The 122169-nt window shown below is 30.4% G+C and overlaps 10 protein-coding genes and 6 pseudogenes across 24 annotated transcripts; 6 read left to right on the forward strand and 10 right to left on the reverse strand.

Moving 5' to 3' along the window:
* Positions 1 to 668: 668 nt before the first annotated feature.
* LOC149514942 (uncharacterized) lies at positions 669 to 2050 on the reverse strand. The gene is made up of 2 exons (XM_089742940.1): positions 950 to 2050; positions 669 to 809 (listed from the first exon to the last, which is right to left on the reverse strand). Exons 1-2 carry the CDS (start codon positions 2048 to 2050, stop codon positions 669 to 671), a joined length of 1242 nt encoding a protein of 413 aa, XP_089599066.1.
* A 640-nt stretch (positions 2051 to 2690) lies between these two features.
* On the reverse strand, positions 2691 to 7011 carry LOC111294404 (histone-lysine N-methyltransferase SUVR4-like; annotated as a pseudogene).
* Positions 7012 to 9763: 2752 nt separating this feature from the next.
* On the reverse strand, positions 9764 to 13509 carry LOC111294631 (plasmodesmata-located protein 2-like). Of its 2 annotated transcripts, XM_089743118.1 has the most exons (4): positions 13293 to 13509; positions 10822 to 12512; positions 10358 to 10480; positions 9764 to 10239 (listed from the first exon to the last, which is right to left on the reverse strand). In XM_089743118.1, the coding sequence occupies exons 2-4, from the start codon at positions 11576 to 11578 to the stop codon at positions 10232 to 10234; spliced, it is 888 nt and encodes a 295-aa protein (XP_089599244.1). In that variant the 5' UTR covers positions 11579 to 12512; positions 13293 to 13509; the 3' UTR covers positions 9764 to 10231. The 2 variants fall into 2 exon arrangements, with proteins under 2 accessions (XP_089599244.1, XP_089599245.1); XM_089743119.1 differs by lacking the exon at positions 13293 to 13509 and having other exon boundaries at positions 10822 to 12703.
* Positions 13395 to 15244, forward strand: LOC111294632 (Calcium-dependent lipid-binding (CaLB domain) family protein). Its single transcript, XM_022888051.2, has one exon. The coding sequence runs from the start codon at positions 13505 to 13507 to the stop codon at positions 14594 to 14596; it is 1092 nt and encodes a 363-aa protein (XP_022743786.2). The 5' UTR covers positions 13395 to 13504; the 3' UTR covers positions 14597 to 15244.
* A 4138-nt stretch (positions 15245 to 19382) lies between these two features.
* Positions 19383 to 23359, forward strand: LOC111293987 (hypothetical protein At1g04090-like). Its single transcript, XM_022887085.2, has 2 exons — positions 19383 to 19746; positions 21165 to 23359. Exons 1-2 carry the CDS (start codon positions 19638 to 19640, stop codon positions 22754 to 22756), a joined length of 1701 nt encoding a protein of 566 aa, XP_022742820.2. The 5' UTR covers positions 19383 to 19637; the 3' UTR covers positions 22757 to 23359.
* A 202-nt stretch (positions 23360 to 23561) lies between these two features.
* ATRX (P-loop containing nucleoside triphosphate hydrolases superfamily protein) lies at positions 23562 to 41359 on the reverse strand. 7 transcript variants are annotated; one of them, XM_022887079.2, is made up of 27 exons: positions 41270 to 41359; positions 38906 to 39195; positions 37978 to 38146; positions 37754 to 37816; positions 37583 to 37678; positions 37410 to 37502; positions 36549 to 36739; positions 35779 to 36025; positions 35410 to 35523; positions 34787 to 34870; positions 32522 to 33088; positions 32087 to 32376; positions 31271 to 31361; positions 30981 to 31190; positions 30320 to 30439; positions 29938 to 30104; positions 29100 to 29241; positions 28472 to 28621; positions 28339 to 28394; positions 27952 to 28252; positions 26748 to 26883; positions 26002 to 26063; positions 25645 to 25871; positions 25089 to 25292; positions 24920 to 24998; positions 24585 to 24844; positions 23562 to 24320 (listed from the first exon to the last, which is right to left on the reverse strand). In XM_022887079.2, exons 3-27 carry the CDS (start codon positions 38095 to 38097, stop codon positions 23927 to 23929), a joined length of 4464 nt encoding a protein of 1487 aa, XP_022742814.2. In that variant the 5' UTR covers positions 38098 to 38146; positions 38906 to 39195; positions 41270 to 41359; the 3' UTR covers positions 23562 to 23926. The 7 variants fall into 7 exon arrangements, with proteins under 7 accessions (XP_022742814.2, XP_089599246.1, XP_022742816.2 ...); XM_089743120.1 differs by lacking the exon at positions 38906 to 39195 and having other exon boundaries at positions 37754 to 37813; positions 37978 to 38134; XM_022887081.2 differs by lacking the exon at positions 38906 to 39195 and having other exon boundaries at positions 37978 to 38134.
* A 1864-nt stretch (positions 41360 to 43223) lies between these two features.
* Positions 43224 to 46870, reverse strand: LOC111293784 (putative disease resistance protein RGA1). Of its 3 annotated transcripts, none has more exons than XM_089743123.1 (3): positions 43877 to 46870; positions 43563 to 43629; positions 43224 to 43471 (listed from the first exon to the last, which is right to left on the reverse strand). In XM_089743123.1, exons 1-2 carry the CDS (start codon positions 46425 to 46427, stop codon positions 43580 to 43582), a joined length of 2601 nt encoding a protein of 866 aa, XP_089599249.1. In that variant the 5' UTR covers positions 46428 to 46870; the 3' UTR covers positions 43224 to 43471; positions 43563 to 43579. The 3 variants fall into 3 exon arrangements, with proteins under 3 accessions (XP_089599249.1, XP_089599248.1, XP_089599247.1); XM_089743122.1 differs by having other exon boundaries at positions 43224 to 43451; positions 43562 to 43629; XM_089743121.1 differs by having other exon boundaries at positions 43224 to 43629.
* A 504-nt stretch (positions 46871 to 47374) lies between these two features.
* LOC111294634 (putative disease resistance protein RGA3) lies at positions 47375 to 50370 on the reverse strand (annotated as a pseudogene).
* Positions 50371 to 56427: 6057 nt separating this feature from the next.
* Positions 56428 to 59589, reverse strand: LOC111293785 (disease resistance protein RGA2-like). Of its 2 annotated transcripts, none has more exons than XM_089743124.1 (3): positions 57091 to 59589; positions 56759 to 56801; positions 56428 to 56648 (listed from the first exon to the last, which is right to left on the reverse strand). In XM_089743124.1, exons 1-2 carry the CDS (start codon positions 59519 to 59521, stop codon positions 56776 to 56778), a joined length of 2457 nt encoding a protein of 818 aa, XP_089599250.1. In that variant the 5' UTR covers positions 59522 to 59589; the 3' UTR covers positions 56428 to 56648; positions 56759 to 56775. The 2 variants fall into 2 exon arrangements, with proteins under 2 accessions (XP_089599250.1, XP_089599251.1); XM_089743125.1 differs by having other exon boundaries at positions 56748 to 56801.
* Positions 59590 to 69342: 9753 nt separating this feature from the next.
* Positions 69343 to 72479, forward strand: LOC111294638 (putative disease resistance protein RGA1; annotated as a pseudogene).
* Positions 72480 to 73252: 773 nt separating this feature from the next.
* On the forward strand, positions 73253 to 74312 carry LOC111294639 (protein RISC-INTERACTING CLEARING 3'-5' EXORIBONUCLEASE 2). The gene is made up of 3 exons (XM_089742941.1): positions 73253 to 73392; positions 73660 to 73915; positions 74004 to 74312. Exons 1-3 carry the CDS (start codon positions 73253 to 73255, stop codon positions 74310 to 74312), a joined length of 705 nt encoding a protein of 234 aa, XP_089599067.1.
* A 528-nt stretch (positions 74313 to 74840) lies between these two features.
* On the forward strand, positions 74841 to 78812 carry LOC111295289 (inositol phosphorylceramide glucuronosyltransferase 1-like; annotated as a pseudogene). Its single transcript, XR_016327341.1, has 8 exons — positions 74841 to 75192; positions 75472 to 75592; positions 76041 to 76390; positions 77047 to 77154; positions 77261 to 77613; positions 77746 to 78030; positions 78151 to 78274; positions 78527 to 78812. The product of XR_016327341.1 is annotated as an inositol phosphorylceramide glucuronosyltransferase 1-like (transcript).
* A 9182-nt stretch (positions 78813 to 87994) lies between these two features.
* On the reverse strand, positions 87995 to 92847 carry LOC111295105 (bifunctional TH2 protein, mitochondrial-like). Of its 3 annotated transcripts, XM_022888478.2 has the most exons (7): positions 92515 to 92847; positions 91077 to 91144; positions 90816 to 90924; positions 89805 to 90095; positions 89257 to 89671; positions 88864 to 89127; positions 87995 to 88630 (listed from the first exon to the last, which is right to left on the reverse strand). In XM_022888478.2, exons 3-7 carry the CDS (start codon positions 90834 to 90836, stop codon positions 88218 to 88220), a joined length of 1404 nt encoding a protein of 467 aa, XP_022744213.2. In that variant the 5' UTR covers positions 90837 to 90924; positions 91077 to 91144; positions 92515 to 92847; the 3' UTR covers positions 87995 to 88217. The 3 variants fall into 3 exon arrangements, with proteins under 3 accessions (XP_022744213.2, XP_022744210.2, XP_089599252.1); XM_022888475.2 differs by lacking the exon at positions 91077 to 91144; XM_089743126.1 differs by lacking the exons at positions 91077 to 91144; positions 92515 to 92847 and adding an exon at positions 91990 to 92484.
* A 1587-nt stretch (positions 92848 to 94434) lies between these two features.
* Positions 94435 to 96052, reverse strand: LOC111295501 (protein CANDIDATE G PROTEIN-COUPLED RECEPTOR 7 pseudogene; annotated as a pseudogene).
* Positions 96053 to 97603: 1551 nt separating this feature from the next.
* On the reverse strand, positions 97604 to 98247 carry LOC111295050 (RmlC-like cupins superfamily protein). The gene is made up of 2 exons (XM_022888401.2): positions 98049 to 98247; positions 97604 to 97945 (listed from the first exon to the last, which is right to left on the reverse strand). Exons 1-2 carry the CDS (start codon positions 98153 to 98155, stop codon positions 97720 to 97722), a joined length of 333 nt encoding a protein of 110 aa, XP_022744136.2. The 5' UTR covers positions 98156 to 98247; the 3' UTR covers positions 97604 to 97719.
* A 16379-nt stretch (positions 98248 to 114626) lies between these two features.
* On the forward strand, positions 114627 to 117570 carry LOC111294491 (GDSL esterase/lipase LTL1-like; annotated as a pseudogene). Its single transcript, XR_016327211.1, has 5 exons — positions 114627 to 114873; positions 114977 to 115104; positions 115192 to 115434; positions 115852 to 116104; positions 116717 to 117570. The product of XR_016327211.1 is annotated as a GDSL esterase/lipase LTL1-like (transcript).
* Positions 117571 to 122169: the final 4599 nt, after the last annotated feature.

The following is a 122169-nucleotide window of genomic DNA, read 5'->3' on the forward strand; positions in this document are numbered from 1 at the left end:
TATGACAATAATTGATATTTATTTTCAAGAAAAAAGAATAAATTTTGAAAATTAGAGAATTAAACCAACAAACCTTTCCATAAAACGTTAAAATAAATCTGATAATGGAACTTCTTAAAAAAAATGATTGGAATTCTTAAATACTTTTGAGATTAAGTAAAGTTTATTTTTAAGAATTCTACCTAATAGATGGAAAAAAAAACCTAAAAAATTCTATTTTATATTTCAATAATAAATTAAAAATAAAAAGATCATTTGTATCAAGATAATTTTTAGGATAATTTAAAATTAATTGGTATCATTTTATGATGGTTGTTGTAAGATGTTAAAATTTTCCTCACACATAATCAAACTTTCAAATTTAATTTTGATAAGTAAATTAGAATTTATTCGTTTTAAAAACTCTTAGTTAGCTTATGATATCTTTAAAAGAATGGAGTAGTTAGGTAATCAATTGCAATTAAATAAAAAAAAAATTAGTAACATCTTCTGGATCTGTATCTAGCAATTAAGTTTTTAGATTTTTACGTTATGACATATAATAATTTTTTTGAATTTATTGATTGATTAGTGTTTAATGTTTCTATTAGAAGATGCAATAATTTTTTTTTTTTGCAAACCCCTACATTTGATCTAAGTTAAATACTAGTGAAATTTAATTAAAGGAACTAACTATTATAGAGATTGAAACTAACCTTTCCATTGTGCACCAATATCTCTTCTAATTCCATCATTTTGTCAATAATCTCTGCTTTGTCAGAGTTCTTTTTTGTTCGTTGATCCAAAAACATTTCTTCTGTAGGTTTAACCTAATAATAGTGTATGCACAAAGTTTAATTTTCATGGTTTCATCCAAATTCAAATAGCAAAAAAAAAAAAGCTTTTATAATACACTCAACATGAATTTGCATACAATTAAAGGACTATTATTTATTTGTTCGTGTCTTACCTCGGGATGGACACAATCAATATGTGCAATATAAGCGCATTCTTCACAAAAATAAATATGATGTTCCGGATTCCTTTCTGTCTCGCACATATCACAATAATAATCTTCCGAATCATCTTCAACAAATGAATTTTTAAGCACAAGTGGATGCAAGTGACGACGGTGTTCAACACTAGGCGGTAGTGGAATGCACTCAACATGTATATAGAAATCACACTTTATGCAACCGAAAAAGGAATCATCGCAATCTTTATGACAAGCATTACAAGATATCTTACTGAGAATGTTCTTCCCCAAATGTAGAAGTTGGTGAGGATGGCAATCGTGCTTTATAGCCCGAGTTTGGTACTTAGCACATGAAACGTGCACGGTAACATCACATTGATTACAGTAGAAGCCGATACCTTTAACTTCCTCCTTACAAGCACTGCATGTATAAGAAGGAAAATTAGGGATCGGTCGAGGGAAAAGAATATGTTGTGGATGAAATGGACTTTGAAGTACTTGTCTCGGCATGTCATTTACACACGATTCATGAATGACAAATCGACAAGGAATGCAGGTATAGATTAGAGTATCATGGCGTTTTTGTTTGCATGCCGAGCACTTGAACATTTCTTTCCATAAACTCATAAAAATAATTTTTTCTTCCTTCGTCAAAAAAGAAAACTTGCTGCGAGTCAGTTGATGATTATGGCTGAAATGGTGAATTGTTGTTTTAATTTGCCTCCTTTCCTGCGGGGCCTTATGAGTAGGCAGCTTATAATCATTTGAAATAGCCATAGCGCATTTAACGTCAAGGTTGAACATACAGTACATACAGCTGTAACTGATTAAACATGCTTGCAGTATTGCACATTGGTCGCACACAATCAAGTTGAACACAGTGAATCTTAGAGGGTGGGGGTGAAAAGCATCTCTTCGTATTTCAGGGGGCAATTCAGCGCATGATTTGTGCAAAACAAAATCGGGACATGTTTCACAAATATATGCCGGACCAGAAATGATAACCAAGCACGCAAAGCAGATCACTGTATCATTCTCATTGCCCACCTCTCTAAAGGTCAAGTTGTGATTGTGAAGAAAATGTTTAAAGTCCATGTTATGTTTACAGGACAAAGAAAAAAAGGGTAGAACAATGAAAGAGTGAGGGGATTAATTGCAAGTTGAAGAGTTCTTGAACAAAGAAAATTTGTTGCTTTTAAACTCTTTTCCTTCAACGACGAATGCTTTTTATTTAATTTCCACACATGACTTTGCGTAAATCTTAGTTTAGGAATCAGTCTAAAATGCTTACGATTGGAACATAAATTTGTTAAAATTTTGCCTTTTCTATCTAATTTTGAGTGGTTGCTTAAGAAAAGTTGTATTTGATTGGGGTACATTTGACCTATAATTCTTTTATGATAATAAAGTACAATTAGCTAATTATTAAAAATAATTTTATAAGAGTTCATTATTTATAAGCATAGAATCTACATAATATTCTAATGAATTGTACACATTTTTGAATTACACTAAATTAATTATAGTACAATAATATTTAAATTCCTGCCTTAGGCTATTAGAGGTACTTTGCTTGACGGATACAACAACAATTTGCATAAAGATAATAGCTTCAATCAAGGGAAAGTAACATATTCTAAAGATCTAATTATTCTTTACTATTGCTTTACTTATAAAATATGTGATTCTTATTTCTATACAAAGTGCAGGAATCTTGTCCAACCAGGACCTTTGTTTAAGCGTACGGCTCAATAGCTAAACTTTTGGGAGTAACATATATTGGATAATTAGGATACCCTTCCTCCACCAATTTCTAAACAAACAGACTTACTCTTGGAATGTTAAGATATTAATTAACTTTTTAATTTCCTCCCACAAAGTAATAGTGCAATCCTATAATTTCATCATTTGTCATAATTGAAGGTAACCAATTTTGTATTATGGAATAAATCATTTTTTTTTTTACGATACAATGAAGTTTAATCTTTGAATTATTCTTCTTCTTCTTCATCTTCAAAAAAAAAAAAGCAAATTCCTGCCTTGACCTTTGAGCTAGCAGAGGTACTTTCCTTGACATATACAACAAAACAATTCCCATAATTAATATATCTAGATCCCTTGCTTTTGATTCCCTTTAACCTCTAGGTCTCTAGTCGATGTTAATCTATAAATTGCGCATAACTTCAACCAAAAGAAAATGTGTTATATATATATATATATACATATATATATATGTATGTATACATATTCTAAGGACCCAATCATTCTTTGATGCCTCACTCAAGCAAGATTCTTCTAAGCTCATTGGAGCTGTATTAATTACCAAGTACAAAATGTTGGTCTAAGAGATGGATCAAATGTCAAAAATTAGGAAGGACATCATGTGCAGGAATCCAACGATGCCTTCCATCTACCAATGCAAGCCCCCAAGCATTTTCTTGATCAATCCCTTATTATTATTTAACTAGGGGTGTGATTCAAGGATCTTATTGACAATTTGAGACCTAAAGCTTATATTTATAAATTTGAAGTTTAACTCAATAAATTTATAAAGTTCAAATTTTAATATTTACAATTCCTTTCTTTAAGTTGTAGTATCATTTGTAATAAAAAAATAAAAAAACCTTATATCTATAAACGTTTCACATATCTAATTTATATAAAAATATATTTTTTTTAGTTTCATCAACTCATAGTTCACATTAACTTGAAAATGTAAAATGTGCATTTAAAATTCTTAATATTACTAAATATTAATTTCATTTATTAATTTTGTTTAGTTTCCATTATAAATTCTTAATATTAAGATTAGGGAAGAAAAAATGTGCATTTAAAATTAATTTGTATTTAACAAATATTACTAAATATTAAAAAATGAAAAAAAAAAGTATATATATGTGGATTTTCAAAGTTAAAATCTACAAAAGTGTCTGGCATTAAAGATCATTAAAAAGATCCTAATAATTCAAAAACGAAAGCTGTTATTAATTAAAAAGTTGAAGGGAGCAAATCCATCAATCAATGATATTCTGTCTACTGTCTAGCCTTGGAATGAATTTCATATGCCTATAATCACTGAAAATCATGGAGGTTCCGATGATCAACAGTTCATCGATGCATCACCAATCTCTTTCGTGCACCAGAATAATGGTAGTTAGGCTTCAGAAGATGCATGATGAATTAAAACTGACCAATTTGAATGCAAAAGCAGGATGCAAATTGGAGATCATTTACACAATTCTTCTTGGCTATTACCATTGAAGCATTGGTAATTGACATGTACATGAACATGTTACAATATTGAAGGCCAGTAAGTGACCATAAAATTGTTTCATATTCCTCTCATTACTCGTAAAGTACTAAGCTAAAATATTAACTTACGGTTCACTGTCCGAGCTAACCGTGTAATCTTAACATAGTGGTATAACAAAAATAAAATATCCTGAGCTTTGTGCCTACATCTGATTATGAGATAATATGATGCCTTCTTTTAAATAAAATGTAGGACAGTCCACAAGTTTCATGGTAGGAGAATATACACTAACCTTTTCGTTTCACATCTCTGCAAAATTCACTTCCACAACAACACTGGAATGCCTCTATTGGGGGCTCATGATCATTAAAGTCAATCCCATAGTCCCGCAATAATGTACAGCATGGCTTAATGCTTAATAGTAAGGAAATAACATATCTTCGCCAAAGTTCTAAACTGTCAAGCAGGCATTTGTCTTATTTTCATATCACATATTTATGAGTACTTACAGTCTTAAAAGATGGACAACAACAGATGATAACTTTAAGTTTAGCAAATAGCAACATAATAAACATTTGTGAACCATACATTCCAAATAAGTAAATAAAATAAATGAAAATTTTGTTTGTAGGCTTATTTACCCATGTTTGCTCTTCTGAAGCTCTCACATCTCCAGTAGTAAAAAGGGCAAGCTGTTCATACAAACACAAAATAAATAAATATATTAACTCTTCAAATGCAGTTTAGTAATGAAGGTAAACACCAGCTTGCTTTGCTTCTACCCCCATCAATCGCAAAAGTTTGTTATCAGTCCGATTCATGCATGATAATAATGGCGATCAGGGGTCTCCACTTCAACTGGAATGTCAATCAAGTTTGCACCTTAAAAATAAAAAACATGTTGACCATCAACCAAGGTTAAAGAATTCAGTTCTCCAAGTCAATATCAATTTAAAATGTCCCAACCACTAATAAAGAAAACATATATAGAAGGTTCTTGGCAATATTTCTTACATAACAACTTGCAGGCTATTGCTACAAAATATAAATGTGAGCAACATTTAAATTCTTTGAAATGATTGCAACTTACGTAAAAATGTAAGCTATTCAAATGATGAATGCCACGATCATGCTTACACAATTTAATAGACATTTCCGTTTCATGACTTCAGCATTTAATACTTCTTCAAAGATCATGCTCCTTTACTTTCCATCTATTATTTATAATGAGAGGTATGAATATATTTAGGCGCTCTTACTATTCATGAACGTTTATGATATTACAAAATGTACTACCAGAGGATTTCCCCTGTTAAAAGGCATCTAACAGTACCGAAAGAAACAAAACCAGGCCAAGATTGCCATATAGTACTTGAGAACATATATTTATTTGGGCTCAAGAAAATTACCTATGATTAATAAACCTAGCAACATTTCCGTAGAAAGTTGCATCCAAACAAAGTGCCTCTTCATCCTTTAAACTTTCTGTGAGCCTCAGTCTGCATCCAGTGTAACTGGATATGTATGTCGCTCTTTGCCACTGCCTTTCATATTCCGCTCATATAAGTCAGTGTTGGTCAAGATCTCCCCAACATACTGACAAACAAAGGTTCTTCCGGTAAGTCCTGGAGTGTCTTAAGACCCCAACCTTTTCTTTCATGAGTCAAGAACACCTAAAGTCTAAAAGTATAGTCAATACCAATACAGAATCCTAACTTATCAACAAAAGTAGACCATGCATGTATTATGTAATAGATGAAGCAACTGTGGAGTGAATAATGGTACGATAAGTAGAATTAGCAGAAAACCTATAGTACCATATTTTTACAATCTCTTTTAAAATCTCATATAAATGTATTTTAGTAATAAAAAAGAAATCAAGTAATAGCTTTTCAGTAGCAATATTAATGCTCCATACCTTAAGGCGATGTAAGACATTAAGTTGTATATGAAAGGCAGCTTCTAAGAGCTAAATTGAAGCCATTTTGCAAAGTTGCATTTCTACAATAGAAATAGAAAGGACAATTGAATACAACAAAAACGTCTCCACTTAGTGGAGAAGCAAATTGCTGCTTAACAAACTGTAACAGCCTAACAAAACCCTAGAGAGCTTTACCTACAATTTGCATGCAATACCTCTCTGTACTACTCGATTTTCACATTTTCTCCAGCATTCTTTAATGAATTTCCTGACCAAATGGCCCTTGCATATTTTAGGTTTATACTCATTTTTAGACCTCTCAAATGGACAATCCTGACAATAAACAAAGTAATGCCCACGAGGCTCATGTTTCATAGACATACAGGCTCTTAGAAGAATTAGAAATTCTTCTCCTAGTTGACCTTCTGGTGTGTAAGCAAACTCTCCACCAGTTTCATGAGCACAAGCACATGGTATTAGCATTGAGAGACAGTCTCCCGAACAACCTGAACAGCGATGCTCATCTGCCACCGGAGCCAGTGAGATGTGCACATAAGCATCTTGAGATATTACATTGTCTCGCATGTAAGTAAACTTTGGCAGATCCTAGTTGCCAATTTCATTTACCAATGAAATTTGCACAATTTCTGTGCCTTTGGATATATCAGAAATGATATAAAAAGGCCTTTACTCGACACAAGTAGCAGGTTGCTGCTGAACTTTGTTATATGAATTTGAAAACCCAGAAGAACTGTAATGCTTCTTATTCAAAAACGTAATTCCCTGTTGAAGGTTTATCATAGGCTTTTCATTCTCTTCAGGGGATAAAATTTGGCTTGCGTTGCCCTTCGTAGATGAAGACTGATCTTCCAGGTCTTGCATGCACAATCGTTAAGACAATCTGCTAAATCCATCATGCTCCACAACAACATTTTCCTTATCCTCTACTCCCTGTAAAGGACAGATTGACTACCCATTAAGTGCAAAAGGAAAAAAAAGAGATTCTTAAAAATAATTTGGAAACAACTGCCACCATAATTAACGTATTAGTAAAAGCCACCATTGTTATCAATCATTTCATGCCGAACTGACAATAGGAAAAATAAAGATAGGTCCACAAAATAAATAAACAGCTAAGGAGTGAAATGGATCAGTGCATTAAAAATCGAATAACATAATAAAATACTTTATCTTCCTTGAGTTTAAAATATGCATCTATCAGTGCCTGGTAGTCTTCAGACTCTATTAGTTCCCAGTTATTATTAAACACTTAAAAGAGGTGCTTCAGCTCTGGTTTCACTTCTTGATCAGGAGTACCTAAAGCTCTTGTTGCATTAAAGGCCATGTGAACTCTTTCATTTGTAGCCATCAGCAAAATCTTTATTTTCTACTCGGCAACCACCCAATTCCTTCTCCTTCATATATACTCCTATAGTCTTAAATATTTGTAGTCTGCAGCAGTTGAGGTTGTCAGATTAACAAAGCAAAAACAAAGCTGCTTAATTTGACCCAAAATGATCTGAATCGGATGATCCGAACACGAATAATCCCAGTGTCAAACCAGAAATTACCCACATCCAAAATGAGACAAAATTTTCTTCAAACCCAAGGTGATTTAACCCAAACATAACTTAATCCGTCCAATTTCCACCTCTAATCTCAATCAAACAGTGAAATTTTAACAAACATTGAACAGATGGAGACCTCACCAGATTCTATAATATTTGAATAAGTTGAAAATATACACATAAAAGTATCGACTTTCATTTCAATTTCCTTATGAGCCAAAATAATTCTTTCCTTCAATTGTTCACTAGCTCTATTTGGTATATAGGGAAATTTTTAATCCAAAATGGTATTTTTATAAATAAGAATATTTAGGATGAAAATTTTTTTCTTTCCTACTTTCCATTCTTGCTACCAAGCAAACCCTAGGAAAGGAAAGATTTTTCTGACAGTTCATTACTTAGTACATAAGAAACCAAATCATCAAGTTCCAAAATACAACAAAATACTCCCAAAAAACCCTATGAAAAAGAAAAGAAAAGACAAATCTTTTAACTCTGTTTTTTTAAACAATCAAGTATTTCAAACCTGAATGAACATCAAAAAGATGGAAACAAACAATCTTTGATCACATTGCTAACGACATACACATAACATGTAAAAACCAAAATTACCAAAACGAACAGACTTTTCCTGCTTGGTTACCAGGAAAATGCAGGGAAAAAAAAAAAAAAAAAGATTGCAGCTTTAGACATTAGAGTACCCCCCGAGTCCACGTTTTTCATAGTCCCATTATGACAAAACAAATCCTTTAATAAAACTATCATAGTAATAACGATGACGAATAAGAGTAAAACTGAAAGAAGAAAAAAAGTCACACAAAGCAGAGAAACAACCTTCTTGAAAAATGGGTTTTTCTTTTTTTTTTTTTTTTTTAAGAGAATGCAAGAATACATAAATCATAAATGTTTGAGAGTATAAAACAGAATCACGTGAAAAGGATGTTTTGTTTTCTTCCTGAACATGAGTATTTGTTTTCTTTAGCAGGTCTTTTTGTCTTTTTCTTTTTTATTTGACTGAGTTTTATTATTAAATTTTAATTTTTAATTGAATATTATTATTAAACTTCGATTTTGGATATTTTAAGATAAAGTTTAACAACAAAATATATTCCTCCAAAATATTTTTTAATAATTAATAAATAAAAACTATAAAAATTAAAAAATATAACAATTTTTATTTTATAAAAAATTAAAGCTTAAATTTTGTAGTGTTTTAGATATTTTTCAAGCCATTAGTGATTAATAATGGCATCTGCAGTGATGCTTTAAGGTCAATTTTGACCATTAAGCATCAAATCTTACATATTGCTTCTACAATCTTATTTTTTTAAATGTGTTTTTAATGTCAATATTTTTTAAAAAAAGGTAACAAAAATAAAATATTCTATAGAATATTTTATTTTTATCTAGTACAAAATTTACAAAATAAAAATGATGTGACAAGAAAAAAATGCAAAATATTTCATAAAATATTTTGAATGTATCAAAATAAAAATTTTAAATACATAAAAAAATAATATGACAAAAAAGAAAAAAAATACCAAAAAAGGTTTTAAAAATGACATTGTGAAAAAAAAAATGTTAAATTTAACGAGCAACTATTAAATTTAACCTTAGAGCATCATTGTTTTTGGAGATCATGACTTGGTGGCTTGACTATAACTTGTATTCATCTTCTTCTTAATAAAATTCTGTTTTAATTAAAAAAAAAAAAAACATTGGAGCATCTTACTGTTTTATGGCATCATCAATCACCAGCTACTTGAATAATAAAAGAAAGACCAAAAAGATTTTTTTTTAAAAAAGGAAAATTTAAGCACTATTTTTTTGGAAAATAAAAATTCTATGTCAAAATTTTTATTTTTTAAATATTTCAATTGATTAATTATTTTTAATTATTAAAAAGATATTTTGAAGGAATTTTTTTGTTAATTTTTGTCATAAAATCATTCAAAATCAAAATTTATTGGTAAAATTCAATCAAATTGAAACAAAGGGGCAAAATTCAACATTGAGATTAGAATATAAGAACGAATTTGTCATTAATCCCTTACTTTTTTCTTTTTTTTTTTAATTTTTGGGTGAACAATTTCTTCTACTTGTATCAAAGGTGAAATCTTGTAGATACCATCCCCTTTTATGATGGGTCAATAGATTTTAAGTCAGTCCGAGTCATTTGATTCAATTTTTAAAGCTTTTTTTTTTTTTTTGGTATGGTTGGATTTTTTTGGTGGTGGGTGATTGATGAAGTATTCAATTGGTTGGATTCAATTTTATAATGGATTTTGGTAATGGACTGATCAAAGTGGATCAAGCCTTTCTATAATAAAAAATTCAAAACATACATTAAAATAATGAAATTCAGGTAGAATTTGTGTGGCATGGACATTAATAATACACAAATTTTCTTTTGCAACAATTCCTCTCTACCTTCACCAAATTTAACCACCATTCCCAAAATCTGATTTCTTTTCAAAAGAGAAAAAAAAATTTTAAGGCTTGGTTTCTTCTGATCTCTCTTCAACAATCTGCAACTAATTCACTGTATAATAAAACAATAAATATGTTGTAAGTGACAACTGAAAATCATATGGAAAATAACCTTCTCAATTAATAATTACAAATATGAAAAAGGTGAGTTTTTGAAGATTTATACATACCATCACCCTTCTTTCCTAATTTCTTGCAAGACATCAAGAATATGTAGCCAATCAACAAAGCTGCTGCTCCTCCCAACACAATTGCTGTCAATTTACCTGTATGGTTTTTGCCTTCTGATCTTCCTGTCAAAAGTGTCATCTTAAATAAAATGAAATTTAAATCCGAACTCTACTCGGTTTATACAATCATTTTTAAAATGTAATATCTAACATGTCTAAACTTCATATTTTAAAATCTATAATCTCTTCAACAATTCTCAAACTACGATTTCTTTTGTATAAAAAAAAAAAGTAAAACCTGATTTTAGTTATGTAATATAAGCACGCAATTAATGAGTTTCAGCGAACATGATTATAATAGCAAGGTCATGTTTTGCATGTCTCAATGGAAAGAAATAAAATCAAACAATTGAAAAAAAATTTCCCATTTCAATCTAATTTTCACTTCATCATATTGAGTTTACCTTGGTTTAAGTTATCTGGTATCCCATCTGGATAGTAACCATAGGTAATAAAACAGTTGTCCAAATAAATTTGGCCTGAAAGTGAGCTGCCACACTCTTCCTGAGCAATCTGAGCTGCAATATTCACACATTTACCACAATCACAAGGTCTCAAATCCCCTTCACACTGTGCAATGACCTGCATCAGTTCATAATTTTCTTTAAAATATCCATCCCCATCTGTCACACCACTTTCCACAGCTGCAAATGCTGCATCCCTCACCTCTTCAAAGCCAAGAGCCACAGCTTTTTTCTCATCACAAATCTTGTGAAGCAACTCATAATTAGAACTTTCCTCAATGAACTCATCAGCTTTATAGTGAACATAGCAGCCATGTAGCTGAATCCGGGCCGAAACAGCTTTATTACACAGAGTGTTTGACATTTCAGGAAGTAAGGCTATGCATTTGTTGCATTCGTTGTTGCTTAGATCACCTCGGCATTGAAAGAGGCCTGAAATGCCATTGTTATCATCACCTGTGGTAGTTTTGTAAAATTTTTCTCGAGTGGATTTCGTTATGAGTTCTTGGAAAAAGTAGGAAAGGGATTCAGAGTGATAATTGGTTGAATCTGAAAATGTTTGGCTTGTGCAGTTCTTGTACATGAAGGTACTGTAATCTGAACTGATTTCTGCATTTGGTAGGATTACAATCTGGGAAAAGGCTAAAAGGATTAGTGTTTGAGAAAGAAGAGACAATGGTTTCAAGGTTGAATCCATAATTGCATATGGAGAAATGTTTGTTCAAGCTGGTTTAATGCTTGTTTTTATTGGGTTTGAGACAACAGTAGTCTACTGTTTTAAGAAGAAAAGCGACAATGGAATGAATCAGCTGTTTGAATATCATCTGACTGGATAGTAGTTATTTGTTTGTTAAAATGATTTTGGAAAGTGACTTGGGAGTTGGGATTTTGGTTTCATTTTTCCTGCCTACCTTTATCTAACTGTGGGAAACTTGTTTGATTATATTAAGTTTCTCATTGTGCCTTTTCAGGTAGAATAGACAGAGACGTAAGAAAAAGGTACTTCCTATTACATAACCAACCCAATAAAAGAAAATCCCTTCCATTCTTCTACACATTTTCAACCAGGGAAAGTATGGTGAAAAGGAAATGTCTATCTAATTCGAACCTGAGGTTTAGCCCAAATGGTTCACTCAATTGGATTAATCCGTAGCACTTGCAGTTCCCCTATCCCAATTCGCCGAGGCTTGGAAAGTTGGAACTCACTTTGAACCAAAAAAAATCTATCCAATTTTAATATACAGCACTTCTAATCTGTCATCCCTGTCATTGAAGATGGACTCTGGCTCAAGCTTCATACTTTTCAACCATTCCCTCAGAAATTGGGCAAATTAATGGTAATTAAGAAAAAACTACTATTGCTATGAAGACAAATCAACAGATAAACTAGTATTGTGTTATATATTGTTTAGCCTTTTAATGTGCAATACAACAGTAAACTACAATACCTGTTTAATATTTGTACGTATCTCCCCCACCCCCCTTTAACTTGTCTGCCACTCTCCCTTTCTTATAAATCTCTCCCAAGTAACAACACTCAGTCACTCACAATCTAACCTCTTACCATATTCACTATCTGCAATCACACTATTATGCCAACATCTGGCTTGCTTGTGCACATAGAGGATGATCTGTACTACCAACACATACAAGAAAGAGTTAATGTCATGAATAAGCATTGTATCATGCATTTTTTTTTAATGCCACATATTTATTTTTAAAAAGTTAAATGTGATATTTATACCATCCAAATATGTGACAATATGATATTGGGTTAATATCATTTATTAAAGATAATTGCTCGTCTTTTAATTAATTAGATGTTAACACGTGACAATTTGTCATGTAATAGTAAATTATTGTACATGTGATTGTCACATATAATTTTTAATAAAAAATATAATTTTATTTTTTAAAAATAAAATAATAATATTTTTTTAAAATTTTTTTCTCTATGTCTTTCCTTTCTTTTTTTTATTTGTTTTCTATCTTTCCTTTTTTATTATTTAAAAAATATAATTTTTGTTTTGAAGAAATCTTTTTTTTCCTCTTTCCCTCCTGACTACGTGGACACCATGCACATGTACAAGTTAACAACTATTTTGTTGACATGGCATAATGATATGGCATCAAATTAATACTATACATGGTATCACCTAATTTGGTCAACTGCCATGTCATCGTCCCTTACACCTAATGATAATACAAGTAATACAATTGACCCTACTCAAAAACCCTCCTTAATCCTCATAAAAAATCGTTTTACTTAAATTTGCAGAATTCAAGAATCTGTTAATTGTTAAGTAATTACTCGAGCTTAACTAAACTGATAAAAATGGTGAGATTTATATAGAAATTTTAGAATCTAGAGAGTCATAGTAATATCTTCTACTTAGAACAAAATAACAAACCTGTTAAAAAAATCATGGTCTAAAAACCATGGCAATTGGCAACCAACAAACTTTCCTACCATTTCGCACCAAGACCTCCTCCACACATTTATTTCCCATCCCTTGATCAGTTCCTAACTTTGTACATGCATCTTCCGTAGATTGTCGTCGGTGACTCCCGCGGGTTAGAGGGGTCTCCGCCTCTAATCCTACTCCGATCTCAACCAACCACAATGGCTCCTCCTCCTACTCATTCCAGAATTCTAGAGATCAACCTCATTTCCGCTGAAGACCTAGCCCTGGTCTCCAAAAACATGAAGACCTACGCGGTTGCTTGGGTGCAACCGGACCGCAAGCTCGCCACAGGGGTAGACCAAACAGGCGGAACCGATCCATCTTGGAATGAGAGGTTCATGTTCCGAGTCGATGACAAGTTTCTTAACTCAGAGGATGCCACAATTGTTGTGGAGATTTATGCCGCTGCGTGGGTTAAAGATGCCCTGATTGGATATGTTAACGTCCTCATCAAGGATATTTTCCACTTGCGATCGGTAACCGACGCCAAGATCAACAACTCCACCACGAGAACTGTCACGCTTCAAATCCGTCGTCCCTCCGGCCGCCCCCAAGGGATTCTCAACATGGAGGTAGCCCTTGTTGATAGTACCATGCGTAGCATGCCTTTGCTAGAAGACCCTAAACCAATAACAAGCGGCCAAAACAAGGAGAATCACGAGAATAATGAGCCACAAAATTGCAAGTTAAATGCAAACGCTAAGATAAGCCGTTCACAAAGCGACCGAACCGATTTAACAATGGAAGATAACTGGGGGAAAAGGCCTGATAAGGGCTCGATTGTTAATGGTGGTTCAGGTTCCAACGGTTCCGCGGTTAAAGGCAATGGTAGCATGGTAAATGGTGACTCTCTTTGTAACTCGGACTTGGGGCCTTCAGCTTCGGTTGTAGCTGAAGCCATTGCAAAAGGGTTGTATAAGCCACCAATTAATCGTCAAGCTCAATCAAAAGAAACAAGTAAAAGTATAAGAGAATGGACCAAGAAAGAGAGGGAAGAAGACCTAGAGAGGAAGCTAGAGAGATGGCGATCGGATATTCCACCTTCGGCCCGGAAAGGGAAATCAAGCAAAGAGAGAAGATCAAGGGGGAAGAGGAGCGAAGGTGCGAAGTTGTTCTCATGTTTTGGTAATGCTTTTGGACTTGAAATTTCGATTACTTGTGGTGGAGGTAAGAAGAAACATGGAAAAGGCCGCAATAAAATTTGCCATTTAAGCTCAGTGGATGATAATTATAACCAATCTGTCGTTTGAATATTTTCCAAAGATTTAATTGAGGTATGGAAGAAGAGATCAAATCTCCTTTTTTTTTTTTTTTTGTTTCTTTTTTTCCTTGAAAACTACAAAGCATGTCATGATCAGCATGGGATAGTTGCAAGTAATATGTTATTTGTACTTGCATCTCTAGTTCTGCCGAAATTAAATCCTTCATTTTGATTTTGATTTTGAATTATATATATTTCGGCAAGAATGTCTATATGAACAAGTTATTCCTTCATATGTACTTTTTAGTCATGTATGGTTAATACTAATTGTATTTTTTATGAAATTAAGCTAGTGAATAGCATCCAAGAGTTTTAGTCAGAGTAGGTGCATATAACTTTTTCTTCAAAGAATAGTTCGAATCTTTTTTTTTTATAAATTGATCAAAAGTTTCGAGATACATATAATAGTAGTTTTTTTTTTTTTTAAGGATACTTATGAGAAAGTTTAAGAGAAAGAAAGAATTCAATTAAACATAATTCCTTTGTGCTTTTGAATAACCAGTCAGTGGGGGTTTAGGTTGATTCAGAAGGTTGGTTCATTATTTGTTCATCTGTCAAAGTATAATTCACATGGCTAATGATTGCCGTATAAAGAGGTAGAAAAGGGTGGAAAAAAGGTTGGGAGAGATTTGAGATGATGTTTAGTAGTAAAGGGGAAAAAAAAAAAGAGAAGACATTAGAAAATTTGTTTAAAAATATTATGCCACCTATAAAATCCTACATATGTGCATAACAATGGACATTGCACTCTTTTTTTTATGAAAATTTTCTCTTGGTGCTGATATATTAGCTTAATTAGTTGTTCAAGGTAAGGTTAATTAATTAGGTAAAAGATTAATTAGTTCAAACATATTTCGACATCTTTATATGAACTTCCTTTAACCAAAAAAATAGAGATTGATTTATTAATAAAATATTAAACTCTTAATTTTAATAAATAAAATTTAAATTATTACAGTTTCAATGAAAAAAATAAATATTGTGAAGAAATCTCGTTTATGTAGCAAAAATCTTAAAGAAGTAACATGGTGAATAAATCACTTTGAGTTTTAAAGAGATCATTCTATATCGATCTTTACCTTGATTAATTCATTTTAATATCTCATCTCATAATATCTAAGTGTTGAAACTTAAGAGAAGTTGAGTAATGAGAATCTTATAAGTTTTATAAATATATTTGATAGGTTCATCATCGATAAAGCACTAGTAACTAACAAGCTAAATTGCCTCTAACATAAAATTATATCATTTACCTCTTTGCTATTAATTCCTTTGTAATATGAAGTAGTAATTAGTAAACAATAAAAATTGTACTTCACATATCATCATTTCTTTTATTTTCCTCTCTTCTCTTAACATAAACACATTGTAAAAACATTGAATTATGCCTTCATTTTTTTTTTCAAAAAGATGTAAAAAGTAAATTCTGAAATTTTGAGGAAAAAAAACAATTTATGAAAGGTAAAAGAATCTTTAAGAGTTTGGGACACATGCATTTTCTAGCTCTCACCTTAACACTTAATCATCACATGCACTTGTCTTCTGTGTCAGCCATGCAACAAATAGAGACAATGAAGCAGGTAGAAGCTTACAACTATAAAGCAAAAACCTTGGCTAAACATTTAGACAAAGGCAACCCCCAAACCAGCCTAGCCGCCTTTGTTTTCTCTTTTCCCTTTACTCATGGCTAACCATTTCTTTGAACGAAAGCCCTTTAAGCCTCCCTTTGAGATCATAGAGAGGAAAACAACTGCAATCAACATTAAATACAAAGAGTGCAAGCGTAACCATGCACCCCAACTTGGTGTCAACGTTGTCGATGGTTGTGGTGAATTTACTCCTAAAGGAACGTCAGAAACGAGACATGTTGTTGATGATCTTGATTGTGAAGCTTGTGGTTGTCACAGGAATTTTCATCGCAAAGAGGTGACGAAAAAAATTACTCTAACGTTTATTGAAAACGAAGATGCTAATTTGTTTCATTTTCATCCGTGACGTTTCCAATTGAACAGTGAGCAAAAACCATTGGAAAACGAAGAGTTAAATGGGAGGATGAAGAAACCTAAGAGCGATGAATCAATGTAAAATGCAAATGGTAGTAAGAAATAAGGCCTTCATTTTGGCCATGGTTAATTTTGAAGTTGTTGGTTTTATTAGGTTTTAGTTAATAATAGTAATAACTAGGTGAGAAGAGTTATTGTCTTGTTGAGGACTTTTCTTGTTTTTCCAATGTTACCTTTTCTACTTTAATATAGTTTTTCTCATGGTTGTGTTAATAAATTTCTACTATGTTTGGTTATTTGTTTATTTTCTATTTGCAAGCATATATTAAATTTTGTTTGTAATGCTAATCTTAAGACAAATGACATCGAATATGTTTAAATTTTAAATTTTAATACTTACAACGATAATTATTTTTTGTAAAAGGTACATACTGCAATCATCTAAGATAAATATCAAGAAAGGGAGTCCATCAATTGACCTCTATACATATAATATGATGATGGGAATAAATTTTGAATCTTTAGAAAAAAAAATGAGTGTTTTCAGTAATTAATTCATTAATTTCAACTAAAAGATGTTTAAATTAGTTTTTTACTAAGATGTCCCTGTCAATTCAAGCTTATGACTCTAATTTCAAAGTTTTGAATTTAAATTTTTAAAAATTATAACACTATATCTCATATTTAATTTTAGTCTTATTTTATAAGTTTATTTCTCAAATGATTTTCTTTTGAGAAACAATATTTTATCCATACATAGAGGATTAGTGATGCATTTCTTTATTTTTTTTATTTTTTTGGTTGAACGATAGTTATTTTTTTCAGAGACAAAACATTCACCATTTTATTAAAATCATTATAATTTTAAATTGCAAACCTTAATTTAAACAAAAATGATTCAGTTGAAACTAACGTTCAGTTTAAATTAATTTAATCTAGCTTATGAAACTATAACTTACTGATAAGGAAAATGTTATAAAATCTTGAAGTTTTGAGTTCAAATCTTACTATACGGATTTAATTGTTTAATTATATTATAATTTATTAATTGATTATTGAATGAGTGTAACTTGATTATTATGATATAATAATTAATTATATAAATATAATACTTGATTATGAGTTTAATTTTAAAAAATAAATTAAATTAATCTGCATTTTGTACCATATTAGCAAAAGTTTTCAATATTGCTTTAGTTATGTTGTTTGTTGGGCTAGAAATAATGATCTGTTGACAGAAATTAAAGGCCTTCAAGAACTTATTAGGAGATCTGTTCAGGCCCATGCTTTGGGATAAGATGGTCCAAAAGACTTCTGGAAATAGAATCATAAATTCCCTCCCAAGGTTGCTCTTATGAAAAAAAAAAAAAAGTTAAATAGATGTTTAAAAATTTGTTATTATATTTTAAATATTAATATTAACAGTGAAGTTTAAAGACTTTCATTTTCAATGAAAAAAATTTTCTATATGCCCGAATTTTAAAAACTTTTAAATTACGTGAACAATCATACCTTACACATCAAACCAAAAAATATATATTTGGTTCTTGCTAAGACTTCTTTCCTTCATTTTTACTTTCAATTTCTTAACACTTAATTTCTTGATACCGACCCAAACATTCCATTTTGCCAAATTATATACTCCCAATCCTAGGCTGCTTGGATACGAATTTTCTATTCAGCTTGTGGAAGATATATATTGTCTTGACATGAATTTGTTTGAGAGAAATTCAACTCTGAATTCCAATAGGGCGGCTATGCAAGATTTTTTTTTTTTTTGTGTGAGAAAATTATTGGGGATTGGAATCCTATTTGATTGGAACATGACAAGGATACGAGCGTAAAAGAAAATATCCAAAGCATCTTATCCAATGAAAATATATCAGATCGTTCAATCAATTTCAAAATTTCACACGCTTCACATTTTTTTTTACTATGACATGTTATAATAAACAAAACCAAAAAAAAAAAAAAAAACGTTGAAGATGAAGAAAAAGTAGAAAAAGTAAATTTTTAAAGAACTTTAACTATTTAAATTAATGCATGCATTAGTAATTCAGCGAAGCTTTGAGTATCAAGGACAAAAACATAAAACAAAATACAATCATAGAAGATTTCAACTTGATTTATTTCCTATGCAACTAATTTTCAACTTTAATCATATTAATTTTCATAAGACATCCTAAAATATTCACCATGTAACTTATATTTTAAATCCATTAAGTTTTTAGATATAAATCTTTTATTTAAAAAATTTATAGACATGGGCTTTTTATAAACTCTCATTTGATTTACTCAATTAGGCAACACTTAAGCCATATGTTGAAACAAAGAATTAGATTCGGATAAATAGAGAATAATTATTAAAGTTTGAAATAAATATAAAAAAAAATTTTCATATTAAAAAATTCAATATCTTCAGTTTCTTGATGTAATAATTAAAAATAATTTCAAAAATAATTTCAATTAGTAGATAAAAAAATAAAATTGAAACTGAATTTGTTATTAATAATCCAAAATCCAAATAAAGTTGAAAGAGAGTGAGGAGAGCAATCGCTCTAAACTGAGAGTAGGAATTTTTTTTTTTATCTCAATCATTGAAGTTGGTAAAGGGAAGGTTTCTTATCATGAATGAGCTAGGAAAGCAAAGCAAACGACTCCAACATGTGAAAGCAAACCCAACAAGCAAAATTTTTTAAAAACAAAAGGAAAATGAGAGAAGCATACATCATTATCATCATTATTAAAGCTTCCCACCAAAACCCAAACCTCATCCCGAACAAGCACAAGCTGAAAGTTTCTCTAATCATTTGTCTTCCAAGACAAACTTTGTTCCTTTGAGAGAGAGAGAGAGAGAGAGAGGATTGTCTCAGAATTTCTCTCTTTTAATAAGCTCCCTCTTCCCTTTCTCTTGGAGTTTTTTTATGTATGAAAAGAAATCTGTAAAGGGTTGAGGAAGTGATATTATTGAAGATAATTTGTGGGTTTTGGTGGGTTTTTGTGTTTGTGAGAGATTGCACGGTCAAGATGTTGGGGTGTGAATGTTTTTGTTGGCAAAGACATACTGATCATGAGTTGCCTTTGCCTCAGCCTCACCCTTTTTCTTTGCCTTCTCCAATTCCAGAATGGCCTCCAGGTATGCTTTGCTTTTTCTCTTCAACCCCAAAGACAAAAAAATCCGTTGTTTTTTTGGTATCCTTGTTTTATTTCTTGTTAATTTTCTGGAAAATTAAATTGAAATCTGTTTCCTTTAGAAATATTATGATTACTTGAGATATGAGTTTTTCTTCTTTTTCCCACCTCTTTTTTTTCCTTTTTGAACATTGTCTTTCTTTTAATTATTTGCTATGGATTTTGATGATTATGAAGATTTTTAGCTAATTATTTGGATAATAACAAGCAGTTAAAAAAAAAAAAGAATTTTAGTTATCTGAATTGGAAAGTAAAATAATAATAATTAAAAAAAGAAGAAGAAAAACTAAGTACCAGAATATGATACCTTATAACTTAGTAAATGCCTCAAGGTTTTGGGTTTCTCTCTATTACATTCACTTAAAATAATAAATGCATTTTAATGAGGTGGTTCCAATATTTACTTTTGATTATGTAAATTACTGGGTCATTGATGCTTGGGAGGAAAGTTTTTTTGCCTCTAAACCTTCTTTAATCTTTTGATCAAAATAAAAACCTTGAATTTTTCTTATTTTCTTATTCGATTCCCCTTTTTTGGAGGAATTTCTTCCTTCTCCTTAAACATTAAAACTTTGATTAATTTTAATTAATAAAATCGTAATTTTCTTTGGAACTCTCATGATAAAAAAGAAAACACATATGAACCCGGATCTTAATTCAGTTGGTTCATAAGATATCCAACAAGTCTAACGTTCAAATCTTAGCATATGTAACCTTCAAAAATCAAAATCTAATAGGTCAAGTCCACTTTAGAGATAGCTGCTTTATTTTGTTAGCTTTAGAATTTGTTAATTCTGTATGTTATATTTTGGTCTATAAGTATGACCAAAGCAATAGCTTAAGCAACTTGTACATGAAGTTGGTCAATATTTTAGTGTTATAAACATTCTAGGCTGCTTGAATGTTGAAGTTTGCCCTGAATTTTGGAGTTCATAATTTTAATGCTTAGAAGCTTATAACTCTTGACAGAATTCTCTTTTCTAAAAAGGGTTAGTATCTAATTTTACTCTATTTTTTAATTGTATTTTTGGTACTTAATTTGTTTAAGCTTGGAGGTGTAGGTGTCCCTTTCCCTTTGCTTTGAAGAAAGCAAAAGTTTTATGATTGCTTTATACAGACGTTCTCTGAAAATATTGTTGTTTATTACTCTTGAAATCACCATAGTTCTCTAGGCTTTCAACTGCCAACTTCTTGATGATTGGTAACCAAGAAACAAGCTGATTAATATTCCTAGAAAATTTCTTTTCTGAAACTGATAAGCTTACCTACTTTATTCAATCATTCTATGGTAGTTGTGCTTTCATACATCATGACTGGATATGTGAACTCGCTTTTGATAATGATTGACTACCATTTTCACAGGTCAAGGATTTGCTACTGGGAAAATAAACCTAGGAGAATTAGAAGTGGTTAAAATTACTAAGTTTGAGAGTGTTTGGGGCTGTGATTCGTTGCATGGCAAAGCAAAAGGTGTCACATTTTATAAACCAGTGGGGATTCCGGATGGATTTTTCTGTCTTGGTTATTACTGTCAGCCAAATGACCTGCCGCTGAGAGGGTATGTTCTTGTGGCTCGCAAAAGGGTAGCTTCCGGTCCAGAAGTTTATTGTGACTATGACTCTGATTCAGACCTTCCAGCGCTAAGAAAGCCTGTTAACTATTCATTGATTTGGAGTGCAGATTCACATGGTAATGGTTGTGGCTTCTTCTGGCTGCCAAACCCGCCAGTGGGTTACAAAGCAATGGGAATTTTGGTTACGGACACCCCAGAGGAGCCTAATGTGGAAGAAGTTAGATGTGTCCGAGAAGACCTTACAGAGACTTGTGAAATTAGGGATACCATACTTGCTTCTGATACAAACACATTTCATGTTTGGAACACAAGACCATGCAAAACGGGAATGTTTTGCAAAGGTGTTTCTGTTGGGACATTCTTCTGCAGCACATACTTTGTATCTGAAAAAGAAGAGTTAGAGATTGCATGCTTGAAGAATCTTGACCCCACACTACATGCAATGCCAAATTTAAACCAAATTCATGCTCTTATCAAGCACTATGGCGCAACTGTTTTCTTTCATCCTGATGAAGATTATATGCCCTCATCAGTGCAATGGTTTTTCAAAAATGGGGCCCTTCTATACAAAGAAGGCAAGCTTAAAGGTGAGCCTATTGATTATTGGGGCACTAACTTGCCTAGTGGAGGGACAAATGATGGTTCATTTTGGATAGATTTGCCAGGAGATGATTATGCGAGAAATAATGTTAAGAAAGGGAACTTGGAGAGTGCAGAGCTCTATGTTCATGTAAAACCAGCATTGGGTGGAACATTTACTGATATTGTGATGTGGATATTTTGTCCCTTTAATGGACCAGCCAACCTTAAGATTGGTTTAATGAGTATACAAATGAACAAACTTGGGGAACATGTGAGCGACTGGGAACACTTCACTCTCCGCATAAGCAACTTTACTGGAGAACTGTGGCAAGTATACTTCTCACAGCATAGTGGTGGTGAGTGGGTTGATGCTTTCAACTTGGAATTTATTGATGGTAATAAGCCAATTGTTTACTCATCACGACATGGGCATGCTAGTTTCCCGCATCCTGGGACTTACCTTCAAGGGTCAGTTAAACTTGGAATAGGAATTAGGAATGATGCTGCCAGAAGCAAATATTTTGTGGACTCAAGCACTAGGTATCAGATTATTGCAGCTGAGTATCTTGGAGATGAAGTAGTTATAGAGCCATGTTGGTTGGAGTACATGAGAGAGTGGGGTCCAAGGATAGTATATGATTCACGATCTGAACTGGATAAGATAATTAATCTGCTCCCATTGTTTGTTCGATTTTCAGTGGAGAACATTTTTGACCTGTTTCCAACTGAGCTTTATGGTGAGGAAGGGCCAACTGGACCGAAGGAGAAGGATAATTGGTTAGGAGATGAAAGATGTTAGTTTCGATGTGTAACTTTGCACGAAGTCCATACGTTCCCTGCTTTCTTGTATACAGTCATACTGGGGATGGTTTTAGGTGTACTAATGGAACTGCAAAAAGCAGCTTGGTGAGTTCTTTCCCGTGTAAAGTTGGCAGAAACAGTGATCTGATTTCTTCTTCAAGAACGAAGGTTGCACTCCTGGTCCTGGCACAATTTGGTTTGTGGGCAACAACACTCACACTTGAGTCAAAGGCGGAGGTACTATGCATCTATGCAGCATTCTCGTACTATATACAAATTCATTAAGGTTCATAGAAAGTAGGTTCCAGTGCAACCGGAGCTCTAGCTGCACTTAGATAAAGAAATTCTGCAGCTATCATTTATTGTAGTTTTATTCTTAAATATGGTCTTATGCTTATAGCTCCTCTACTAGTTCTTGTTCTTGTAGTTGCAAGTGACTTGCCATGAAATCCAAGAATTTCATGTCTAAATTTGAATTTGAAAAAAGGAAAAAGAAAAAGCTAAAGCCCTTAAAATTTCTGTCAAACCTGTTGTGTTTGGGCAGTTCTTGTTGTCCATGTTTTTTTCATGTCTTATTCAGTAATATATAAGTTATGTATTACATGGCTATTGTGCATATATAAATCATGGCCTCACACCGGTTGGATATGTTTCTTTGCTTTTAAAATTTATATATAATCATAGTAATTGGTTATGATATGAGCTATGAAAACCTTAAAGAAATAAACATCTTGATACCATGTACAATTTATCCTTAAAAAACTCAAGACATGAAAAGAAAAAAAGTAGCAAAAGATTTCGAGTAGTGCAGAGCTTTAGTGCTGCAGAAGCACATAAATATTCATTAGTCATTTCATTAAAATGGATCCTAAAACTCAGATACCCAGAGGGCAAATTCCTGTCAGTTCAAATTTACACTGCCTCCCACACCTGCCCTTCAAAAATTTAAACTTTATCAAGTTCTTCATAACAGAATTTCAACCAACCATCCCCATCCCCCAAAGAAATAGAAACAAAAAGATCCTGTGTAAACGGGCAACAATAACGGGGCCCCAAAAAATATATATTGTGTTCAAAAGGAGATTGAACTGAAATCATATCAGCTGGCACGTACAGTCACAACAAATTACATTTGATAGACCATGAACAAAAAATTGATCTCTATTTGTTACCTTGCCATTTTGCTGTCCCTCTTTAAGTTCTCCCAGCTTATCTCCTGGGCACATTCCCCACATACAGTACTACAACCAAATTTTGTACCCTGGCTTCTAAGAGTGAGGAGGTGGGCAAGATTAGTGCATTTCCGTTGCACAATCCGACTCCTGAAAATACCCTTGGGTAGTGTAAGGTTAACCATCTCGGGCTCTGGTTTAGGAGGGGCGACATCTGGAACAACAGGCTTGCGCTCTACTGCAGATTCATCAAGGGATACTCGCTGCACCTGCTCCCATTCTAAGGTTTTCCGATAGACTTCCCAAGCCATATCTTGCTCCTCCTTTGAGAGCTTTTCATCTTCATTCTCTTGCAAAAGGGTCTCATGTTCATGGTAATTGGCAATCCACCTAAAAACATCAATAATAGATAAGTTACTCTGATAATAAAAAGGGACTCAGGTCAAACTTATTTGATGATAGCAAGGAAATTTGCTTATATGCTACATTACGTGGCACTCAAACAGCAGAATCAGATAAGAAGCATATAATTTTATTCATTTTTCTTTAAAAGGGAAAAAGAACATGAATACAACGTAAAGAATGGATATAGTTATTCCTAGCTAATAAAAGCTAAAACCAAGAGACAAACAAGTAAAAACAGACTGACAGCACCTTGGATGATGCTTGCCGAGTAAACTTTCCATTAATTTGTCAGAGGAACAGCTTCCATGAGAAGGAGGCATCTTCTGCTTCAGTGACTTTCCAATTTCACAAGTCACGTTTTGATTTCCATTCTCTTCACTAAGTTCCATCAAAGAATCAAAATTCTCTTCATCACCAAATTCAAACAGATGTAACATCTCCTCCTTAGAGATGGTCCTATGTACTTGTTGTCTATCTACCACCCTGGCAGCAAGACCTTCTTTCGTCACCTATTTGCACCATTTACTAGTCAAAATGTTATTCAAGAAACCAAAAACAATGATGGACAAAAAGGTTTCCTTTACCTGACGCTTATAAATTTTTTCTTCCATAGTCCCATGTGCCATCAATCGATAGGCAAACACTGGCTTTGTCTGGCCATATCTATAATAATAGAAAAACATATTATGCAATTAAAACATGTGAGAGTAAAAAATAACCTTTAATTAACAGAAATAAATGACTTAAACCCACCTCCAAGCCCGATATATAGCTTGAAGATCATATGTAGGGTTCCAAGATCCATCAACAATAATTACACGGTTTGCAGCATATAAATTAATCCCAAGAGATCCAGCTCTGGTAGAGATCAAAGTACACTTGACTCTTTTATTCATTGGCTCATTAAACCTCTCAACCAACCTTTGCCTTTCAGAACTTTCTGTTCTTCCATCCAGCCTGTATGGCACGTTGCAAAGGAAAGAGAGCTTGAGACATTTTATTCTCAGAATTTTTTACAATATCTCATACTTACAAAAAGCAGTCTTGTTAAGTACAAACTTAGATCACAATATGCTATTTATTAAAAATGAACCGGCTTCCAAGCAAAATAAGGTACACTTTTGAAGAAGTTTACAACATAATTCAAAAATGTTTATGCAGCAAAAATTATTTTATAGAAAAGCAGTCATGTTCAAACACACATTCACCATAACAACCAAGTGGATTAACAGAAAGTTAAGGCATCAAAAGGGGTATGAAATTAAACAAATTTAACAAATTCTAGACAGTTTCCACTGAATACACGCACCTATACCAGTCTTTCCCCTTTTTCCAGAACTTCCCCTTTTTTCCACGTCTGGGTAATCTTGAAAGATATAGTTCTATCAGATCTAAAGTTGGAATGCTCTGACTAAAAACCAGTGCCTTGTCACCCACATCTGAACACATGGTTATGATATCAAGCAGCAAAACCATTTTGCCACTGTAATCAAGCTCTTTATAATTATTTTCATGAAGAAGATCTCTCCACCAACCCTTGTAAGGTGAAATATTCAAGCATCAGCATGATAAGAACAAATTTAATATAGTCAAAAGCTATTGTCTAATGAAGTTATGTAAAAGGCACATAAAACCAACAAATAAAACCAAATAAATATCCGCATACCTTTTGAATAAACCCATAATCATTTTTCTCTTGAAGAGAATCATTCATATTCCTTGTTTTCTCTGTAATACAAGAAGCACAACCATTTAAACACAAATGTTAAAACACATGAAAACCTAATGATTGAATAGAAAAAACTTTCCAATGAGTCTATAAACTATCAACATGTCTCAATGACTGGAAATGGAAGAAGAAACTGCAAAAATACTAATTCATTTTCTGGCTAGTGAAAGCAGTAAGACCAATGCAGACAAGACCTGGAAACCTACCAGATAGCCCACTATGGCTAGTACTAAATCTGCAATTTCACACCCTGAAAGGGCAGAGTATGTATCTGATGATGATCTCCCCCCCCCCCCAATTTTTTTTTCATGTGTGGAAGAGAACAGATACTTAAATCAACACACATGATAAAGTCTCCAAAGTAATAAGTTGAGACTTACTCCATATTTATCTAACTAATAATGACTCTATGTTATTCTATCCAAGCTTCAAAAGAGATATTTCTAAATTCAAAGCAAGTACTAGGATTTCAATACAAAACTAATACCCCCTGAATTCCGCGGATCATGAGAACAACATACAAGTCTAAGAACAAGTAACATCAGTTCGCTGCATTTAGAAAACAATCAACCTTATCTAATGGAGCCATAAATTTAAGACTAACATATTCAGTATGCAGATATGACATGTCCACACATAAAAAAAGCTAAGTACAGGAAGCAACAAAGAGAAAGTGTGAATACCTCCAACAGCCACATTATAATCCATATTTTCATCACTGAAGCTATCATCTGCAAGAAAGTTTTCAGCAGTATCTTCACGACTAATATAGCCTCTATCTTCTTTGTTCAATTGCAGTATCCCAGGATGGTTCCATATCTACAAAGGAAAAAAAAATAGCTCCATCAACACAAAATGCATTCAAAATAATTTTTTCTTTTAAGGAAAAAAGTAGGAAGATGAATAGAACAAAATTCACATAAATCCTTCTACAATTTCAATTTTCAACCCATAAAGTCCAGAAAAGATCAAATATTTTATTGCAAGTTAAAAGAACCCCAGATACGTCATGGAATCTAGAACTTAGGAAAATATCAAGGTTTATTCATGATTTTCATTTCTCAATCCACAAATATCTATCAGTTGAGAATTTGCTGAAACCAATCTCTTCCGGACAATGAATCTCTTTTCCTTGACTTCTTCAAACGCTGCTCCAACAAAATAATGTAGTAGAATACACCTCCTATCACTTAAGGAATAAGGCACCAAAATATTAAAAAAAAAAAAAAAGAATGGAAGAAATCTCCATCACTCGAACAAGGGTGCGTATAAAATACCCAAAAAAGTGAGAGCACATTATTTTCTAAACAAGTTGAAGTGCACCTAGATATTAAGAATGGTTTGTCCAGCTCTTTGTGATATCATGGATCTACTTTGGCAGTCAAGTAAATGTCAGGCGCACACCTATTGTAATTTACAATGGCATTTTGTAAAAACTTCATAAACAATCAACTTCATCTAAAATTTTAATTCCAGAAGCACATTAGTCTTAAAGATCCTTGAACAAAAGAGAGGGGTTAAGGCTTATAAATGCATCCATTAATGCTCAAGAATGTTGCATGTGAAGAATCTTGCACAACTCTTGGTGAGACTAGCAGGACAATGTGGAAACTCAGTGGTAGCTCAAGTTTTAAGTTTTCCATACATCTCTACATATTTGACTTGGTTAACAGGATCTACCTCAATTTTTTTATTGGTTCATTATTAGACAAACAAACCAAACCAAAATTTAAACATACTGATCCCAAGTCATCAGAGAGTTGTTTCCATCCCTAATTTAAAGGTGCATTCACTTAAAACCTGCAAGGGTTGTGTGGCCATGCATGCATGCATCCATGTGATAAAGCAACTACATAAACTTAAGGAACAAGCTGTATAAGATTATACCTGAGCCAAGGCCTGGTAACCAGCAAAAAAACTCTTCCTAATTTTTTCATTAGAAGCTCTGTCATTTGTAAAACCATGTACATCAAGGAATCTCTTGTAAAGCTTCCGCTGTAGTGGAGAAAGCTTTACAGCAATAACGAAGACAGTTTTAGGAGGCAAGTCTTTTTTCACCACACTCATATCCATTCTCTGAACAAATCCTTTTAATTGCACATAAAGGATGTGAGACCTTTGATTCATAATTTTCACATCTTCATGCGTTGAATTTGTGTGCTGACCATTTTCTATTGGATTCTGGAAACTGCATTTACAGAAAACCAAGATTTCATCAAAATGACAAAAAAAAAAAAAGACAGGGAAGAATGAGGATGATATAAGAGTCCTTGCCGGTTCCGAAACTCATGGCTGCTTCCAAGAAAACCTTCTCTTACAAAATCAACCATCTGTTTGAAGGAAACCCAATAAGAACTGTGTACGGTATATACAAAAAAGAGATAATTTGATGAAAAAAATAGCTCACACAGTAGTACTCCATGAGATTGTTCTGAAGTGGTGATCCAGTTAAGGCAATCCTCCTCTGACACTTCACTTGTTTCAAGGCCTGGGTTGTATCAGCCCTGGTGTTCTTAATAGTATGGGCTTCATCACAAACTAGTATATCAGGCCCATCCTGGAATTGGAAATAAAGTTGATTCAAAGGCAGAAAAACCTTAGAAATCATTGTGATAGAAAGTAGATTTGTCCAAAAGTGATGCAAAATAAAGATAAATATATATCAAATCATCAGTTACAGACCTATACTATAGTCAAATCACCTCAAGTCATACAATCTTCATGTCCATTTTTCAATTTGCAAACAAAGTCAATGCTTCAAAAATAACACAGGCCCAGCATTGCAGTTCACATCAAAATTAATGAAAATTTTATTTTGTTCCACTACTGAGTATAAGTGCACAAGCAAACACATACTAGTAGTTTATAATGAAATCTAAATCCATTTTGCTAATAAAGTAGCAATTTCTAAACTAATCAGATAATAATCTTGGTTAACCATACATTCAAACACTATTTCCCACGAGTCAAATTTACCATATTAAATATAATCATTAAAAATTACATGGTGTGTTGCTGAAGATTATGGCAATCACCTGCAGAGCATCACAAATATCTCTAGCCATGTGTCGGTCCTTCACATGCTTTCCCAGAGACAAGTTTCGAAAAGCAGCATAGCCAATCAAAAAAACTCCACCTTTAGTTCTCCACTTGGTAAGCAATTTTGCCCGTCTCTCCCTGACAAAAATTCATGATTGCAGTAAGCATATCAGACAGTTGATAAATTCCTTTTTTTTTTGTGTGTGAGTGTCTTTAACCTAAATCAACAGCAATTCCCACAAAATCGAAGAGAACAGGGAAGGAGTCACAAAAATTAATTGGCCTCTTAATAGAGCAGCACAAGATGATTTCATTTTTTTTTCTTGTTTCATTTAAAGACTTGATTGCACAAGTTCACAATCATTTCTAAGGTGCAAATGTGTTACTTCCTTGCTAATTCTTCTCATGATAGATCCTACCCTTCTTGGAGTTTTATCTAGTATTTGTCCTCAAGAACATGCAAAAATTTCCTCCTTATCCTACCTTGAAGCTGATAAATCTAATCTTTGCCAGACGCTTGCTTCCTCTAGTGACACATGTTTTAATGAACTTGGCTTCTACCACTCTAAAACAGCAAGTCCTAATTTATGCTAACAAGTTTCAGTTTTTCAAGATCAACTGCAAGGCAGGATTTTCTACTCTATCCTGATCAACTGTACTCTAACCAAAGAAAACAAAATCTTTCTTTTAGATTGACACTTACAAAGGCATAAAATTTGGGTATGCCATGATTTATGCACATAATAACACTCACCTACAAAGTTATAACTATACTAAAACATGGCAAAATAGGAAACACTTCTAATTAAATATTGTTAAAATAAAAAACTGAACCTTGGCACATCTTCTAACATGAAGACACGAAGGGGCTTTACTTCTGAAGGCCTCCACTTCATGAACTCCTGCCGCCAGTTATGCAGCACATTTACAGGAGTGACGATAAGTGCAGTTTTTAATCCCAAATCAACACTTCTCATTGCAGTGTACAAGAAAGCTATAACCTGCAAGTACAACTGGACATGTCAGGCAAGCTAACCTGCCAAAAACTTGGACTGCCAGGAAGAGAAAGTGATCACTAGCAATGGGAGCACCACAAGGTCACAATTATAATACCAGAGCATACACTTACAGGCATGCCTGCATATAGACACCTAAAGAAAAAATGTGGGCAGAAAGAGAGGGATAGAGAGAAATGAAGAAGAAAGAGTGAATATACCTGAAAAGTTTTACCAAGGCCCATCATGTGAGCTAGAATGCAACCAAGACCTTTATCCCCAGACCTCACTTTTGTGATTGACTGTATAATGTTTTCCCACATAAATCGGATCCCTGCTATCTGCAGCAACAAATCAACCAAAAAGACATTGAACACTGTTTGAACATACTAGCATCAGCATCAATAAAGACCTTCAACCAAATTCTCTTATAAAAGCCAGACCCAAAAAAAAGGATAACAAAGAAAAAATGAACCTTCCTAACATACACTCACCAACCCCAGTTTCCTATGCTTAAAATAACATAAAGTTTATAATATAAGTCAGTGGGAGAAAATATTGCTATGAGAATGGTTTGATGTATCTAGATTCAATCCTAAGTCCTGACATATCTTTTTATAAGCATGCTCACAAAATCCAGATTTCCTATGTCAGAAGCCAAGTTTGATTTCTTGTCAAAAGTTACATCTTAGTATAATAATATAAAAGGAAGTAACTACAACCAGATGAAAATTTTCAGCATACTAGAATTTTACATAATCAAGCAAACTAAATTAACTTCAATAATAACATGCCCAAAGCAAAGGATAAATAATCTAGGTAAATGACAAAGACCAGCAGCAAGTTCATATCAATAACTTAATGCAAGTATGAAACAGAAACCTGATGGACTTTCAGTTTGGCTGATATGCTTGGAGGAATCCTTACAGCTTCTTCACCATCCTCCCTCCTCACATTCACTATATAACCAGTAATGGCATCACCAAGCACCTCTACACTAGCCTCATTTAATAAGTTTGTAGTGCAGCTTGAAGAGTTCATCATGTTATATTTTGCAGAAAACTGCATTGACTTTAAGCACTCTTGCCGTTCCTACAAAATTGAGAGCACAATGCAAAATTCAGTACCAGAAACCAGTTTGATTGAAAAAGAAGCAACTCAGTATAAATTACCTTTTCTATTGCAATTTTCCTCTTTGTCTCTTCTCCTAATTCAGCATCATCAAGGATCCTTCTAATTTTCTTTTTCCGCTTTCTCTTAGAGCTAGTACAGAAACACAACTGGATATCAACTCAAAAAATCAAGCCTTAACATATTCAGCAGAGTTAAATGCTAATTGTTCAAATTTGAACTCTGCCAAATAGTCACCATGAAACCCCTTGACATTCAATATCAATGGCTAATAGAATGGATGTGGCTACAAGACAATGGTTCATAATGACATTACACCCATTGGATGCGTCAACCTCATGAGTTTAACTTTTAAACTTTACATCAAATGGCACAGAATATCCTTAAAAAGAAAAACATGGGACGAAGACTAGCAAAAAATGCATAATCTAACACAAAATAAATCCATCAAAACAAAACCTGAATGCTAATTTGTAAACAAGAGACCATGATGTTTATGTGTAGGTTGTAAGGATGGTAGCGCATGAACTGCATGGTTTAGAAACAAGGAATACATTGAAGCATTAATTATCTTGGGTCTGCCCCGAATCTAGGAAAGCAAATGAGTACTGAAAACATTAGTTTGTAGTGTATGACCAAGAAAATTTATCTAACAAGCAACCTTCATGTCTTATAACAAACATTGTTAAAGAGCATTCTTGACTCCAATAAGATGTGTCATAATACTACTAATACAAACTAGGAGAAGACAAGCATAAATAAATTTTTTAAGGCATATAAAAGATGAAGAAAAAAAAAAAAGAAAAAGAGACTGCAGATTGTCTAAAATTTTCAGATCTCAAAGGATTATAATGTACCTGATGGCAGTATTAATGTTGGTATCTGAATTCTCTGACTCACTATCAGAGCTAGAAACTATTGTATCTTGAGATCCCATTGCTCTCACTAGTTCTGATGTTAATTTTTGCAAAAGACTTGGCAAGCAGCAACAACATTGCCAACCAGAGGCCAGGACGTCAAGCATGAATTCTTCACCAATATTCCTCCTTATACACTTGGTACAAAATAATGTTTTGCATGACTTGCAACTTACTAAGTCATTGCTTTGTCCGCACCATCCACAATAACACTCTGAGCAATCAGTGTCCTATCACAATGGAAAGAGTCATACCTTACATATTTACTAATCAATTTTAACAGAAGCCCCAATCGAAACAAATTATGTAGTGGGGTATTTCATGGTAATATTTAATAATGTATCACCAAAATATTGTGGACACTGCAATTAGTACCTTCATATGCATCTTTTCTTCCAGCAAGCATTTGCAATCCATGCAAATAATTACTTTAAGAAGTGGATGTTGCTGCACTTCAATAGCCAATTTATGACAAGCAGTACAATTAAATTTCTCAGTCATAAGCTGTGAAGAATTAGATTCAATCTCAACAGCATCATCATTTTTTTCTGGCAAAGTAAACTGATCCTCCAATTTGGAGGAAATCAATTCATCCTTCACCGTAATATCAGTTTCATCATCACTAGCTATGATAACAGTTCGGGCCTTCTTATTATTGTCATTACCCTCCATATCTTCATTTGAACGCTTGGACCCTATGGGTTTACCAGAATCAGACATATCTGACTCAACATGCCCTGAGGGCATGCCATTAGCACCAGACAGTGTCCTGTCCAGCTTACAAGACTCAAAACATTCGAGCACATCAGTCTTCAAACCCTGATAAGCAACCCCATTTTCATTATTAGGGACACCTTCCCTATCTTCTCGATTTTCCTTGTTTGAAATTGAGTTAGAATCGTCTTCTAAAGGCTGGAACTGATCTAAGTTGCTTTCTATCACCTGATCAAAAGAGCAACATTCTCTGAGGGAACATGTTTTAGTAATATAAAAAGAGAAAGAATGTTAAGTCCTTGCATGCATAGGCATATCTTATTAGTTTCATTTGAGGCCCCAAAGAATCTTGCACAATAGTCTAAATTAATGAACACCATAAAAAGCATAATATATAATGGTTTGTAGGTATATGCTATTGCTAACATTTTGTTTTGGACAGATAGATATATGCTAGCATAGAAATCAAAAGAAAATTTCACATACTGGGAAAGCTCTTAATGTCACTAAGAAAGCAGGTCAGCTTCAAATTTAAGACTGACACATGCTCTTAATGCACATTGCACAGCCTTGTTCCTTGAATATTTGGCTCTCAAAATCCATTGCAACATCTATTTTTGCCCAAGTGGCATGAAAAGAACATTAAGATGACCTAACAAGATTATTATTTAAACAAGTATAATTTTTTGGCATTATATTAAATTCTAATGGACTCGACTCAAAAGAGCATGAGTCCCATCAAAGCTAACAACTCCAGGATTTTTGAAGCTATAAAAGGATTCAGGAAGAAAAAACTCTAGGACATTCTGTCTATTGAATCAATGGAACCGGTGAGTATAATCTGTTCAATTTCACAGAATTTTGAATTCAAAAATGAATCATAAGATTGGGGAAAACCATTAAACATCTAATAACAAGGATTCAACTACATCCTTTGTAATGTTGAATTGTTGCCATTTGATCAACTAGCATAGATAATGAATATATTAAGAAGCTTTCTTGTCTTGTATTATTGGATTTTATTGTTAAGCAACTTCCTAGAGTATTATGCATCTTTTCTTGGAAATAAAGTTGACTATTTGTTGCCCCTTTTTTTGGAGGTACCTTTTGAGTAGTCTTCTGTGCAGGAGCCATAGTCTTTGGAATAAAGGACTAGTCCAAAAGTCTCCATAAATACCTACACGTATTCTAGTACATTTCTGACAATGAAACTTAAGTGTTTGTTTTCTTCACAAATAACTATTCACAGCAGGATCATATCACCTTATTGTAGTACAATTAACCAATCACAATTCAAAATTATATGGGGTTCATCAAAATTTTGTTTGTAGCCCACACTTATAAGTGGTGGACCCCTACATATTTCTTTATTGTGATTGGACAACTGTAGGATTGTAGTAAAAAAAATTGTAGGAGATATGCTTCCATTCACAGCACAATAGCAGCACTGCTTAACCTAATTTCTTCCTCCCCATTGCAATCAAGTTCTCTGCTTGTACTATCAAAGCGCTAAACCTTCTAAAAAATTTTCCTCCAATTTTTACCAATTGATCTTCCAAGTGTAACTGAACATCCATCTCATATTATAACTGTAAACAGAAACACCTGGAATTTCTTGAGCCCAAACAAACCAAAAGCCACATTTTTATCAGTTCTGTCCTATACTAGGGGAACTCAATTCACTAAAACAACCTTATGTGTTGCTACAACATTCAGCTCTATATTCTTTGCTCTCAAACTTGTAAAATAACCATATGAAAGGCAACTTAAATTTCATCAATTTTCAGCCTCAATGCATGAGAGTTTCATCTCTTTCAAGTCAATGATAATATGTCCCAGATATTCAAAAAATTTCTAAATTAATATTCTTCAACTAATCTAGGGCAACACAAACAGAAAAAGAATAAACTTAATCAAACAGAAAACCTGTTTAGATCTCCTTTGACATCTCCTCTGTTTCAAACGCAGATGAAACTTCCGGTCAATATTTGCATCATCCTCCTCTTGGACCTGTCAATACATCTAGATGTTCATGCATGGATATATGAGCTGTAGGAGTTAAACATTGTCCAAACAGGTATCAACAAGCAGAATAACCATTTATAATAATAGAAGAAAACAAACCGTTATCTTTTACACTATCAAATGCCCATGACACTTAGCAAATTCTATCACTAGTGACTGCACAAATGAATAGAATCCAAGATGTGTCCCACAAGAAGACCAGATAATCAATCAGAGAAAGATATTAAAAAAAAAGTAACATTTGGAAACAAGATTTTGAAAAAATGATGAGCACTCCAATGTATCACTTGGAAAATTTGACAGAAAATTACTGGAAGTCATCAATGCGGAGGACTGCTATTTACATTATGCCCGGTTGCTGGTGCTAAAATCACTCACTTTTTAAAGTGTGGAGTTACTTGTAGATTTGGTTAATAAATATATTGAACATCAATAGATGGATATAGTAAGAAACTAAACATACATTTCCGCGTAGTAAAAATTCTGGGAACCAAGAATAATTATACCAAACGACACTGACTAACCTTTCTAAAATTTTTCCTTTGCTCTTCGGAAAGAATCATATCTCTTTCATTTTCTATGGCATCTGCAACCAGCGGATTAGCTGAACTGCCATCAATATCTTCAATCTCCTCCACCTGGCCAAAAAATATTTCCAGCAACTTCATCCAAAGAACACTGATCTATACAGACTAGGTTACAGCAGTTTCATAAAAGAGAAAATTTGAGCACTACAAAGCAGGTAAATCATCGAAAGATCTTTTCTTTAAGAAGAAATCTTAGATTTTTGACAGAAATTATATCCATGAACGAAAACATTACTAGATGCCGTAGAAGCACTCTCTAAAAATAGAAGTTAAGAGTCATGAGCATTCCATATTGTAATATATCACCTCATCGACTCCAGGAAATTTAAGTCCCATTAATGCAGCTTGCTGCGGGGTGCTGGCCAAGTAGACAGAAGCCCAGTTCTTACTGCCAAAACAGGCACCATCCTCAGTTAAACCATCAGAACATATTTTCATGAATGAGCTCCAGTCCATGTCTGAGCTTTGTGTTACTGCCTCCTGGCTAGCATCACTCGAAAGCTTCTTTTGAAGAAATCCGCTAGCACCCTCCTCCAATAGTCTACCATGTTTCCTGAATCAAAAACATAGATCCACACAAATCAACTTTAAGCCTTATAGAGCAGAACTAGGGTACCCCATTTACTAACAAAACGCGGATGTGGTGGATGAACTTTCACAGTACAATACTAGGGTTTAGTTCTAGAAACAGACATGTCACAAAAGTACCCAATCCAGAATCAAGGACCCCGGATTTGGGTAAGGCCTTAGGGTTGAGCAGTAGTGCTCTCCTTTGTACCTCTTACACCCAAAAAACCAACCATAAACCACAAATACGTAGGCAACATTTCACACAATGGTGGCTAATTAACTAGCAGAAACAGATATTCTCCTTTTTTTTTTTTTTGTTTAAGTCAACAATCAAGAAGAACACAACAAATAAATTAAGGATTCAAATATTAAAAGGTAACACATGGGTAATATCTATCTACATTATATAGTACACTTTAGAAGTACTCTCCCAAACGTTTTTGCCAAATTCAATTGATATATTGCTGCTCACTCAATAAATCACAATCCTAAGGGCAGAATCATACCTCCTTACAGGCCTCTGGGTTTGAAGATGCTTCTCAGCATCAGCTAAAGACTCAGAAATTTCACTAGTCACTTGAGATCCTACCCAGTGCGATCTTCTTTTCCAAGCTTCAGTAGAGCAACCATTCAGAACTTGACTCTCAATCCACTTACAAAGGCTGGGTAAATCAATACCAGCCCCATCAAGTTGTTCCTGTTCCAAAAGAGCAATTTCAGGAATAAAAATAATTTATAGACAGAAAAAGGGAAAGTGTAAGAAACTGCAATTGACACTCAAACAAGCAACAGCTCAAGAACTAGAAACTTTGATAGAATAATCATGTAACTAAAAAAGTTAATGATATAAACAATGCAATATCAACTACCTTGGATTCCACTATTTGATTGGGAAGAATATGTAGCAAGAAAGAAACAGGTAGAAAGAGATTATTGAAGCTAAGTAAACTCAAGGCTTCTTGGGATAGAATTTTATTCCCATTATCGAGCAGCCAGAAAGAGGGGAAGGGAGGATGTAGGAGTGAAAAAGTCCATTCATGCCCTAAACATCGCTCAACAGTTTATTTTTAATTTCCAAAAAAGGAAAAAAGGTCAAGATTGGTCTCTAGGTTGCATCTAAAGAAGAAAAGATGAGCTGAGACATCAATCAACATTTTGTTTTTCATCTCCCAAGAAAGGAAAGGAAGGTCAAGGCTGGCCTATAAAGCACAATTTAAATTTTAAAGGATAAAATATGAGCTGACATTCAAATGTTAATTTTGCTACAGAAAATTAATTTTATTAATAATAATAATAGTACTTATTGACACAAAAATATATGTATTAAGAATCAATGGTTTTTATCAAGACAGAAGAAAGAAGCAGACCAACAATTGTGCACTTTCACTCTCAAATTCATCTAAAACACCTTCCCATTGCTCTGTAAACGTAGCCATTTCATCTGCAACAGCCGTCTCCAACTACAAACAAAGTAAAAAGCATCAGAGATAGGAAAGGATAACAGAATTATAACGAGACAGAAACAAGAGTGTTAACTAACATCATCACCCTGAAGAGTTTGTGCCAGCTCCTCTCTCACTTCACTCTCCACTCTAGCAAGAGACTCCTTTTCAAGTGTTTCTTGAGCCTCTGCAGCCTGAAATGAGTCTGAGAAAATATTGCAACATAATAAAGAAAAAAAAAATCAAAGTTGACAGAGGAAACTTAATACCTTGCTCTCAACCTCCAAAAACTCAGAAATCAGATCTTCTATTTCCTTCTCAGTCAAAGACTGCTGCAGAATTAAATGGACAATGGAGAAAGTGTAAATAAGTGCCAAAAAGATACAAGCATTTGAAACAGAGAAGAATCTAAAATAGCAACACTAAGGATTCTTAAATCTATCAGAGGGATAACAGTAATCATAATGAAAAGGAAACATCAAAATTGACTTGCCTCAAAATGCAATCCATCATCTTGTCCCAATAGTGATGGTTCATCATCATCCGAATCAATTATAAAAGAATCACTAGAGGCACTCTCAACATCTTCAACTCCCTCATGTTTTTCCTCCATCTTTTATTGAAGTAGCATCAAGAAAGAAAATAACCTTCTGAAGCAGCACCTAGGAAGATGACAATTAAAACATATCAGCAAATTGGCAAGGCACCACTCAATCAACCTAGAGAATCGCATTCTGTCTCAGCATGCAACAAAAAGGAAGCAGCAGTATCAATGCGGTGAGTTACGGACATTCGCATCAAAATACCCAGTCTTAACAAAACTTCCTCTTGACTTCTCCATTACGCTGGGACAGTTGCATGAGGAACCATCATGTATAATAGGATAGTATATATCACATCGGCAGTAAGAATAATAGAAAAAGATCATCCAAAACTGGGTCAAAATCAGAGGCAATCAGCTAAGTTTGAAACAGCTTGAGCTTCAAATTTCAATTCTCCATATGGAAACTTGCAAGCTCCAAATGGTCCTCGAAGGAAATGGTTACTTCCCCTTTAAATAATAAATCTATCATGCAAGATACAGCAATTAAAATGAATAACAAACTACTTAGAAATATCTCTCGTGATTTATTTCCTTTTCATGGCAGGGGATAAGAACAAATGAATTATTACACATGTAGCCAATTTAATGGCACTGCTTACGTGTCATGTTTAATTCAAATAGAAAACAATAATGCATGACAAAATAGGCTTTTATAATTCACCTAACTAGAGTGTACAGAATAGGTCTTAGTTATCCTTTGTTATTAATGGCTGACCCCAATATTAGATTCCCTTTTAGAACAAAAGGGAAAGCTAGATGATAAGCTCTGCATGCAAATGGGACTTCAAACTCAACTTGTTTACCACAGTATTCTTACTCAAAATCATTTCAGGCATTGCCATCAAGCAGATTTGAAAGTGGGTTTCCTTCGCTGATATCAATCAACATGACATCTCTTCCAGATTGAGATGATATAAAAACGCAAATAGAAAGACCCAAATAGTTGTGAAATTCGTCAACAACCTAACATTCATTGTGCTTTTCTATGATGGTAAAAGCTCGGATGCTGTTCACTGAAGGTTGGTGTGAGGATGAAAAGCAATGTCTCCCACCTGAAAAGCTACCTTGTGGGTTTCCAAGGGTAGTATTGAACATAAGAAGAGAAGACTTCTCTAGCACAAAGACAAGGAAATATGGTATCAAAATTCATATTCAGGGAACCTCATCAAAATTTTCTACTTAACTTTATTTTCCTTTTGGTGACATCACATGGAGCTGTTCAAAATAAATAAGCTTAATCTTTGTCTTGTTGCAGCGCGGGGAAGCTTTTAACATACCAGAAACATTCTTCTGTCCGATACTAATTCAATTAATTACTACTAAAGGAAAAAAAAAAAAAAGCATTCTCCCATGTGTTCACCCAATGTGTTGTGCTAATATGCCTTAGAACCTTTACCTATGCCATTTGGTCCTTCCACTTGGAGATTTTCATACAAAGGAAAGTAAGATTTTGATGGAAAAAAAGGGTAAATAAGATGATATTCTCAACTTAACTAACCCTTGATCACAAGCTAGTTGAGGTCAACTTCATGAATTCACTTGCTTCATTCCAATTAGTCAACCTATATGCTCTGAAACATATAATGGGACCATTCCAAAAAGTTTTTATGACTTTTCTTCCCTCCTACTTGGATAAAACTGTTCTTGTGCACCAAAGAATCCCTAGGCATCCACTGCACATGACAAAACCATCTAAGTCAACCTTATCTCGCCTCAGCCTAATTAGTGCCACCTCTATCCTTTTGCAAAGAACTTTAATAATTATATTTTCCTGTTCTGGTTAACTGGGTGTCCACCTCAACATCGTCATTTCATCTACCAGCATTTTCAGCTCAATAAGATGATATTCCAAAACTAGATAAACTTTTAGCATGCTCCATCTTTATAAATTAGCGAACCAGCAAGAAAAATATTAAAGCTGTTTCTTTAAAGAACCATAACCGACACAAAAAGATACTAGATAAATTTAAATGCAAAGGTTCATATAATTAAAACTCAACTTGAAAAGTAAATTTGGAAAAGCCTTAATTGAATATGCAATACAACTATCACCATAAAAATCACATATTAATAATTCATCAAAAAACATGCTAGGTTTTATATTCTTTATTTTATAATAAAGTGTTTGCAAATGCATTGGACTTGCAACACTCCTCTATGTATGTAACCAAGTTGGTGAACATTCGAGTATAACTGTAATATTAGGGAATAATGAAACCATCTTAAGTTGATAGACAAATGCATCTCCACTTCATTCTAAAACTCAAATATGAATCCACCTTTATCATACCCAGAAAAGGTCACTAGAAAGGAAGGGAAAAAAGTGACTGTAATATCAGGTTGGACAGTAGTTTTTGGTGAAGGTCTTCACTAGAGAAATCAACTTCCAAAACTGAATTCTTCTTAACACGCTATAACAAACATAACAGCACAAGTCCTAGGAACAACCATTCAAAACAAAGAAATCAAAATCATACCTAATCACTTCTTTGGACATAACCCACACCAAGGACACAAACTAGCCCCACAATTAAGTCTAATTTATTTAGCATTTTTTAACTAAATCCGTACTTCTAATCAAGAAATGCACTTCCAAAACACACATGTTTTTCAAAATTTTCCCATTACTTAGTATAACACACTAATAAACCCTCTAATATGAAAAGCATTAACCTCATTAATTCTTTGGAAAAAAAAAACCCTAACTTAACAGAAAATTACAGAAAACATATCAACCAACAGAAAAAAATAATGACAAGATAAACACAAAAACATGGCCGCAACTAAGTAATACCCAGTTATTAGCATTTTGAACTAATCAAATTCCCTAATAAAACAAAAAAAAATTAAATATCATAATTATAACCCAATTTCCACCCCGAAAAAGCAATAAGAAACCTCTTAAAAATCTCGCATTTCCAAAATTTTCTCATTTTTTATCCAAAAACTCTCTTGAACCCCTAACACAACAACGTCATTAACATGCCCAATAACTTGAAAACCCTAAACTAATAAAAATATCAAATGAAAGAACTATGACTACAAATCATTGAGAAAAAAACGAACATTAGATTCGAAGTTCAAGTTCTATTTAACTTCGACCCACGGTGACTTGGATGAGCCGCTGTCCAAAAGATTAGTGAATTGGAAATCGGAAATCATATAGAAGGAGTTGACTAACCAGAGGGAAAGAGGAATCGCTCGATCGAAGCGGAAATCCAACTCAGATTTGTAGAGGGAAACTTTTTATATTTTTCTTTTTTTTGGACATGAAGAGAAAATATTTGTTCGGTGTGTTTCTTAATAGGGCGTTTTGGTAATTGAGAACTTTGTAAGGGAGATTTTTGTAAATTTGGGAAAAAAATTTAAAAAAATAATAATAATAAATAATTGTTTTGTATTATTATTCAATTGAGATAAAACCTACATTCTTTAAATGAAGTTTGGGAAAATATTTTTTTTATTTATTTAATAAAAATTTTAATAAAAACATTTAAATTGATTGATAAAATTTAATATAAAAATCAATAATATATAAAAAAATTTTAAATATTATTTATAAGTCAAATTTGGTGAATATTTATTTAATAATAAAAATTTTATCAATGTTTTTATTAAAAATATTTATCTAAAAATATATATTAAAATTTTTTTAAAATTGTATATACTTATTAGACCTTTCAATCTTTTTTTTTATTTTAATTTTTATTTAATCATTTTTAATAAAAAATTTTCCGAATTTTACAAGAGAAACTTTTAACTTTATCTAAGTTTTTCCCATTCAACTAATAACTTGTTACCCTATTAAAAAAATAACAAATAACAGTTAGTTTTATGTAAAAAAAATTAAAATAAAAAATTATTTCTATAAAAATTACAAATAAAAAATATTTTATCTAACTAAACTCTTAAAATATTTTTTATTTAATTAATTTTTTTATATAAATTATGAGCTTGAGATGGCAACTAAAGTTGGAAAGGCATGTGCTAAGGTTGATACGGTGCATATTTAATTCACTTAATTGTATGATTCTTGATAGAACTATTGGCACTATGACTTTGGCAATGAAATTGGTTCTCGAATCTCGATAACAGATGCATGTTCTTTATTTAGATTTATGATTTAGCATATCAAAAGGCAAAAAATTACATAAGAAAATCAAGATCTTGTAAAGATTATGAAAAACTTGCGTAAGTTTAAAATTTTATTCCGTTGAGTTTAATTAAATTTATCAATTTTAAATATAATACAAAAATGATATAAAAAAATAAAAAAATGCTTCAATTTAAAATGTTAATATAAAATTATATATAAATTTGATAAAAACTAAAAAATATGTTTCATATTTGATATATCAAAATGATATAATAATTTTTGTATTTTACGTATGTTAAGATGAAATAAATACCACACTAATATAGAATTATCAGATTTTGGTTAAAATTATTTAAATTGAATTAACCATCCTGGAATTATTCTGAATTTGGTTCTTGTCTTTTATGTTTCCACTTACAATTACACATTTATAAACCCACAAGGAACTTTGAAATGTAAGGCCATGTTGTTGAAGTTGCCATCTAGTAAAAATGTAGCAACGTCTTAAGTGGAAAATTTAGATTACGCCAAGTAGTTGACAATTGAACTTGTGGAGCTAATTTATGGTGTAGTGTGATCTGTCTTCTATGTTGGCTTGCAAAGGTGTTGCAACGATAACACAGTGAAGCTGCATTGGAAACCATGGTTCAAATATGTCGTCCTTCTTGTTTTTCTTCACCACTCTAGTGAAAAGTATAAAATATCTTAAAGAGTTTGGCCTGCCATTGTGATTGACTCTTATTGTGTCATTACATTTTCAGGAATTACAAGTATTGTTAGCATCAGGATTGAGTCATTGTTTTTGCAGTATTGTTAGCATCAGGATTTCGTGCTTGTTGGTTTTCTCCACCTCAGCTGCTTTCTGACTCGAATGGTATCGATGCCAAATATAAATATGTAGCTTGTTTACATTATTTTCCAGCCATTGTGTAGCAGCTTTCTTGATGAATGAAATGCATCAAGAACTCCCTTTCTAGACGTTGCAGCATAGGCATGAATAATTCAGTACAGTCTTTATTTAAATCACACAATAAAGATATAAGTGAACAAACTGCAGAATAAACCGTTTAAAAAGAAACAAATCCAAACATAACCAAAAGTAGTAGCAGCACACAAAGTCTTACAGATTTTGAGCAATTACACAGAATTTTCTTTTTTTTAATTTCAAGTACAAAACACATAGATTAACATTTTTTTTCTTGCCATCTAGAACAGTTGGTTCCATTTTTTGACCATCAAGGTATCAGCTCACTCTGTCTACAATATCCCAGCAAAAGATATGGTGTACTATCATGGAGCAAAGAGTATTGGGTTATGGAATGGTAAAGTTTATTTCATGGAGGACATCATAATTCATAAAGCAAGACCTTAAGTTTACCTGGCTTCTTGTTTCTTTCAATCAGAAGTATTCTCCCTACTTTCTGCCAAACGTTGTTCTATCCTTGCTGCAGATCAATAAAAATAAACATGAAAATTTTAAATTTACGCATCATCTTTGAACGGATGTAATTTTACCACTCTACATCATAATTTGATTAAAAAACGATCTGTTAGATATTCTATATAATATTTCTTTACATTGACCATTTTTTAAACAAATTAAAAATACAATCTTAAAATTGCTTTAAAAAAGAGTGCTAAATTTAATTCATCATAATAAACTTAAGAGAAGAATGAGCCTAATTTCCTCACCAGATAATATAGCTCTCACTGATTCACGAGCCTTTTTGAGCCTATCAGCAGTAGCATCATTACGTTCCTTCATTTTCAACCAACTCTCATAATCGACGAGTTTCACATGCAAGTTGGATGGTGGGTTTAAAGCTTGAAGTACCTCATCTTCCTTTATATGCGGAGAGCAGATCCAAATTTCCATTTGCTTGAGATGTGTCTTGTTGTGAAGCTCGGCCCTCTTAGCCTCATCCCAATTTATTGCATTCCCTATCAGCTCAACACAAATATTTCCACCAAGGAGGTCCAAGTTTTCTAGATCTCCAATACTGAATTGATCAGCATCATTACAATCTGCTCTCATTCTGATATTACTTAATCTCGTGAGAGAAGTTAAATTACTAATCCCTTTTGGGTGGTAAGTCAGTTGATGACAACCCTCAGTACGAAGGTACCTCAAATTAATCAATTTCCCGATTCCAGCTGGCAGTTTCTCAAGACTATCGCAGCATAGAAGATTCAAAGAATGTAGATTAGACAATTCGCACACTGCTTCAGGCAAATTTGTTATTCCAGAGCAATATATCAAGCTAAGGTACCTCAAGTTAATCAATTTCCCCATTCCAACTGGCAGTTTCTTGAGGCAAAAGCAGCGTTGAAGATTCAAAGATTGTAGATTAGGCAATTCGCACAATGCTTCAGGCAAATTTGTTATTCCAAAGCAAGATGTCAAACTAAGGTACCTCAAGTGAATCAAATTTCCTATGTCACGAACCATTTCGTATTCTACTAGTTTCAACCGCTCAAACTTCAATAATCTTAGATGCTTGAATCTACTAAACAAGCTCTTTAAGGATTCAGCTGTTACATAAAATCCATGACAAACTGCTACAAGGCTTCGCAATTTTTCTGTGCCATAAATGGACATAGGAGAAGAGCTGCAATTTTCAATCACCAACCTCAAATGACGAGGATTTTTGGAAGATAAGTCCAATGCTAAATCTTCATCTATCTTCTCTGTGATGAATTCGCATTTGGTCAAAAACTGGACAAAGTCATGTACCATGTCATGCATCTTACAGCAAATTATGTCGCCATTAGCATCTTCGTCAAAATCTTGGAAAAAAGAATGAGATGCTAAGCACTTGAAGTGATGTTCACCTTCTAATTCTGCCCCTAAATTGTCAACAGAGTTCAAATATCCTTGTGCCATCCAATGCTGGACCAAATCATCTTTACCAATTACATAGTCCTTGGGAAAGATTGCACAATACAAAAAACATCGTCTTATTGCTGAGGGCAAATCAAAATAACTCAACAATAAAGGTGCATAAATATATTGTTCAAAATCTGATTTCCATATCTCACTATTCAAAACATTTTGCCACTCTTCTCTTCGTAATTTATCTTGCAGAAGACCTCCTAAAGTTTTTGCAGCAAGCGGTAAACCTTTGCACTTCTTTGCTATTTCCCTTCCAATGTCCACTAAATTTTCACAGCCAATCTGGTTCCTTCCAGTAAATGCTTTTTGAGAAAGTATCCACCAACATATCTCCTCAGACAATGGATCTAACTGTAAGACATGGGAGGATTCCAAGTGTTTTGCAACTGATTCCTTACGAGTAGTTATTAAAATCCTACTTCCCAACATGACAGATTGGAAAGCAGCTTTTAGTTGTTCCCAATCTTGACCACGATCTGTCCACACATCATCCAGAACAAGAAACAATTTTTTTTCTTTAATGTTTTCACTGATCTTGCTCAAAAGGGTTTGCAATGGAGTTGTATTTTGAAGTGATATTGTTAAGTCAAGACCCTCAAGAATTGCTCTTGCAATTTGGCTAAGATCAAAGGGATCTGATACACACACCCAAATTTTTTTGTCGAAATGGGTCCGAATTCTGGGGTCATTATAAATCAGTTGGGCAAGAGCTGTTTTCCCTATTCCTCCCATCCCTACAATAGTGATGGTAGGAATGGAAATCCCTTCTTCTTCACTAGTTCCACACAGCAATCTCCTTATTATGTCTTCTTTCTCCCCATCTCGACCGTATAACTTTGACACATCCACAAAAGAAGTGCTTTCTGGCCGTTTTGGTAGCTTAATAATTTCTCTTTTTACCAATTCAAACTTATCTTTGTCTTTAACAATCTGGTCAAGCTCTTCATTGATATCTTTTATTCTGGTAGCAATCTCATGACGCCTAACGACTTTAGAACCAAAGGAAAAGCATGAAACAAAGGGACAAACCTTCCACTTCGGAACAGTAGTACTGGTTCCAACTCCATGATCTGCTTTTTGCAACTGCTGGACAGCAGTTTTCCAGTCGTCCAATACATCTTCCATGTCATAAGAAACTTGTGTGAACCTTTCTAACCAATGTTTCAGACGTTTGTCCACATATTGTTTATCCTCCGCATCTTCAAGCTCGTACTGCATTGCCTTAAAATTGCTTTCAAGTCTTTTGACTTCTTTCTCAACACCCCTCACCAGCTCCCACGCTTCGCTTGCTTTGTCTGTCGTGATTGCAGTCAGCTGCTGCAAGATCGTGGAAACAAGTGCCTCGGCCATATATATTCAGAGAGTGAGGAAACAATAATTGATTCTATAGCTAGGATCGATGGTCATAAGTAGAGAAACCAGAATTGAAGTTAACTGAACTGGGTAATTTGAACACTGGTTTTGAAATTTCAAAAGACTGAAAAGAACCAAAAGTGAGTCCAATAGAGAGAAGAATTTTTAATTCATTGGTTTTCCACCAGCCACATTGGCTTCAGTTTTGGAGGTCGTGCAAGTATTTCTTTTTGTTCTGGTAACGGGTGCTTCCAAATGCAACTTCTTTTTTTTTTCATAAATTTTCTAACCGAAATTATTTAATTAATTTTTTTATAAATTTTTAAATATTCATATTTAATAAATTTTATAATTTATCAAAAATAAAATTTTGTAAAAGAAGAAAATAAAATTTTAAGAAAAATTATAAAAGGGATTTTATTAAAATTTTTATTAATTAGTGTAATTAAAAAATTATTATTAAAAAATCTAAATTTTAAAATTAATACAAAGAAAATTAATTTTATTATATTGATTTTAAAAAAAAAATTTATGAGACTTTAAACAAATAATAATAAAAAAATTATTAGATCTTATCAAAATATGAGAATTGAAATCTTTTGAAATTGTACAAATAATACTATTTAATATTATATAATTTTATCAAAATATAATATTTTAGCCGAAGAAACTTATCATGATAAGTAGATGAGAAATTTTTCTACGAAGTTTACTTCAGTTAAAATTATTTTAAAATTTTAATAATCAATACAAAAGAAATATTTTTAAAAAAATGATAAATTTTAAATTTAAAAAATTACATTTATTATTTTATTTTTAATTTCTTATATTTCAAAAGATTTTATTCTTTCTCCAAAATAAAATTAATAAAATTAATTTTTTTATTAATTGTAAAATTTATAAAATTTTCTTATAATAACTTTTTTATTACACTCAATAATAAAATTTTTTAATAATTTTACCACTCTACACCTTAATTTTATTAAAAATGATCAAAAGTTGGATATTCTATAAAATAATTTCTTTACATTCAATTTTGACCTTTTTTTAACCAAATTAAAAATACAATGACAAAGTTGCTTTAAAAAAGAGTGCTAAATTTAGTTCGATCTCCTTTAAATAGAATGATCAATTTAAGAGAAGAATGAGCCTAATTTCCTCACCTCTTGCCTTTCACAAAGATTTACAATATGATGTTTTCTTTGACGCCAGCTTTTATAATCACACAGTTTTACAGGCGAGTTGGACGGTGGGTTTAAAGCTTGAACTACCTCCTCGTCATTTATATGCAGAGAGTTGATCCAAATCTCCATTTGCTTGAGATATATTTTCTTGTGAAGCTTGGCCCTCTTAGCCTCATCCCAATCTATTGCATCCCCTGTCAGGTCAACACAAAACTTTCCACCAAGGAGGTCCAAGTTTTACAATATGATGCCTTTGACGCCAGCTTTTATAATCACACAGTTTTACAGGCGAGTTGGACGGTGGGTTTAAAGCTTGAACTACCTCCTCTTCCTTTATATGCGGAGAGCCGATCCAAATCTCCATTTGCTTGAGATATATCTTCTTGTGAAGCTTGGCCCTCTTAGCCTCATCCCAATCTATTGCATCCCCTGTCAGGTCAACACAAAGCTTTCCACCAAAGAGGTCCAAGTTTTCTAGATTTCCAATACTGAATTGATCAGCATCATTACAATCTGCTCTCATTCTGATACCACTTAATCTACCAAGAGAAGTTAAATTACTAATCCCTTTTGGATAGCAAGTCAGACGATAACAACCCTCAGTACAAAGATACTTTAAGTTAATCAATTTTCCGATTGCAACTGGCAGTTTCACAAGACTATTGCATCTTCGAAGATTCAAGGATTTTATTTTAGGCAATTCACACACTGCTTCAGTCAAAGTTTCTATTCCATCGCAATGTATCAAGCTAAGGCACCTCAAATGAACCAAATTTGTTATGTCACGAGCGATTCCTCTAAACAAAACGAGCCAAACTCCAATAGTCTTAGATGCTTGGATCTACTAAACAAGTTATGTGAGGCTTCAGAAGCTATTTTATCAAATCCATGACAAACTGCTACAAGGCTTCGCAATTTTTCTGTGCCATAAATGGACATAGGAGAAGAGCTGCAATTTTCAACCACCAACCTCATATGACGTGGTTTTTTGGAAGATAAGTCTAATGTTAAATCTTCAACTATCTTCTCTGTAACAAATCTGCACTTGGTCAAAAACTGGACAAAGTCATGTTACCATGTCATGCATCTTACAGCAAATTATGTCGCCATTAGCATCTTTGTTAAAATCTTGGAAAAAAGAACGAGTTGCTAAGCACTTGAAGTATTCTTCGCCTTTGAGTTCTTCTCTTAAATTGTCAACAGAGTTCAAATATCTTGCGCCATCGATTGCTGGACCAATTCATCTTTACCAATTACATAATCCTTCAGAAAGATTGCACGGTACAAGAAACATCGTCTTATTGCAAAGGAAAAATCATTATAACTCAACAATAAAGGTGTATAAAATCTTGTGCAAAATCTGATTTCCATATCTCACTACTCAAAACATTTTCCCACTCTTCTCTTTTTAATTTATCTTGCGGGAGACCTCCTAAATTTTTGCAGCGAGCGGTAAACCTTTGCACTTCTTTGCAATTTTCCTTCCAATGTATTCTAAATTTTCACGGTCCATCTGGCTCATTCCAATAAATGCCTTTTGAGAAAGTATCAACCAACATATCTCCTCAGACAATAGATTTAAATGAACGACATGGGAGGATTCCAAGTGCTTTGCAACAGAATCCTTACGAGTAGTTACTAAAATCCTACTTCCCAACATGACAGATTGGAAAGTAGCTTTTAGTTGTTCCCAATCTTGACCATGATCTTTCCACACATCATCCAGAACAAGACAGAATTTCTTGTCTTTAATGTTTTCACTGATCTTACTCAAAAGGGTTTGCAATGGAGTTGTATTTTGAAGTGATATTGTTGAGTCAAGACCTTCAAGGATTGCTCTTGCAATTTGGCTAAGATCAAAGGGATGTGGGCAAGAGCTGTTTTCCCTATTCCTCCCATCCCTAAAATAGTGATGGTAGGAATGGAAATCCCTTCTTCTTCTTCACCAGTTCCACACAGCAATCTCCTTATTATGTCTCCTTTCTCCCCATCTCGACCGTATAACTTTGACACATCAACAAAAGAAGTGCTTTCTGGCAGTTTGAGTGGCTTAGTTTCTTTTTTTATCAATTCAAACCCATCTTTGTCTTTAACAATCTGGTCAAGCTTCGTTGATATCTTTTATTCTGTTAGCAATATCATGACGCCTAACGACTTTAGAACCAAAGGAAAACAATGAATCAAAGGGACGTAGCTTCCTCTTCCGAACAGAAGTAGTACCGGTTTCAACTCCATGATCTGCTGTTTGCAACTGCTGGACAGCAGTTTTCCGGTCGTCCAATAAATCTTCCATGACATAAGAAACTTGTTTGAACCTTTCTAACCAAGGTTTCAGACTTTGTCCACATACTGTTTTTCCTCCGCATCTTCAAGCTCGTACTGGATTTTCTTGAAATTGCTCTCAAGCCTTTCGACCTCTTTCTCAACACCTCTCACCAGCCTCCACGGTTCGCTTGCTTTGTCAATCGTGGTTGCAGACAGCTGCCCCAAGATCGTGGAAACAATTGCCTCGGCCATATCTTCAAAAAGCGAGGAAGCAATAATTGATTCTATAGCTAGGATCGATCGTCGTAAGTAGAGAAACCAGAATTGAAATTAACTGAACTGGGTAATTTGAACGCTGGTTTTGAGATTTCAAAAGGCTCAAAAGGACCAAAAGTGAGTCCAATAGGGAGTGGAGAGAGCAAATTTTTTAATTCATTGTTTTTCCACCAACCACAATGGCTTCAGTTTTGCGAGGTCGTGGAAGCATTTCTTTTTGCTTTAGTAACAGGTGCTTCCAAATGCAACTTTTTTTTTCTCTTTACACATTTTTTTTCATAAATTTTTTTAGCGAAATTATTTAATTATTTATTTTATAAATTTTTAAATATTCATATTTAATAAATTTTAAAATTTATCAAAAATAAAATTATGTAAAGAAGAAAAAAAATTTTAAGAAAAATAATAAAAAGGGATTTTATTAAAAATTTTATTAATTAAAATAATTTAAAATTTTATTATTAGAAAATCATAAATTTTAAAATTAATAAAAATAAAGTTAATTTTATTATTTTGATTTAAAAAACTTATGAGACCCTAAACAAATAATAATAAAAAAATTATTAAGTATGATCAAAATATGAAAATTTAAATCCTTTTAAATTATACAAATAATGTTATTAAATATTATATAATTTTTTAAAAAATTTAATATGTTAATCGAAAAAATTCATCATGATAAATAGACAGAGAGATTTTTTCATGAAGTTCACTTTAGTTAAAACTATTTTAAAATTTTAATAATCAATACAAAAAGATAAATTTTTTAAAAAATGATAAATTTAAATTTTAAAAAATTGCATTCACTACTTTATCTTTAATTTATTAAATTTCAAAAGATTTTATTCTTTCTCCAATATCAAAATAATAAAATTAATCTTTTTTATTAATTTAAAAATATATAAATTTTTCTTATTATAATTTTTTATTACACTAAATAATAAAAATTTTTAATATTTTTTTAATAATTTTCTTAAAATTTTACTCTCCTCCTTTGTGAAAATAGATTTTCAAAAAATTTATTTTTGATAATATATATAACTTTTCTAAAATAATTTTTTTCAAATCATAAAACTGATCGATTATTTATATTCAAAAACTTGTAAGAAAAATAATTAAAGAATTTTATTAATAAAAATTTTTGAAAAAAATAAGAGTGTGAAGAGAAAAAATATAGTGCATTTAGAATTTACTTTTAGTAACAGAGGAAATTTTTTTTATCAATTTGTTTGCCCATGTTAGTCGTTAGAAGCCTAATTATATTGATATTTGAGCAGTCTTCTTATTGGTTTATCAACATCTTTTTGTCTGCTTGGCAAGCTCCCCGGCAATAATGCCGTTGATTGGACCACATTTAAGGATGACAGTTCCATATTAGCTTGACAGATTTTGATTTGATTTAATTTTTTAAAATCAATTTTTTTTAATTGAGTTTTGATAGGTAATTATATAATAATGTCAAGTTGAATTTTAGATAAATTTATCTCAATCTAATTTCATATATATATATATATATAATTTTATATTTATATATAAAATATTATTTTATATTTTAAAATTAATATTTTATTAATTTAAATCAAATCAAATTAAATACAATTTTATATAACATAAGATTGAATCAAATTCAAACATTAAAAAAAAAATTATTAGATCCGACCAAGTTTGAATATTATAAATTTAAAATTGGATCAAATTTAAAGTAAAAATTTATCTTGACCTGATCTCTTAGTAGTTTTTTATAACATTCATTATGTTTTCTTGGCAAAGCATAGGAACCTGATTAAATTTATTTAGATGGAATATTTATCTTTTAGACATATAAAAAAATATATAAAATATTTTTTAATTTTACAATATTTATAAAATAATATATTTAAAATTTATTTGATTGTCCAAAATTTTTAACTTTAAGTGAAATATCAATTAAATTATTTTTAAGTTGTTAACAATAAAATTTAATTTAAATATATTATTTTTTAAAAAATACATTTTCAAATAAACTAAATATATATTTTTTCAATTTAAAAATTTCAAATATAGTATTATATTATTTTTTAAAATAGGTTTCTTAATAATATAAATATATATCTTTTAAAACTTAAAAAATCTTAAATGTAGTGATATTATAAAGTGGATTTCTTAATAATTTAAATATATGTCATTTTAATTTTAAAATTTTAAAAGGTAATTTTTATTTTTAGAGATTTCATAATAATCATTTATTGTTTGATTGTTTTTGTACTAAGTAATACTATTTTATATATAAATCTTTCGGATATTTAATTTTTTTCTCAAAATTTATTTTATGTTTTGAATTTTTTTAAGTTTTAATTAAAAATTTAATTTTATTAAGCTTTAATATCTTAATTATATTATTTATAGTTTATTTATATTGAATATATAATAATTAAATAATATTAATTTATATATCTAAACATATTTAAATAAATAAAAATAATTTATATATTGCACAAATAATAAGATAATTAGATAAATAATTTGATTGATATTAACTGGTCTAATCTAACTAGGTCATTGCCAACTTTTGATGTGGAAAAGAAAATCAAATAAGTTTGTAAATATCCTGTTGTAAAATACACATCACATGTTAGACTATAAATAATCTTGCTGTAAAAGTTAGTAGAAATAAGAGACAATTGTTTTATCTTATTGGCTGTCATGTCAACGAAAGTTTGGTGAATTTCAATAACCAAGCCAACAAACAATGTACATGGATAAATTATAAATAGAATGCGTCCCTCATAATTTATTTTTGTGAAAGAATTATAATTTTAAATATAAAATTTATAAATGTTAAAATTTAATTTTTAAATTTATTAAAAATTATATTTTAAAATAATTATATAAATTAATTAAATTAAGTTTGTAATTTTTTTTACCATTATATCTCCATTAGAGATTTCAATTTAAATTCCAAAATAATTGATAAATTAAGGAACTTTATGATCCTAGACTACTTTGATATTTCAATTGGAAAAATTGGCTCCATTTGATTGACTTTAATTAGTGTCGGTAGATTCTTGAAGATATCATGCAAGCTTGCTTTTATCAACATCTTTTGTCGGCTTTCCAATCTTCTTCCTGGCAATAATGCCATTGATTGGACCATTCTGGTGAGTGGTGACTGAATTAGCAAGTACCTGGTGAGCGTTCACATTACTCTATAGTAGTTGTTGTAACGTCCGTTCTGTGCGACCGAAAGAGAAAGCGTTTCCCAAGTAAGGAAAAAGAAAAAAAAGTGAAGGAAAGAAAAATAAGATTTTTTAAAAGAAAAGAAAGGATTAGATGTATTTTTATATGAATAATTAAAATTAATAAAAGAAATAAAATGAATTTTAATAATTATTGTTTAATTAAAAAATGAAAAAAATAATTTATCATAATATTTTTTACTAATTCTATCCTTTGAATTTATTAGTTCACTTTGTTTTTGTGTAATTATGCAAATGTGGTAAACTAAGATTTTGGGATTTAAAATAGTTAAGGTGTTAGTATGATGATTAATAACAACGATGACACTCGATTATTGTGTAAAGTATATTGAACACTCACATTCTCAATTTTTTTATGGTTTACTTTACGTGATTACATGCTTTCTTACATGTCTATACATCTCTTACAGTAACAAATGATACTGGTACGATGGTAGCTATATGTTCATTGTGGTTTTACTTTTTTGAGTAGTGTGCATGTCGTCTTTCTTACATGTCTTCACCGTATCTTCACATTGAATTAATTATGGTATAAAGGAGGAACCTGTCAACAAAAAACAAAAAAGGTAATTGTTTAAGGAGAAAATTGTTTGTAGATGTTAATTGTTTTTTACATGATAGCTAATGATCCGAAGATAACATAATTGAAAGAATTAAAGAAAGTTTTTATATAGGATTGTCATGGGATTACTTCGTTGAAATAATTGAAGGTTTTATGGATATTTTAATATCTAAATTTATTTTTGTTTTTCTTTTCCCTTTTTTTTTCTTTTAATTTGGAAAAATTTTAAAAAAAAGAGCTTTTGAAAGAAATCAAGAAATGTTAATTCCTCCATTTTTCTTATTTTATTTTATTGATTATCTAAAAAATATTCTCTCTTTCTTCTCCTTTATTTTCTCCTACTCCTCTTAATTCAAATATGAGCTTAAAGATGATAAAGGATTTGACTTGGTTTGAACTAGAGATATCAATCTTACTCAAATTCAAATAAAAATAAATATAAGTATTATATTATGAGGATAAAAATGAATGTGATTTTAAATTTTTATTTAGTACGGTGATAGAGATGAATAATATATATAGCATCCAACCCATACCTTACATACATATTTATATATATTTAATAAATAAATTTTTTTACTAAATAATATAAATTAATACTTTAAATTAATTATAATTAATATATTTTTATATAAAAATATATTTTAATATATATTTATAAAAAATTACATAAATATATAATATAAAAATAAAAAAGCTAAAAAAATAAATTTTGGTTTTTTTTTTAAATATAGATATGAAAATTACCCATACTCAATAAATATTTATGAGAATGAGAATGTGAATAGATTAAAAATATCTATTAGATATAAGTACGAAGATATATATAATATAAAAATTTCAAGATAAGAATGGATAATACTCTATTTGCTCTATACTTTACCCATTGACATATTTAATTTATACTTCATAATTTTTAAAGATTTTTATCATTAAATAAAAAAATTATAAAATATAAAATATAAATTATAAATTTAATCCAAATTATATTTAATCAAAATTATATTTTATCTTAATATAAATTGGAGTGAATGTGATAACATGAGCAAATACATGCCACTACAAATTAACAAAGAAGTTTATTGTTTACAGGTTAAATTTTAAAAGTTACGAAAATAATATAATTTAAAATTTAAAAAGACTTATATATAAATTTGTCATAAACAAAAATATATATTTCTTATTTGACATGTTGACATGATATAGTAATTTTTGTATTTTATATATATTAAGACAAAATAAATATGACATAAATATTCAAATTATCATATTTAAATTAAAATTATTTAAATTGAATTAACTATCCTAGAATTCCTTTGAATTTGGTTCTTGCCTTTTATGTTTCAACTTACAATTACACATTTATAAACCCATAAGGAACTTTGTAAGAGTGCCATGATCCTAGAGAAGAGCCATAAATTTTATATTGGCTGTGTATTAAAATTGATCTTGAAATGTAATAATTCACATCTTTTTAATTTGTGAGATATTTTTTGTGGGATAAAATTATGAGACTAACGAATCAAAACGGATAATACCTCATAAGTTAGTGTGGATGATAACATTTGATACCAGAGCTGGCTCTGGGGTACTAGCGATATGCCACCGAGGATGGTGGGCCTTTGTTGGAGTGGGGGAGGATATCATGATCCTAGAGAGGAGCCATCAATCTCACATCAGTTGTGTACTAGAATTGATTTTGAGATACAAGGGTTCACATCCTTTCAATTTATGAGGCATATTTTGTAAGATAAAACCGTAAGATTAATGGATCAAAGCGAACAATAGCTCACAAGTTAGTGTGGACCGTGGCAAAGGGCACGTTGAGATGAATGGATTAAGGGCTTTGTTGAAGTTGCCATCTCGTAACCATGTAGAAACGTCTTATGGAGAAAATTTAGAATAGACCAGAAAGTTGACAATTGAACTTGTGGAGCTAATTTATGGTTGTGTGATCTGTCTTCTATATATGTTGGCTTGCAAAGGCGTTGCGATGACGATACAGTGGAGCTACATTGAAAACCATGGCTCAAATATGTCGTGCTTCTTGTTTTTCTTCACCACTCGAGTGAAAAGTATACAATATCTTAGAGAGTTTGGCCTACCATTGTGATAGGCTCTTATTGTGTCATTGCATTTTCAGGAATTACAAGTATTGTTAGCATCAGGATTGACTCATTGTTTTTGCAGCATTGCTGGCATCAGGATTTCGTGCTTGTTGGTTTTCTTCACCTCTGCTGCTTTCTGACTCGAATGGTATTGATGCCAAATATAAATATGTAACTTATTCAAGTTAACTAACTTGGTTTAGGGACTGAGTCTCTTCTCTGTTATTATTTTGCAGCCATTGTGTAGCAGCATTCTTGATGAAGGGAATGCATCTGGAACTACCTTTCTAGATGTTGCAGCATAGGCATGAATAATTTAGTAGAGTCTTCATTTAAATCACACAATAAAAATATAAGCGAACACACTACAGAATAAACCGTTTAAAATGAAATCAATCCAAACATAAACCAAAAGTAGCAGCAGACACACAAAGTCTTACAGATTTTGAACAATTACATACAGAATTTTTTTTTTATTTCAAGTGCAACATACATAGAATTTAACATTTTTTTTCTTCTTGCCATCTAGAACAGTTGGTTCCATTTTTTGACCATCAAGGTATCAGCTCTCTCTGTCGACAATATCCCTACAAAAGATATGGTGTACTATCATGAAGCAAAGAGTATTGGGTCATGGAATAGTAAAGTTTATTTCATGGAGGACATCATAATTCATAAAGCCAGACCTTAAGTTTACCTGGCTTCTTATTTCTTTCAATCAGAAGTTTTGTCGCTTGTTCCTGCAAAAATTGCCCCATCCCAGCAGGTCAATAAAAATGAAACATAAAATTTTCAAATTTACGAATTATCTTTGAACAGGTGTATTTTTATCACTCTACATCTTAATTGGATTAAAAAAGATCACAAGTTAGATATTCTATATAATATTTCTTTACATCCAATTTTGACCTTTTTTAACCAAAATAAAAATACAATGGTAAAATTGGTTTAAAATAGAGTGCTAAATTTAATTCATCGCCTTTAAATATAATTATAAATTTAAGATAAGAATGAGCCGAATTTCCTTACCAGAGGCTGCAGCTTCTATAAACTGTAAAGCTGCTGATTGCACATAAAGAGCAACTTTAAGTTTCTCCTTGTGTTTCTCCTTTATCAACCACTTTTCATAATCAAGCAGTACCACAGGCAAGTTGGATGGCGGGTTTAAAGCTTGAACTACCTCCTCTTTCTTTATATGCGGAGAGCAGATCCAAATCTCCATTCGCTTGAGATGTATCTTCTTGTGAAGCTTGGCCCTCTTAGCCTCTTCCCGATCTATTGAATTCCCTTGCAGCTCAACACAAAGGTTTCCACCAAGGAGGTCCAAGTTTTCTAAATCTCCAATACTGAATCGATCAGGATCATTACAATCTGCTCTCAGTTTGATATTACTTAATCTCATAAGAGAAGTTAAATTACTAATCCCTTTTGGATAGTAAGTCAGTTCATAACAACCCTCAGTACAAAGATACCTCAAGTTAATCAATTTCTCGATTCCAACTGGCAGTTTCTTGAGATCAAAGCAATATTCAATATTCAAAGATTGTAGATTAGGCAATTCACACACTGTTTCAAGCAAAGTTTCTATTCTATTGCAACCTTTCAAGCAAAGGTACCTCAAATGAATCAAATTTCCCATGTCACGAGCAATTCCTTTTGCATCTAGACAAAATGAGCATAACTCCAATAGTCTTAGATGCTTGGATCCACTAAGCAAGTTATGTGGGGCTTCAGAAGCTATTTTACCAAAAGCTGTTTTAACATGATAAACTGCTACAAGGCTTCGCAATTTTTCTGTGCCATAAATGGACATAGGAGAAGAGCTGCAATTTTCAGTCACCAACCTCAAATGACGAGGTTTTTTGGAAGATAAGTCTAATGTTAAATCTTCATCTATCTTCTCTTTGACAAATCCGCATTTGGTCAAAAACTGGACAAAGTCATGTACAATGTCATGCATCTTACAGCAAATTATGTCGCCATTAGCATCTTTGTCAAAATCTTGGAACAAAGAACGAGTGGCTAAGCACTTGAAGTATTCTTCGCCTTCGAGTTCTTCTCGTAAATTGTCAACAGAGTTCAAATATCCTTGCGCCATCCAATGCTGGACCAATTCATCTTTACCAATTACATAATCCTTCGGAAAGATTGCACAATGCAAAAAACATCGTCTTATTGCTGAGGGCAAATCAAAATAACTCAACAATAAAGGTGCATAAATATATTGTTCAAAATTTGATTTCCACATCTCACTATTCAAAACATTTTGCCACTCTTCTCTTCGTAATTTACCTTGTAGGAGACCTCCTAAAGTTTTTGCAGCAAGTGGTAAACCTTTGCACTTCTTTGCAATTTCCCTTCCAATGTCCACTAAATTTGCACAGCCAATCTGTTTCCTTCCAGTAAATGCTTTTTGATAAAGTATCAACCAACATATCTCCTCAGACAATAGATCTAAATGAAAGACATGGGAGGATTCCAAGTGGTTTGCAACTGAATCCTTACGAGTAGTTACTAAAATCTTACTTCCCAACATGACAGATTGGAAAGTAGCTTTTAGTTGTTCCCAATCTTGTCCATCGTCCGCCCACACATCATCCAGAACAAGAAAGAATTTCGTTTCTTTAATTTTTTCACGGATCTTGCTTAAAAGGGTTTGCAATGAAGTTGTATTTTGAAGGGATATTGTTGGATCGAGATCTTCAAGGATTGCTCTTGCAATTTGGCTAAGATCAAAGGGATCTGATACACACACCCAAATTTTTTTGTCAAAATGGGTCTGAATTCTGGGGTCATTATAAATCAGTTGGGCAAGAGCTGTTTTCCCTATTCCTCCCATCCCTACAATAGTGACTGTAGGAACGGAAATTACTTCTTCTTCTTCACTAGTTCCACTCAGCAATGTCCTTATTATGTCTTCTTTGACCTCATCTCGACCGTATAACTTTGACACATCCACAAAAGAAGTGCTTTCTGGCCGTTTTGGTAGCTGAATAATTTCTCTTTTTACCAATTCAAACTTATCTTTGTCTTTAACAATCTGGTCAAGCTCTTCATTGATATCTTTTATTCTGGTAGCAATCTCATGTCGCCTATCGACTTTAGAACCGAAGGAAAACCATGAAACAAAGGGACACAACTTCCGCTTCGGAACAGTAGTACTGGTTCCAACTCCATGATCTGCTTTTTGCAACTTCTGGACAGCAGTTTTCCAGTCGTCCAATGCATCTTCCATGTCATAAGAAACTTGTTTGAACCTTTCTAACCAAGATTTCAGACGTTTGTCCACATATTGTTTTTCCTCCGCATCTTCAAGCTCGTACTGGATTGCCTTGAAATTGCTCTCAAGCCTTTTGACCTCTTTCTCAACACCTCTCACCAGCCTCCACGCTTCGCTTGCTTTGTCAATGGTGATTGCAGACAGCTGCTCCAGGATCGTGGAAACAATTGCCTCGGCCATATCTTCAAAGAGTGAGGAAACAATAATTCATTCTACAGCTAGGATCGAAGGTCGTAAGCAGAGAAACCAGAATTGAATTTAATTCACTGGGTAATTTGAACGTCGGTTTTGAGATTTGAAAAGACTAAAAGGGCCAAAAGTGAGTCCAATAGTGAGTGGAGAGAGAAGAATTTAGTAATTTTTTTTTATCCACTTGTTTGATCATGTTAATTGTTAGAGGCCTAATTATAGTGACATTTGAGCAGCCTTCTTAATTTTTTTCACTTGTTTTTTCAATTCCCTCCCTCCGCAAACAGTGTGAAGGAGAATATATTAATAAAGTATTGTTGGAAAACCACTTCCGCCCATGGAAAGTGAAATTTCCTTTGGCTAAGCACTTCCTGGTTCTTAAACTACTTTGATATTTTAATTGGAAATATTGCCTCCATTTGATTCAACTTTGATTAGTGCCGGTAGATTCTTGTGGATACAACACAAGCTTGCTTTTATCAACACCTTTTGTCTGCTTTGCAAGATTCTCCCCGGCAGTAATGTCATTGATTGGACCACGCTGGTAAGTGGTGACTGGTGTGGGAGGTACCTGGTGAGCGTTCACATTACTGTAGTTTTCTGTAACGTCCATTATGGTTTTTTGGCATCGTATAGAAACCGGACTAATTTTATTTATGTTTATTTTTAAATGGATCATTTCTTTCTGGATACGTTTTAACTTTTTTTATAATAATATATAAAATATTTTTTAATTTTTTATAAAAATATATTTAAAAATTATTTAATTATCTCAAACTTTTAAATTTAAGTAAAAGATCAATTTATTTTTAAGTTGTTGGTATTTTTTAAAAAATGTATTTTCAAATAACTAAAGATATATATTTTTCAATTTAAAATTTTCAAATATGGTTATATATTATCTTTTGAAATATGCTTCTTAATAATATAAATATATATCTTTTTAAACCTCAAAAATCTTAGTGATATTATAAAATGAATTTTTTAATAGTTTAAATATATGTTATTTTAATTTTAAAAATTTTAAAATATAATTTTTATTTTTAAAAATTTCGTAATAATAATTTATTATTTGATTTTTTTAAAAAATTTAAAAAGATCAAATACTACATATATTAGAAAATCATAATTTATTTTTTAAGGATACTTTCAATGTTAGTTATATTTCTCTATTTTTGAAACTTTATGTTTGTAAAAAAATAATTTTTTAACTTATGAGATGCACTAAATTTTTTCTTATACTTCTATAATTTTTGATATACGAGATGCATAATTTTTTTATTATATTTTTAATAATTTATGCATTTTGCTTGTTAAAAAGTTAAAATTAATATTTTTTATTTCTGAAATTTTTATAAAAACTTTGAATATTTTATTTATTTAAAAGTGTATGCTTGGTTCTTATAAAATTTTTTTGATAATTCATGGATGTTAGAGTGAAGGAAAAAGATTGATTTGGTACAATACTCTTTCAAAATATTTTGACAAATGGAGGTAAAAAATATTGATTTAATTATTTAGGCATTGTTTGTTGGTCTTATTTATTTATTTAGGAAATGCTGTAAAGGTTTATTTTTAATTATTGATTTCGTTATGCTTTTTTTTTTTAATTATAAATAAAAGCAAATGATTAAAATACAGTACTAATTCTAACGTAAATGTTTTATATAAATTAAAATCATGTTTACTTATTTAAAATTAATTTTTTATAATTTAATTCTTTTATAATATTATTAGTTTTTTTTTTTCTTGAAAGCGAAATGCAAGTAGTAAAAGTAAAAAACTTTTTTTTTTTTTTTACCTTTGAAATTGATTATAAAATCTTGTAAATGGGAATTGACACATTCTCTTAAAATCTTTTCTAAACAAAATTTTAAACTAATTGTTTAAAATTTAATTCTATTACCTAAAATTTAAAATTATTTCATTTCAATTTTAACAGTAACACAATTTTGTATCACATGTAAAGTTTAAAATAAGTATAAAAATTAATTGGAAAATAAGTATAAAAATTAATTGGACAAATCTTATAGATGTGCTAAAACTCTTAAAAAAATGTATTATGAGTAAGCTATCACATATATTATTTAAATATTTAAAATCATTTTTTTTCAAATAAATAAAATTTAACTTAAAATTATATAAACTTAAAAGTGTGTAAATATGATTGCATTAGATGTATTTTTAGATAATCGATATCATAAAATAAGAAAAATGGAGGGATTAACATTTCTTGAAAATTAAAAAATTGTGCTTTTGAAAGAAATCAAGAAATGTTAATCCTTCCAGTTTCCTTATTTCATTTTATTGATTATCTAAAAAAATTTTTCTCTTTCTTCATCTTTATTTTCTCCCACTCATCTCAATTCAATATAAGCTTAAATAGGAGAAAGAATTTGACTTGTTTGAACTAGGGATATCAATTTTACTAAAAGCCTAATGAAAATGAAGATGTGTATTATATTATGAGGATCGAATGGAAATGGATATACGTTTTAAATTTTTGTTTAGTATAGGAATGGGGATAGATAATATAGCACATGTCTTATACACTACATATATATTTATTTATATTTAGTGAATAGATTTTCTTATTAAATAACATAAATTATTATTTTAAATTAATTAAAATTAATATATACTTTTAAAAAATATATTTTAATATATATTTATAAAAAAAATTACATAAATATACAAGGTAAAAGTAAAAAAAAAAAACTAAAAAAATAAATTTTAGTTTTTATTTTAAAAAATACTATAGATGTGGAGATTATCTATACACATTAAATACTTGTGGGAATGAGAATGAGAATAAATTTAAATTAAATACTTGTGGGAATGAGAATGAGAATAAATTTAAAATATCCATTAGGTACAAATATTAAAATGGGTATAATATAAAAATTCAGAGACAGAGATGAGTAATATTCTACCCGCTCTATAATCTAACCATTTACATCCTCAGTTTGCACTTCATAATTTAAAAAATTTTTATCATTAAATAAAAAATTATAAATATTAAAATTTCAAATTTCAAATTTAATGAAAATTTTTTTTTTATCTAATATAAATTGGGGTGAATGTTATAACATGGGCAAATATATGACAATGCAAATTAATAGACAAGGTTATTGTTTATAGGTAAAATTTTCAAAGTTACAAAAATGATATGGTTTAAAATTAAAAAAATATTGTATATAAATTTGTCATAAACCAAAAAATATATTTATTATTTAACATATCACATGATATAGTAAATTTTGTATTTTAGATATATTAAGACAAAATAAATATGACATAAATATTCGAACTATCAAATTTAGGATAAACTTACTTGAATTAACTATCCTAGAATTCTTCAAAATTTGGTTCTTGTATTTTATGTTTCCACTTATAATTACACATTTATAAACCTATAAGTAATTTTGAAATGTAAGGGCATGTTGAGATGAATAGATTAAGGGCTTTATTGAAGTTGCCATCTTGTAATTATGTAAAAATTAAAGGGATAAAATAACTTTAAATAATATTCAAATCGAATATATCACATACCTAAAAAAGCAAATTATCTCTATCTTATGTAAATCTAGCAGGAATCAAAGAAATAAAGCTAACAAATAATCACCAACCACAAGCACAAGGATACAAGTAATTTATGTGAAAAACCTCCTCAAAATAAAGAATAAAAAACATGAAAAGTAGTAAATAATCTTCATTATTAAATAATGAGAATATAAAGTTCTTTCTAACTAAAATTGGAGATATACAATCACAATGTCTTAAAATTAAACAATCTTGGTAAATAAATAATCTTGCAAGAAAAAATTAAAAAAGTCTTAGCAAATTTAAAGATTAATAAATACTCACCAAATTAGTAGGTAAAAAACTCAAAATCTGATCTCCATCGTTAGACTGAAGAATAATGAATCGTGAACATATTGATAAAATTTTAGCTCAATCAGACAACGGATTGACCTCGATCAAACTACTTGATCGAAACTGTACAAAACCCTATTTTCTCATTTTTTTTCTTTATTGCCACCACACCACTTTTTTTATTTCTTTTTCAGCCGTATAAGAGTTTAAAAACCTATAACCAAGCATGAAAAGACTAAAATGTCTTTGATGAATGGGTTTTGGTTTTAGGCCACCTCCACATAGAGGAAACAAATATTCCATTTTCCAACTATGTGGAGAGAATTACCATTCGACAATCAAATGACAAACTTTAAGCTTTTCCCTTGGTAGTTTTACTAGCTAAAAAGTATTATTCTCATACAAAAACTTTATCTTATCTTGTATGGCATCAACTCAGTTTTCCTTATGTTTATCTTCTATGGCCTCTGCATAACATTTAGGTTTTTCCCTATCATTTAGTAACATAAACTCATCAATAGAATGCTGTGTGAAAATGTTGTCAATCTCTAGTAAACTTTTTGAGTGGAACTTCTGGTAAAACCTCTGATTGAACCTCTGATATAGGTGATTATTTATGAGTACCATCACCCATTTCAACCTATGTAGGATAAATATCAACATCACTTGTATTATGTTGGTTATTCTTAACATTTTTAACTTCTATAGGCATATATATTAGAGGAACTAGATCTAAGTCAATCAAACCATCACTACATCATGGAATTGAAGTATCAGTCTTCTGAATATCTTATATAGTCTAATTTTCAACAAAAACAATATCCCTACTTTTCATAAGTTTTTTCTACACTGGATCATAAAATTTATAGCCAAACTCATCCTGGCCATAACCAAAGAACATACATTCTCTAGTTTTGACATCAAGTTTGGATCTCTTATCTTTAGGAATATACACAAAAGCCTTGCATCCAAAGGTGTGCAAATGATCATAGGACACATCATTGTTTGACCAAACTTTATCTGAAACATTAAAATCTAGAAAAACACATGGTGAAAGATTCAAAACATGTACAACTATAGTTAAAGCTTTACCCCCAAAAAGATTTTAATTACTGTGCTTGTGAAAGTAAATATTTCACTATTTTTATTAGTGTCATATTTATCATTTTAGTTAACCCATTCAACTGAAGAGTTTTAGAATGTGACCTTTAATGTTTAATACCCTGCTATCTGCAATACTCATCAAAAGTTTCAATGTACTCACCCCCATTATCAATCTTTATATATTTTAATTTCAAACCTGTTTCTCTTTTAACTAAAGCATGAAATTGTTTAGACATATCTAACACTTTGTCTTTTGATTTCAAGGTATAAGCCCATATTTTTCCTAATTGATCATTTATAAAAGTCACAAAATAGATGAAACCACCAAGTGTTTTTGTTCTTATAGGACTATAAACATCAATATACTAAATCAAGTATACCTGACTTTTTTTATGGAGGGATGTCTTGAATACAACTCTAGTTTATTTTTCTGTCAAGCAATGATTACACTTTTTCAAGGATACATTCTTCACCCCAGAAAAAAAATTTTTCTTGACCAAAATCTTTAAGCCCTTTTCGTTCATGTGACTAAATCGCTTATGCCAAAACTTAATTGTATTATCATGATCTATTGTATTAATAATGGAATCAAATACCTTAGCTTGCATCAAATACAATAAGGAGCACTTTGGACCCCTAGTGAAAATCATAGAACCTTTAGTGAACTTTCATTGACCAATACAAAAGGTGTTGCAAAACTCTTCATCATCAAGCTTTTTTGCAAAAATAAAATTCATGCAAATATCGAAAATATATTTAATATTTTACAAGACCAATGTAGTGCCATTATTGGTCTCCAAGAACACATCTCTCATACCAATGGCTTTTGTTGAGCCATTATTACTCATTCTAACACTCTTAAAATCACCAAATGTGTAAGATGCAAAGTAATTCTTTCGAGAAATAGTATGAATTATGGCACCAATATCAATCACCCAACTAGATGGGTGCAAGATTAACAACATCATCATCATATAAAATAAAGAAGTCATCCGTGATAGTAACAATTTTATCAGCATCATTACCATCACCATTCTTTCTTTTTTTTTTTATCCTTGTCACTATTATTGTCTCTTTTCAACTTTTGACAATATTTTCTTATATGCCCTTTCAGACCATAATAATGACATTCAATATTGGCAAATATGTTGGACTTACTCTTGTTTCTGTCTTTGTTCTTCGAACCTTTACTTTTATTCCTTCTCTTATTTTTTGTGACTAAAATCTCAGACTATGAAGAGAAATCCTGTGATTTTCTTCTCATTTCTTCATTCAAAATACTACTCTTAACAAAATCTATAGTAATAATATAATTTGGGCTGAGTTAGATAACGTTGTTCTAAATATCTCTCATGAGTTTGGTAATGTACTAGGAAGCCATAAGCCCTATATCTCATCTTTAAACTTGAGATTCATGTCAGTCAACTAATTAATAATACCTTGATATGTATTCAAGTGATCTGTCATAAGAGTTCTATCATGATATTTCAAACTCATCAATTGTTTAATTAAAAATAATTTATTATTTCTAATTTTTTAAGCATATAAGTCCTTAAGTTTGCTTCAAAAAATACGTGTATATGTTTCTCCACTAACATAGTTCAAAACATTATCATCTACCTGCTGTCTAATGTAACCACATACTGTCGATGAAACAAATTCCATCTATTTTATTTTCAGGCTTTTTAGTGGCAGACACAAGTAAATAATAATCCTTCATATAAAGTAAATCTTTCATATTTCATTTTCAGATATGGTAATTTGAACCATTCAAATTAATCATTCTACTTGTATTAGTTTTTATTATTCAACTCAAGGCGCAAATTAAATAGCCTGAGCTCTTATACCACTTTGATGGGATAAGATAACCTTAAACAATATTCAAATAGAATATATCACACGTTGAAAAAATTAAATTATCTCTCTCTTAAGTGAATCTAGCAGGAATTAAAGTAACAAATGAATCATCAAACCACAAGCACAAAGACACAAGCAATTTACATGGAAAGAAAACCTCCCCAACACGTGGAGTAAAAACTACGGATAGTAACAAATAATTTTTACTATCAAATAATGAAATATAAAGTTCTCTCTAATTAGAACTAGAGGTATACAACCATAATATCTCAAGATCAAACAATCTTGCAAGAGAAAATTAAAGAAGTCTCAACAAATTTAAAGATTCACAAATGCCAATAAAATCAGTAGGTAGAAAACTCAAAATTCGATCTCTACTGTTAAGATTGAAGAATAATTAGTCGTGAATATACTGATAAAATTTTAGTTCAATCGGATAATAAATTGACCTCAATCAAACTATTTAACTGAAACTACACAAAATCTCATTTTCTCTCTTTTTTTTGTCTATTGCTGCCACACCACTCTTTTTGTTTCTTTTTCAGCCATACAAAGATTTAAAGCCCTATAATCAAGCATTAAAGGACTAAAGAGTCCTTGATGAATGGGCTTTGGTTTTAGGCCATCTTCACATAAAGGAAACCAAGTCCAACAGAAATGTCTTATGTGGAAAATTTACAATAGACCAAATAGTTGACAATTGAACTTGTGGAGCTAATTTATGGTGTTGTGTGATTTGTCTTCCATGTTGGCTTGCAAAGGTGTTGCGATGACGATACAGTGGAGCTACATTGGAAACCATGGTTCAAATATGTCGTGCTTGTTGTTTTTCTTCACCACTCAAGTGAAAAGTATAGAATATCTTAAAGAGTTTGGCCTACCATTGTGATTGGCTCTTATTGTGTCATTGCATTTTCAGGAATTACAAGTATTGTTAGCATCAGGATTGACTCATTGTTTTTGCAGTATTGCTAACATCAGGATTTCGTGCTTTTGGTTTTCTTCACCTCTGCTGCTTTCTGACTCGAATGGTATCGATGCCAAATATAAATATGTAGCTTGTTTATATTATTTTCCAGCCATTGTCTAGCAGATTTCTAGATGAAGGGAATGCATCCAGAACTACCTTTCCAGATGTTGCAGCGTAGGCTTGAATAATATTTTAGTACAGACTTTACTTAAATCACACAATAAAGATATAAGTGAACAAACTGCAGAATAAACCATTTAAAAAGAAACAAATCCAAACATAACCAAAAGTAGCAGCAGCACACAAAGTCTTACAGATTTTGAACAATTATACACAGAATGTTTTTTTATTTTTATTTTTATTTTTACTTTTCAAGTACAAAATACATAGAATTTAACAATTTTTTTCTTCTGGCCATCTAAAACAGTAGTTTCCATTTTTTCACCATCAAGGTATCAGCTCACTCTGTCGACAATATCCCTGCAAAATATATGGTGTACTATCATGGAGCAAAGAGTATTGAGATATGGAATAGTAAAGTTTATTTCATGGAGGACATCATAATTCATAAAGCAAGTCCTTAAGTTTACCTGGCTTCTTATTTATTTTGATCAGGAGCTTCCGAACAGAAGTAGAACTGGTTTCAATTCCTTGATCTGCTGTTTGCAACTCCTGGGCAGCAATTTTCCAGTCGTCTAATACATCTTCCATGTCATAAGAGTCTTGTTTAAACCTTTCTAACCAATGTTTCAGACGTTTGTCTACATATTGTTTCTCCTCCACATCTTCAAGCTCGTACTGCATTGCCTTAAAATTGCTTTCAAGTCTTTTGACTTATTTCTCAACATCCCTCACCAGCTCCCACGCTTAACTTGCTTTGTCAATCGTGATTGCAGTCAGCTGCCCAGGAATTTAAATCACAGTTGCTTTTGCGTTTGCTTCGGGTTTATCACGATTGCGAAAATAATGAATAAAATAACGATAGTTACACTTATCACGGTTGTAAATTTTTTTTTTTAATTTTGAACAATTTATCATAAAATGAAATAAATAATAATTATAAACATGCTTATTATATTTAAAATAATTTATAATAGTTTAATTCTGCAATGTATATAATAAATATTTTAATTTTTTTAGTTTTGAGTCATAAATCAATATATATATTTAAAATATTGATAATTAATATATCCATGAATTTTGTCAATATAAATGTTATAACTACATATGATTGATGACAAATTATCATTATAAATTAATATTATAAATTAATCTAATTAAAAAGAATAATAATGAACATTTAAATAATTTTAAGTACAATTATTAAAATAAATTGATTAAAATCTAATTATACGGAAGATACATGTAAAATCACTTGTACATATCATCTTTCATTTTCTTTCAAAATTTTCATTTAAAATCTTCAAAATATTCTTAAAAATTTATTTCCCATCATTATTTGCTTTTGTTGTAAAATTTTTTATCTAAAAATATTAGGTATAAAAAAATTAATAATAAATATACTTAATAATATTAAATTTTATTATAAAATTATTTTTTAGATAATTAAAAATTAAATTAATTATTTAACAACTAACAACTCTATTAAATATTTATCCCAATCATAAAAAAACTTCAAATACCCATTTTCCAAAAAATAAAAAAAAGAGATGGCCAAAATAAAAAATAAAAATCAATTTTTATTTGACATCAACCTTCTTATTGTCTTTTTCTCTTTGTTCACTTTGCTTTTTATCTCAAAATAAAGTCACTCACAATCTTATCCAACCTCATTTTTGTTTTTCTTTTAAAAATTTCAACTATTTCCCTTTCTTGGATTGATTTGAGAGCTATTTGCAATTATTTTATGAAATCATACAGTTTTTAAATTGCTAAACTAAAGTATCTCATACCTTGATGAGATGGGTTTGACGGTTTTAAAGTTAATTTCTTTATTGGAGTTTCATCTTTATACTGTCTCTGTTTTGATTATTTTGATTAAAGTTTAAATTTAACTAAATAGTTTAGACTTGAAGCATAATATTTTTATTATTCTGATATGTGTTTTCATTTTATTTAATGAAAGAAAAACAAAAATAATGACTTTAACATATGTTATAATCGTATTTTTTCATTACATCATTATTTATGATCATAAACAATCATTATAAATGTAATTACTAATTACTCTTCATCGTAAATGAATAACGAAAACGACAAACGACATTATCACTAAATAACGGCCGTTATATTGCGTTGCAGGCGTTATTTAAAACCTTGAAATTGATCGTGGAAACAAAACCTCGGCCATATTTTAGGAAAGAGGGGAAACGGTGGGTACCTGGGTTGTTGAAACTAGAGAGACCTAAGAACCCACCGTTTTCCTCTTTCTGAAAATATGGCCGAGGCCATTGTTTCCACGATCTTGGAGCAGCTGACTGCACTCACGATTGACAAAGCAAGCGAAGCATGGAGGCTGGTGAGAGGTGTTAAGAAAGAGGTCAAAAGGCTTAAGAGCAATTTCAAAGCAATCCAGTACGAGATTGAAGATGCGGAGGAAAAACAATACGTGGACAGAAGTCTGAAACATTGGTTAGAAAGGTTCAAACAAGTTTCTTATGACATGGAAGATGTATTGGACGACTGGAAAACTGCTGTCGAGGAGTTGCAAAATGCAGATCATGGAGTTGAAACCAGTACTACTTCTGTTCCGAAGTGGATGGCACGTCCCTTTGTTTCATGCTTTTCCTTTGGCTCTAAAGTCGTTGGACGTCATGATATCGCCACCAGAATAAAAGATATCAATGGAGAGCTTGACCAGATTGTTAAAACAAAGAGAAGTTTGAATTGGTAAAAAGAGAAATTATTCAGCAACCAAGGCGGCCAGAAAGCACTTCTTCTGTGGATGTGTCAAAGTTATACGGTCGAGATGGGGTCAAAGAAGACATAATAAGGACGTTGCTGTGTGGAACTAGTGAAGAAGAACAACGGATTTCCATTCCTCCCATCGCTACAATAGCGATGGGAGGAATAGGGAAAACAGCCCTTGCCCAACTGATATATAATGACCACAGAAGTCAGACCCATTTCAACAAAAAAATTTGGGTGTGTATCAGACCCCTTTGATCAAGCCCAAATTGCAAGAGCAATTCTTGAAGATCTTGATCCAACAATATTCCTTCAAAATACAACTCCATTGCAGACCCTTTTAAGCAAGATCCGTGAAAACATTAAAGACAAGAAATTCTTTCTTGTTCTGGATGATGTGTGGGCAGATCATGGACAAGATTGGGAACAACTAAAAGCTGCTTTCCAATCTGACAAGTCGGGAAGTAGGATTTTAGTAACTTCTCGTAAGGATTCAGTTGCAAACCACTTGGAATCCTCCCATGTCTTTCACTTAGATCTATTGTCTGAGGAGATATGTTGGTTGATACATTATCAAAAGGCATTTACTGGAAGGAACCAGATTGGCAGTGAAAATTTAGAGACATTGAGAGGGCAATTGCAAAGAAGTGCAAAGGTTTACCACTTACTGTAAAAACTTTAGGAGGTCTCCTGCAAGATAAATTACGAAGAGATGAGTGGGAAACTGTTTTGAATAGTGAGATATGGAAATTAGATTTTGCACAACAATATAATTATACACCTTTATTGCTGAGTTATTATGATTTGCCCTCAGCAATGAGAAGAAGTTTTTTGTATTGTGCAACCTGTCCCGAGAGTTATGAAATTGGTAAAGACGAATTGGTCCAAAACTGGACGGTGCAAGGATATTTGAACTCTGATGACAATTTAGGGGCAGAATTAGAAGGTGAAGATTACTTCAAGTGCTTAGCATTTCGTTCTTTTTTCCAAGATTTTGACAAAGATGCTAACGGCAACATACTTTGCTGTAAGATGCATGACATGGTACATGACTTTGTCCAGTTTTTGACCCAATAAGGATTTGTCACAGAGAAGATAGTTGAAGATTTAACATTGGACTTATCTTCCAAAAAACCTCGTCATTTGAGGTTGGTGATTGAAAATAGCAGCTCTTCTCCTATGTCCATTTATAGCACGGAAAATTTGCGAAGCCTTGTAGCAGTTTCTCATCCACGTAATAAAACAACTAGCAGTGAAGCCTTAAAGAAATTGTTTAGTAGATCCAAGCATCTAAGATTATTGGAGTTTAAGTGGTTTAATCTATACAAATATGAAATTGCTCGTGACATAGGAAATTTGATTCACTTGAGGTACCTTAGCTTAATATCTTGCCATACAATAGATACTTTGCCTGAAGCAGTGTGTGTATTGCCTAATCTACAATCTTTGAATCTTAGAGACTGCCGTAGTCTTGGGAAGCTGCCAGTTGGAATCGGGAAATTGATTAACTTGAGGTATCTTTGTACTAAGGGTTGTCCTAGTCTGACTTACTATCCAAAAGGGATTAGAAATTTAACTTCTCTCGTGAGATTAAGTAATATCAAACTGAGAGCAGATTGTAATGATGCTCGTCGATTCAGTATTGGAGATCTAGAAAACTTGGACCACCTTGGTGGAAATATTTGTGTTGAGTTGATAGGGGATGCAATAGATTGGAATGAGGCTAAGAGAGCCAAACTTCACAAGAAGATACATCTCAAGCAAATGGAGATTTAGATCGGCTCTCCGCATGTAAAGAAACAGGAGGTCGTTCAAGCTTTAAACCCACCATCCAACTTGCCTGTGGTACTCTACGATAACTCGGGGTGGCTGATGAGGTATAAGATTAGAACTGCTCAAGCAGCTCGTCAATTTGTAAATGGCCTCTTTGGTGAGGAAAGCCCATTCTTCTCTAATAATATAGTTATCAAACTTGAGAAAAGAAAAAGAGTAAAGTTTAATTTTATCACTATTTAAGGGTGATAAATTTAGCACTCTTTTTAAAAGCAATTTTATCACTGTACTTTTTAATTTGGTTAAAAATGATCAAAATTAAGGGTAAAAAATATTTTATAAAATATCTAACTTTTATTTTTTTTTATCAAATTAAGATGTGCAATTAATAACAATTGTAGCATTGTAGGAAAAAAAATTATATTTGATATGTTTTCTGTATTTTGATATATTACTTTAAGCAGAGTGATAAATTTGAATCTTTATTTAAAAAAAAATGCTTTGCAGTAATAAAAATGTTATTCTAGCCAGAACATCCAATATGATGAGATGTAGAGCAAAGTAAGTTCAGAAAAATTTACACTTTGAAGTTTTCTTTTTCTCCACACTCAATCATGTTCTCAGTTAACACTTTCTTTACAGCACCAAAAAACTTATGTTTATTTTTATTGATATGCTGGGACGGGCCAATTTTTGCAGGAAGCTGGGAGAATACAACTGACTGAAAGAAATAAGAAACCAGGTAAACTTAAGGTCTTGCTTTATTTATGATGTCCTCCATGAAATTAAATTTACTACTCCGTAACTCAATACCATGTGCTCCATGATAGTACACCAAATCTTTTGCAGTGATATTGTCAACTGAGAGAGGAGATACCTCGATGCTGAAAAGGATGGAACTCACTGTTCTAGATGGCAAGAAGAAAAAAAATGTTAAATTCTATGTATTTTGTACTTGAAATAACAAAAATTCTGTGTGTAATTGTTCAAAATCTGTAAGACTTTGTGTGTCTGCTGCTACTTTTAGTTTATGTTTGGATTTATTTCATTTTAAACGGTTTATTCTGCAGTGTGTTCACTTGTATCTTTATCGTGCGATTTAAAGACTGCAATAAATTTTATTGTTTGGAACCATTTATGCTTGAGATGAAGGGTGGCTGATGCTATGTTATTGCAGTGACATTAACTAATAAACCTTAAGACATGGTTGAGATGAAGGGTACATGCTATGCTATTGCAGTGGTATTAACCAATAAACCAATAAACCTTAAGACATGGAAGAACTGATTCATATTGAAGATGCAGCTTTGCCGAGCATTATTCATGTCATAAAGATCTTGGGGAACGGAAATTCTTGGAAATTAAAGAGAAGCAAGAACAATGGTTGTCTATTTGACTATCCATGTCATAAAGTGTATTAATCACTTGTAACAACAATATTCAAATTTCAAACGCTGCCAAAGGTACACCGGTCAATCTTCCTAGAATTGTAATCAATTCCTGAGAGAGTTTCTAAAAGAGATCACTGCTGATTTTTTCTTTTCCAGAAATACTTCCAATTCCCAAGTTTTAAATTCTCTATATAAATAGTCGAGGAACATTGCTTCAGTTATTCCAAGAGTTCTATGAACACTTGATCCTTACCTGAATATTCTCTCTAGTTCCACTTCTCTTTCATTAGAAGAATGGATTCTGTAGATCAACTTCAGGGGCCTAAGTTTGTAATGGAGGATGGTACGACGGTGGTGACTGAAGTGATTACGGAAAAAACAAGACGACTGCACCGTTGCCTTGATCTTATCTTGCAGCATATTGTTGAGCATGAAGACATGGTTGTTGGTTTAGACATAACATGGTCTCCATCTTATCCAGATTATATGTCAACTTATCCAGATCATGTGCTACTCGCGTTCTGCACTCAGATTGGTTGTGCACTAGTAAGGATTTGTGGGGGTTGTATTTCTCATTCCCTAAAACAATTCTTTGACAACAAGGACATCCCTAAAACAATTCTTTGACAACAAGGACATAACATATGTTGGCGTTCATATCAAACATGATGTTAAAAAGCTGAGAAAACGTTTGGGGCTGGAAATCAGAAATGCAGTGGATCTTAGTGAATTGGTTGCTGATGTACTTCACCAACCACGTCTGGGTGCATTTGGTGTGAGAAGATTGGCATCTGAGGTTCTGTTGGTTCCATTTAAGGCGAGATCTTCAAGAATGGCCTGGGTTAATTTAGCGGAAGCAGATATCACAACAGACCAGATTGAATGTGCAACGATTGATGCTTATGCTGCATATAAGATTGGGAAGAGGTTTCTAGGAGTTTAAGTTGGAGATTCATATAGAACTCCAGAGTTTAAGCATTTTTTTCTTTGGAGTAGTTCATGTCATTAAGAATGCATGGTTGTCTGATAGATATGGCTTCTGACCTTCTGTTTATATACCATGTTATCCAATGCTTATTCAAAAGGCCTGCCATTTTTCCCAGTTTGAGATGAAGTGATGATTGATTTTTTTTTTCTCTCTCCAACCCAAAAATCATTGGATGAAACTTCCTTTGAAGCCACCATATTTACCACATTCTCCTTTCCTTAATCACTTTTTTTTTAATTATACTTTTTATAATTAACTTGAAATTTGCAATCAAATATATCATTCAACGAGTTTTTGAGATTTAAATTTTAATCTATATAATTTTTTTATTTTCAAACTGTGACTCTTTTCATATAAAAAAATCCCTTGTGGGAGTTTTATCGGTAATAAGAAAAAATGAAATAATAGAAGAAAAAGAATAGATGAAATAAATTTAAACGAGTCCAAACTCAAAACGACACCGCTGACATGAACAAAACGAAAAACCTCCTCTTTCCTCGAAACCCCGCAAAGTACATCAACTTTTAAATTCCCACTAATTCAATCCAGAAGAAAAATAAATAAATAAAAACTTTTCTCCAGAAAATCGAATACTATGAAATCCCCAAAACTCTGGGCCCTGTTTCTGGTTCTTCTGATTACGGTCCAGTCCAAGGCGGTATTGGGGCCTAAAGCTCAATCTTCATCGAAAGAAGCTTACGTGACGCTGCTTTACGGAGGTGAGTTCCTTTGGGGGTTACGGTTTTGGGGAAATCGTAAGGGACACTGGATCAACTAAAACATGGTTGTTTTGGTCTCCGACGGCGTCTCTGATTATGCCAAGAAACTTCTTAAGGTATATTTTGACGATCCGTTTACTTTTCTGTTTGTTTCCTGAGAAAATTACTAACCTCAAAGTTAATTACTTCATGTTTTTCTAAAAGAACGACTAAAAATCAATTTTTTTTTATAAAAATTCTATTTATGGAAAGTTATGAGCTTTATAATTAATGCTCTATTAGTTTGCTGGGAAGTGTTAGGCAAGTTTATTAGTACTTTTGTTGGTATTAAAAGTAATGTTTTAATTTTTGACATTTGTTTTAACTATTTTTTTCTTTGGTCAATAATTGGGCAGGCTGATGGATGAATAGTGGAGAAGATAAGTTTATTGGCGAATCCGAATCAAGTTAGGCCGAAGAGGTTTTGGGGTGTTTATACCAAATTGAAAATTTTTATTATGACTAACTACAAGTAAGGTAAAATTCCTTTTTGGTTTCTTGATGGTTCATTTCTGTTGGTTAGAGAAAATGTATGGGTTCGGCAAAGGATGAATGTAGTTGGGTTTTAGCTTATATTTGATGTACTTTCAGTTTATAAGATCTACCCACTGTCAATAGATAACATGCAACTATCTCATAAATGAGCAATTTTAAACGAAAGAAGTACTTGAAACAAAAAACCAATAAGTTTTTAATGGAAACTTTTAAATGTTTGTTCCTTAAGGTGGCGACTTGTAATTTTGCAACCTATGTATTGCATAAGAGATTGCTCACATCCTATTTTGAAACGTTGTGCTTTTTGGAGTAAAATCCAAAAGTAGAAAATATCTTTAGCTATTCTAGTTTTTTGAGTCCATTATTCCTTTCATTCCTATGTTCTTTCTGGTGGATTGCACTGTTTCACACTTGGAATTTGCATGTGTAGTTGTATATTTTGATGCGGATACTATAGTAGTCAAAAACATTGAAGATCTCTTTAAATGTGAGAAATTCTGTGCCAATTTGAAGCATTCTGAGAGGCTGAATTCAGGAGTCATGGTAGTGGAACCATCTGAAGAAGTTTTCAATGACATGATGGGCAAAGTGACTACTTTGCCTTCTTATACTGGAGGAGATCAGGGGTTTCTGAATTCTTATTACTCTGATTTCCCAAATGCCCATGTTGTTTTCCTTAATTTACCCGAGGAGGTGTTGAAATCCTGACCCGTTCCTGAGATGGAGCAACTCTCTACTTTATACAATGCAGATGTTGGTCTTTACATGCTTGCCAACAAGGTACTACCATGTACAATGACTTTAACATTTTGTTTTAAAACTTTATATGTCATGCTGCTGTACTGTTATTAGTCTTGTTTCACATGCTACATGGCTATGTTACAAGAATTAGCAATGAATAAAGAGTAGTTTCATTAGTAAAAAGATGAGAATAAATAGTGCCTTTAAAAATGTTTAAGGAATAGAAAAAATAATTTATGTTCAGTCTTTAAAGTGTGATCAGGGCTTGAAGAGAAGCTTGGTAGGTTTGGTTCAATTAGACAATAAATTTAATAGAAGAGAATAAACTGTATTTTCAATCATGATGAAGAGAATGATCAAGCAGGTTGCTATTCGCTTTCTGTCTACCTTTGCCTTGTAATCAAGCAGTTGAGATTCACAATATGCTGAATGATGAATATGATTGATTTTAAACCCTTTATTCGAATCCTCTTTATATGCATTATGATGACATACTTTTATGGACATTCTGTTGTATTTAGATCTCGAAGGGATTCCTTTCGGTTCTTTTCTTTGGTTGTCAGGACTTTCTTTGTTTAACCATACCATGGTGAAACTTATGCAAAAACAAAAAAGGAAACTAATTTCTGCTTTTGCTTATTATATTCTTATTTTGTGGTTAAGTGTCCTTATCCCTTTGTGCATTATTTTTGCAGTGGATGGTAGATGAGAGTGAACTTTGTGTTATTCACTATACACTTGGCCCCCTTAAACCTTGGGATCGGTGGACATCTTGGCTCTTAAAACCGGTTGATATCTGGCAGGTGTTATCAGACTCCTTGGCAAAATTATATGAAAATCTGTGATATATTTCCAATATGTTCTGTAAATAGGAAAAATGTCAATATAATTTGTTTGCTGATGCTACAGAATGTTAGGGAACAGCTTGAAGAATCCCTTCCTGGAACTGGAGGAGGAAAAAATCCGAAAGTTGAGCTTCTTGTCAAATTCCTTTTCCTGTGACCTTTTTGTGCTCTACTTTTTTGTTACTATCCTTCTTTTGTTCAGGTTAGTGGCTACAGATTATTATGCTTTTCTGAAATCAATGCATAGATGTTTTCTGTCCTGTTTCTAAACCATATTACTTTTGGCCAGACAGGGGTTCGCTTTGCAGAACTTCATTATGCAATCAGATCAGACACCTTTACTACATAATTAGGTCAAGTGGAACAGTTGTTTACACTGGTGTTTCTTCATCTTCTACCATTAATGCAAATGGTCAAGCTAGTTTCCTTTTTCATCTTTAAGCTGAATTCTTTCTGATTTCTTAAAATCCTCTTACCCTCTTTGTCTATGGAAATATGATGTAAACTTATTAATTTTTTACTTCCATTATTTGATGTGATGTTATCCAGTTTCTTAACGGTGCACAGTCCAAGGTGCCTGCCTACCTGGGTGGAATTTCAGTTTTTGTATGTTTTATGGCCGTACTGGTGTCCCTTGGAATTGCTATTGCAATTGTGCCTCGACAAGTGATGCCATGGACTGGTTTGATCTTGATGTATGAGAGGACGTTTGCAATCTTCTTTCTTTTGTTTGGAGTTTCTCTTCTTTTGATTTATCAGTGGGGAAGGAGAACAGCAACTCAATTGGGATAGTTGCCTCTCATATGGATTCTTTTGATTCTGATTCTAGAAAAGGTTTATTTACTTGGAACAAATACATAAATAATTGTGCCTGTGGTCATGATAAAGTATGATGTTATTCCCTTTTTATATGAATTTAATAATTGGTTGACAATTTTTGTGTCTTCTTTTCAGGTCATCAATGGCAGGCATCATCTTGTGATATTTTCACTTGGTATTATGGCTTGGGGATGGCTTGTTTGGCTATTGCTGCTCTGTCGTCACCTTGTATTTTTGGGATCAACGCTCTGTTCTTGAGGTAATTTCCATCAGAATATTCTTGTTTTCTTCTGTCTTTGTAAAAGACAACATTTTCAATGCCGTTTGGACTTTGGAGGAAAAAGAAAAAGGAAGACAATAAGTTGTTGGAGATTGCTGGCTTTAGTTCTTTATACATGCTTGTCATCATAGTTTCAGGAGTTAAAACCTTGAATCTAACGTTTGAAAATCAATTTTAATATTCTTGAATTAGTCTTACCAACTTTCACAGTTCATGACAATTTCACACCAGGCTGGGTCTGATGGTAGTTGGAGGGCTTGTATTAGCATCTTTCATCACATATGCTTCGGAACATCTTGCAATTAGGTCATTCTTGAAAGGTCTCGAAGAACCGGACACCTCATGATCAAGGAGTGCATGTTTCTTATGTTGATGGAAGGCTTCAAAATGCTCATGTTACTTACCAGCACTGCATTTTTCCTTCTAATTTGTATTCTATTTAACATACAATCACAACAGTTGACTTGTAAAATATTTCAGAAAATTTTGTCAAATTAGAAATGCATTTTTTTCTCCATTAGGTGTTTGTTTGTTACCTTGTTGTAAACAATAATCTTTTCATTTTAATAAAGAATGGCATCATAATTCAATGCTTTCACACCGTTTGCAGTAAGTAATAGAATTCTGTTTGGAGAAGGAATGAATTCAGAATTTCTTCCTTGTATGCACTTTCCAAAAATAGGCAATGAAGTTAGGATTTCTCATCTGCAACTAAAATTCAAGCATCAGAATTGTATTGTAAAATTTTCCTTTTCCTGCCCCAACTAGACCGATGCATTTTTTCATACAAAAGGGCCATTGGTTGAAAATAGGATTTGAATTTTAAACTTACTACACATTACTTTTTAAGGATGATTGTATAGTGCTAAATTCTGAGTTCGAACTGATGCTTTATTGATCTTTTTAAGTGATAATGTCAATTTTTTTTGTCATTGTTAAGGTGTTGAAAACAGTGGTGGTTGATCCATTTAGCCAAAATGGTGAAGATACAAGTTTCCAATTTGTTTAGCCAAAGTCATTAAAGAAAGAAGGGAAACAGTTACATATTCCAAATCTCATGAAGATTAATAGCTGTAAATGCAAAGAAAATCAAACTTTATCTTTGACAAATTCATGGAAGATTACATTCATTTGCAACCACCAAAATTACTTTTCCATGTAGGCAATGTTATCATATTCAAACTACATTCCAAATATTTATAGAAAATACAATAGGATAAAGGTTAGGAAATTGTTTAACAAATAACAAATAAATTTGTTGCCTTAAATCTCAAATTAATGATCTGTAGCACATTATAGAGCCATTTCCATTTACAAAGTTGGATATTTCTTAAGCTAAATTGACAACCAAAGATCATCAATGCAAACTTACTGTATTACAAATATAATAACTTAATATGTACTCAAAAGTCAACAAATTAGAAAGAGAAAGGACAAAATGCCATTGCTTTTTCAGGTGGGGTGTGAGGTGCAGAAGGGAGCTGATTGAGTTGCATCGAAAGAAGAGTCTAGGGAGTAAGACTTGAAAGAAAACAAAGGAACCTGATTCATCAGCTGAGTCATTTTGCCTTATAAATTCGTAACTCTATTTTATTGATGGTAAAAGGAGGCAACCCCCAATGCATGTAGAGGGGATGACATGATCAATTTTTGGTGATTCTTTGCGTCATAATCCATTATTTGCTGCTATGGAGGGAAATTAGAGGTTTAGTGCCTTGTAGTTGGGGTACAAATCATGCTTAGCAAGAAAAACGAAAAACTTCCCTCAAATTATATTTGTGCTGCTGGTTTTACTATTTTTGAAAACTTTGTTTTGGATATGACTGTTTCACCACCTTATTTGTCGAAGATTCATTTACGAATCCGATTGGAGGGCTTTCATCGAATTAAAGTATGTGTATTATGACTAGCGCTGAGAATCTTTTAATCGAATTATCAAATAGATTATAAGTGATATTATGATATTTAAAATTTATTATGTTAAATTATCAATTAATTTCAGATTGAATGTCTAATTTTAACATAATATATATATATATATCAAAACATGCAATTAAATAATTTGATTTCTTATGGTTCTGCAAATGTTACCTTCAATTTGTCTGCAGTCACAATCCTTTTCAAATGTTCTTCCATCCAATTAAGCATAAGACTAACCCCTAAATTGCAAAGTTTGCAAATTATAAAAAAAAAAAAAAATCCATGGATAAGTCTTCTACTTTTGATCAAATAATGCACTCTTAGCATTAACAAGGCATTAATTCATAATTAGCTGGTTTGCAAGCCACCTGTTCTGGCCGCCATGCTAATTTCCATGAACTGATTTATTTTTTCTTGAAGCCAGCAGAGCTTGCATAAGACATAGGACCTGACTTTTTGTTTCTTTTGATTATTTTTTTTTTGAAAAAAAATCCCATCTCTTGGTTTTTGCCATCAAAAAGCACTTTTGACAAAAGTCAAATTTATTTGATCGTAGTAGGAACAAGACAACTAGGCAATCCACCAAAGAAGCAAGCAAATTTCAGACCACTAAATTTTGCCACTGCCCCTTGAAAGTCAAACCAATAAGTGGGAATTTAGCTTCAAATTAAAAAACGAGGCAAATTGGAAGGATTCCCATATCCCAACTATTGGAATTTTGCTTCTTTGCGAGATCTGAATCTTCTTTAATTCCAATGAACTGTCATTGATCTAATCCACCATTACTGTTAAAAAAAGTTTAATTGTATATTAACTTGCTTCTGAGTCTTTGATGAGTCATTAACCAATAGAAAATTGTTAATTGATGGATTAATTTTCCAACTTATTTTTCCTTTAGTTGTGTCATTTCCATTAATATTGAGACCTGTAGCTGCTAACTTAACTTTAATGATGAAGTTATGGACTTTATCATCATCCTTATCCTAAAGCTAAAGTTGATGACAACTTTTTATTGTAAAGATTGCAGAAAGCTACAAAATCTGCACATTGCATTCTGGCTTTTAGTCTAACAAGAGAATATTGGAAAGAACACAGATATCATATTCATATGGAAGGGATATTGGTATCTTCTGTTCAAAGTCACTTATTGGTATATTTTATATGATCTCAAGAGTTTTGGTTGAATAATCTGAATTATGAATAGGAAAAGAGGAAATTACAGTCGATGACCGACACATGACACATTCGTTTAACTTATAATAAAAAATAGAATATAAATGAGATATAAATTTACATATATTATCAAATGATTTATTGGTAGAATATAAATTCGATTTTTATATTAAAATTTAAATCTTGATAATTTTAAATATGTAAAAAATTTATGCATCTTGAATTTGATTTAAATAATTTTTTTATTTTTCAAAATTACGCACTGACTTAATTAATGCTCAATGTTAAAAGAAAAATAGAGAGAGACAATGTTGAGAAGTTTACAAATTGTTTATCATAAACTTGTAGCTTCTATATTGAAGACTAGTTTTCAGTGTCCTCTGAAACCCAAAAGGCTGGAGCCCCCTTGAAACTTATCAAAGGTTATCCTTTTTTTTTTTTTAGGATCATGTTTTCATTGATCCGTCCATTGCAGACAGCCTTAAAATTTCACTATTTTATAGGTTATCCAATATCCATTGAGTTTCTTCCCCAGCAGCTATATGGGATGATCATGAAACAGTAATCATGATGATTCGTCTCGATCACAGCATAATAAGCCCTACTTTTAGTTCAACAGCAAGATTCCTAAAATCTCTCTTTATTTTGGGGTTGATGTAAATATGGAACTGGATATTCAGCAGAGTAATACAGCTTATAATACTTGGGTTACAACATGAAATTCTGATTACTGACATGAATTGAAAAAAAAGTTGAGCTTTTCATGTTTTAAAGCTGATAGATTAACTGAACACCTGGAACCCATATCATTACATTATTTAACCAGCATTTTCCTGCACTGATTCATAATTCAACCATGGAATTCTATGAAGATTAAAACTAGCAGTGGGGCTCTTCTCTTGAATCATTTATCAAATACTACAAGATTCAGTTTTTATATCTGTCAATATTAAATGTCAAAACCAGCTACTCAAATTTTCGGAATTACTTTTATTTTCCTCCATCAGGTTTTCCCCTGGAATGAATCCAGGATATGACCTGGAATATTTACCAACTAAAAGATCCTTAAACTTTTCTAATGTTCATGAATCATGCTGCAGCCGGGTTTTTCAAACTAAAACCAAATCCCTGGAATATTCTCATTCACAGGCTAAAACATTCTTAAACTTGCAGTATTTTCAAACTAAAACCAACTCAAGACTTAGGATGTAGATATTCAGGATAAAATAGTATGATGATGAATGTAAGTGATGAGCAAGAAAAAAATAACTAATGTCTTTCACAATTCATAAAGTTTTTATTCTCTTACAGTATAGGAGGAGACTGAGACAAGAACTCAAAGTAAAAAAAAAAAAAAAAGAAGAAAACTAAAACATGTTTGGTTGTTAAAAGACATAGTGATCAAAGAAGAGAAGTATTGGAATCTTACATGAAGGCCAGATTCCAAATCTTATTCATATAATATCCTCCATTTTCTAAGCAACCAAACATATCTCCGTTAAAAAAGAAAACCCAAAAGAAACAAAGGAGGATAAGCCAAGCATTAGACTTGCCTAGAGGTTAATATTTCCTCGAAGCTGTGATCATATCTTCTTAATTTGGTCCAATTATTTAGGCCATGGCTCAAATGCAAAACCATTCTTGGACAGTATAACAATACCACTGAACATGAACAAAATTTGGCCTCGAATATCTTCTGCAAGAAATTCCATGGTCATCATCTTCTTCTCCTTGATCCAAAATGTGATAATTGAAACCCCAAAGAAAATTAAAAATCGAAAGGGAAAATATTTGAGAGGACGAGAGAACCTAGGTAGAGATGAGGGTGAGAAAATTCGAGAGTGAAAGCTGATTACCATATATAATTGAGGAATGAATGTATAATATTATTTCCTAGTTCTTGATATGTGGGACAGACGAACAAGAGCTAATTAAAGATTAAAATAATGTTTAAATAAAAATAAATACAAAGTTCCACGTACAAGTGAGGGCCTACTTCACATGTTTGCATGTGTTATTATATTAAAAGTAAATTAGATTAGTTAACTTAAAAAACACTTTATTAAGAATCTAAATTTTATTTCATTCATGTAATTATACTTAAAAGATAATATTTAATATATTTTGAGTTATCTCTTTTATATAAAATTTTTTTTTTTATAATTTTAGACTGGGGATCTTATAAGGTGAACCATCTAAATGTAGGGTCCATTAATTTCAAATTAAATTTAGATAATTAAATAAAATATGGGAGAACAAAAAACACTCAAGGAAATTATACACGTGGAGCAATGTAGTAACTTATTATTTTCTATGACTATAGAAAAATATTGTTTATAAAATTAATTCGTACAATGTTTTCTTCTAAATCATGATCTATATAAAAATTTGGGTTTTTTTTTTTTTCCATTATTTTTCTTTAATATATCTTGGTCATGTAACTTTGCAATAAAGAAGAAAAAGAGGCACTAGTGTCTATCACAACAGGCTAATTTCCATATTTTAGAGGTTGAATGAATAAAAGTAAAGAGGAAAGTTTAATAAAGATTAAAGGAAGTGAAAGAGAGATTGAGATAGGCAACATGACGATGTTATGTTCTTCCAAGAAATTAATTGCATGATAATAATTTTTCATATAGACATGGTTTTTTTTTATTGTTTTCTTTTAAAGTAAATATAATTTTAGTTGATCTTTTGTTATACATATCTTGTATAATTTGTTCATTTTATAGAAATTGAATTTATCTATAATTGACCTATGAAATGTTTTATAATTAATTTTTTGCAGAATTTTCACACTTCATGCATCTTGATCAATTTTTTTTGAGTTAAAAATTTTATTTTTAATTTTATGCTCACATAAAAATTTGTTTCTTGATTTGGAGGGCAAGTATTTTGAGTCAATCACTCAATCTCAATCATCAAACCAAAAAAATAAAAAATAAAAAAAAAGAAAGAAAAGAAAAAAAAAAGATTTCCCCTAGGAAAGAACTTTATCCCATCCAACAAAATAAAAATTAGCAATAAAAATTATCAGATAAACCCAAAATTTTTATTCAAATTAACACCTTGCCTTTCTTAGCAATATCTTAAAAAAATAATTACTATATTATAAGGTGTAAATGAAGAACATTAAAGATGCTTCATTAAATGGACGGTGAAGAAGGTGATATATAGTTTAATCCAAGTTTAGAAAAGTAAAAAAATATTGGTTATTGCAATTTAGGTCAGATTCCATGTGCTAATCCAAGGAATTAATTTTTTTTTAGAAAAAAATTACTGTAATCAGAAAGAAATTATAAATGTTGGAATTTGAACAATTTTTAAAAATATCTTATAAAAAAATTAAAGATGCTTTGTTAATGAACAGAAGAGAAGGCCTAATGTTAGGATATATTTTAATCCAACTTTAAAAAGTCAAATTGTATGGAGCATTGGATTAATTATTATTTTATTAGGATTTGGAACAGTTTGCAATTTAGGTTTGATTCCAAGTGCTAATCCAACTAATTTTTTTTTTTTTACAAAAAAAATTGCAACTTGAAAAAAAAAATTGCATATTTGAATCTTGAAGTGTTTGTTAGAATTGTTGCTTAAGGTCATCAACTAATTAATAATCTTACATTAGTCTCATAAAAAATATTTATATGGTTAATATATATAATTAAAATTTTAAATTTGTCTCATGTACAAAATTTCTAGATTAAACAATCTCTAGAATTTCTTATTTCTAGGTCTGGTTCATGCATTTATTCTTAATTTTAAATTGTCATACAAATAAATTATTATATTTGGTGATATTAGAAAGAAGGAACAAATGCCATTGATAAAAATAGTAGGGTCGATTAAAAGGCCATTTAATTTTGATTTTTTATTCCCCAAATTCTTTTGTTTTCTTTAAAATGTTTGAAAATGGAAGAAATCAATTAATAGGTTCTTTTTTATATATTTTTATAATGAAAAAATGTTAGTAATAAGAACCAATTGTTGTTGGACAAGGCAATTGAATTCTTAACCAAAACACCAAACTCCATTAAAAAAGCATAGTTAGTGCAAATAATTATTAAAAGCTCCATAATAATCACATCAAAATACAAAGGATAGTGATATTAATAGTTAATCCCACTCAATTAAATCTATTAATTAAAAAAATAATCATGATTCTCTTGCAAGTAAACATTGGTGCCCACCAGACCATGTTTTCCACCAAACACCATTTTCCTTGACACCAACTTTTACATATAATAATTTATTATTATTATTATTTTATGAACACAACTTTTTTGCAGAGCTAAGCAATGATATAAAGTTACAAACCCCAAATAAATAAATAAAATAATTCAAGAAAAAGAATTTTTTAAATTGCCTAACTTATTCTTTTGTCTTCAATTAAAAACATAAAATGACAGATTAGGTTTGGGTGGGACATATGAAAAAAGAAAAAAATTCAATGTCTTAATGAAAGAAAGAGAGTGATGGTCAACTTGTTTTCTCATGTTTTGTCTTTTTTTTTTTTTTTAATTTGATTTGTTTAATGCTTTAATTATGGAATGTAGTTTAAGTGCATGTACCATATGAACTAAACAAAGGTGAACAAAAATTAGGAATGGGATTTCATTAGATCTTATCATCTTATAGGTTTGAACACTTGAAACATTGATTTTAACACTTGAATTAAATCCAATAAGATCTTTAATTTTTTTTTTTTGAGACCCATGATTTTGTCAAACCAATCTTTGAATGCCAAGTACCATTTATCTGAGATTACTATAAACTATATTTTTTTAAAAAAAATTCTATAACACAAGGTTATCTCTAAATTTTACTTGAGGATCTTAATAATCTTAAAAATGCATTATTACACGTCACCATATACCTACTCTCCAAGATTTCTATGTTGTCCTAATGCATCATCAAGATCTTTGACAAAATAGAACCATATTGATTAATTTTAAGGGAGCATTTGATTTGAAAGAACGTAAGATTTTTTATTGAAATCTTATTTTTTATAATTTAATTTTTTAATTTGGTTTATGGAATATAATTTCTAAATTTTTTTTAAAATTTTTAATAGTATAAAAAAAAGTAAGAAATAAAAATTTCTTCTCTATTTAAGTTTTTTTAGATTTAGAAAAAAAAGTAAAAGTTTTACCTTATTTGCCATTATTTAATTGTATTTTCAAACTATATTATTTTTTTTAGTCTCGTAAATATGATTTTTGTTATTTATAATTTTAACAAAAATAATGTTTTAAAGATAAAAATGTAGTGAATGTTGAAAATACATTTTTTAAATTATGAAATTTTAAGGTTAGATCATATTTTTAAGATAAAAACGTAATATATAAAACTTTAATTTTGAAATTTCAAAATTTTAATAAAAATTATGTTTTTAAGATAAAAAAATCGTAATACACGTTGAAATTATATTTTTAAAATTTTAATAAAAATTACATTTTTAAGATAATAAAAATGTAGTTAATGTTAAAACTTTATTTTCATAATTTTAAAATTTTAATAAAGATCATATTTTTAAAATAAAAAATGTAGATATGTTGAAAATATGTCTTTGAAATTCTGAAATTTTAATAAAGATTACGTTTTTGAAATAAAAACGTTATAAATGTTGAAATTGTATTTTTGAAATTCTAACAAAAATTGCATTTCTAATATTTACATATTTTCTTTGTATAGAGACAATCAACATGATGATAATAATTAAGATTATAAGTTTATCTTTATCGAAAATACGAAAAATTTATTTTTTAAAATTATTTAGTTTAAACAAATATAACATACTATTCACATGTTATTCAAATATCAATGTTATAATTGTCACTGTATAGATGTTATAAAAAATAATATAGTAAAAGATTTTATTAATAGTACAGTAAAAGACTTTATTAATAATCTCGCATTCATTTAGGGACGGTAATCAAACCCTACCCGACCCGATATTATTAAAAAATTATTTTTTAATTAATTAATTAATTATTTATTTATATATATATTTATATAATGACATTTTTAAATATTTATATTTAAAAATAATATTTTATATTTTAAAAAATAATATTTTATTAATTTCGGGTAGAATCGGGTACAGTTTACATAATGTCGGATCGGGTTCAGATTTAATAAGCATAAAATCGGGTCGGGTTCGGGGCGAGCAAAACCCACCCCGAACCCAACCCGATGACATCCCTACATTCATTTAAACCAAATACAAAAATCTTACATTTATTAAATTAACAAAATTAAAAAATCACATTCCCCTTTAATGTAATTTTCTCCCGAAATAATTTTACTTTAAAAAATCGTCCATTTTATTGATAGGGTGAGCGGTTGGAACCTCCATTTTATTGGTTTTAGCTCCTAAGTCCTAAATCTTTTTTTAGTTTTGTATTCATCCATGTCAAATACTTAAATGTCTAAATGTCTACAAGTCAAATTCAAAGATCAACCCTACTCAAAATCCTTTTGTCATGTTTTCTTTTTGCTTTTTTATTATTTTACCAAAAAAATGTAAAATTTTCTTAAAAAGTTTGCAAGTAATGTAAATATTAAACTAATAAAATTTAAAGTGAGATAATAACTAAATTTCAGTGGCAGCAAAATTGAAACTTTACTTAAAACTTGTGGTAATTACATAATATTGTCAAAAAGGTTTTTCCTTTAGATTTGAATGGGGGACGGCTGCCCAATACTATCAAAAAGGTTATTTGGATTGCTGCCCCCCATTGCCCCCGTTGTATAATAATTCCTTCATCTGTCCTAACTAACATGAAGATGATGCATGCAAACATATAAAAAAGAACAAAAAGATTCTCTACCACCCCAAAACGAAGGCATGAATGTCATCCCAACCAGAGGCAGTGTAAAGAATTCCTGTTTGCCCCTTCCAAATACAAGGGCTTCCTTCAGCATATTCCTTCTGTTTCTTGACCAAGCCAGGGAACAATGGGACAAAAGAAACACCATACTGACTCCCCACTCTTCTTAGGCTTGAACTAGACCCAAACACAATACCAATATCTGCTTTCAGTAGACAAAGCAAATCACCTATGGAGTCTCCAATATAAACAGTCAAGTTCTTTCTGTCATTGCTACAGTCTTGTAGGATATCATTGAAAGCTTGAATCTTGTCAATAGGTGACTGGACTTTCCTAACAATTTCACCCGTGGATACAGATTCTTCAAAGCTCAACTCATTTGCATGAATGTTCAGAACATCTAAACCTCCTGCTTAAGACGAATGAGTAAAGAAAATAATTTCACTTGCATTATAATAGACTTTCGATCAGTATTAGCAGTCAGGGGATAGATTCAGACATTCAGTTTCCAAAGAGACACGATATCATTACATCACATAACACTCAACAAGGCACTTGAAGCAACTGATAAGATAGACGTAGAATGATGAAAGAGAGCAATTCACCAAATTATAATGGAATGCTGAGAGGGAACTTACATACCTGAAGAAAAAGCTGCCTCGATGAGATCACCACACCAACAATAAGAAAGAACATGGATATTGGCATTAAGATTGTCATTCTTTGCAATTTTTTGAAAGAAATTAATGCAACCATCTTGAAGAATCAGTCGTTCACCAGCTCTTTTAATGTCTTCAAGGTTTAGACCCTTAAGTACCCTTGACTCAATCACTCTAGAATTTGCCCTTATCTCAAAATCTGAGAGTTGCTCAAGTGCTTTATGCAGAGCTTCATAGTTGAACTCCACTGCAAAACGACAGGCAGGAAATAAAAATCAATATCAAAGGAACTAATAGAAATGTTATCCAGGATATCTTTTCGAAGATTAAGAAAATAGTTCAAACTTTAAAGTGTTATTGCAGTATATTGCTGTACCTTTCTCAGGGGGCAAAATGCTTTCTATGCAATGTTCATACTCTTCTGTGAATTGTCTGGAAAGTAGACCCCATGCATTCCTCAGCTCAGTAGATGACATCCTAGCAATTTGACCTTCCAGTTGGTTCTGATCAGATTTTGGGGCTGTTACTATTGCTATCTCTGCCAAAATGGCAGATGAATCAACAACTGAGCAAGTAAGATCAAAATCAGAAAATATTATAAGACGATCTTGTGCAGGGTCATGCTCCTTAGCCAGAGGAACAACAGTGGGCTGACTAAGCAGTTGAGAATAGAAGAACTCTATTTCAAGTTTCATGGCTTGGTGATAAAGCTTCTCAATGATGTTTAGTTCCTCGCCTGTCAAAGAGACACTAAGTTTATCCAGCAAGTCTTCGGTTTGCAGAGCTGATGCCTAAATTAAAAGAATCAATAGTTGAGCTGTGGGATTTTAAAGGCCATTAATTTAATGATTTTTCCTCCAAGGCTGTAATAAGCATAGTATAATCAAGTTGACTGCTAAACAAGTAATGCAATCAATGCCACACCTGAAAACTTTCAGACGAATAAGTCTCAATCCACTTTTTGTATGGGTGATCATGCTCATTGGGTTCTAGAAGTGCCTGAAACTCCTTACCCAAAAAGGCATACAGCCTCATACAAGGTGTCATGGCCCCTAGAGTGTAAGCTGCAATTTTTGTTTTCTCAAATGGGGTGGCAAGTTGTCCTGGAGCTTTTAGTCCTTCAACTTTCCCAGAAGCTGTTGCCAGCAAGAATTCTGTATACTTTAAAGTTGCAGAATTGACAGGGCTCTCTTTAACACAGTCAGAACCCCACTCCTGCAGAACTCCAGCGTTCAGATCACGAGGATACTCTAACAAGACAAGAACTAAGGAGATGTTGATATGCATATGAATTATTAAGTAACTATCTTAGAGTGTAGATGAAGCTTCGTAGAATTGTAAACAGCATAACAAGGTAGATAGTAACTATTCAAAAAATATGATTATCTCCTTAAACTCTTTATAAGATTCCTCTGAGCTTCGTAGAATTGTAAACAGCATAACAAGGTAGATGGTAACTATTCAAAAAATATGATTATCTCCTTAAATCTCATTATAAGATTTCTCTGAGTGATGATTTACAGGACTTATCATATGAAAGTCGAACCCTCATCCAATCAAAACTTGTCATCCGCTAAAAGTACCAAATATTTCATAGGCTAGCCCTCTATATCATCAGACAAAAGAGGAAAATGAAATCCAACGAATGCACCTTTCATGTCATTAAATAATTGAATAATGAAGTTAGATAGTGAGTACCATATACGATCAAGACTGATTTAGTACAAAAGCTCTGGATTAAATTTCCATGGTAGCATCTCCTGGACGCCAATATATTCCTAGTAAATCCTGTTTTAACTAGTTGGTGATACAATATTTTACAAATCTACGAGAAACAGCAATAAAAAATGAAGTTCAATTTCCTTTTTTCATCTCAACTTTTCCAATGATTGAGCATGTAATATCCAACAGAAAAGAAGAATCCTTTTATCATACCTGTACAAAAGAATCATGCATTTTTAGCTCCTCCAAGACACCCTTCCTTAACTCAGAGATTGCTAACTTTGCATCATCATCATCTGCACAGTCTTCTGCCAATTCACACCTAAAATCCAGATTGAAGAAAACAAGAAATCAATTAAGAACCTACGTATAAACAGCATAAGGCAATTCTAATTAAAACTAGTGAAGAGAAAAAGATAGTCTTTTTAAATCTACCAATACATGTCAATTTAAATTCTAGAAACTGAAACTCACCTCAAGCAGTGTAATTAGTTTTTTCCCAAATAATAACAATATAAGTCTCCAATTGGTTGCTGAGAAAGCTGGCAAAAAGAAAAGAAAGTAAACATCTGAATAATTACTAAAGCAACCAAATGGTGCTTAGAAATTAAAAGTTCATTCATCTTCTTTTTGTACACTTTCTCAGCAACCAATAACTAGGAATGAGTTGGAAAATATCTATATCAATCGTAAAATAGAAACTCAACACTCAAATATCAACAGAGTTTCATATAAAAGAAGATCTCGGTTTACAATCACAAATTCCCACTTTTCACAACTCAATAAGGGATGTAAAAAATCATAATGCTGTCCCTTACCAGAATATCAGCAAGTTAGCAGGGGCATGCACTAATTCTACACCGTTGAAGAGTTGAAAATTAAATGTTGATTCTTCAATTTTATTTTAATTTTGAATTAAATGCAACTAAAAATAAAGCAGATTTATCAAACCATTTCTACATAAATCTTTGGCCAGATAAGATTAATAATAAGTAAAAATCAGAACTTCATGTCATTCCAAAGCACGCCAACTTGTAACAATATAACAAACTAACCAATTCATAAATATCTAATTTAGATGTAGAAAAGAAAATATCTTCATAATTTAAAAGATTCATTGTTCATCTTCATTTTCTTCTGAACCAATTAACCATTAAAAGGAAATATCAATCTCCATACGCAAAAGCCAAGATTGAGATTCCAATTCCCTTCCCCATTCTTGCACCCTCAAAACAACTACACAATAATACCAAATAAGCAATAAATCTGTTACAGGCTGTTTGAAGGATTGGACTACTTGGACTGATTGGGTATTATTGAAGTCCAGTCCAATAAACATAAACTTATTTTAAATGTCTGTTAAGTCAGTTAATATGGGATTAGTTACCGAGGTGCTAAGTACAAGGGGGTCGTTGTATTGGAGTGATATATGATGTATTGGAGTGACTGAAGTCGGAAGAATATACAATATAGAAAAATTCTTATTTCTTTCTCTCGATTCTTCTTCTCCTGCTTCTTATCAAGTTGTGCAGGTATTCTGCTGCAGCTTCAACTTCATCATCCCATTTAGCTCATATCAAAATCGAACAAAAATGTAAAGTGCATCTAAAAAAAGCCTCCCATTTCTAAGTACACCCTTTAGCCGCTAGAATCAGATAAAAAAGGAAACCCAAGATTCGATTATCCAAAAAAAAGATAAAAATCTATACAAAAGATCACAAAATTAACAACAAAGGAAAACTCGGAAACAAGAAAAAAAAAAGCTGAAAAACTCAAGCTTGTGAGTTGTGACTACATTTCTTTAACAAATGGAAGATTAGAAGAAAACCCAAAAATATATACTCCAAACCAAACAAAACCCAGATTGAAAATCCATCAAAAGACCAAAAAATTGAGGGAAAAAAAGACTCACGCTTGAGCAAAGGCTTTGAGAAAGTGTACATCTTGGGCAATATAATGACGAAAGGTGTCGATCTTGAGAGACCCAGACGCCAAACAAAGAGCAAAAGGCGAGTAAAGGGAGAGCACGGACTCTCTACGAAACTTGATCCAGAACCTTCTCGCTATACCCTCCTCAGTGGGGATAACGGCGGCGACAGACTTTGGAGGGATCGCCATCGGATTTGACGATCTCCGACTTGGTAGAGGTGGCGATGAGTAGACTCGGTGCTGGGATCGGGCGAGTCAGAGATTGGGTAGGGAGAGGAAGAAGAGAGTAAGCGCACCAAAGAGAGGGAGCGTTGGCAGTTGCTTTTGTTGGTAACAGGAAGGAAATAAGTGTGAAAAGGTTAGGAATGTAATTTATTGCAGGCTAAGATAATCTTTAGTGACACAATTATAAATTTGTTTTTAAAATAATCTCTTAACCATTAATTTTTAATTTAATAACTTAACTATTAATTTTTTAAATTTAAATAAATATTTTTGTTATTCAACCGTTAATATTTAATAATTTATTGACATAACACTATTACGCAAGCTCTCAACATCACATAATTTTTTATATCAATTGTTAATAGGCCGTATAGCATGTCAAATAAAAAGATACTGTCATGTGATATATAATTATTGATAAATGTAGTTATCTCATTTCATTATTAAAAATTAATAAATGATAAAAAATTTATTTAAATTTAAATATAATTAATAATTAAATAATTATTTTAAAAATATTCATATAATTAAATGATTAATTATATATATTTTTTTATTTAAAATTTTTTAATATTCAATAATCATTTTGGATTTTTATTAATTCAAAATTTAATTGAGTCAAATCTCATAAATCAAACTCTTTAAAATTTATTTTTTCATTCATAATATTCAAAATTAAAATTTTGCTTAAAAAAATCAAACTCTTTACTATTTGAACCTACAAGTATCGCTTATATTTTATCTACTTGTACGTGATGTGAAAATTTGTTTCTTTGTTTTTGGTTTTTACAATATTCTTTTAAATAGTTTTGCAATTTTGGACTACATTAATTGGATTTTTTTTTTCTTTTTTATATCTACTTCCACAGCAATAAGTGTTACTTACTTCAATGGCAAAAAAATTACATACTTTAATTTTTTTTCTTTCTATTTTGTTTTTAATATTTATTTTTATTAAAAATTAAATGAAAAATTCGTTTAACCTTGCCAGTAACTCTTAAAAAGAAACCATGCAAGAAGCTAAATTGGAGTATTAAATTATGATAGGACTACTTGAACTCAAGTTATTCTTTTAAAGAAATTGCAATATGAAAAAAGAAAAGAAAAGAAGAGATTGTATGTGATGAAATTTAAATTTTATTTTTTAAACCTTAAGTTATTTTGATCAATTATGGATGTTACTTGAATTTTTATAATTTTCAAATACATTTTATTTATAGATAAACTTTGATTTACTTATATTTTCATAAGTAAACATATAAGTTAATATATTAAAGAATTCATTTTTAATATATTAACATTGGAATATTTTAACTTTATAAGAGAGTTAAAGATTATCATATATTTCATATTTTTTTTATTTTTTTTATTATACTTAAGATATATGTATCATTCTATTAATTTTATTTATGAAGTTAAAAAATTATATATCGATCTTTTTAAATATTCATATATATATATATTTGAATATAACATCCAAATACTTTTATATCTATTTGAAAGAATGGTTTTTTTTCCTTTTTCTTTTTTCTTTTTTTTTTTTTTTGTGTGCATGGAAAGATAGTATCTATGTATCCAAAGAGGAAAACAAAGGCTGATATTTGATTTTGAGCATTATTTCACGAGAGAAATAATGAAATCATAAAATTTCAGATTTTCTTTTGAGGAAGATGAAGTTGTACATATAAGATTACAAAGAAATTCTGAAATTTAACTCTCAAGGCTTCCTTTTTTCTGGAATTGACATACAAAACTAGAACCTGTCTAAGTAAGTTAATTCAGCATTATTATTATAGTATAAAAAGAAGCCCCTATAGTTCAAATGGGTCATCTTCTTCCAACATTTGAGCTGCTGCATTCTCTTCCTCATCATTAATCAATAAATATGGATTCTTTTCCATTGGCTGAAAATTGTAGAAAATAAAAGCATAGAAAACCAAGCTTGCACCCTCTTCCAAAACAGTTATCAACCATTCCAATCTGTAATTCAGGAAAGCCCCAACTGCTGAAACCACAATTCTTGTGAAGTACAAATACCCTATCACAACAATGTAAAACTGCTTGAAAAGTGTCAATTTTTCCAGGTTCTTAGCTGCCTTTCCATCTGTCTTGGATGCTTCCCTCAGGCTTCTTATTGACCAAATGATTGGGAAAAACACTACACAACAACAAGAGATATCAATCAGCAAGAACAGTTGGTTCCATGTCATCCAATCTTTTGTTGCAGGCCCGGTTTCACTGATAACCACATAAGCTATGTTTTCAAGAACCTGTAATGGAATTACTGTCATCAAAACCTGTTTTTCGCGTTCTTGAAGGTAAGGTTTCAGGAATGACCAGCCTGTTCCTATCAGGATTATCACAGTGAACAACATTATACCTTTGAAGAATCCGAAAACGTAAAACGCCACATCCCATCCATGGGGAGTACCTGTTTTCCTGACATACATTTTGTCCTCAGAAACACAAATCATTTTTAGACACTTGAATAGAAGTAATGCACCCATTATCAAATGAATCTTCTCAACTCTAGGTCTTTGATTGATACATGCAAAAACCCAAATAAGGAAAAATCCTGCATATATCAAAAAGAAGAGAAAATAGAGTTTTGGCAATGTGGTTTGGCCTGCAGGCAGGAAATCCTTTTCACCTTCTTTCAGGTTATACATTTCTGTATGAACACGCATTGACACTTTGAATTCTGGTTGACAGTTTCCGAAGACCAAATTATATTCATCAGGCTCATCGATTTCTATAGAACCGTTGTAAGTTGAATCAGCAGTGAGGTTTTCGAACTTGAATATGAGCTTCGCATACCTGCTTGATAATCCACAAAAGCCTTCAATATACTGTGATTCATTCCAAATGCTACGAAATGAAGGGACGTTTGCAATGAAAAATCCCATGGAAGACGGGTTGAATTGTGTGTTTTGATGTCTCGATGCCCATGTAACATTTCTTACCGAAATTTCTATATGGCCATTTTTGCGAAATCCGAAATTTTCAAATAAGATCATAGATCGGTAATCATCGAAAATCCAAATGTTCTTGATCTCAGACAAGGACACTGGGATGCTTGACAAAATCAACAACACTGCATATAATAGTTGGAGTAGAGGGTGGTGGAGATACGTTTTACAGAAATTGAAATGTTCCATCATGTTTAATCGATATGGCAACTGATTTTCTTGAGGAGAAAACAAAACACTGACTAATGGTAAACAAATTTGCAGATTTGTTTGAGAATTTCTATTGAAAATAATGTCGGAATTTGGATGGTTGATAATTGTTGTAAAAGTAAGAGGAACGGTTTATGTGCCAAACATTTGGGAGAGTGAGGAAACAACGTAACCATAGGACATGTGTCAATTTCCTAGGGACTAATTCAAAGGATTTCTTGTCACCTAGCTTGTCTGACAAATAGCTTCGTGTCTGAAGCTTAATTTGGTGTTTCAGAAACATGCAATTTCACCATCATTGTTCTCGCAATTGGACAAGCAGACAACCCAGAAAAGACAAAAAATTTCAACCATAAAAAAAATGTTCTTACAATTGATACAAGCTAATTTTGACAACATAATTGCTGGTTCATAACAAATTCTGCAATGACCATCACTGTTTTCTCTTTGTTTTCTTATTAGAGATCTCAAAACTCTCGAGTCATCATCATCACCTTCTTTGATGGACATAGCGATAAAGGTTAATAATCAAACAAAACTTTCTTCACACACACACACACACACAAAAAAGAAAAAAAAAGTTGGGTCATAAAGTTGGAATTCATGGCTTCGACACATGTTGACTATGGCTAGTCAGGACTCCTGTATCTCTCTGTTTATTGACGTTGGATTGTTATCAGCTCATTTTGGGTCTTGTCATTTATAAAGTCAAAATTAGGTTCAAAGTAATTATCGTTTTGTGGTCCATTGATTGAATTATTTTTTTCTATAAATTTGATGATTGAATGTTAAACTTATAATTTCAATGATTATGACTCAATTCAGTTTCAATTATAAAAAACTTATCATTTTTCAAAATTCAATATTTCAAATTTTTATAAATTTTCCAAAATTTTTTCAATATTTATTTAAAAAAATCATATATTTTTTATTTTTTGTACTTATTTAAATTTGAACTTTTTGTTAAAATAAAATATTTAATCTTTTGTTTTGAAATTTTGGAATTTTTAATAAAATTTTTCATATTTTTTTGAAAATTTTAATGTTTTTATAATTCTTTAAAAAATTTTCTTTTTTAATTTTTTCTTACTAATGTGACAATAGATATGACAATTGCTAAACATTTTTAGATGTATTAAAATTTTATTAGATGTTGTGGTCACATCAACTACTTAACTAACAATAATAATCTAAACCAAAATACTGGATCTAATATAAATTCAAATAATTAAATGTCAAATTAAGAAAAAAAATATAATATTAGATCCAAAAGAATATTTAACCTTCTTTTAACATCATTATACATACATGCCATAGCAAGAAATTCGATCACTTCATCAATCCACGCCATTCATTTGTGCACAAAAGTCATAATCATGGTGCAAAGTCACCATCTGAAAATGGGTGTTTATCGTTGCGTCTGGGTTAGAAGTTAGAACAAGTAAAAAAGATATACAGTGTCAGCTTTAATTTGTTGCTTTTACGAAAATATCACATCATATGTCATACATTTAAAGCTTTTAATATTCTTCATATATCAGATTAAAGATGCATTAAATTAAAAAATTATCTTATATTAAATCTAAAAAAAAAATATTATCTTAATTCTACTTGAAAAGATCTTTTAATCTTACTTGTCAAATTAAAAAATTAATCATAAACGAACTCTAAAAAGAACATATATTATCTTTGTTGTCGAACTTGATTGGATGAAAATAATCTATCATTAAAAGGAGAAAAGAGAGAAAAAACGGAAGATAAGATGGCTACAAAATATGGTAGAATTATGAAGATGGAGATGGAGAAGAAGCAAATTTATAGTGTTTATCAATTGCAACAGATACATCCCAAGTGCAACTAAGTCCCTGCGGGATTGTCACAAGATCACCTGCACCAAATTCTACAAATTCAGATGACCCTTTTGGATACACCTTCACCTTTCCTTTAAGCAAATAGCAAGTCTCTTCAGCATCAAATTTCAGCAAATACTTCCCTGGAGGACACCCCCATCTACCAAGAAAAAAACCCAAAAAAGAAAAGAAATCATGATCCGGGAAACAATTTAGAACAGCTTGAAACATGGTTTAGCATGCATGTGGGTTTAGATACTTACTTAGGCCATGATTTAATACCCAATTCAGATAATCGCGAATCTGAAGGATTGTTTTCAACAGTAATACTTAAATCTGAAGATGAATCTGGTGTTGATGTTGTTGCCATGAAATCAAAGCAGAAAGGATCTAAACAAAAGATGATGAAGAAAAAAAAAAAGGGAGGGGGGGTGGAAAGTTGGCTAGTGCACGATTAAGATATGGTCGTTGGCCTGCCCGTATATAAAACAATGGGTCAAAGGAATCTTTACGTGAAAAAGAAGTTGTTTTTTACAGCAGAAAATTATCAGCACGTACAAAAACAATGGCATGTGCTATAAATTTTGTTTTTTGGTTAGATATATCTAAATTATCTATTGAAATGGGTTGACCCGATGACCTGGTTATACGAAACAGTTGTCTTCAGCTAATTGGTACTTGGCTTTTTCCCATACAAGAATGTTTTCTTTTGACTGGGGTTTTGAGGTTTAATTTACTAAGATTTATGACCTTTGATGCAGCCCATTTTGATGGCTTATTTTTTGGCTGCAAGCACTGCATCAGAAAGCGAAAGATCAGTTTGGATCATTTTTCCGTGCCAGGGAAAAATGTAAACAAAGAAATGCATTGAATCACATGATTTTGTTTGTTGCAAATTTATGAATTTGATTGACAATATTTGGATGATAGGAGTTTTTTAGGTACAGGAATGAATGTGGACACTAGAAGTTAACACAATTCAAATGACAAAAAAAGCTGGACATGCACATGTTATAGTTTTAAAATATGTTGTATTTTTTAGCTGTCACTTTCTATATTTCCCTTCCAAAAGGAAGTAATGATTTTGTTCTTTTGCTCTCTTATGTACTTTGAACATGATAAAACATCTTTAGTTAAAAAATTGTCTTCTACCAACTCTAAATTTGTACTTTATGAACTAGCCTTTGCTTTGGAAAAAAGGAGGAAAGTGAGAGGGTTCCGGGAGGGGACCAGGGAGTTGAACATAACTGATAAACCAGGCAGTCATTTAAGAATTGAGAATTATACAAATATTGGATTAAGACTTGATGGATATGATGTGAACCTAAAATCTTTCCTTCAAAGATTGGCTGCTAATAGCAGTAGACAATAGTTTTACTGGTTCAAATGATGATGGAATGCTAAATTTAGAATGGATATTGTTGAAGTCAGATCAATAATGTTGTTTTTGCTCTATTAATTGACAGGTAATCCTTCAAGATTTACTCCGGCAATCAGGTTCAAATCTAATTTCAATCAAGCTCAGGTTTTATTAAGTGATGAGCAGAAGTGAGAAGAAAGGAATGCAGTGGAGCTCAGCATATCTGGAAGCACAGGAGTGTCCTGAAATTGTTCTTGAGGGACTCATAAATAGAATTGATTGACCTAAAACTTATGCAATCTTTGAGAGTGAAAGGATTTGAATACCTTGAGTTTAGGATATATTTCAACACTGTCCAAACCCCTTTGGATCACCGCTAAGAGAGAAGCAAGACACCTGAATCCTGAATTGTCATTCTGATCCAACAGAAGATAGGTGTTGTACTGGCTTTACATCATGATCATGCTTCTTCTTCAACCACATCGAGTGCAAAATATAGCCTTGACTTGTGTCAGAAAGACCATAATTCAATGACAGCATTAACCCCATTCATCACTAATTATGAATTTCCTTTCATTCCACTTTTCGGTCAGCACATAATTTGATTTCCACTTTTACATCCTCAGTTTGGTTTCCACAAAAGGATCGGCACCAATCTCTACCAATAAAACAGGCTGCACTCTATCATTATTATCCTTTTCAATTTAAATTCTGTCACTTTCTTTTTCTTTTTTTTTTGGGTATCATTTTTGTGATATGTCATCGTGTTATATCTAAAATTGCTAAGTTTCATATAAAACATTTCAGTAAAATACTCTTTCTAAACCTGAGACAACTTGATGGCTAGTGTGATTAATTAATTACCACGTTGGCATTGGTAGTTCTTTCACAACTTCCATTATTTTCCAGGATTTTCCTCTGGAGCATGGATGTGGAAATTGCTTTCCATACTTGGGTTTCCAACCACTGCTTGTACATTTGCATCTCAAATTAATCAAGACTAAACACACCCACATTGCACAAAAAGCAACAAAAAGAAATGATTTTCTTAGACAAAGGCATATTTCAAGTATCAAAGGTAACAAACAAAATAAGGATTAAATCAAAATGTGAAGCATTAATTGTTTTTTGATATATTATAGATGAAAAGTAGATAACAATTTGTACATTTGAGAGGCTTTATTAGTCGGTAGAAGTGATTGATTTATATAATTCCATAATGATATAGGCAAAAGACATAGTAAGAACACATCGAACAATGGGAATAAAGGCTTTTTAGGGATGAGCAACTTCATGGGTTTCGACATCTCATGGTTTTTTCACAGCCCCTATTTTCAGGATTTGATTCAGGTGGCAGACAATTCCCTCCTCTGCATGGACCTTCACGATTAACTGCCATGGCCGGGGTGCTAATTGTTGGTCCTGCATTGGCTTCTCCAATCAAGATCGAGCCCACCAATATTACACAAAAGTAAACAATCATGATTTTCTTGTCCATAGACATATTTGAAGAAATTCAAAGCGTCGCAAATTAAATCAAACTGAAAAGGGAGAAAGTGATTCTAGATTTGTATGCTTGTTCATGTGAAGAAGAGATTGGATTTATATAATTCCATAAAGAGGCAATTTGCAAATATAGTAAAGGTTGCCAAAATAGAACGTACAGAGACCATATTACTAAATATTGCATCGGTAAAAACAAGGGTGTTTTAGTGAGGATAAATATAGGGATAACCGTCTGTCAGTTATATAGCATGTTGATCCTTTATAAAAATAAACTCTTGACATACAATACTTGGTCAAATGACAAGCCTGATTTCACATTTAGCTACAAAAGTGGTTTATCCTCAGTTATAATCCTGAAATTTATATTTATTAATAATTCTCAAAGCAAAAACAATTCACTGTGATCACATACACATATATATTAGTATTTAGCATATGCGTGACGTATCTGTAATTCTTATTTTTAAAAATTTATTTTAATAAATAAATTTTTTGATACTATGACAATAATGATAAATATTAATAATTTAATTTTAATTTTGATATAATATAAGTAAAATTTGATAACTTTTGATATAATTTTGATTTTTCTAACTTTTGATAAAATTTTAGTAACATTCAATATAATTTTGATAAGTTTTGACATTAGTTTGATAACTTATGATATAATTTTGGTAACCAATGATTAAATTTTAGCAACCTCTTAATGTAATTTTAATAATTAATTGTGTCATCATTTATTTAACAATAGATTCTCATAGGAAAGTGCAGTTTTAGTTCTAGTATAAGATAATTTTTTTTATATAATAATATTATTATTTCATTCAAATTTAGAATTTTTTCATTAAATTTTTTTATTGAATAGGTTTGTGATAGATCTATCTTAGTATCCCAAGATGAAATTTCTAACTTCGTTTCTACTAATAATGAAGGTTCAATTCTTGACAACTTTAATTATAAAAAAAATTTATCAATGATTGATAATTATTTTATTAATAATTTACTATTATGTTATTAATGATTTATTACTAAACTATCGATTATCAACAATTTACTAATAAATTAGCATTGATTTATTGCTAATTTATGAATAATTTACTACTAAATTATGAATGATTTACTTCTAAACTATTAATGATTTACTATTATATTACTGAGATTTGTTATAAAGTTGTATGATTTACTATTAATTTATCAATAATTTACTACAAAGTTATTAATTATTAACTAATTTATTACTAAACTATCATTGATTTACAATTAAGTTATTAATGATTTATTACTAACCTATCAATAATTTATATCAAATTATCAATAATTTACTATTATATTTGATTTACTACTTAGTTTTTGATTATTTTCTACAAAATCATAATAGATTTATTATTAAATTAACCATGATTCACTATTAAGTTATCACTAATTTATATTACATTATCTATAATTTATTATAAAATTATTGATGATTAACTACTACTAAATTACATTGATTTACTTTTTAAGTTTTCAATGATTAACTATTAAATTATTATTATTTTACTACTAAGTTATATATGATTTATTATTAAGTTTATCAATTAATTACTATTAAATTGAAACTTATTTACTATTAACTTATCACAATTTATTATTATAATATCATTAATTTATTATTAAGTTATCAATTATTAACTACTAAGTTATCACATTTTTATTAATTACTTGTTTTGACTTCATTTTAGTAATCAAGGTTCAATCATTGACAATTTTAAGTATAAAAAAAATTATTAATAATTAATAATTAAATTATCAGTTATTTATTACTAAATTATCAATGATTTACTAATAATTTATGAATGATTTACCATTAAGTTATGAATGATTTAACATTAAGTTATGAATATTTTTATTAAATTGTTGGTGATTTACCACTATGTTATTGACGATTATTATGAAGTTATAATTGATTTACTATTAATTAATCGATGATTCACTAAAAAGTTGTCAATGATTAACTAATTTACTACTAAATTATCACTGATTTATAATTAAATTATTAATAATTTTATATTATGTTATTAGTGATTTACTGCTAAATTATTAATGATATACTATGATATTTTTATATATTTATTATTATGTTGTATTATTGATTTACTACTTAATTTTTAATATTTATTATAAAATTATCATCGATTTACCATTAAATTATTTATAATTCACTACCAAGTTATTACAAATTTATATTAAATTTTACATGATTTATTATTAAGTTATACTGACTTACTTTTAAATTTTTAATGATTAACTATTAAATTATCAATTATTTAATACTAATTTATCATTGATTTACTATTAAATTATTTATGATTTTATTACTGTAAATTAATTACTATTAAACTAAAATTGATTTACTATTAAATTAATACTAATTTACTATCAAGTTATCATTGATTTATTATTAATTAACTACTAAGTTGTCACATATTTTTTAAAGTTGTCTTTAATTTAGTACTATATTATTATGCATTTATAACTATATTATAATTAATTTATCATTAAGGTATTATGCATATATTAGTATACTATTATTGATTTACTAAAAGGTTATTAATTATTTACTACTAAATTATCATTAATTTATTATTAAATTATCACTAATTTATTACTAAGTTATCGATGATTGCTACTAAGTTAGATTGATTACATTTAAGTTTTCAATGATTAATTACTAAATTATTAATTATTACTAATATGTTATCATTGATTTGTATATATCCAAAAAGAAAATAATTACAATGTATGTTAAATGATTTAATTTGTCAAGTAAAGAGAAGACAAAGGAAAGGTTCAAGTTTAAATGACTTGAAAAGCATGAGTAAATGCTTTAAATTTATTATATGTAGTTTAACACGTAACAATAAGTTAAAATTATAACCTTTTATATTAATGTACGTGTTAAAACTAAATTCAATAAATATATACAATATATTAAGTCAATATTTATAAGATATTCTTTAAATTTTTAGTTTAGGATAAAATAGTACATATTAAGATAAGTTTTTATTTATAATTGGATTGAATTATTAGTGTATATATTTTTCATACATATTACGAAGTACAATTACATATAAATGATTGAAAATTTCGAAGTATTTTGTCATCAATGAAAATAATAAACTTTGCTTTATATTTCTATTTTTAAGTATATAATTTTGGGTAAAAATTTTGTTATTTTATAATAAAAGTAATGAGAATAAGTTTCCTAAATAAAATTTATAAAAATTAAACAAACAGCAATTCTAAAAAATATTAAATTTACAATAATCACCTTCACATTCTGTATAAAAAATTTCTCCTACTTAATTAAAAAAATGGTACATTTTAATTGTTGTATAATTTTTGTTACCATCATTTAAAATAACTTTTTTCATACTTTGATACCAATCAACTTCTCCATTCAAAATGAAAAGACGATGTATTTTTAATTGTTATTTCCTTCTTATTACCATTATCAAAATGACTTTTTTTATATATATATTTTGATACTAATCAACTTTTTCATTTGAAAAGGGTAAAGAATATTATAAAAGGTCATAATTAATAACCAAAATAATATTTAACTCTAAGTTGTCTTCATGAATTAGTTTGAACTATGATATGATCTCTTTCACATGAAATATTTGAATTGTTTCTCTCAACTCATATTAACAAATGAATAATTATAAACTCGTTGATCTAGATTGACATTTTCGCAATACAAATTTCAAAATACTTAAAAAAAATATCTTTTAATCTTTATAAAACTTGGATATAAGAATTTTCTTCTAAATTATCATTAGTATTTCTATCATTTTTGTACTTAAATTTTCATTGTATTATTTTCTTATTCTATTTTGAAACTTATTACCAATTTCATAAAAGTATAACTAAATTGATATGGATTAATTAACTCATATTTGAAACAATTAAAAATTTAAATTGAGTATAAATAAATGTTTTACTCATTTTAAATTTTAATTTAATTAAAAATAATATAATACACATAATTATAAAAATAAACTAACTTGACTCGATTTTAATTTATTTTAAAAATTTAACAATTTAGTAATTATTTAAAACCTAAAATGAATGAACATTATTAAAATCTGAATTGAAATAGTAACCTAAGCAAAATCTGATATTAGTTATTCATCTTTCGTAACAATTTAAAGTTTTTTATTTAAGTTTTTTCCCTTCATCTTCAATATTTTATTTTTATTGTCTTTATGGTTGAATTAGTTAATTAATTTTAAAAGTATTTCTAAAATAAAATTGTAATTATAAGTAATTGAGTATATTTCATTTTTATTTGAATTTAGGACGATTTGAATCAAACTTTTTAAACAAAGAAAAGTATGCACCAATTATTGATTCAGATTTACTTAAGTGAATAATTGTGTACACTATGAATAGATGTAGATGATATAACTTTACTTAAACTAATTGATCGTTGATCTTAAGTCTAAAATCCAATATGATTAAATAAAAATTTATCAAATGAATTTTGCTAATGAATCTCTTTAAATCACTTTAAAATTTAGTTAAATTATAATTTATGATAATATTTATTTTAGATATAAAATGATAATTAATTTGATGAATTTCAATTCTTTTGAACAAATATTACCTAATATGGTAACTTTAAAATTTTTTATATAACAATGAATATTCTCTAATTGATATAAAGGAAAAAATGAATGAGTATAGAATGTTTCTCCAAATAAAAGAGTTTCATATTAATCCTAAAAAATATATAAATTCATAACTCTATTTTTCATAAATTAGTTGAGTTATACATAACTAATCAATCTTTCATCTCATTTTTTTAATTAAAATAATCTTTTGTTGGTGTTTCTATCAATTGAATGTAATAGTATGTTCTATTAATTGAAAACTTAAATTTTCTTTTGTTTAAAAATTTTATTATACATAAATTGTTATTAAATACAATATTAAAATATATAATTTTAAAAAATAAAATAAATTCTTAATCTTGGTGCTTGTTATGTTTTCTTAAGAAAATTACTATTATGAGAATAACAAACTTGTTATGTAATACATATACAATTTATAATGATTTTATTTTTAGCATTAATAATATAAATTTTCATGAACGAATGTAATTTTTGCATAAATATATTCAAAAGATAGTTCTAATGAATTTTGTCACTCTTTGAAAGAATTACCCCAAAAGAATTAATTTTACTTTGCCTAATATTTTTTACTTTTAACAATTCACATTAGGTCGTTCAATTACCTAAATAATAAAAAGAGTGACTAATTTAATACAATTGAGAAAGATAAAATAATTTTAAAATATAAATTTATCATAAATATGCATATTAAGATAAAAGTTGAGAGAAAACTAAATCAATTATTATTTCAATCAAAGTAAATAATTCTTATAGCAATTTGACAAGACCCAATCCTAAGTTATTTGTAGCTCCAACACTTCAACATCTTCTGAATCATCTAATTCTATAGGTAAAATTTTCAATTAAGATGTTCAATGAATTATATAGTGCTAATTATTGGTAGAGGAGATTTTATATTATAAAAGAGAAATTAAATATAGAGGTTAGACTAAACTGTAGGAGATGCAATTGATTTGCATTTAATTTGATATTAATTTTTGTTAATGGGAATATCAATTATAAAATTCTAAAAGAAAAAATATAAAAGAGAAATTAATTATAGAAGTTAGACTAAACTGTAAGAATAATACATTAAAGAATTATTTCAAAGGGCTAAAAAGATTTAATTATATTATCAATGATTAAATGATTAACTCATAAAACATATAAATAATAAAATAATTGACAAACAAATATAGTTAATATATTAAAAAAAAATTGAAAGGAGAAGAATATGATAAAAAAAAAAAAACAAATATGCTTTAATGACTTAATTATAATTATCTTTAATGAATTTATTTATCAACATAAGCTACATATATAATTGTTTTTACAGCAACTAAATAAACAAACTTCATATAATTATTTTATTTCTATGCACACATAACTTTGATCTCGTTATATTTTTATTTTCATTTGATATGAAAAATCATTTTACTTAAAAAAAAATCTAATAATAAAAAAATTATTTAAATTAAAATTTATTAAAAAAATTATGAATAATATTTTAATTGATCACTTTTAAAAATTTTTAAATTAAAATTTCATTAGGGGTATTGTAGTCAATCACTTTTAATTCTTTTTAGTCTAAATATAAAAAAACAGTTTAATAATAAAAAATTCATTTAAATTAAAATTTATAAAAAAACATTTACTAAATATATTTTAACCAATCACTTTTAACACTTTTGAAATTAAAATTTTAAAATTTTAAATAGTTTAATTTCACATAGAATCTATTTTAATTTTAGTTAATTTAAATTAAATTTAAATAAATTGATACAAATTTTATATTTAAGGATAAATTTATTAATTTAAAATTTTATAAAATACTTAAATTGATCACGATTTGTATTTTTAAAATTCTTGCTTTTATATATAGATTATATATATATATATATATGTTAAACCTTTATCAGATTAATATTTTGACAATCAAATCAACACCTATTGACTGTCATGTTAACGATCATCTTAATTAATTCAACACTTAACCAGTATCAAGTATACCAAATGATCACATTAGCACAAACTCATTACAAAAGGTAAGTTCAAACCACATGTATCTTATTCTAAACTATTTACATTCATTCGGTTTAATCTCACTTGCTTACTTAACTTCTTCTCCTTCTTTTCATCTTTCCTCACCTATCATATTGTATTGATTTAAGCGTCGAAATATATCCGAAATCTTACCTCCAATGCCCTACTGACCATTCTCTCTATCACAAATCACTTCAACTTCTAAATTAATCGTTCAACCCGCCTTTGATCAAAGCATCCATTCATCGTGCCATGAAAACCATCAACAACAGCAAAAGATAACATCCAGACCCTATGTTCTTATAAGTAAACATAGATTAAGAGAAATGAAAGCGGAAAGGTGAAACATCCAGAAATTTTGGATAGAAAAAAAAATTCAGTGTGACAAGCGATACAAAAGAAGAATACGTTTCACTCAACTAATTATGAGCAAGAACACTCATGAACTGCCAACTATGTTAAAATATGAGGGCAAAATTTTATTAAATTCTCCCATCTCGTTTGGCTATTTGGTTAAGGTATTTCCCAGTCTCGTTTTCTCTTTTTTAAATTCCCCATCTCCTTTTTCTAAATCAGATACAAAAGATAGAAGGCTTAATAAACACAAACATTAAATTATTTTCTTAAAAAAAAGAAACATATATTCTTGATCAAGATGGGATATATACTGTAGTCAAAGGGAATCTAGTAAAAAAGGGAAGAGGGAGTTAAACGATTATAGATTAACTTCAAATATTCAATTATTATTGATCAAGATTGCAAGATAAATGTAATTTTTTGTTTGTAATTCATGTATTTGTATCATATATTTATTTTGTATTAAATACATATAAAATATAAAAATTATTATCATAAATTATGCCGACTCATACAATACTTTTTTTTTTATTTTTATGAAATTTATGTATCATTTTTGTTAATTTTAAATTATATCACTTTTAACAATTTTTTTAATCTTATCTATCGTCTAAAATGATCAAATTTTGTGTAGTTTACTCAACATATATAAAGGTAACAGGTGGCTTTCCCTCCATCAGCTGTCCCTGACACGAGTCCAAATCATGCAATGAAAGACCATTGTTTTCAAAGCTCAATCCGTAAAATTATTCTTCAAAATTTGAAGAACACAAATCTATGGAAATTTGCTTTTTTCTTTTTTTTTTTCAGAAAAAAGTGAAAACTAATTAATTTATCAGCTCGATCCCTAAAGGTGAAGGAGTTTACAAGATTCAAAAGTGTTTTTTTGTCTTGGCACTAGTCTTATCTGGATAATTAAATACATCCCATGCAAAGCTAACAGGCAATCAGTTCTTCAGTCTTATTCATGTTCAAGCATTTTCTTTCATTTCTTTCCCAGATGATTCAAACATCACAAACGAATAAATATGAGTATCAGAAGTGGTTACGAACATAATTATCACAACAAGAAGAATACATCTATAAACATAAGCAAAGATACAATAAACTTTGCTCATATTTGGTTAATAAGATAATAGATAGGATAGTATGATAATCACTTTATATTATATTTAATTTATATTTAATCAAAAAAGATAGAATTACAAGTCTTAATATAAGATAATTCAATCTCTCAAAATGGAAAGGATTATTTTTAATTTATAAAATTAAATTTATATATCTTATTTTATCCTTAAAAATTATATCAATAATTTAAATTGTATAAATTTTAAAAAAGATAATTTTGACTAATAAATAAATTATTCTATTTTAATTATTATACAAATAAAAAATAAGATAAGATGATATTATTTAATCTAATTTTATTCATAATATTATCCTATCATATCCTATCATAATCTTATATATCAAATATGATATTTATGTATTCTACAATAGAATTAAGTTCCTGATCAGTTTTAACAACTGATCTCTCAATCAATCTCTTGAATCTCATCCAATGCATAGTTGTTGGTTGATTAATTAGCGTAATTCACTTTGTTAAATCTCACCACAAGGGGATGCATAAATTAAATAAGTTTATGCTACAATTTCTGTGTTAGTCCAGAAATCCATAGGCTTGGGTGAGTGAATGTGTAATGGATCAAAGAGTTGGAGTCAAAGATCAGTAGAGTTTGAGGTTGGACTTTATTTGGGCTATTCTAAGTCAGACTATGGCTGATAGATTGATGTTTCTCAAGTCTCCATTACTATTTCCTAACCCCAATATAAATTTGGGCCTGAACCCAGAAAATTTTTCTAAGTCCATTTACGCAAATCATCAAACAATAAATAATTTTTTGGGTACTTGGTCTAACAATAAATACTGTACTTGCTTTGTTGTAAACATTTGGAAGGGTTCTTTTCATTTCTAATAAAAATTTCAGGCTTAGTTTTGTAGTTAACATCAACAAGAAGGTCTCAATCTTGGTGAGTTATAATAGTTAATAGTTAACATCAAGAATGTCTTAATCTTGATGTGAACCATATCATTGTTCTCGCTCATTCCATTTGTAAAATCAAGAAATTTAAGTTTCATCAATTATTAAAGAGGAAATCTAAGAGAAAATGACATTATATGACAGCTTATGATATCACTGGTTTCACGTGTGGAGCACTTTAAAAAAATTTATGAAGCTTAATTTGACAGTGATGGGATTATTAAACTTAAAACTTCACCTTTCATGTTATATATCCATAAATTAATTTTCTCTTGGTTGGTTTAAGCAGATTTATAGATGTCAAATTTAATAAATTTATTAAAAAAATTATTTTTTCATTATTTTTTAATAAATTCGAATGTAGACAATAAAAAAAATTTCTTTTTACCACTTGAGTCACTTAAGTTTAATCCATCATTTGCAAATAAATATTACCCATAATATTTTTATTGGTAAATATAATTGTCAAGCATGCAATGAAAAGCAGCCTTTCTCAATTTCTTGTCATAAATAATTTTCGTCCTATCGTAATATTTGATAATGAAGACTTTTGTAACAAAAAATCGAAAAGTTTTAAATTCTAATCGTTGAATTGTCCACTCGATAGCACTCTTACCAATAATTTTAAAACACATAATTCTTTTTTTTTTTTTTGCATGAAGAAATTTCACTTAAAATTGTTCTAAAATTAACCAAATTAATGCCTAATAATATTTCTGCTGCATCACTGAACTGATCGTAGGGATGTAAGGTTTCACTGATTTTTAGAGTACCCTTCATCCGAATTGGCGGTGTCTGATCATTCATCAAATCTTCAGATGATTTTGCAGTTACAATGTTAAATTGCCAATTTTTTTATAAAAAAAAAATCATAGTCCAAGAATAAAAAAAGAATTTATAGGTATTAAAATTTAAATTTTAAATAATTACATAAATCAATTAGATTAATCTTCAGATTCTAGCTGTTATTACTTTCACCTAAAAGGAAAACTAACTTATGTTCTTTTGCCTATGCAAAAGATAGGCAAAGAAATTCACTTATCCAACTAGTCTTTGAATCATCCCCATTTGCTGCTTAGAATTGAAGAGCCTGAAAATTTTGGCCCCTCAAATAATATGTTGCTAATAACAGTTAAATTTAATTCACCCATTAAAATTTTGTTGAGGAAGTAGTTGGTATTATATAATTTTCACAGACAACTTCCCTATTCTTTAACTTTTCAGGTGAATTATTTGTTCTATGATGAGATTTCACTTCCCAAAAAGCATAAGAAAATGGAAAACTATAGAATTTGGATTTGGGTACCGTTTTTTTTCTTCTTCTTTTTTTTTTTTTTTATCAATTTACCGCTCATTCCTATAATTCTACACTTTCTAGCCACTTGAGATTTGGATTTGGCAAATTTAGAGTTTTTTTACTGTGGTTAAAATAGCAAAAGTGAGAAAAAAAATTGAATGTGAATAAAGAGTGTGAAAAATCATTATCTTTAAAAGAAATTACAGTATACAAATATCAATTTTTTTTTTAATTAAAGAGACCATAGTCTAAAACCTAAATATAGAAAAAAAAATTGTAGATGTTGAAATTTAAATATCAGATTTATCAGATATCATTTTTTAAAAGTAATTACATAAACCAATAGAATTAAATTTTAAATTTTTATAAATATCATTTCATTTACATGGAAAAAAGTTCCTAAGAGAATAGTAGTATAGTAATCTGATTTTTTTTTTCTTTTCATGCTTTAAGTACTCTTAAGAATAAAGGATTTTGTAAACTTCATTGATTCTTAAATTATAAACCCTACAATGTTCTTATTACAACTATACAAGAGTTATTTACATATATGATATAATGTGATTTGATGAAGATATTATATACAGAGTGGACCAGTATAACTATATAATACATTGGGCATAGTTAAAATCCCACACCCCCACACCATATTTACGTTGATCACATCCTCCATTAACCAGTCATCCATCCGTTGCCATTCTGTATTTTTGCCTACATTTGTTGCTAAAACTCAGAATATCATTTTCTGCTTTACAATATTGAAGTAATTTGGGTGGAAAGCTATAGTTAACAGCTTTTATCTGTGAGGATAATAGAAGTATGTTTTACCGTTGGACAGTGACTCGAGTTGTAAATAGAGTTTGCTCCTTTCTTAATTATCTGAATTCGAATCCGTTAGTAGATTGTGAGAAAATAATTTCTCATGAATTCGTTAGATTTAATATCGATAAATCAGTTTGGATTAATCTAAATAAAGAAATGTATTGAATCAAATCCAAAAATTTTTTATGCTCAAAATAGTAATAATAATAGAAGCATGTTTTAGTATAAAATATTAAGTATCTAATTTAAAATCTATTAACAATAAGTGAAGTGATCCAATATAAATATAAGATTACAGAATATTAAATATTTATTAGATGTAAGATAATTTATTTTAATAGACACAGTGAATATAAAATTACAGGATATTGGATATTTATCAGATGTGGGATACCTCACTTTAATAAGTCCCTATCTTGTGTAAGCGAAAAAAATCTATTACGTGATAGATTTGGAAAGAGCAAAAAATAAAAAATTTTAACTCTAAAACCATGTTAAGTATCCAACTAATATAAAGTGAAGGAGCCTAACTTGATTATAAGACTATAGGAAATTAGATATTTATTAGATGTGGGATACCATCACACCAACATAAAGTACTACTTAATTAGACATGTTTCAGCCTACAATTTGGATGTGGTTCCAAATTTATGATATTTTGGTTCATTAATTGTTTCTGATTGTAATATTTAAACTTTCATTCAATATGAAAATTTTAGAAGCAATAAGAAATCAAGAGTAGCTCAGCCTTACAAAATTTAACAAAGAAATAATTGCAGCAACTTAAACTGATGGTCAGTTTGACAAAAACTTCACATCTATGTTGATTGGATTTAATTTATCTACAAGTTCGAGAGAGATGAGGGTACATGTTTAACATGGATATGTTGGCTTTATGGTAAGTTTTTTCATTAAGAATAATTGCATAGTTGGCATCAAATTACAACGAAAATTTCGATTTTTAATGCCCAATGTTTAAAATTTTACATTTAGATATACTCGAAGTTTGTTTTTCTCGATTAATTTGCATATACAATGTAATGGATAATGTATCCCTAAACAATTAATAGCTAGCACATGACTAGTCTATGTGTTGTTGATTACATGGGCCACTTAATTGTTTATCAAGTTATTGAAAGCAAAGGCTGAGAATTGCATCTTATTAAATGGGCTTGACTGATCAATAATTGATGCATGAGAGCATTGTATGCTTCTTCTAATGAAAAAAGTTTTTGTCATGAGAGTCACAAATTTCAAGTTAAAACTCTGGGATTAGCCAATTCTATAGCAAAAATTTTCTCTTGTACACTGTCTGCCATCCTGCCGGGTGTGTGGCCAAAATTACCAAGTTTTCAAGATATGCAATTTGTTGTTGATCCTTTCATAACTGGTGATCGTTTTGAAAACCAAAATGAATCGGCGCATTTATGCTAGCTAGATTTAGGGATGGCAAATCTGATTCTTATAGTTGTTTTTTTATTTAATTAGATTTAGATCGAGTTGGATTTTTTTAAAGAAAAAGTTAGAATCGAATTTTAAGTAAATTCATTTTGATTTTATTTGATAAATAAAAAGTATATTTTTTATTTTTTATTTAATTTTATATTTATATATATATTATAATAAGAATTATTATTTAATATTTAAATCTAAGATATTAACTTAACAAAAATATTACATTTATGTTTAATTAAAATGTAATTTATATATATAAAAAATATTTTATGAATATTAACTAAATTAAAATTATTTATATGTAGATCAGATTAAATATAAAAAATAATATTTTAATATTAAATCGAGTCAAAATTAAATATATATATTATTAAATCAAGTCACAGTTGAGGTAAGTAAAAATCTGTCCTGACCCACCATTATCATCACTAGCTAGATTGTTATTATCTTAGTAGTAGTGATCAATTTGGGAGAGATCAGAAATTTGATCAAAGGAGGTGTTGCTATAATTTAGAATATCCTTGGCTACGATTTTGTTTTCTTTAAAAATAAAAGTTTCAAAAAATCTAACTCTATAATCATGTTTTTTTTTTATTTTTTATTTTTTTTATTTACAAAGATGGCCATAACTTATTTTAAAAATAAAGGAAAAATTATAAATGTTAAATTTTAAATATTGAATCTATTGAATGTCATTTTTTAATGGTGGCTATGTGAAGTAATTAAGCTAAAACAAGTCCATAACCAGGCTAATATCATGGTTAATAGATTGGTTACTTGAGCATTATAACCACAACTTGATTAATTAGTGTTCCAAAAGTTTGATTACATTATAAATTTAAACATCTTTTCTATTAATTTGCCTGAGTTTAATCCATATGATACTGTGTCCAGGCTCTACTCATTGCCAGCTATACTTTGATTGTCACCTATGCAAAAATATGATCGTTGCAAAAGAAATGCTTGTAGACGTAGGCTATCTAGGGTGATATGAACAGCTGACAGCTCTTTGTTAAAAAAAAAAATAATAACAAAGAAATCTTCATTTACATACCGGAACTACTTCTACAGGCCTTTGCGTTATGGCAGCTCTTATCTAACTCCACAGGTGGTAGCACACCGCATTAATTTTTGATCAAGTGGACACGACATAAACAAAAGAAAAAACCTTAAATATAGCCAGCGGTGCTATCTAACCTTTCACAGTCAAGGGGGGGTTGGTACACTGAAACTGTACTTAGTACGGCATATCTTAATTAGAACCATTTCAATGGATAATTCATATCTTGATTAGAACCATTTCAATGGATAATTCATCCGTCTTTCTTTCTTGGATGATTTTTGGTCTGCTACTTATATTCGGAAATGTAGCTCCTCAAGCTGAGGCTGCAGGGGCATTTTTCGTGTTCGGTGATGCACTGGTCGATAATGGTAACAACAACTATCTACCTACTACTGCACGAGCTGATGCATACCCCTATGGCATTGACCATCCGACTCATAGAGCCACTGGCCGGTTCTCTAATGGCCTTAATATCCCAGATCTAATCAGTAAGTCCATTCTTTTTTTTTTCCTTCAGTAAACTTTGTTCAATTTGCTTTGATGTTACACGTTTTGTTATGAAGTATGTTAATGTTTACATGTGTTATTCAGGTGAGCAAATTGGTTCTGAACCAACATTGCCATATCTGAGCCCAGAGCTCACAGGACAGAAGCTTCTTGTTGGTGCCAACTTTGCTTTTGCTGGAATCGAAATTCTCAATGACACTGGAATTCAATTTGTAGATCCAATTTCCAAGTAAAATTTCTTTTTAAGCTATATGCCACTCTATTAGTCATCAAAATGTCTTAGACTGCTACATCTCCAGATCTATATAATCCGAATTTCCAAGCAACTGCAGTACTTCCAGCAATATCAGCAGCGTGTAAGTGCACTTATTGGACCTGAACAAACTCAACGCCTAGTGAATGAAGCACTTGTTCTCATGACCCTTGGTGGTAATGACTTTGTAAACAGCTACTACCTGGTGCCCTTCTCTGCAAGATCTCGCCAATTCGCCCTCCCTGATTACATTGTCTATATAATTTCTGAGTACAGGAAAATTCTAGTGGTAAACTTGCCATTACACTTCATCTTTATTGCAGAATTTATTGTGCACAAGTACCAATCTACCTGGCAGTGGTCCAGCCAGAGAAAATGCCACAATGTGATCACCAATTAAAGGATTAGGAACAAGATATACTTTAATATAGTAATAATTTGGGGACAACTATCCTGGCTCCAGTTTTCATGGAACCTATAGAGATAGTTTTTGTTCAATTTTGTGAAGCAGCAGAGGCTGATTTATTATTATAAATCAACTTTGGATTGGTTGGCGAAGCCAACATGATTTGTGATTTTTTTCAGTTGCTATTGAAAGCCAACATGCATTTTGATGTTTATATCTATGGTACTAGTTTTAAAATGTTGATCTGCTACTTGAATTAGTATATATTTTACTTGAATTAGTATATATTTTACTTTGCAGAGTCTATATGAGTTGGGGGCAAGGACGGTTTTGGTGACAGGAACTGGACCATTAGGTTTTGTCCCAGCAGAACTAGCTCAGCACAGCAGAGCTGGTGAATTTGCGGTGGAGCTGCAACGAGCAGCAGCTTTGTTCAACCCACAGCTTGTTCAAATGCTAAACAGTCTCAACAGTGAGCTCGGATCACATGTTTTCATTGCAGCAAATGCATATGAAATGCACATGGATTGGATCAGTAACCCTCAAGCATATGGTACGCCTCTTCGTGTCAGTACACAACATTTAATGTTAATACTGGGACATACCAATAATGATTTTGTCAAACTGTAAAAGCCTGAAACTGTTTTAGTAACATAGAACATAGATTCAAAATTTGGTAGATACAAAAGATGTGTAGCATGTGTTGTTGAACAACAGAAAGAAAAATGGGAACATTTTGAAGTCAATGCCATTATATAATGAAAGTTAAGGCTCTGGTTGGTCCCCAGACTCTGCATAAAATTTATTGTTAAAAGTTATGAATGGAAATGGCTACATGCAACTTGAGAAGCCAGGGCTAACCATTACTTGTAAAAGTATAATTTTGTTCGTCTAGGTCATAAACCTTGCCGTTAAGTACAGTTATCCACACCATATAGCCTTTGTTAATGGTTTAAAAACACTTGTTTGACTCACAATATATATTTTTAATGTTAGGTTGCCGAAGATGAGATTTGAATATGAGACTTCCGTAATTTGAAGTAAAACGTGACTAGACTAACATGAACCGTTTCACTGCCATATTAGATTTCACTAAAGCTTAGTCTTTTACCCCGAATTTAGCTTATTAGCACATACTAATCATCTGAATAATATTTTTTTGCAGGTTTTGTTACATCAAAGATAGCCTGCTGTGGACAAGGACCATACAATGGAATCGGACTCTGCACAATGGCATCAAACCTGTGTCCTAACCGAGACGATTACGCCTTCTGGGATCCATTCCATCCATCGGAGAGGGCTAACAGCCTGATTGTACAAGAAAATAATAACTGGTTCCAGCAAGTACACGAATCCAATGAACCTTAGCACGATTATGGCATTAGATTCCAGGGTCTAGCAATATTAATAGTACACTCAATATTTTTCTTATTAAAAACTGGGTTTTGTTTTCTACTTACTTATTATATGCCTGGTTGAGAGATTGTGTGTCTTGATTAGTTTCATATCACATGAGAAATTGTTACCATGATATGCTTCAAATTGGTTAATGAGTAAGCATTGGTAGAAGGTCAGGTTCTTCTTGAATAATAGCTTGGATATATTAACTTATTCATACAAATAGGAAAATTTCTCCATTTTTTTTTCCTTCTGTTTTGACTCCTTTGTTTAAGACTTGGCCATGGAAGTACTAGGGCTTTTCTTGTGTTCTGAGCCATAGTGAGAGCTCAAGAATAAATGAAAGCAATGAGTTCAAAATAAAAGAAAAAAAAAAAAAAACACACCTATGGGAACACAATATTAATATATATTTTTTTTGAGTAAAATTGGTGTCAGACAAGTAAGGAGCAATTGGGTACTTGGCCGCTGCTCCAGACAGAACCTGACTGGATCTTTTGGAGAGAAAACAAACTTGCAGCCTACAGCCTGATAAAATTTACCAGAAATTTCATAAATAAAATTCGTAAAATTTTTTATTAAAAATAAATAAATAAAAATTTTGAATCAATAAATTGATATAGTGCAATATGAATATCAACAATATATAAAAAAATATTAAAAATATTTTTTATAATTTAAATTTGATTAATATTTATTCAATGATAAAAATTTTATTAATCTTTTTATTAAAAATATATATTTAATAAATATATCAAAATTTATTAAATTTTTTTCAAAATTTACATATTTAATATACGTAATGAAATCTTTTAATTTATCGATTTTAATTTTTAATTTTAATATATATATTTATTTATTTTTAATAAAAAACTTCACAAACTCTACATATTAAATTTCATATAAATTTTTCCCCTCTGGCCAGTGATCAGCTGGTTCAAACAAGACATGCCAGTACCCTTTTTGTTTGATTTATTTACTGTTATATCCTCTTCTTTTAGTTTTTTATTTTCAATCCTCAATAAAAAATATTTAAATTAACTTTTTAAGGATGATACATATTCTATCAAAAATAAGGGGAAAAAACACTACCAAACAGAACTTAATTTTTATTCGACTAAACAATTCAACACGTTGCTGAATGCAAAGGGAGAAGCCTCAGCTTTTCACCCATTTGCCTTTGTTTTATGGCCCGGACCATTATTTGCTGCAGTGAGATAAGCCCATTTTTATGATACCACCAGCCAATTGTAACTGTCCATTGGAATGGTAAATCTGGTTTTTTATTTTTTGACAACGGACAGATAGTTTTGTCAAGTTGAACGTGGATGGGGCAGCATCTTTAAAATCGGTGACATTACGGTAGGGGACTTTGTCGAGACAGTCAAGGGCTGTGGGATTCATCATGATCAAGATTGGCAGAGGTTGTATTTTGAAAGCAGAATTGCATTCTATTTCTACTAGATTGAAGATTGGAAGGTAATCGTGGAATGCTACTCTTTAGTCGCAGTCATTAAGATTAAGCAACCTTTACAGCATAAAGATCTCTTAAGTGGGTTACTCTGAAGTGCAAGCAACTATGGTTGAAACATAAACTCAAAATTTAATTTAGTTTATGCAATTATCCGTAAATAACATTTAACAGATTTTTTGTTCAAATTCTAATATATATAATTTCTTCTCTTATCCTAAATTGCATGTATGGATGCTCCAATGATTGGAGTGTTACAAGACCTATATCTCATGTGTTTTAATTAGCATACTTAGTCTCCTCCAATAATTTATAAAAAAAAAAAGAGAGAGGAACATGCAAGACTCAAAACCTAATCAACATAAAATTTTGAAGTGGGGAATACTCTTTTCTTCCATCAATTCTTGATATCAAATTATTCAATTTCTCTCTTGGCAACTTGATTATAACAAATTATAGAGCCGGTTGCTTTTTTAATTTGTACACCCATCTCAAACATAATTAGCAGTTTAATTTGATGATTAAATCTCAACTTAACCCAATTAATTTATGCACATATGTGTGTTTCTTACTAAATACAAAAAATTCAATTTTGAAACTCAATTGATTTAGGAGCTATCTATGAAAATCTTTTGCATAATATAAATCAAAATAAATGATAATGGTGGTTGTGGGAGTGTTGATATAGTTCAATTGAAGGTCGTAGGGACAAGATTTCCATACCCATGCTTTTGTAGGAATTTAAGAGCCTAAAAAGCAGGTTAAGTAATATTAGTATGAAAACTTTGATGAAAGTGGTTATTTTTTCTATTTTTCCAGCTAGGTAAGACTAGCATATATATATATATATAAATATATATATATATATATATATTATCTAGAGTAGTTGAATTTTTTCCTTTTAATTTGAGTGAGTAGTTGGTATTTTAAAGCCTTGGAAATATTCAATTTTATATATTTATGAATTACTATTTTTAACATTCAAAGTCTATTCTTTTTCCTTTTGTTTATGAAATATGAAAGAATTGACAGTTAAAATTATATTAATAAAATTATATTAATTCATAAATAATTCTAATTCTGGTATATACACGATCGTTATTCATAATTTATCATATTATTTAAAAATTTATTAAACTTTTACTAAACATTGCTGATCTTGATGAGGTCGAAATTATGATTTGTGAATAGTATATTAAATACAAATTCTTGATTTTATCTTACATGATAAATAAAAATAAATGAACATTATTATCCAAAAATATATATGAATATTTGAGACACTGAATATAAGGCTTTCGTCAAATAAAATTATAATACGTCACATATCGTTACCTAAATTAATCATAATTACATTTTCCAAAAAAGCATTGTTTTTCCATACATTCTTTATCATGATTTGCTTTTGATTATGACAACTGATTCCCAATTTCTTTTTTTTTTTTTTTAAATTCCAAACCTTTTCTAGTCAAGGTTTAACCCTTAACAACATAAAATATTTAAAAATTGTAATTAAGCCACAAGCAATTTGTAATTGCATTTCAATTTTCCTATCAATTTCCATATATAACTAGCACATGACAGGTTCACTAAGGTGGCTTTATATACTCCTCCCCCCCCCCCCCCCCCTCAATGAATAACCTTTAGTCAAAGTGGAATTTAAAGTTAGTTAATCTACATTGATTGTCAACAAAACAAAAGGCTTCAATTTGCTGAATATTTATGGCTAAAATAACAAAAAAATCCTTTAATTTTATTATTTTATTTAAATAAATCCTCATATTTTGTTACATCTAAATAAATCTTTAATTTTTAATTTATATTTAAATAAATTCTTAACTTTTAATTTGTATACAAATAAATTCCTGTAATTTAATTTGTATCTAAATAAATTCTTAACATAATATTTAATGCGTGTAAGACATTAATTTCTCACCATCATAAATGTGAATTTGAAGTAAAATCTTTATTTATATAAAGAGTCAATTTTTATATTATTAAAGAGAATTAGAAAAAATTTACAATAATTAGTTTAAAATAAAATTTTATTTAGATATAGATCAAATTATAAAAGTTTTGTTTGGGTGTAATAAAAATATAAGATTTTATTTAAGTAAGTTGATAAAGTTCAAGAGTTTTTTTTTAGTATTTTAGCAAATATATATAAGCCACTTCTAAAGAGTAATATCTAATAAATATAGAATTTTAATCTCAATAATAATATATAAATTTTTTATTTTTAAACTGTGATTTTTTATATATAAAAAATGTGAAGTATTTTGATAAAATATTAAAATTTTAATTTTAGTGATTAAAGATAATTTCTCGCAACTTAAAATAAAAAAAAAGTAATATTATTTTTAGAGGGAGTCACACCAATAAATTAAGGACCCAACAAAAAAAAAACAATAAAAAAAGTCCACTACGAGTTGTTGTGGTTGGTTTTCTTTTATTATTATTATTATTATTATTAGTCCAAACAATTTGATGTACCTTGTTGGTGTAAATGAAGATCCATCCGAAAGTCAAAACGTCTAAATCAGTATGAACTTAGCTCACGCAAGTAGGGCAATGTCCTAAAGTTTGGATTAGAAGTCCTAAGAATTAAATTAGGGTCGACAATCTAATTCGATACGATTTGATTTTATAAGATTAAATTTTTTTTTTTTTTAAATTCAAGTTTCAGGTCGAGTTTAAATTTTAAACAAATTTGATTCGATCCGATTTGATATTATATAAAAAATTTATTTTTAATTAATTATTTAATTTTTTATTTATATATATTTATTTAATGATATTTTTAAATATTTATATTTAAAAAATAATATTTTTATTTTAAAAATAATATTTTATTAATTTTGGATCGAATTTGGTACTATTTATATAGTATCGAGTCGGAATTGAGGCCGGGTTCAGATATAAAAAAACAAAAAAATTTTCGTATAAAATTATATTCGAATTTAATAACACATAAAATCGGATCGAGTTCGGGATGAGCATGCCAATCCTAAATTAAACCCCACATATTACTTTTCTTTCCTAAAACAGAGTTGAAAAAATTAATCTCATTTCAGATAAGCTTCTTTATTATTAGCTTAAATTAGTAAATAAGTAGCATCTAAACATTTGATTCATGATTGATATATAATTTTATATTCAAAATTTTTTTGAATATTTTTTTTCAAAAAAATTTGCCGAAAATGAAAGTTCAAGAAGATATCTTAGGGAAGAAGAAGTGATATGAATGCTGTAATATCAATTACTAATTAAGCAGAACAGCAATGGCGTCTAGCCATTGTTATATCTCTTTGAGAAAGATAAAGTGGGATGAATTCCCCTTCCTTGAACTTTCTCAAATGTGCAAGTAAGCAGTAAATTGAGGAATTTCAGTTAATATTATTGAACAATGTTTTGTAAAGGGAACAAATAAGTAGTTATGTAAATAGAGTTAGATAGTGAATGACTACCCTATTTAAAATCATTTCATTTATTCCATATCAAATGAACAAATAGGTGATTGTTGAAAGTGACAAATCTTTTTTTTTTTCAATTTGAATTTATCAAAAATTAATAATTAATTATTAAAATTAAGAGTTTAATACTTTACTAACATAATATATCAGTTGGCGGTTGCGACAAATCAATATTTTTGGAAAGCATCAAGGATTGTAAAAGTTAAGTACATGGAACCAAAAACATTGCGGTAAGTTTTTACAACATTTTCATGTTCAAATGTTAGGAGAAAAAAA

The sequence above is a fragment of the Durio zibethinus genome, chromosome 14 (assembly GCF_047325235.1).
Source record: "Durio zibethinus cultivar Kanyao isolate XHJ-2024 chromosome 14, ASM4732523v1, whole genome shotgun sequence".
Taxonomy (NCBI): domain Eukaryota; kingdom Viridiplantae; phylum Streptophyta; class Magnoliopsida; order Malvales; family Malvaceae; genus Durio; species Durio zibethinus.

What these genes read in the sequence shown, in the direction of transcription:
- LOC149514942 (XM_089742940.1), bottom strand. Translation starts at nt 2,050, where the DNA reads ATGGACTTTAAACATTTTCTTCACAATCACAACTTGACCTTTAGAGAG. An exon ending in TTGATTGTGTCCATCCCGAG is followed by an intron (nt 810 to 949) that starts GTAAGACACGAA and finishes CACTATTATTAG; the next exon opens with GTTAAACCTACAGAAGAAAT.
- LOC111294631 (XM_089743118.1), bottom strand. Translation starts at nt 11,578, where the DNA reads ATGGATTCAACCTTGAAACCATTGTCTCTTCTTTCTCAAACACTAATC. An exon ending in ACCAGATAACTTAAACCAAG is followed by an intron (nt 10,481 to 10,821) that starts GTAAACTCAATA and finishes CACTTTTGACAG; the next exon opens with GAAGATCAGAAGGCAAAAAC.
- LOC111294632 (XM_022888051.2), top strand. Translation starts at nt 13,505, where the DNA reads ATGGCTCCTCCTCCTACTCATTCCAGAATTCTAGAGATCAACCTCATT.
- LOC111293987 (XM_022887085.2), top strand. Translation starts at nt 19,638, where the DNA reads ATGTTGGGGTGTGAATGTTTTTGTTGGCAAAGACATACTGATCATGAG. An exon ending in AATTCCAGAATGGCCTCCAG is followed by an intron (nt 19,747 to 21,164) that starts GTATGCTTTGCT and finishes CCATTTTCACAG; the next exon opens with GTCAAGGATTTGCTACTGGG.
- ATRX (XM_022887081.2), bottom strand. Translation starts at nt 38,097, where the DNA reads ATGGAGGAAAAACATGAGGGAGTTGAAGATGTTGAGAGTGCCTCTAGT. An exon ending in CCAAACTGAAAGTCCATCAG is followed by an intron (nt 30,440 to 30,980) that starts GTTTCTGTTTCA and finishes TTGTTGCTGCAG; the next exon opens with ATAGCAGGGATCCGATTTAT. An exon ending in AAAAAATTTATAAGCGTCAG is followed by an intron (nt 24,845 to 24,919) that starts GTAAAGGAAACC and finishes TGGTGCAAATAG; the next exon opens with GTGACGAAAGAAGGTCTTGC.
- LOC111293784 (XM_089743123.1), bottom strand. Translation starts at nt 46,427, where the DNA reads ATGGCCGAGGCACTTGTTTCCACGATCTTGCAGCAGCTGACTGCAATC. An exon ending in AGTGAGAGCTATATTATCTG is followed by an intron (nt 43,630 to 43,876) that starts GTGAGGAAATTA and finishes ATTGATCTGCAG; the next exon opens with CAAGGATAGAACAACGTTTG.
- LOC111293785 (XM_089743124.1), bottom strand. Translation starts at nt 59,521, where the DNA reads ATGGCCGAGGCAATTGTTTCCACGATCCTGGAGCAGCTGTCTGCAATC. An exon ending in TATAGAAGCTGCAGCCTCTG is followed by an intron (nt 56,802 to 57,090) that starts GTAAGGAAATTC and finishes CAATTTTTGCAG; the next exon opens with GAACAAGCGACAAAACTTCT.
- LOC111294639 (XM_089742941.1), top strand. Translation starts at nt 73,253, where the DNA reads ATGGAAGAACTGATTCATATTGAAGATGCAGCTTTGCCGAGCATTATT. An exon ending in GACTATCCATGTCATAAAGT is followed by an intron (nt 73,393 to 73,659) that starts GTATTAATCACT and finishes CTCTTTCATTAG; the next exon opens with AAGAATGGATTCTGTAGATC. An exon ending in CTCAGATTGGTTGTGCACTA is followed by an intron (nt 73,916 to 74,003) that starts GTAAGGATTTGT and finishes TTTGACAACAAG; the next exon opens with GACATAACATATGTTGGCGT.
- LOC111295105 (XM_022888475.2), bottom strand. Translation starts at nt 92,720, where the DNA reads ATGGCGATCCCTCCAAAGTCTGTCGCCGCCGTTATCCCCACTGAGGAG. An exon ending in CTCAAAGCCTTTGCTCAAGC is followed by an intron (nt 90,925 to 92,514) that starts GTGAGTCTTTTT and finishes TCTGGATTTTAG; the next exon opens with GTGTGAATTGGCAGAAGACT. An exon ending in CATTTTGCCCCCTGAGAAAG is followed by an intron (nt 89,128 to 89,256) that starts GTACAGCAATAT and finishes GTCGTTTTGCAG; the next exon opens with TGGAGTTCAACTATGAAGCT.
- LOC111295050 (XM_022888401.2), bottom strand. Translation starts at nt 98,155, where the DNA reads ATGGCAACAACATCAACACCAGATTCATCTTCAGATTTAAGTATTACT. An exon ending in GGTATTAAATCATGGCCTAA is followed by an intron (nt 97,946 to 98,048) that starts GTAAGTATCTAA and finishes TTTTCTTGGTAG; the next exon opens with ATGGGGGTGTCCTCCAGGGA.